Source organism: Choloepus didactylus, chromosome X (genome assembly GCF_015220235.1).
Source record: "Choloepus didactylus isolate mChoDid1 chromosome X, mChoDid1.pri, whole genome shotgun sequence".
Lineage (NCBI taxonomy): Eukaryota > Metazoa > Chordata > Mammalia > Pilosa > Megalonychidae > Choloepus > Choloepus didactylus.
Window position 1 is genome coordinate 185,067,963 of NC_051334.1, and position 144,179 is coordinate 185,212,141.

Genomic DNA, 144,179 nt, shown 5'->3' on the forward strand with positions numbered 1-144,179 from the left:
TAGGCCTGGAGTTGTCAGGAGTTGTCTTTGCAGCCAAGCATGAGAGGCCTGCTTGAGAACGAAGCCAACATCAAGGAATGTAAAGCCAAGAGACAGAAATAGAAAGAAACAATTAAGTGGATACTGCTTCAACGCCTGGAATTAGTGCCACCCTTGGCCATCCATGGTTAAGTAAGCCAATAGATTGCCATTTTTTGCTTAAGTCCATTTGAGATAAGTTTCTGTCACTGAAAACTCAATGAGTCCAGACTAATTCAGTAATTCATTAAATTGATTAACCATATGAGACAGTAATCACCCAGAATATGCTATGATAACTTTGTCAGTTTCTGACAGTAGCAAACATTCCTATGATACTCAAAAAATTCAAGTAACCAACTATAAAGGCTTCTGCCTTTATTTACTCACTGCCTGTATTTACTCACACTGCAATGAGGTGTTTTTAGGGAATAGAGAGATATCCTATTAGTCTCCCAAGTAATTTTGTATCTGGAATTCAACATTAGTAATGACTGTGCAAAAAGTTAATTTTAATAAAGGCAATGTTATTTTCAGTATTGGCATATATCTTAAATTTGAGCTCTAAAATACATGGTATAGCTGAAGACACAATTAAAACAAGTTAATAATTCTGATCTGCTAAATTTCACAAATCCTTTTAGAATCTCCTAAACTTTCCAAACATTATTTTACAATCATAATTTACTATTCATAATCTGTACATATGTATCTTTCTCAGGGTATATTTTCTTAATTAAAATGTTTTCAAACCCTTTTGGTAAAGCTTATGCAGACTCAGTTAAGTGTGAGGTTCTATTTCGTACTCTTCTTTTTATGCTTTCCTTTATGGACAGGCTGATGAGTGGATGGACAGAATGAAGGAAGGGAGGAAGGAAGGAAGGAAGGAGGAAGGAAAGAAGGGAGCGAGGAAGGCAGTTTTCAAAATGAAGAATCAAATAAAGAGTGTATCACTAGGCATATCCAAGGTCACTTTAAGTGGATTTAGAACAGCCAGAACACTTGGCCTAGATTTTTGAGTTTGTTTATTTATGTTACTCACCACTGAGGATTTCCAGTCAACTAGGATTTTCAGGGGAGTTAAAAACCAAAAGATTTTCTAATTACCAGACCATGACTCACTGAAATTGAATTTCAAGGAAGTTAAAATACATAAAATTTTTGGCTTCTGTCACCATGTCTTATCTAAAGAAATGTATTTTAAAGCACATTTTCCCTATTCTCTATAGAAATTAGACACTTGCTATCAATGTTCCAGGAGCTGCTTTGAGTGCTTTATGTGTTTTATCTCACTGAACTGTCACAAAATCCTGTGTGGTAACCAGTGCAGTGTTATTATTTACATTTTAGTAATGAGGAAACAGAGGCATAGAGTTAAGTAATTTGCCCAAGGCATCACAGCTAGTAAGTAGAGGTACCAGGATCTGAGCCTCCAGCTGTTTGATCCCACAATCTTAATCCCCCCTCTCTAATGCCCTCTGGGAAATAGCTGATCAGTCTTTAAAATATCTCAGTTTATCTTGTCTATCAGAGAGCCACGCTTATTTAATATAAAGGTTGAAAATACAAACTGCCTAATAAAATAAAAGCTCATTCTAATCAGTAAATATCTATTCAGATCAATCCACTTTTAAGAATATAAAATACAAGGAAATTTCATTGTTATAAATCTCCAATTCATGAGAATAAGAAAACAGCTGGGTATAATTAATCATTACAAACTAGCATCTGTGAAAATAATTGTATTTCCATATTCAAAGAGCAATCAAATTGTCCCTGTCCACAATCAGCTCAGAGTGAATTATGGTAATTCATGCATATTGGCTTATCATAATACATAACAAAAAGCAGCTTTCCTGGTCTTTATTTTTATTTTTATCAAAGTAATGAATGTAAATGGTAACAAATCAAAGGGTACAGAAAATCCTAAGACAAAAGGCCATGGACTCCCTCCCATTTCACCTTTCCCCAATACTCCTCAAAAGCAACCCATTTTAACAGTTTCTCTTTTCAGCTCTCTGGAAGTACGGATGATATGCATATACCTCTGTTTCTTGATTGATATCTTTGATGCCCTGATATGAAAGACAAGGACTTAATTCACTCAATCCCTCTGGCCCTTTCTCCTCTTCCTGATTTTTGATCTTTGTTATTTTTAGTTCTCTTTGGTTACCTTGGTAACTTTAAATACTGTACTTAAAGCTCCATTTCTAGTTCTAGCAAATTTTGATAGTATCTCTTGGGCAGAATGCAAATGTGAGCAATCTTGACAATGTAGAATATGGGATGTGGACAGGCTGGCTTCATGGATGTGCAGCCTGCACAGTAACAAAGGCCCCATGCTTAGAAGGGCTCTGCCATTGGTTTAATGTCCTGCTGTCACCCTCCTGAAATTCTTAAGACATTAAAGAAAACCCTAAAATTGAAGAGAGTTGCCTTTTTTTATGGTCAAGTAATCCATATTTCAATGTAATTCCAGTTAAAACACCAACAGATGTTTTTAAGGAACACAAAAAGTACACTCTAAAATTTATATGATCAGGAATATCCAAGGTTTGCCATATCAGATATCAAAAGTTATTATAAAGTAATGTTAATGTGATACTGGTATCAGATAAACAACTGAGAAATGGAACAAAATAGCATGTGGAGAAACAGACCCATGCATGCACAGAAATGATATGTGTCAATAGTGGTATTGCACAAGAGAAAAATGGTGCTGGGACACTTGGTACCCCTACCACATGCCATACTAAAAACTCTGTTCCCGGTGGACTACAACTTCAAAATAAAAAAAAAAAAAAAACACTTTAAAATATTTAGAACACAATATAAGAGAATATCGTCATAAATTCAAAGTAAAGTATTTCTTAAGACATGTAAAGTAATGGCAATGAGAGAAAATAATGATAAATTCAACCCCGTTAAAGTTACTATTATTCATCCAAAGAATCAAAAAACAACATACAGTGAAAACACAAGTGATAATCTGGGAGACAATAGTTGCAACCAATAGGCCTCACAAAATATCAATATCTAGAATATATAAAGAACTCCCTCAAATCAATAAGAAAAGACAAACAACACAATGGAAAACTGGGCAAAAGACACAAAGACATTTCACAGAAGGGAAAGAATGAATGGCATGTAAAAGGATGTTTACCTCATTAATCAGAGAAATACAATTTATACCAAAATTATATATCATTTATATCCATTAGAGTGTCAAAAATTAGGAAATCTGATAATGCCAAATGTTTATCAGGATGCAGATCGCTGGTAGCTGCTGGTGGGAATAAGAATAGAAGTAAACACTTTGGGACACAGTTTGATACTATGTTGTAAAGTGTAACATTCACACACTTGTGAGTCAGCAATTCTACTCCTAGAAATATAGCCTGGAGTATATATGCATATACGTTCTTGCATATATACACTATGCTCATAATGACACAGTTTATAATAGAAAAAAAAGTGAAAAAATCAAATGTCCAACAACAGGTGAATACAGACAAATGATAGCATCTTCTGACAATGCAATATTACACAGCGGGGAAAATGAATTCTCGATAACTACATGCAACAACACGAATGAATCTTATAAATACAATACTTAGTGAAAAAAGCCAGTCACAGATTACTGCTTCAGTATGTAATTTTTACAAAGCTCAAAAACAAGCAGAATTTGTGTAAATAGACACACAAAATTGAGAGTAGTAGTTACCCCTGGGGAAAGCCTTGAGGATGGGGTAGGGAAAGAAAACGCAGGTGGATGCACCTGTGAGCCCTTGCTGAAACACAAATTTTCTTGTTTTCCCCCCTTTCCTGGAAGATGCATTTTTTTCTAGCTCCCTTTTCCATTTAGTGTCCTAGATTTATGTGCAGGTCTCAGTTCAATTCATCATGTTATGCAATCCCACAGGTTTATCTAGAGTACAGTCACAGCTTCAGTCACAGCTTACCCCTCTGGTTTTCAGCTCTTGGATTTGTTCCCTGGGAATTTTCCTTACTTTCTTTTGAGCTGAGATATGCTTTTTGAGAGGATCTTTGTGACAGTTTATCTAACATCTCTTGGTGGCTTTTGCCGTGGTAGATCTTAAATCACTTTTCCAATCTCTTCTATTGAATTTGTCTCTTCCAGTTTTCCACTTCTACTTGGGTGGATTTGGATCATCATATATTAAAAGGAAACCATCCCTCTATGTTTTCAGATCTGCTGCCACACACCCACATGTGATATTATAAGTCAATCACTATATATTATACCTGAATTTATATCTCCTTTCTACTTACCAACCTTGTCAATTTTTGCCTTCTCTACTTTTTATTCCTTAATCAGTCTTACGGAGAGTTTATCTAATTTATAGGTATTTTTAAAGAAGCTTTTGAATGTTTATCCTACTAACGTTTTTGTTTCCTAACTCATTGATTTTACCTTTTATTTTTATTATTTGCTTTTTTCTCATTTCTTCTGGTTTCTTTCTTTGTTCTTTTTCTAAGTTTTCAGATGAATACTTAGTCTATTTTACATTACTCCTTTATAAGATGAAGGCATTTAAGGCTATGAATTTTCCTCTGAGAGTATGTGTTTGCTATGAATCACTTTCATTGCTTTCTAGACAGTTTTCAATTTTCTTTTTTTTTCTTTAATCCAAAGTTGGTTTAGAAATGTGATTTTTAATATCTAAGTAGATAAGGACCATCTTTATACTATTTATTTCTAATCTTATTAAAATAGGATCAGTGAATATAATCTGTAAAGGAATTATTTTTAAAATTTTGTTTCAATTTTCTTTTTGACTAAGCTCCATTGCTACCTATGGTGGTTTGGAGCTGTATGTACCCCAGAAAAACATGTTCATAAAGTTAATCCATTCCTGTGGTGTGAAACCATTGTAAGTTGGACCTCTTGATGAGGTTGCTTCAGATAAGGTCTAGCCCACCTCAGTCAGGATGGGTCTTTATCCTATTACTGGAGTCTCTTATAATCAGAATGAAATTCAGACACCGAGAGAGAAAGCCACAGAGGAAGCAGCCTGAAGGTGAACATCAACAGAACCCAGAAAAGAAAGGAGAGACCAGGAGATGCCGCCATGTGCCTTGCCACGTGACAAGCTGAGGACAAACAATCACCAGCAGCCAGTCCCTGAATGCCACTCTTTGGGGAGAAAGCATCACCTTGATGATGCCTTGATTTGGATCTTTTTCCTAACTTCAAAACTGTGAGTACATAAATTCCCATTGTTTAAGCTGAACCATTGCATGGTATTTGCTTGAGCAGTCAAGGAAATGAAAACATTACCCCTCCCCCACAAAATAGTATGCTCATTATCTGTAACTGAGAAGTCAGGATTTAAAGGATGATTATGATTACTGAATCATTATATAGATATTCCTTTTTTTTTTACTTTTTGGTATATTAGGACAGATGGAAATACCTGAAATCTCTGAACTGTAACCCAGATGCCTTGATCTCTGATAATGATTGTATAGCCTTTACCTTGTGCCCTTATGATTGTAAAAACCTTAAAACCTTGTGACTGACCTTTACTTGTGTCCATTTTATCTGTTCTGTTTTTTTTTTTTTTTTACTTTGGAGTCCTATGATCACTAATGACAACTGCTAACGCTTATTATTGAAGGGACTTGAGTCAGCCTAGAATCAACCCACCTCAATTCAAAAGTTATCTTGAAGCTAGATCTAACAAAAATGGGTCCATCTGACTGCACAGTAGCTTAGACATCAACCCATAAGTGACCTATACCTCATTATAATACTAAAAATCACACTCATCATCATATTAAGGCAGCCATTTTCTTATATATGTTCTCTGTGACTAAGCATGTAATCAATCTGCACATGCTCAATAATTAGATCACCTCTAATTCATCATCTGGAGCCACATTGTTCATTATCCTGAAATCTGCCATCCTTTTTTAAAATTCAATTTTATTAAGATATATTCACATATCATGCAGTTATCCAAAGTGTACAATCAACTGTTCACAGTACCATTCTATAGTTGTGCATTCATCACCACAAATAATTTTTGAACATTTTCATTACTGCAAAAAAGAAAAAGAATAAAAACTAAAGTAAAAAAGAACACCCCGAACATCCATCCCCCCATCCCTCCCTATATTTGTTTAATTTTGTCCCCATTTTTCTACCAATATATCCATACACTGGATAAAGGGAGTGTGAGCCACAAGGTTTCCACAATCACATATTCATACAATGTAAGCAATATGGTTATACAATCATCTTCAAGAATCAAGGCTACTAGGTTGCAGTTTGTTACAGTTTGCTAATGCTGCCAGAATACAAAACACCAGAGATGCATTGGCTTTTTTTATAAAGGGGGCTTATTTGGATACAAAGTTACAGTCTTAAGGCCGTTGAGTGTCCAAGGTAAGGCATCAACAATTGGTACTTTCACTGAAGGATGGCCGATGGCTTCCGAAAAAGCTCTGTTAGCTGGGGAGGCACGTGGCTGGCATCTGCTCCGGAGTTCTGGTTTCAAAATGGCTTTCTCCCAGGACATTCCTCTCTAGGCTGCAGCAAGAAGCTCCTTCTGCCTGAGCTTCTAATATAAGACTCCAGTGATTTAATTAAGAGCCACCCTGAATGGGCAGGGTCCATATCTCCATGGAAATTATCCAATCAAATGTTTCACTCACAGTTGCTTGAGTCACATCTCCATAGAAACACTCAACCAAAGCATCCCAATGTAATCAACACTAATATGTCTGGCCCCAGAAGATTGCATCAAAGAACATGCCATTTTGAGGGACATAATACATCCAAACCAGCACACAGGTCAGCAGTTTCAGGTATTTCCTTCTAGCTATTCCAATACACTAAAAACTAAAAAGGGATATCTATATAGCACCCAAGAATAACCTCCAGAATGTCCTCTCAATTGCATTTGAAACCTCTGTCACTGTAACTTTATTTTGCTTCATTTCTCTTCCTCCTCTTTGTTAAGAAGGCTTTCTAAATCCCTCCATGCCAGGTCCAGATTCATCCCTGGAAGTCATGTCCACGTTGCCAGGGAGATTTACACCCCTGGGAGTCATGTCCCATGTAGGGGCGAACCTGCCCATCTTTTGATACTATAAAACTATCAGAATTACTGCAGTTTGAGGAGGCAGATTTTTAGACTGATAGGCCATCTGATCTCCTGCTTTGCACATAGCAATAAACTGGTTCTCTCTTTGAAACCCCAGTGTGTCAGGAATTGGTTGCTTTTGTGCACTGCATAGAAAACACACTGCTTTTGCCCGGTATCAATTCTTTATATAGCTGTTAACTGAAATTTATTGATTATGCATTCAAGTCCTCTAATTATGAGAAAGGAATTGTGTTCAGCTGCTAGAAAGAGAACCAACATAACTAGCTTAAACAATATAGTTTTATTCTCATTCTCTCTCTCTCTCTCTCTCTCACACACACACACACACACACAAACGCACGCGTGCACACACACACAGAAGATCTGACAGTATATAGCCCAGGACTGATATGGGAACTCCCTGATGTCGTCAAAGCCCTGGTTTCCTTTCAATCCTTTAACTTTGCAATTTTGAGTGTTGCTTTGTGGCAACAGTATGGATGTTGCAGTTTCAGCTGTCACATACAACATTCCAGTAAGAAGGAGGAAAAGAAAAGGGCAAAATAGATCTTCCAGCTAAGTAGCCTTCTCTAAAGAGCTTTTCTAGAAACCCCAAGCAATGATTTCTTGTTACAAGTCAGTAGCAACCCCTACTTTATGTATTTAACAACTATGTTGCTTTCCGCATATAGGTTTGTGTTTATGCTTATTTTAACCTTCCCTTTTATAATTATAAATTTATTGCTCTCTTACTCTTTGGTGCTTTTAACTTTAAATTTCTCCTGCATTCTTTTTATTTTCATTTGCCTGATATTTTTGACCCACCCCCTTAGTTTCAACCTTTCTTTATAATTTTATTTCTGTACTTTTTAATCTACTTGATAGTCTCTGCATTTTAATGAGATCAATCAATTCAAACAGACTACACAGTCTGATATAGTTGATTTTGTGTTTTGTTTGCATCTTGCTTTATATTTACTATTCATTTTACATTGCCGTTTGTGATTTTTCCTTTCCTTTAATACACATACTTCTTTACTCTTTATTTAAAACAAAATATCAAGTGTTGCCTCCATCAAGATGTTCTATGTCCTCCAACACTTTCCCCATGCCAGTAAGATGAAAACTTTCACTCCACCCTACCCCTTCTCCTTATTCTTTGAAAGGCTTTTATTTCCTCTCATCTTCCATCTTCCAGCCTAATTCCTACATTTGGTGCTTGAAATTCTTGATATCCATTTGTGAAAAAACTGAAGCCCAGTCCCTACCTCCTTCCTTGTACAAAAGTTAAATTGAAATGGATCAGAGACCTATACCTAAAAGCCAAAACTATAAAAACTTTTAGAAGATAACATAGGAAAAAAGCTTTGCAACATTAGGGTAAGAAAAGATTTTTTTTAGATAGGACGCACAAAGTAAAATCCATAAAGAATAAATCAATAAATTGGATGTCATCAAAATTAAAAAGTGGTCTTCAAAACATGCATGAAGAAAATAAAAAGTCAAGCTACATATGAGCGGTGACAATGGGATTGGAAAAGCCATAAGGACCACACTCTCCTTTGTCTAGTTTATGGATGGATGAGTAGAAAAATGAGGGAAGGAAACAAACAAACAAACAAACAAAGGCACCCAGTGTTCTTTTTTACTTTAATTGCTCTTTTTCACTTTAATTAATATTCTTGTTATTTTTGTGTGTGTGCTAATGGAGGTGTCAGGGATTGATTTTGGTGATGAATGCACAACTATGTAATCGCACTGTGAACAATCAAATGTATGATTCATTTTGTATGACTGCATGGTATGTGAATATATCTCAATAAAATGAAGATTAAAAAAAAGTCAAGCTACAGGCTGGGAGAAAATATTTGCAAAATGCGTATCTAGCAAAAGATGTATATCCAGAATAATAAGTGAAACAAAGGACCTAATTTTTAAATGGGTAAAAGATTTACAGAGACACTGTTTCTACAAGAAATGGGTTGGCTTTTAACAATGTGGATTTATTAGGTTACAAATTTACAGTTCTAAGGCCATAAAGATGCCCAAATTAAAGCATCAAGAGGAAGATACTCTCTCTGAGGAAAGGCTGCTGGCATCTGGGGTTCCTCTGTCACATAGGAAGGCACATGACGACATCTGCTGGTCTTTCTCTCCCGGGCTCTGGTTTCAATGGCCTTCTCTCTCAGCTCCTGTGTGTCCTTCTTGCTTCTCCCAGGGCATTTTCTCTCTAAGTATCTGTGGGTCCTCTCTTAACTGCTCTGGGACAAACTTTGGATTTCATCTCTTAGCTTCTCTCCTGGTTCTGTCTTCAATGACTGTCTCCAAAATGTCTCTATGTTCTGTCAGTTTCATCTGCCTTCTACCCTCCCATAAAGGACACCAGCAAAGGGATTAAGACCCATCCTCATGTGAATAGCCTAATCAAAAGATCCCACCCAACAACAGGCCTGCACCCACAGGGATAGATTAAAAGAACATAATCTTTTCTGGGGTACATAACAGCTCCAAACCAGCATAGACATTTTACCAAAAATGATATATAAATGGATAATAAGTACATGAAAAGAGGCTCAACGTGACTTCTCATCAGGGAAATAAAAAATTAAAACCAAAATGAGATGCTACTACATACCTGTTAGAAAGGCTATTCTTTTAAAATGACAATAATAAGTGTTGGCAAAAATGCTGAGTAACATACATTGCTGGTAGAAATGAAAAATAGTACAGTCACTTTGGAAGTGGCAATTTTTTACAAAGTTAAGTACACAGAATATTATCCAGCAATCCCACTCCTAGGTGTTCACCCAAGAGAAACAGAGGCTTGTGTTTGCATAAATACCTGTACATGAATACAGGAAACAATCCAAATGTCCTTCAGCTAGTGAACAGATACTGTTGTGAATGCATATAATGAATACTAATCAGCAGCACAAAGTACAAAACTACTGATGCCTTCAACAAGATGGGTCAATTTCAAATGCATTTTGCTGAGTGCAAAGAATCAGACTCAAAAGGCACATGTATTGTTTGATTCCATTAACACGACTTTCTGGAAAAGGCAAGGCAACAGGGACAGAAAACAGAGCAGTGGCTGCTAGGGGATGGGGGTAAGAGGGAAGGGTAGTGGTTACACAGCTATGATCATTTATCAAAACAGAAAGAACCACATACCAAAAAGAGTAAATTTGTACCTTACACAAATTATACCTTAATTTAAAAAAAAACTAAGAAATGAAAGAATCCAATTTTGCACTCTGTGATCACTTCATGATCAACACAGTGAAAAAGCACAAAGGAGTCCTTCCAGGTAGTCTGGTGAATAGATTCTTCAGTATGGGTTATGGTTTTACCAGTATCCAAACAGGCCAACCAGCGTTTAAAATTCCTACTTGGACTTGGGTAAGACCAGGGCCTGTATTGTATTCTTAAAAGTTGTGGTGGACTCTGCCCGAGCAATCCCCAGGAATATAAGTGCTTTAGATTAACCTTTTTCTTAGGGCCAGTAATACTAGCTAGCAGCCCTAATTTGGTATGTCCAAATGAGCACCTACTGTCGGCATGACTTGTAGCCTGTGGTTTCTAGGGATGTAGAGGCCAGAACATCTTGGTTTCATCCTCAGTCTGACTTGGGGACAGATTTCGATCTGTTCAATACTATCCAGGTAACACATGCACCCCCCCACCTCCACCCCCACTACTTATTTTTACTACCTGCATTTCCTTAACTTTTATTACAGGGATAGTCCAAAGTATTCATTTGCCAGCTCAAACACCACAGCCTCATGCTAAGATTTTACAACTTTCCTAGAGATCAATGAAAACAAAAGAAAAGCAAAAAAGTATTCTTTCCCCAAGACTTGTGGCCTTGGAGAGGAACGATTCAATAACGACTGTTTGGGCATATGGACAACACATGCCCCAATCTCATCTGCATGCCAGTCCAGCAAGATCATCTTCTCCCTTAAATAAAATCAGGTCTGAAGTAAAAGAAATAAAATGCATAACTTTAAACAGTTATACTTATTTTGATCCTTTAGTGAATTGTTGCCAGACCATTTCAGCTCAATACACGCAGAGAGCATGGATCATCTTGGAAATGCTGAAACTCAGAGATAATTACTCTGATCCATTAAGTCCTAACTTTGTCTGATTTACCTGCTCAAAACACATGAGTACACTCCTCCAATGTTTTAAGCAAAATTTCAATCATAAAGTGGTTTTTTTTTTTTTTTTACCATTAACCAGTAGTAGTTTTATATCCTGTTTATATTGACTTTATTTTTCGTAGAGGGTCCCATTCTGTTTCATGATGAAAATAATTTCTGTATCCCTATCCTTTGAATATCATTTAAAAACAAGAGAATTTTCTTACATCCATCATGAACTCGAAAATTCCAGCTGCCTGTAAAGGGGAAAGATTTCAGGCATATTTTATAAGACTTACAAGGTTAATTTGGAGCTCATTTCCTCCCTTAGCCACTTTTTCAGGAAAGGTGAATAAAAACAAAGCTTTGTGAACTTTATTGGTATTACTGTTATTCTCTCTTACATTTAGGACTTTGGGGATCTTTTATATCCCTTGCTTTTGTAATCTCTGTGTTTCAGATAATTTCTATAAGGAGAGTCAGCTCTGTGAAAGTTAAAGCATTTCTCATCCCTACTGTCACTGCTTCCCACTTCTAAAAGCCCTGTCTGCTATAAAATCTTTGCCTGAAAAGTTACTGACTACCCACCTGTTGAGGTCTTGAGGTCGTGGGGTGATCCTCAAGACTTCCCTGGTTTCCTATGTTACCATCTTGTGGCATCAGGACCTGGGGCAGTTATTTGAGAGACTTGGGCCTCTGCCTGAATCTGTCTTCCCGTACCTTCATTCCAATTCCCATTTGTAATCTCAGTACCTACCGCCTCCCTATATTTGGAGATCTAATACTCCACTGTGGAATTCCTACTGTGCAACATTGGGAGAGTTACTCCACCTCTCTGCCTCAGTTTCTTCATCTTTAAAATAAGGATAGTTTATAACAGCACTATTCACAACAGCCAATGGATGGAAACAACCCAAATTTCCATCAACAGACAAATGGATAATCAAAATGTGATATATGAACAATGGAATATTAGTCATAAAAAGGAATGAAGTTCTGATGCATGCTACAACATGCATTAACCTTGAAAACATTATTATGAGTGAAAGAAGCCAGACACAGAAGTCCACATCTTGTATGAGTCCATTTACAAGAAATTTTCAGAATAGGCAAATCCATAGATACAGAAAGGAGGCTAGTGTTTGCCAGGGGCTAGGAGGGGTAGGAAGGCATGTAAAGAATGATGGAGAGTGACTGCTTAATAGGTTTGGGGTTTCTGTTTGGGCTGATATTCCATTTGGAACTAGAGAGTGGTGACAGTTGCACAACAATGTGAACACACTAAATGCCACTGAATCATACACTTTAAAATGGCTAATGGTTTATTTTATGTTACGTGAATTCTACCTATATCAAAACTAAAAGGTTTACTGTCCTGTACCAAGTTCAAAACCTAAAATAAAAGTCTTAAAAAATGGGATAATAATTGTATTGACCTCAGAGTGTTGTTGTGGCGATTAAGGGGTTATTATACATGTAAAGCACTTAGAATAGTGCTGGTATGTAGTAAGTGCTACGTAAATGCTAGTTGTCCTTGTTATTATTATGATCCTCAACTGTCCTGGCTAATATGGTCAGCAGAAGCCGAGAACTGCCCTCTGGGCCACAATGCCTTTGTCTTGATCCTATTTAGTTATTCGCTGTGCCAAACCAGATAGAGATACATGAACAAATACACTTCCAAAAACCTCCATCAAAGTCCGATGGTCCCATGCCATGTATCTAGTCCCTGTATGTAAATGTATAGTTCACCATTCCCTCAGCCTATTACACACCTTCCAAAATCTAGACATGGTGATGGCAGGAGCTTCACATCATTTCTACATTGGACACCAAAGGCAGCTTTGCAATTTAGGTGCATAGCTTGGTGAAAATAAATGATACATTCACATATGTACTATAAATTCCTGACTTATATAACCAAGAATACAGAACATAACAGATGTGGGGTAGTGTTCTACTCAGGGTAGGCTAGTGGATCACTGACTAATGCCGGTCCGTGAACTGTTTGTTACTGGTCAACAGTAGGATTGGTATGGAAATTGAAAATAAGCATTTAGAAACTCATAGCAATTTGCCATTGTCACAACATCCAATACAGGATCAATAGATTCACCTTGCTGAGCAGGGAGTGGAGCAGTTTGAGTGTTGTCGAACTCACATGGTGAGTCGCATGTGGTGTGAGCTGCACACCAGTCATGCACAGTAGGACCAAATTTTGGCATATACCCAAGGGAAATGAAAACACATCCACGCAAAAACTTGTACACAAATGTTCATAGCTGTATTATACATAATAGTAAAAAAGTGGAAACATTGCAAAATGTCCATCGGCTGATGGCTGTATAAACAAAACATGAATATTCAAAGCATGGAATATTATTCAACCATAAAAGGAATGAAGTACTAATACATGCTACAACATGGATGAACCTCAAAACTTAATAGTAATTGAAAGAAACCAGACACATAAGGCCATGTTTCCATTTATATGAAATGTCCTGAATAGGCAAATCTATAGAGACAAAAGTAGGTTAGTGGTTGCCAGGGAATGGGGGAGGTGGGAATAGGGAGTGGTTGCTAATGGGTATCAAGTTTCTTATTTTGAGTAATGAAAATACTCTGGAATTAGATAGTGGTAATGGTTGCACAGTTCTGTGAATATACTAAAAACCACTCAGCTGTATGCTTTAAATATGTGAATTGTATGGTATGTGAATTGTATCTCAATAAAGCTGTTACAAAATAAAATTGAATAAAATAGAAAAGAGGACAGGTTCCCAGAACTGGGGAGCAGAAATACTTGATAAACAGCACTAAAGCTACCAAACACCGAAGCAGATGTCACATAACTTGGCATGGATTTTCCTTTGCTTCTAAGTTCCATGTGGGGGTGCAGCTGTCAGTGGCACTCTTCATGCAAATAGGGCCCCTTATATTAGTTAGTGTTCTCTAGAGAAACAGAACCAACAAGAGATATCTGTAAATATAAGATTTTATAAGTGTCTCATGCAACTGTGAGAATGCACGAGTCTAAATTCCATAGGGCAGATGCTACTGGCAACTTCTATGAGGGTGTTCGATGAACTCCTCAGGAGATGCTGGCTAACCAAAGAAGTGAAGGTTCTCTCTCTTCTCCCTTAAAAGTCTCCAACTGATTGGATCAAATACAGCTGACTGCATTCTCTCATTGTGGAAAACACACCCTTTGTTGATGTAATTAGACACGGATGCAATCAATCGACTGATGATTTAATAAACCAGCCTCCTAGTTTATTAACCAGCTACAAATGTCCTTGCAGTAATGGTTAGGCCAGTGCTTGCTTGATCAGACACCTGGACACCATCATCTGGCCAAGTTGACACATGAACCTAACCATTACATCCCCCATACCAGAGAAAGTAGCTGAGTTGCTACACCATTGTCTTGTTTTTCTCAGGCTTACATCACCATTCTGGACAACTTGAATAATCTGGGTGGTTTGGTCTAAGGCAATGTTTACAAAAACAAATCTGTCCTAGTTCTTGAACCAAACTTAGCACCAGTGGGCCACATCCCCTTTGGGGGCAAGGAGCAGAGTCAGGAGCCAGGTGCCCCTGGGAAGTACCTCATCCCCTACTTTTCTGTTGTGCTGGAAAGCCCATCTCCCCTTGGTAACTTTTTTTACCAACCCAGCCAGGAACCTGGTCAACTCCTTCAATCTGTAGACTCTGGTCTTTGTTTTGCTCAGGGAAATTTTCTTCCATCATTTCTTTACTGTCGACTTTCCTCCATGTGTTCCTTTTTCAACTCTTGGAACTCCTATCAATTTGCATACTTTATCTCCTGTATCTTTCTTCCAAACATCATTTCTTTTTTCTCGCAATTTCCATCTCCTTATGTTTATTCATGTGTTTTGAGTTGAACTTCCAGGCCAAAAATTTGGATCTCAAAAATTTTGATCTCCTTCAACTAATCCACTGTATTGTTTAGCTGGGAAATCATGTTGTACAGCTTTAGAATTATTCCTCATGCTGCTCTTAAATTTCCTCAAATGCTTTTGCTATTTTCTATTCAAGTTGTCCTATTTCCTCTAGCAGGTCTGTTAACCCATATGCACCCTAATAGATCTTCCTCGCTCTGGCTGCTGGACCCCCTGAGATGGCAGTTACTTTCCTTTATTTGCTCCTTGGGACTCAGTTCTGGAATTTAGAGAGCTCTAAGTTGAGACAGTCTTACAGGTTGAGGAAGGTGAAGACAACTCAGCCCCACAGGTGAACAGTATGGAAATAGGTAGGTTGCCAGTCCCCTGTTGAGCAGGTGCTGGACATATTTCCCTTTTGTTCCCATGATTAAGCTTTTCCCAGGATGCACAGCATTCTCTCTCTCAGCCCAGGGCTCCTGGAGGCTAGTCTCTAGTGTTCTGTAGCCCCGAGAGGAGAAAGCCCCACACCAGTTCTCTCCACTGGAGCTCCCGCTGAGCTCAAGGTCTCACTTGCACCCAACAGTCCAGAGGCCCCACCAGACATTTGTCTCAATAGAGGTAGAGAGACTGGAACTGGGATTCATATTCCCAAAGCCTCCCTCTCCATTTCCAAGATTTTGTATCTCAACTAACAGAGGGGATTTATTATTTCAAGCTATAAATTGACTTTCCATTTTAAAACTGTGCCTGATTTTCCTATAGGTTTATTACAAGCATTTTCAGAAATTCATTATGGTAAAGAAGCCTCTAATTTTAAAAAATCTCTGAGATTCGTGCCACTTTGGATATTCTTCATATAGTCTTCTTACCACAAGACTTAACTGTCAGCAATCAGATAAATACTGACCCCAAACTCTAGTGCTGAAGAATTAATTTCTTCTGAAAAATTATTTGATCAATTTCCATTAATAATAATAGCCTGTTCAAAAATGTAGCTTGTTATAGCACTAAATTATATATGTGAATGTGGCTAAAGAGGAAATTTGAGGTCATATATATATTACTAGGATAAAAATTAAAAGATAAAACATAGGACTGTACAACACAGTGAACCCTGCTGTAAATGATGGACTATAGCCAATAGTATAGTTACAAATATGTTCTTTCATGAATTATAACAAATGCACCACACTAATGCAAGGTATAATAATAGGGTGGTATATTGAACCAAAGAATACACCCTAATGTAAACTATGGACTATAGTTAATAGTGCAATTATAATATTCTTTCATCAATGGTAACAAAAGTATCACACTAATGCAAAGCGGTAATTATAAGGGGGTGGGTTATATGAGAACGCTGTATTTTTTACGTGATCTTTCTGTAAATCTATAACTTCTCTAATTAAAAAAATTAAATTAAGAAAGCAATTCCATCCCAAAAGAAAAAAAAATGTAGCTTTTTATTTTCTTTCTTACAAGACAATATCACCATTTACTTGGAGAAAAAAGCATTTTCAAATACACATCTTTTAAGCCAAACTGATTTTCATTTCTTTTTTTATCATATTGTATTTTGGTCAGCATTCATAAGTGAGATTGCCTGCACTAAAAGAATCCAGAAGGTAGCAAATAGTTTAACAATGAGGCTTTTCAAAATACATCATTCCTCTATAATCTGTGATTCTCAGGTCTTACCAACCTAGGCATAAAGTCACAAAAGCAGTCAGATACGAGGATTTCTCTGCCTCTGCCTCCATACTATTCTGAAGAACACATGACCCCTTCAGTTCCTCAAAAATGCTTCTGATGGGTTCCCGGGCTGTGCTTCACATATTCTCCTAAAATCAGCATTCTTGGCTACTACGGCATTTCCTATTTCTCCGTTCTCTGTACCAATATCTCCTATCACTAAAACCATGCTGCTGCTGACAAGCAGAAGCACCCCTGCCAATGCTTCTGTCCTCCAATTAGACCACTGCTGCTCCTGATGTCCACTAGCATCAGCATGGATGCTCATGCTCATTGCTGAAGGTACTGCAATGAATGAACTGGAAATTCACCCTTCCATCATCATTAAAGTAGCTGGTGTCCTCTCCATTATTGAAAGATCTTGGGCCCAAAGCAATTAATGCCTTTTATCGACAGTTGTCCAGCTTAATGAAGTCTTTGACTGCTTCTTTTACATCTAGATCTCAGGCATAAGGCCATGGGTTCTGGGACTGGGACACATTCTGAGTGACTGATATGGTACCATGCTTAGAATCACTCCTATCCTGTGCTGGCCTCTGTCCATGAAATACATGTGCTTAGTCTTTCTACTCCAAGTATGTTCTTTCCTAGTAGGCTTCTCATGCCTCATGTACAATAGACTTGTGGTAGGCCTTTCCTCCATCAGCTTCTGGACATGCCTAAATTCCAGCTGTAAAAATACCTTAGGCTCATACCAGTGCATGTGGATCCCACTCATTTTAACTGTAGTTGCTGTTAATTAAATATGAATGCTTATTTTGTCAAATAATGATTTTTTTCTCCCAACATCTCCTTAGTATTTTTTAATGAACTTCAATTTTGCTTAATGTTAACATTTTAAATAACTGTGGTACATTTGTCACAATGTCAGTATGTTACTATTAACAAAACTATAGACTTTATCCAGAGTTCACTAGCTTTTCCACCACTGTCCTTTTTCTCTTCCAAGATCCATCCAGGATGCCACATTGCATTTTGCCCCCATGTCTCCTTAGTCTCCTCTGAATTTTGACAGTTCTTTGGTCTTTCCTTGTTCTCTTAATTTTTAAATGGCTGATATATTTCTATCTGAGTTACAAAGGAAGAGTCTGCCTAGGTACTAAAGGTTATGGAAAATATGTCTCCCCATTAATTCTAAGAAGGCATATTTGTCAAAGAGAGGAGCAAGAAAGCTCTAGAATGCACCTTTATAATATAATAATCACATATATCTAAGGATGGACTTTCCTTGTCTTCCCCAAAGAAGCAATATTCTCATAAAGGCCAGGAGCAAACATCTCCACACTTTATCTATACCCTCTGCTCTGTCGACCAATTTGCAGTTGTGAGCCAGGGGTTCTGCAGCTAATGTTGACTCTCCCAGACCTGCTCCCTGACACCACTGTGAGCTAGCTGCATCTCTGCCACCATTCTCATCTTTTTCTTCCAAAAGAAACCCAGTTTTGTTTAGGGCAGCAATGTGCCCAGCTAAAACACAACAGTCCTCAGGCTTCCTTGCAGTGTAGCCATGTAACATCACCCCAGCCAATGAGATGGAAGCAGAAGTTATCTGATGGGGCTTCAGAGACAGCTATTATTTTCCTAATTAAACAAACAAAAAAGGAACAGCTGGCATGTGCCTTTTGCACTCATCTCTTCCCCCCTTTTCCTGTGTAAAATGTAAATTGAAGGCTGGAGAAGGAGCAGTCAGCTTGTGATCATGAGGACAGGGACCATGGATCGAGGACAGTGAGTGGGAAAGAGAAAGAGATGCCATACCAGCCCTGTACTGCCTGTATCCAGACTTCTTACTACATGAGAATACTAAAATGAATAGAATAGAGCAGAACAGAACAGAACAGAACAGAACAGACCAGACCAGAACAGAACAGAATAGAATAGAACAGAATAGAATAGAATAGAATAACAGAACAGAATAGAGTAGAATAGAATAGAATAGAATAATAAAACAGATCCCTTACTTGTTTAGGTCAACATTTGTCAGATATACATGAGATGTAATCAAATGTAGTCATACCAATACACAGAGCCACACTTGCAATATGTGCTGACCCAGAACACGCAATAGACAGCAATAAGAATGGTCAGTAAGTATTCTGAATAATCTCTGAGAAATCAAGGAAGATGAGGAAAATTCCATAAAATTGGAGATAGACAATATAGAGTATATTCCACATTTCAAAAAGGAAATACAGACCTCTGAGCTTAGTCGATTCCTGGAAAAATTCTAAAATGCAATCCTTACTGAACAAATTCACACTTCCAAAGGGCTTTGCTTACTGCCCTTTGATAAACTCTGATCATTGAGCCCAAATGAGTGATCAAACCAAGGTCCATTGCTGTTTAGAAAAAGTCCCCTGTCCTGGAATGAAAAGCTCTTCTTTGACATGACTCCCAGGGGAATGAATCTCCCTGGCAACAAAGGTCACAGCTCCCAAGAATGAGCCTGGCCCTGGCATCGAGGGATTGAAAAAGCCTACTTGACCAAAAGTGGGGAAAGAAAGGTAACAAAATAAAGTTTCAGTGGCTAAGAGATCTCAAATAGAGTTGAGAGGCTATCCTAGAGGTTTCTCTTATACAAGATCCAGCTAGATATCCCAAATGGCTGCAGTATGCAATGTCCTTACCAACAGTAGTCCCAAAATACTTAGGTCCCTTTTTGAGATTCTATAAAAGATTCACTCACTAAGTTTTATTTCTCTGAAACTTAAATCCACCAGAGTGTTTCTATGCCAGACAAGTCCTAGAACCCAGAGGCAACAGCCTCTTTAAGAACAACAATCAGATGCAGCCTCCTTCCCCATAATGTCAACACCCCCTTTCAATATGAACAAGTTAGGGTGGTCACTGCCTAGACACCCCTGAAGATAGAGTAAGTGATTAAACAAGAATTAACAAAGGATGACGAATATTGAAACTTTGTGTGTGTGTGTGTGTGTGTGTGTGTGTGTGTGTGTGTGTGTATTAGATGCTAGGGTATTAGTCTAGCTAGAATGAAATAACTGAAATGGCGGAACTGTAACCTATAACATTGTTTGAAATTTGCTCTAGAGCTATTCGTTGAATTGTACTTTGAAACTTAGCACTTCTGTGTATATATCCTATATTTCACAATAAGGAAAGAACTGAAACTGTGGAACTGTAACCCATAATATTTTTTGAAATTACCTATATAACTGCTTGTCGAGCTGTATTCTGAAAGTTAACACTTTTCTGTACATATGTTGTATTTGACAATAATGGGAAGAACTGAAATTGTGGAACTGTAACCCATAACATTCTTTGAAATTTACTACTTGCTAAATCATAATTTGAAAGTTATCACCGTTATGTATGTATGTTAAAGTTCACAATAAAAAAATGCATTAAAAAGCTCTTTTTGGAGCTCTCCTTGATGTGGGATGAATAAGCCAGCCACGTGTTCTGCACCCCGGGGTGAGGCAAAGTTCTGCATGGGTTTACAGATGATGACAACACATGCAGGGGGTTAGATTCTCAATCAATTTCGAACATCATTGATATAGCCAATACTATATACAGACACTGGGTAGCTCTTTACATAGATTAGCTCACTTACTATTAGAAACACCTGATGAGGTATATACTACTATTAATACCTATTTTACAGATAAGAAAACTGCAGCACAGAGAGATCAAGTAACTTGCCCAGGAAAGCTGTCTAAGAAGGGGCCTCTTATGCCTAGTTTAGAAAAACTTTATGAAACTGTCTTAATTTTCCAAAGCTGCTATGTCAAATACTCACAGTTTCAGAGGTCAGAAATTCAAATCAAAGCATTGGCTAGAAGACTTGCTTCCTCTTGGGGATGGTAGTGTTCTGGCTGACTGAGAATCCTTGGGTTCCTGGGCTTTCCATCACATGGTGATGTCCTCTCCTTTCTCTTCCTAGCCTCCTGCTCCTCCCTGCGGCTTTTCCTGACTCTGATGGATTTCTTCTGTTTATAAAGGACTCCAGTAATCTGGATTAAGGTCTACCTGCATTCAGTTGCGCCATACCTTAACTAAAATAACATCTTCAAGAGGTCCTATCTAAAATGGGTTCAAATACATAGGGACATGGAATAAGATTTAGAACATGTCTAAGTTGGGGTACATAATTCAACTGACCGCACTCTCCTTTGGCTGTTTCCATCTCTGCAGCACCCAAAGACTGCTACAGCTCTCACCTCCTGGAAACTTACCCTTTTCTCACGCTATTAGCCACTGTCACTTTGAACTTACACATAATCAACATTCCCTCTGTATCTTAATACGTGTGTAAAGAATGGCAATCAGCAAAGCTCTAGTTCTTAGTGAAGTCCAAAGACAATAGGGGAGACCAAAAAAAGACATTAGAGGAAACCGAAGCCTCTGTCACATATAGCTACAGCAAACATTCAATTCAGCTCAAATTCTGGGCATATTATCATAAATCTTCACACTAAAAGCTTGATTACCTCAGTTTCTTTTCCCAGATACATCATGTCTGGTTGTCAACAAAAATTACAACACATGCCAAAAGGCAAGAAAAATACATAGTATGAACACACAAAGCAAGCAGTAGAACCAGACGCAGATATGACATAGATGTTGGAATTACCATACAAAGAATTTAAAATTACTATGAATCACCTATTAAGGACTTTAATGGAAAAAGTAGACAACATGAAAAAACAGATAGATAACGCAAACAGAGAGATGGAAATTCTAAGAAGGAATCAAAAGTAAATGTTAGAAATAAAACACACTGTAATGGAAATAAACAATGTCTTTGATGGGCTTATCAGTAGATTGGACATGGCAGAGAAAACAATCAGTAAGCTTGAAAATACATCAATAGAAACATCCCAAACTGAAATGCAAAGAGAAAAGAGAACAGAAAAAAATGGAACAGAATATCCAAGAACTGTGGGCCAATTACAAAAGGTGTAACATATACATAATAGGAATACCAAAAGGAGAAAGACAGAAAAAAGAGCAGAAGAAATATTTGTAATAATAAAGGCTGATCATTTTCTAAAATTAAACATACACAACAAATCACAGTTCTAAGAAGCTCAGAGAACACCAGGAAGGATAAATTCAAAGACGTTCATGAGTTGTTTTTGTTTGTTTGTTTTGTTTTGTTTTTTTCCATCACAGTGAGGTACTGGAGAGTTGGCAGCAACCTAGATGCCCATAGTTAGGGAAAGCTATAAGTAAAATTGACAGAATACTCAGCAGCAGTTAGAAGCAACAAACTAGATGTGTACACAGCAATGTGGATATAGCTCAGAAACATAGTGTTATGTGTGAAAATTGGGAAACAGAGACTTACAGTCCAATACCATTTCTGTAAATGCAAAGAGCATACATAAAACCCTACATGTCTTAAATTATCAATGATCTATCGCAAACACGTTGCTGCAGATGCCTAGAAGAAGAACGAGAATGGGAATCGAGGAAGACAAGGAAAAATAATATAAACCATATTAAATAATATCAACAAGAGAGGATCCTTGCAGGGACTGATGATGACAATGTGCAGAGAATTGAGGAGCAAAATTAACTCTCTTCTCCTGAGGTAAAATAACTAGCTAACAGAAATCCAGGTGATAACGCTAAGGGGCAAGGGTATTCTAGGGCTCAGGAAGCATGTGCATCAAAGTGTATCACAGGTTCAGAAAACAGCACTACATTCAGTATAGCATGTAAGAAAGGTAATTGTGAATAGCTGATACATTTGAAAGCACTGGGTAAATTGAACAGCACTCTACACATGAAAAGTATAATCATTCTAATCAACATGTCCCTTTTTACTACATTGGGGTTCAAGATAATGCTCTGCTCCCATCCAGCCAGGAGGTCATTCCTCAAAGAGTGTGGCCTTTGGATCAGCTGCTTCAAAGCTGGAGGTCCCGCAGCACTGACGCTGCTACTCTGGCTGGGAGTGGGGTGGGAAAGAATCTGGAGGCCCAAGGATGCCTTCCATTCTGGGACACCTGCCTGGGGCAGTTCTGTGCCATCCATCTGCCAGTTAACACACCCCTCACATTCCAGCTCCATTCATTTCCCCTTCCCTGGCCACCCGCCCCCGATTCCAGACTAGATCATATCCCACTATCATAGGTGAACACATTCTTTATAGCCCCTATCACAGTTGCAACTCCACCTTTGCTTCTCTGATCATTGGACTTTTATGTCCATCTAGGTTCCAAGTTCAATGCTGGCAATCTTTTTTATTGTTGTTCACCAATGCATTCCTAGCACTCAGCACAGTGCTTGCTACACAGTAGACGCTCAATAAACCTCTGGGTTGCATTCAAGCGTCCCAGACAAAGGGAGTACTTGTCAGGTGGATCCAAGCACTGCGCAGAGGTAACAGTGAGAAAGCCGGGATTTTTTCTACTGTAAGGAGTAAAGAGCAGGAGGGGTGTGGGGAACTGCAAGTTAACAGGTTGTGCAGGGCCCCTGTACATAGATCAGCTGTGTGACAAACATACCCACCACACCCTCTGGTACTGGGTGCTACACTAGGGGCGGAAGCGAACTGTAAAACATCAACTGATTGAGGCATTCTTTTCTTTTTTTTAAAATGTCAAGTAAAAGAATGAAACTAATTGAAGGAAGGGGGGTTATGTGGGTCAAGGCTGGGTCTGAGGGAGGTGTAAAATTCCCAGAGGTCCTGACAGAATCCATTGCCCCTCAATGGATTGTGGGGATATCAGCCCCAGGTTAGCCCAGATTCTAAAAGAAGAGTTGGTGGGCGTTACTCTCATTCCTCTGCCTCTGAGGATCACAGAAGCCTGGGTTAACATGCTTGCCACTGCCAGCAGTTCAACGTTTGCTTCAATCTTATTCTTGTCCCCCACTCCGCCTCCAGCTCAATCAAGCTTGGCATTACTTAAAACATAAAATAAATCAACCCATTCACCTCCAACCCAGAATGCAGTCGAGAGCTCCAAGGGGTCCCTTCCCACGCATCCGTATGCCCCTCTACGGAAAGGGGCGCTCTGGCAAAGCGGCACGACCTCCACAGCCCATCACCGCTCTTCCCGCATTCCCGCCTTCCCGCCTTTGGCCATTCCCAGTGTCCGCCCACCCTACCTGGGGCCCGGAACCCCGGCCGGTTCACAGCATCGCGCATGCGCGCGTGCTCCGGGCCGCCCGAAGGAAAAGGGCGGGGCCGAGGGGCCAAACCCACGGGGGGAGGGGCGGCGCCGGTCACGTGAGGCCGTTTGACTGTTTACACGCCGAGTATCTTGGGCGTTCGGCCTCAGTCAGGCGTTGGGCTCCGTTTCGGTTTCACTTCCGGTGAGGGGCCGCCTCGGAGGAGCTGGTGGTGGAAGTGCGGGGCTCCAGTGGCGCTTTCTACAAGGTACTTGGCTCTTGGGCAGGCCCCATCGTCAGCCTCCCTTCCCTCCCTTTTCTTCTCTGCCTCGGCGGGAGGCAGGCCTGGGGCCCTCTTCCCGAGCCTGGCGCCCAAGGGCCGGGGCGCGCTCAGCGGGATCTTGTTCGGTAGGGAAGGTCTGGACTCGGGGCCTGCAGGATGCCCCTGAGTTCCGCTCCTTCTCCTGCGAGAGGCCCCGGCGCCTGGAGGAAGGAGAAACGGACGGGGAGAAGGCTCCCTTTCGGGCCAAAGCCGCCCTGCCAGGGAGAGCTGGGGGTGGGCCCGGCGGGCGGCAGGTACAAGATCCCGGCGGAAAGGGCCAGAATTCGCGCGAAGTGACGGTGAAGGCTTATTTCTCTTTTTCCTGAATATCCTCACCCAGTGGGATCCAGGCCCGATGTGTGGGTAGTTGTTGAGGAGCGGGGAGCGCTTCGATCGGGCTGCCTCTTGCCTCGCAAAGAGGTTTTAAGGTCTTCTTTGGCTTCTCTTTTCCAGTCCAGCATTCGGATTTCGGAGAGCTCCGCTGTTCTGGGTAAGGGGTGTGAGATAAGAGTAGTAAAAAGCTGTAGTCAGTACCAAATCACAGTGGCAACTGATTTTTAGTGGTCTTTTTTTGTGGCTTTCGGAAGAGATTTTTAGACTCCAGAGTTTCAGGAAGACCCTAACATATCTGGGCAATGCATTGCAGAAGAAGTTGGTCATCTTTCGCCTTCGCGGCCCCCCCCCCCCGTTTCCTTTTTCTTTTTTAAAGTGGGTGAATTCAGGAATACAGATGCTTCAGCATCTAAAAACATTAGCAACTCTACTGGTCACTTTAAAAGAAACTGAAGTCCCCAAAGACCTGAATATATGCCATGAAACTTCAGGATTAATTGGGAGTATGTTATTAGTAGGGAATTTTTTAAACCCGGGTGCTTGGAAATACTTGTTTTGTGCTCTAAATTAAGTATTTGACTATTTTCTCTTTGCATTTGTAAGGCTGCAGAGGACTGTTTTGTGTAGGTTTTAAATAGACATTAATGATTTTACTGTTTTTTTTGTAAGTTAGGTCATTGTGGATCAGCTAGTATGTTACATTTTTAAAAAGCAGCATTAAAATAATATTTTGATGTATCAATAATGCATTTGTTGGTATGTATTTACTGTAGATCTGTTAATCTATAAATTTTCATTTCAGCTTGGATATATCTGTATAACTTCTGTAATATCCCACCTTTCTACAGTATTTTGTTAATAGATGGTGTACATGGAAGGAAGCATGGAAAATAGTTATTGCCATTGTCCAACAAAATTCATAAGTTGATTCTAGGAAAACTCTAACATTTCAAACTGGACGTGTTTGGCCATAGGAAAGCAGACAGTTGACTTAGATTATTTAACATATATGTTTACCAATTTAACAGAGGCATTTGGAGAAAGATATGGTTCATAAATGAGTAAGGTGGTATACTCCAGTTTTGCTGTGAAAGGAGGTTGAAACAACCCAGCGTTTATATTCTTAACAGAATCTCACCAATATAAAAACTGTTTCGGTTGACTCTGCATCAAAATTTTGGTTGCATTTATTTTGGTAATCCATTACTTCTGGTTATTTTGTGTACAGTAGTTCTGGTTCCTGAATTTGTAGTTTTGTCACTAGATTTGTAGAGCTAACCATACTATACTTATAAGTGGGATCTAATGATTGAGCAGTATTCTAATTGATGTTTGATATCACCTTATGTTGGGCACCACTCTTGTCTTTTAGTGGGGTTTGCTTGCCTGCTAAAGGGGGCAAGTAGCATATCCTGGTCTTGAAGGATTTATTGTTCTCTTCCAGCAACACATGATTTGCTCCAATGACTTTTGCTTACAAACCGAGTGGAATATAAGAAATGCCTTCTATCTTTGCTGTTAAGGTTCCCCCCTCCTTGTTTGCTTAGTTTTTGCTTTTTAACAAGGTAGCTTAATTTGAAAGTGAATGTAAAAGAATGGATTGTCCCTTAGTTCCTCAGGGGGAAAGGTAAAACTTGAACAAATGTTTGTAGAGAAATTGCTGTTGTGTTCATTTAATTAAGATTTAAATTTAAGAGAACCTCAAATGATCTGTATTGGTGAAAAAATGTTTCTGTAATGAAAAAGGTGTCTATTTTTATCTGACTCAGAATATTGTGAGTTTTAAAAGTAGAGCAAAAGTAAACAGTTACTTGTTATTATGTCCTAGGGATGGACAGGAAAGATGGGAAATAAAGGCCAATCAAAAATGAACTGTTGTGGAGTAACATGTTGCATTTATGTAGAAAAGTAGGAACGTTGGTCATCAAATTGATAGAAAAGCCTTTAGAAATGACTTCTGTACAATTGAATACAGACTTTTCATTTTCCTACCCACCACATAGCAAAGGACAGTTCTCCATCTTCTGAGTACATGGTCCAAGTTTGTGATATAAACTAGATAGCTTATGTGTTGGTAACAGTTTTATTTTTTCTCTAGAAAATGAAAGTTCAGGATTCAGAATTAACCTTGAAATCCAAACTCTTAAGATTGTTACAGTTCACTGTATTTTTCCCCTGGTATTTATTAAAAATTTGAAAATGAGAGTTACTAATTATCAGTGCCACTGCTTTTATGCTTACGTATTTCTTTGACTTAGAAAAAATCATGTGTACCACTTATAGTTTACATTATTTAAGACATGATGACACTTTGAATTATACCTCACAAAATCTTTACAAAGAATTTCCTAAACAAATAATGTTGAAATAAGATCTTTATTCTAGGGGCATCTGCCCAAAGTAGTGTAGTTTCTTTGGACTGGAAGTTTTGATGTGTTGAGAATAGTAATGAATTAACTCCATTTTAGAAATAAAATGAATGTAACTCCAATGTGAATGTACTAATATATCTTAAGTTCCTAGGTTTTGTGTACCAGTATGAAAATAGTATGTTGGAAACATAAGATGAAAGCCTTTTTAATTTTCTGAAAATACAGTGGCTGATACTTGATTTATAATTTTTATGTGGTATGATTATGCTAGATTGCATTTTTATTATACTTTAATATATCTTATACTTTTAAGTTTGGTATCTGAGGACAGAGAATTCCATTCAGTGAGTAGTATTACAGTAGCTAGCAGCTAAATATGATTAAATGAACAATCAAGGGGATTTTTTTTTAAGTAAATATATTAGTGGCCTAAAATGTCATTTTTGCTACATGAGCTTATAGAATCACTGTTTTTCTAGAAATCAAACTTGCATGAAGCAGTATTCACGTTTTCTCTCGTCTTTGCATACAGATGTTATTTTTTACTTCGAGGAAGCGAATTACTCAGTTCAACCACATTTTTTTTTTTTTCCCTTCCAGAGTCTATACCTTTTTGGTATTATTATCTTTGTGGAAGCAGTGATTTATTTTTTCTTTCCCCCTTTTGAACTGTGCATTTTCCAGCTTTTTACTCAAGTCTTTCTTGGTATTCTGATAACCTCCAAATTATTAGCTATGTGCAAAATTCGGTGGCATAGTGATCAGATTTGTTTGATACCTGCCCACTATGAGAATGTGCTCCCTGAGATGACCTACCATCACTATGATAACAGCAGGTGCTGAGTGCTTTCTAGGTGCCAGGCACTGTTCTAGGCACTTTACACCTGCTAACTTGTTTAATCATCCCTCATTAAGTCTTAGGTACTGTTATTCCCATTTTATGGATGAGGATGTTGATGTACAGAAAGGTTAGGTAAGTCATAGAGCTCTTAAGGGTTGGATCTGGGGACTTGAAACCAGACAGTCTGACTCTCTGAAATGATGACATTTGGCTTGAAGAAATTAATTTGATTTGATTTCCTGCTCATTTTTAAATTTCATTGTGACTTTTGATTGTACTTGTTACTATAACATTGCAACAAAAGTTGCAGGTTATGTTACCATTTTTTATTGTTGATACAAAGATGTTATAAAATGTTCAGCTTGTGTATCAGCTTCCTCTTTTTTAACTCTTGCAGCTTCACATACTACGCTATATTCCTATGAATGCTTATTAAAGAAAAATAAAGTTAGAAATCTTTGTCCCTGTATGAAATTTACCATTATGTTGGGAGCTCATAAGAACTGAAGTTCCCAAAGGTTGATTGACGTATTTAATTCTGTTTTCTCCATACTTGGATTCTGTATTGTCTTTGGGTCATGGTGAGCCAGAAAGAGTAGTGTTTGTTTTAGACTTTGTGGTAAATGATCAAATGAAGTCGAGTATTCTGGACATGAGCTGTGGTTGGGGGGACTGTTGATAAATTTTATTGTACTTTTCCCTTTTTGCTTGTTCATTCCCTTATATTGTCAGTGTCTGTGTACAAAGGGTGACAAAATAATAACCAGCTTTATATATGAAGCTTTGGGATTGAATCTTATTTTATTGCATTTCACATGTCCCTATGTCACCTGCATGTTTTCTTTATGTGACATATTTTACAATGTATTAAGTTGCTTATAATGAAAATTATCATAGCACTACCTACACTGTCTTCAGTAAGTTGAGAGAAGCTGGCTGATAATGGCCAGGTGGTGGTTATATTCAGTGGTGGTCAGGGGCTTCCATTGAAACTTCTATGCACAATAACCTCTCTTGTCACCAGCAGTTCATATTTGTGAGACAGGTTACTAAACTAAGAGGTGTGGGGGGAAAGTAGAGGAGTAAGAATTTCCCAAATAGGGATGGACATTCTGTCTCAGTTTTATCAATCCTGGTAAAGTAATGTTTGAATTGAATGTCTGTAGCCATCATGTACTTTGGTAAGTATGATTTTGTGATTGCCTGTTTGGTCCAGTTGCCCTTATGTTGGGGATCCCATAGTGGTTTTTTCTTTTCCTGTTTACTTCCCCTGAAGAGGAGCCTGTCTCAGGTTTTAATTGCACTTTGTCACCTTTCTCAAACCCTAAAGATTTTCACCACTTTTTTTTTCTTCCCAGAGTCTAAACTTTTAATATTTAGTATCTTTGTGGAAGCATCTTTTCTTTTATCCCAATTCTTAAATCTTTTTTAAGAGAATGCTTTTGTTGGGATGTAACTTGCCCAAATGCGAAGAGCATTTATGATTCCACATTTTTATAAAATGTGCCCCTCTCTGCTTTATCTCTCATTTATTTAGTGCCCATTATGCCAGGCATTGCATTGTGCTAGACACTAGACATATGTAATTTCATGATTTTCATGATGACCGGGGTGGGAGGAGGTCCAGTTTCCCATTATCCATTCCTTGCTGGTAGAACCCACTGCTATGTGGTAGAGCTAAGATTTTGGACCCAGGTCTGATTTGCAGCAAAATTCTTAACCACTGAATTTACTGACTCCTATTAGAGCCCTAGCCTCCACTGATAACATATCTCCCTCTGTGCGCTCATTCAAACTCTTTACATCTGCCTTTTGAAACCTCTCAGAAATCCCTTTAGCCTATTCTCTCCCAAACACCAGCTTTGTTTGATGTGGATAGGTAGGGATCACCACAAAGGGGAATGTTACAAGTTGATGGTGGGTGGAGCATTAGTGCTTTAAAGGCCCCAGGGAACAAGGGTAAAAGTGTCAGGGAGAGGGAGGGGTGTGGCCAGAAGGAGAGTTTTTGGAGAAAGTATGATGAGAAGCAGGAAAGTGGAGCCCTTGTTGGAATTGACTGTTTAGTACAAGGCCTTAGGTGTGAATGCATGCAGCCAGAGGCAACCCTATGAGGCTTTTTTAATTTATTTTTTATTCCACTTATTAAAGCATTGTGAAGAAGGTATCGCATGCTTTCTTTATTTGGCTAATATGCAAACTGTGACTGAAAATGACTGATTTTGAAACAATCATGCAAGCATCCACATACAGATAAGCCTCGTTAACTGAAAGACAGTGGCCCTGGTAGGCTCTGGTGATTATTCATGCCATTTCTGGCACTCTACATCTGAAATTGCTTTCAGAGTCTGTACAAGATTTCTTTTTTTTGAATACTTGCAACAGTTGCTAATCTTCCTTTGAGGGACTGTTTGATTTTAGGAAATAGGCAATTGTAGTGAATGAGTGTGATTAAACTCAGAAACAATAACAATTTTTGGCAAAAATAAAAAAAAATCTTTGAGTGTGATTAAACTCAGAAACAATAACCATTTTTGGCAAAAATAAAAAAAATCCTCCAAAACACTAACTGTTTTGGCAATTAGAAAATATAGAAAGGAAGTCAAGGGACTGACTTTCAGATTGCTTTTAAGGTACTTCTGAAAACAGACCCCTGAATTTTTAAAATGTTTTAAATCTGAGCTGTCCAGTGGAATTTCTGTGATGTTCTCTGTCTGCTCTGTCCACTACGGTTAGCCACAAATCTCATGTGGCTATTGAGCACTTGAAATGTGATGAGTGTGATTGGGAGGCTGACTTATTTTGGTTTCATTTTAATTTAAAAGTAAATAGGCACATGTGATCAGTGTCTGCCATGGTGGATACTGCAGTTTTAGGAAATGCCAACAGTATTGGAAAGCCTCCTGATTTATTGCAAACAGTTCTTCACCCAGCGGTAACAAGGTTCTATTAGCTGACTAAAGGGCATAACATTTTTAGTATATGATATGCAGTAAGGAACAAATGCTAATTACTGCCAAGACATGCAAACATTATAAAATTTAGACAAGGATGAAAACAGAAGTAATGGCCCTTCCTGCTAAATAAGGGGTCACCTCCAAATAAGAGTCTTGCTTTTGGTCATTAATCTAATCCCACCCCCCAAAAGCAAATTATTAATATTGTATTAGCCATTGTGTAAAGACAAGAAAGAAATGAGGAAGGGGGATCTGTTCTTTCCATTCTCCATAATTTTTAGGACATAGTCTATGAAATTTAAGAACCTAAGAGTTTTAGGTTTTAATGCATTGGAATAACTAGAAGTAAATACCTGAAACTATCAGACTGCAACCCAGTAGCCTGGACTCTTAAAGATGATTGTATAGCAATGTAGCTTACAAGGGGTGACAGTGTGATTGTGAAAGCCTTGTGGATCACACTCCCGTTATCCAATGTATGGATCGATGAGTAGAAAAATGGGGACAAAAAACTTAAGTGAAGAATGGGGTGGGAGGGGTGTTCTTCTTTACTTTTATATTTTATTCTTATTTTCACTTTTTCTGGTACAAGGAAAATGTTCAAAGAATAGATTGGGGTGATGAATGCACAACTGTATGATGGGACTGTGAATAATTGTACACTTTGGATGATTGTTTGGTATGTGAATATATCTCAATAAAATTGAATTTAAAAAAAAGAACCTAAGAGTGACCAATTCCTGCAACTTTAACGCAAAATCAAAGCCTCTGTTGCTGTTGAAAAAACAGTGAGACAAATAACCTGTTAGAGTGCTGGGGGCAAGATCAAAATGATAGGAAGAAAATATGGATTCCCTCCCCCTTTAAACCAGCAACTAAGGATATATATACATGTTTAACTTAAAAATAATAATTTAACTCATCTTAATAAGCCATCTTGGGTAGCAGAATATCTGGATGCCATTATAGGCCACTTTGATCTTTTTAAAGACATTATATAGACCAATTAGTTTACCAAGACATATGCATAGAGTCATTTGCTTGTTTAACACATTTATTGAGTATCTACTAGATGCTAGAAATTGTGCCAGGTACTAAAGTAATGGTCTTAATCTGAGCTATTCATCTTTACTCCTAATTCTGTTCTTCCAGTCTTTATCTCAGTTGGTGGCACCACCCTGCCCCTCAATCTAGAAAATGTGGTGTCATACTTGATTTCTCTCCCACATACTCAACATCCAACTGGTCTTGGTTCCTGCTAACTTTAATTTATGAATATCTCATATCCCTTTCCTCCTGTCTATCTATGACCACTGCCTTAGTTACAATCCTTTATCATCTCCCCTGGAATATTTCAAAGTTTCTAAGCTGGTTTCCCTGCCTTCAGTGTTATCCTTCCATATAGCCACCAGTGACAATCTAAAATGACAATCTAACCATGTTATGCCCCAGCCTGGAAAATCCTTTGGTTTCCCACCACTTACCTATAGAATAAAGGCCCAGTTTTTAACAGGACTTACTTAAGGCCTTCTAATCTGGTCCCTCCCCAGTCTCCAATTTTAAATTCTGCACTATGCTGTATGTCCCTACAACAGCAAATGACTTATTTTTTATTGAGATATAATTCATGCCATACAGTTTACCTATTTAAAGTGTACAATTCAGTGGTTTTTAGTATATTCATAAAGTTGTGCATCCAGCACCATTATCTAATTCCAGAACATTTTCATTGCCCCTGGCAACCACTAGTCTACGTTCTGTCTATGGATTTGCCTATTCTGGCCATTTCATATAAATGGAAATATACAATATGACACCTTTTGTGTCTGGCTTTTTGTTCACTTAACTGAATAGTATTTGGTTATATGGAGATACTGCATTTTGTTTATATATTTGTATGTTGATGGATATTTGGGTTGTTTCCAGTTCTTGGCTATTATGAATAAAGCTGTTCTGAACATTCATGTACAGGTTTTTTCATGAACTTCAGTTTTCAGATCATCTAGGAATGGAATTGCTGGGTCATATGGTAATTCTATTTTTAACAGTTTTAGGAACTACCAGATTGTTTTCCAAAACAATTGCACATTTTTATGTTCTCACAAGCAATATATTGAGGATCCAATTTCTTGACATCCTTGCCTACACTTAATGTCCATGTTTTTGTTTTTGTTTTTGTTTTATAGCCATCCTAGGGGATGTGAAGTGTTATCTCACTGTAGTTTTGATATGCATTCCTTTAATGACTAATGATGTTGAGCACCTTTCCATGTGCTTCTTGGCCATTTGGATATCCATATTCAAATCCTTTGTCCATTTTTTGGGCTTGCATATCTTATTGCATTGTAAGCATTCTGTATATATTATGGATACATGTTCCGGATTGTCTATATGATTTGCAAATACCCTGTTCTGTGGGTTGTCTTTTCACTTTCTTGATGTTGTCCTTTGAACAAGTTTAAATTTTTATGAAGTCCAATTTATCTTTTTTTCTTTTGTCACTTGTGCTTTCAGTGTTGTATCTAAGAAGGCATTGTGTAATCCAGAGTCACAAAGATTTCCCCAGTGTTTTCTTCTAAAACTTATAGTTTTAGCTCCCACATTTAGATCTTTGATCCATTTTGAGTTGATCTTTGTATACGGTGTGAGGAGAGGGTCAAAATTCATTCTTTTGCATCTGGATATCCATAAGTCCCAGTACCATTTGTTGAAAACAATATTTTTATCGCATTGAGTTGTTTTGGACCCCTTGTTGACAAATGACTCATTTCTGTCGCATCCCAAGATGTTTCTCAATGCCTGTGCCTTTGTTCATGCTGTTCCTTAGGCCTGAAATGCCTCCCACACCCCCTCTCCATTTTGTTGGGCTGTTGCTTCTTCATCCATTAAAATTCAGTAGAGTCAGTGTCTTCCCTGATCAATACACCACTATCACCACTTCACGAATCCCTACTCCCCAAGGTCGGGATAGGAAACTCTTAGTAGACATTGATCTGTTTAATAACTGTTCATTGAGTTTATACTAGACATTCACTCTAAAGTATAACTGTGATTAAAACCTAACATTTGAAAACTGGTGAATTGGTGGTGTTGTGGCGGCCATGCAGGCCAAGGACCTCAGCAGTAAAGGATGATAACACTGAGAGGGCCCAGGGATCTGAAGTGTCTGCAGATGAGGTTCTAACTTCAAGAGTAACAGATTCAGAGAGAGTGTTTTTAAAAGCTTATAGAGGAAGGAAGAAGGTGGCAGCATAGAGAGGAGTGGAAGTTAGTTAGTCCCCCTGGAACAATGAATAAACAACCAGGAACAACTAATAAATAATCTGGAATAACTGTTGGGGGACAACCATGACTGTCCACACATCATACACCAACCTGGATTGGGGGGAGTGCCAGATATCATAGCGTAAAATCTGTGAATAAAAACTGGGGACCCAAGCCAAGAGCCCCCTCTCTCCATGGAAGCCTGAACTGCAAAGCCTCGCTGTGATAGGGAGCAGCACTCCCTGAACAAGCGAATATGCCTCAGCCCAGCTCCAACTGGGATTTTAATTAACAAATGTTGACTGATCAATACAAGCTACAGAATCCCCAACAAGCAGAGGCTTTTAGTGACGACTGACCTTGGAGTGCTGGAGGTCCTCTTTGGGAGGGAGGGGCAGCTCAGAGGATCAGGTGCTGTCTCTGACAGATGGGTGAAACTGAGGGTGGCCATGGACTGGCCCTGAAGGGGGGCTTTCTGTCCCTTTTCCAGCTCAGTGGAGAAAGCGTCAGTCAGTTTCAGTTGCCAGCGCTCTGACCCAGACAAGGGTGGAGATAGCACAGGCAGAGAGAAAATTCAAATGCAAATGCTATCTCCCAAGGGGGTGTATCTTCCCTAAGAGGAAAGAGGTGGCACCCAGCTCTACTACTCACCTTCCATTCAGAACCATACCCCAGAGCCTGGGGGAAAAGAGCCATGGACCACACCTCCTTATACCAGTCTGGAGTGACAGGCTGACAGGTGCCACCTGCTGGGGACAAAAGCACAGCGGCTTGAGGCCTCACAGCGTGTCTCAATCTTCTAAGACATACCCTCAGGGAAACCTGATATTGTTACCTCCTCCTGAGACCGGAGCCTGTTCTGGTCTGGGAAAACCTGATTGGGGTAACCAAGGAAACCAGATGCCTAGACAACAGAAAACTACAACCTACCCTAAGAAAAACAAGGTTATGGCCCAGTCAAAGGAACAGACTTACACTTCAACTGAGATACAGGAATTGAAACAACTAATGCTAAATCAATTCAAAAAGTTTAGGGAAGATAATGGCAAAAGAGATGAAGCATATAATGAAAACACTGGGCATACATAAGGTAGAAATCGAAAGTTCAAGAAAACAACTGGCAGAATCTGTGAAATGAAAAGCACAACACAAGAGATGAAAAACACAGTGGAGACATACAGCAGTAGATCTCAATCAAAAGGCAGAAGAAAACACTCAGGAACTGGAGAACAAGGCACCTGAAAGCCTACACACAAAAGAACAGATAGAGAAAAGAATGGAAAAAATATGAGCAGCATCTCCAGGAATTGAATGACAACATGAAACACAGGAATGTATGCGTCATGGGTATCCCAGAAGAAGAAGAGAAGGGAAAAGGGGCAGAAGCAATAATAGAGGAAATAATTAAAGAAAATTTCCTGTCTCTCATGAAAGACATAAAATTATAGATCCAAGAAGTGAAGCAGACCCCAAACAGAATAGATCTGAATAGGCCTACACCAAGACACTTAATAATCAGATTATCAAACATCAGAGATAAAGAGAGAATCCTGAAAGCAGCAAGAGAAAGGCAATCCATCACATACAAAGGAAGCTTAGTAAGACTATGTGTGGATTTCTCAGTGGAAACCATGGAGGCAAGAAGGAAGTGGGGTGATATATTTAAGAAACTGAAAGAGAAAAACCACCAACCAAGAATCCTGTATCTGGTAAAACTGTCCTTCAAATATGAGGGAGAGCTTAAAATATTCTCTGACAAATGGCAACGACAGAGTTTGTGAACAAGATACCTGCTCTACAGGAAACAGTAAAGGGAGCACTACAGACAGATAGGAAAAGACAGGAGTGAGAGGTTTGGAACACAATTTTGGGAGATAGTAGCACAGACATGTAATTACACTGAACAAAGATGACTTTGAGTTTGGTTGAAAGAGGAGCATTAGGAGCATGTGGGATACGAGAAGGAAAGAGGAAAGATAAAAGGCTGGGACTGTATAACTCAGTGAAACCTAGGGTTCTCAACGATTGTGATAAAAGGTACAGATGTGTTTTTACATGAGGGAGAACAAATGAATGTCAGCATTGCAAGGTGTTAAAATAGTGTGGGATTGGAGGAAGATACAATCAGTGCAAACTAGGGACTGTAATTAACAGAAACATTGTGTTATGTTTCCTTTAATGTGACAAAGGAAATATACCAAAGCTAAATGCATATGGAGGGGGGGGACATAGGGACGGGGTATAGGACTCTTGGCATTGGTGATATTGTCTGACTCTCTTATTCTCCTTTAGTTTAATGCTGTCTTTCCTTTTGTTGCTTCCTAGCTGTTACTTTTTTTTTTAATTTTTCTTTTTTCTTTTTCTTTTGTCTCTCTACCTTCATTGACTCTTCCTCCTCCTTCGTGGAAGAAATGGAGATGTCCTTATATAGATAGTAGTGTTGTGGTGAATATATAAATACATGAGTTTGCAGGGAAACATCAGTTGTTACTTAGTACAGAATGTATGGTGTGTGAACAAAACCATCCTAATATGGGTTGATGAAGAAACCTTGAGGGCACTGTATGGAGTGAAATAAGACAGACATATGAGGTCAAATATTGCGGGTTCTCACTGATATGAACTAATTATAATAGGTAAACACATAGACATGAAATATAAGTTACCAGGATACAGAATGAGGCTAAAGAATGGGGAGTGGTTGCTTATTATGAGCAGAATGTTCAAGTAGGGTGAACTTAAACGTTTGGAAATGGACAGAGGTGATGGTAGCACATTGTGAAAATAACTAGCAGTGCTGAGTGCTCTGTGAATGTGGTGGAAAGGGTAAACTCAGAGTCACATATGTCACCAGAAGGAAAGTTAGAGGTTAAAAGATGGGAATGTATAAAACAGTGACTCTTACAGTGGACAATATCCATGATTAACTGTACAAATGTTAGAAATCTCTCTCATGAACTAGAACAAATATGTGACACTATAACTAGAAGTTAATCATAGATGGGTGTTCCAGTTTGGTAATGCTGCCGTTAAGCAAAATACCAGAAATGGATTGGCCTTTTATAAAGCGGTTTATTTGGTTACACAGTTACAGTCTTAAGGCCATGAAGTGTCCAAGGTAATGCATCAACAATCGGGTACCTTCACTGGAGGATGGCCAGTGGCATACAGAAAACCTCTGTTAGCTGGGAAGGCACATGGCTGGCGTCTGCTCCAAGTTCTTGTTTCAAAGTGGCTTTCTCCCAGGACATTCTCTCTAGGCTTCAACTCCTCAAAAATGTCACTCTTAGTTGCTCTTGGGACGTTTGTCCTCTCTTAGTTTCTCTGGAGCAAGAGTCTGCTTTCAACAGCCGTCTTCAGACTGTCTCTCATCTGCAGCTCCTCTCTCCGCTCCTGTGCATTCTTCAGAGTGTCCCTCTTGGCTGTATCAAGCTCCCTCCTTCTGTCTGAGCTTTTATAGGGCTCCAGTGAACTAATCAAGGCTCATGCTGAATGGGCGGGGCCACACCTCCATGGAAATTATCTCATCAGATTTATCACCTACAGTTGGGTGGGTCACATCTCCATGGTAACACTCAGTCAAAGAATTAGTATCTAATCAACACTAAAAGGTCTGCTCATGCAAGATTGCATCAAAGATAATGGCGTTTTGGGGGACATAATACATTCAAACTGGCACAAGGGGCATATAGGAAAAAATATATACCTATTGCAAACTATATATGACAGTTAGTAGTATTTTCATATTCTTCCATCAGTAGTAACAAATGTACTATACCAAAACTATGAATCAGTAATGGAGGAGGGGTGGTTAGGGGTATGGGAGGATTTGAGTTTCCTTTTTTTGTCTTTATTTCTTTTCTGGAGTAATGAAATGTTCTAAAAATTGAAAAAAATTGTGATGAATACACAGCTGTATGATGGCACTGTGGGCAATTGATTGTACACTTTGGATCTTTGGATAATTGTATGGTATGTGCACAATCTCAATAAAAAATAAAAAATTAATAAAAAAAAAACTAACATTCACCTTCAGGAAGCTTATTGTGTGTGGGAAAATGAGCAATAGCAATATAGTGTGGTAAGCTTATAGTGGAGATGAGTGTAGGATGCTCTAAGAATGCAGAGGGGAGCAATTCAGCCTAGTCTCTGGGTCTTTCAATAGGAAGTAGCATTTGAACTAAAGCCTAAAAGACCAATAGGAGATAACTAGATGAAAAGTAGGTGACAACAGTAGGAAAGAAGGAACAGCATGTACAGAGAGAGGCCCAGAAACTACACATTATGACATGAGTAGTTAGTACAGCATGAAAGATGAAGCTTGGAGAAATCAGCTGAAGCCAGATCATGAAGGGCCAGAGAAGGGGTTTGGCTATGGTCCTGCAGGCAGGGCGAAACCACTAAAGTTAAAAAAAAAAAAAAAAACACATACAGAACAAATTTGAGTGAGAAGCTTAAATCTTTCCATTTTTAAATGAATTATAGCCCTTTGGATTTCTTTACACTTCATCCTACTCCTGTAATTGTCTAAAAACTCCTTTTCTGCAGCTATTAAAGACTTAATTTTATAGCGTTTTGGACAGCATGCTGATTAAAGAAATCTTGATAATTAATTACTACTTTTTGTTATGTCTTTCTGCAAATTACTAGCAGTGGCATCACCAGATTTAAAAGATTTAAACCTCTGTATTCTGTATTACTTTTTTTTTCTTCCAAGTGCCTGTGAGATTGAGAATTTAATTAAACTCTGGTAATTGGGCTTTTTAGTGGAGTTTGAGGCATATGGCTGTTGAAGAAAATTTAGTGTACTTTTGAATACAAAGATTTGAGATTTAATCATTTACTATTATATTCTTCTAAAACTGTATTCAGGAACAAAAGGTAGATTGCAGCAGATCTGTGCTGGCTGACATATGGCTCTGGAACAAGTTTCTTAGTTTTCAATAATTCTGGCCTGAAGTATACTTCCAGCTGTGCACTTACCACCTGCATTGTAATTTTCGGTTGACTTGTGTCTCTCCAATTAGATGCTGAACTGTGGAGCAGTTTTGTTTGTTTGGTGTTTCTTTGTTTAACTAGGTTCCTAGGGCCAAGCACACAGTAGGTGTCAGTATAGATGTGATTATTGAGTGATCCTCAAAAAATGACAAACTTTAATTTGAAATTCCATTTTATTCTAAATGTAAAGTGTTATTTATCTGTAAAGTTTAATTAAAAATAGAAAAATGGTCTTTAAGCTTAGAAGTTAATTTAACTTGTGTCTTTCTTACAGGCATTGGTAAGATGTTCATGAAGATTCAATAACAGTTGCATTTGAAAACAAGTAAGTTTCTTGATATGTTGTTTAATGTTCAGGTTCTTTAATTTTTTTGCTAATTATTTTTGCCTTCAATTTTTTAGATTGAAGTCTAGTTTGAGTGTTTTTCAGGAATGGATCGTCATGTTACTGACCAGGAAGTTCCTGAACAATTCAACATTAATCAATTGGAATGACCTCAGAGGTCCACTTTGTGTAATCTAATCCAGGTCCTTTCATCTGAGTCCCCTTAAATGTGTCTTTAAATCAGACTCCTCTGTTTTAACTGAGAGATTAGATAAGAATATTTGTAACTTTTAAAACATGAAAATGAAGGGATTCACAAGTATTGGTAAAAATTTATGTAAGTTTTGTGACATTAAATCTAAAACCAATTGGTTTAGTTGTCTGCTATATTTTATTGCAAAAACAATCATGTTACTCATTATCTTTTTTTGGTCAATTGTCATTTTTAAAATCAATCGTACTAGCTGATATTTTCTGCTTTTTTCTGTTACATGAGGAAATAAAAATACTTATGGGCCTAGGAACATTAGGTATGTAAAAGCATCAGTAGTATAGATGTTAACATTTTATTGTGGCAGGCAATTACTTGACTAAATCTTTTTTGAATGCTTTTGGCTATTTTTATGTAGCCATTTTAGATTCCAAAGAATATATAAACTTCTTAGGCAAAGTGTAGACTGGTCATAATCTTAAGATTTTACCAAATTTTGATGAATGGTCAACAATTATGTTTTGGCTTTTATGTACTAAGAGAATTAATAGTATGTTAAAAGCAGGCCACAAATTTGAAGACAGAAATTAGATTGGTGGTTGTTTAGGGCTGGGGAGTATAGGGGGATAGCGGGTAGAAGCTGACGAGTACTGGGTTTCTCTTGGAGGTGATGAAAATGTTCTAAAATTTACTGATGATGGTTGCACATATCTGTGAATACACTTAAAAACCGTTGAATAGTGCACTTGAAATTATCTCAATAAAGTGGTTATTTCTAGTTCTAGACTCATAATCTCAGTCCAAGATACAAGTTTGAATAATGAAAGACTTTTCTCCTAATACATAGGGCCAAAAGTTCTGGAACTTGACTCTTTGCTATTTCGGATAGCCATGGTTATATCCTAGACAGCATTTAAGCATCTTGGCTTCACACCTCTAATGGAGCAATCTTTGATAACTTGGAGAGTTATTTTTTTTTCTTGTAATTACACTCTTATCTGCTTATCTTAATCACTAGGTAAACAATGAGCTTCCCATAAAGGGAGAGTTATCTTTATTTACACTCTTTTAGTTTCTCCTAAGAGTACAAAGCAAACACTCAGATCCTCTATGCATTTAAAAATGTGTCTAGTTTATGCACTGATTTATCAGATCAGTTTTCTTTTGTTTTTAATTAGATTTATACCATAAACTCAAAATTATTCCACCTTTGTACCTCCTTATTATCTCCTGATAAGAATTTGTCTTTGAGCTCTCTGTCATCCTGGGAATTTGAAAAAGAGGGTGAACTGTTTGTCTTTGTGTTTTGGGGCTATGTTTGAAATATAACACTGAGTTTGATCACATCACCACCTACCCAAGTTGTCTCTTTGCCTTCCCTTGTATATTTCCTTTTTGTTTGTTTTTCTGCTAAAAATAAATGATGTTTTATAGTTCTAGAACTTCAGACTATATGTATCCTTTCCTTCCTTTGAATCATAAAGAAACTCCTGTTACTATAATACCAGATTATTTTAGATGTTTTGTTTTTACCTTCCATATTTTGCATTTTTGAATAAAGCATTTGAATGCTTATCTCATATATTTAGGACTTAAAATAATTTTTTCCTCCTTGGAAGTATATAAAAATATATACTCTGCATTATTATTTGCTTTAAAAATGAAGAATGTATATTTAAAGTAATTTTCAATAAGTATAAAAAGGCTTTATAAAAAGGCTTTTCTTAATACAGTTTTTTTAAATTGAAGTTTTCAGGTATGTACAATAATTCAAAGGAACTTTTCAGTCTAACTTAGGCTTTAATTCGGTTTCCACAAGTTCTGACTTCATTATCTGCCCTCATATAATAGCTCTAAAAAAAAAAAAAGCCAACTACAATCTCTCAGCATTTTCCTCAATAAGATTTTACTTAGAAAGCCTTTAGTAAAACATCAACATTATGCATAGGACAGATATCACTATTTGCTGATAAAACACCCCCAAAGAACCCAGAGTGACCGCTCCAGCAGTTGAGTCCCTCCAGTGTTTTGAAAGTTTTTCTTTTAATATTTTGCATCTCTGTGGATGTAGAGAATAATTTGGTGTTTTTCAAAATTGTTCCATATTTTTAAATTAAAAAAAAAAGTGCAACTCACCAGACTCCTATAGGCTGTCTCCTGTGGGTTTCTGTGGTTTAGGAGACCCCACCAAACCAGTGCATGCTGGTACATCGTGGTACTGCTCAGCTGCCAGCTATCCGTGGCAAGAATTGACCACCTCGTGGGATCTAGAATTTAAAGGGGGGAAAGTGAGTGGTGAATCGCTAATGTGCTGACTGTCCTGTTTTGCTTGGAAATTATAAAGCATCTAGGACCGATTTCCCTGGCTGTTGGGATGTGGTTAAAATTCCTTTGCAAGTAGAAGTATGTTGATATTACTAACACTTACTGAGACTAACATATTTAAACATAGAAGGAAATTTTTGTTGTGGCCTTACATTTAGAACTTTCAGAGGTTGAAATTATTGGAAGTTTTTTTGAAAATTATAATGTTAATTTATTTTGTTTAGAGAAATATTCTAAATGGAACTACAAAGCTGTTGTGCTGCATGCAGACTTTGTTGAAATGGTCTCTATATTGCCATTATATCCCACTCAACAAAAAATGTACAGTTTTAAAGCATATGCTTCTTTAAGCTAGAAAATCAAGGGTCACATTTAACTACAAGTTGATGGAAGTGTGGTCATTGTTTCAGTTCAACATGAAAAGCATGTTAAATAACTGTATGTCTGCTTATTTGCAGCTGGCAGCCAGAGAGGCAGATTCCATTCCATGATGTGAGATTCCCCCCACCTGTAGGTTATAATAAAGATATAAATGAAAGTGATGAAGTTGAGGTAAGTTTCCCCTGCTATAATGTTATTAAGCACTGAAGGTATGGGAAGTGTTTCATTTGCTTCTGCCTTTTTTATAGCCTGTCTTTACCATGGTTTAAACTACTTCAGGCATTTTAGCAAAGACGAACATGTGCTTTTGACTAAACAATCTTAATGATTTGAAATAATGTATGATGTTTAACTTTGGCTATTTGAGCAGTACTCAGGGCACATCTTTGAAAGTCACTGCTGATTTCCTTTGCTCACTAGTACTTTCCCCCCATTCTTTCAATCACTGAATATTTGTTTGAATAAAATATTGCTAATTTACAACTGTGCCCCCATTTCCCCATTTTTAAGCAAAATGGACTAGGAAAGTCAGTTTTACGAAGGAAAAGCAGTGATGCTTTGTAAGACAGTGGTACCCTAGAATTTCTTTAAGTAGCAGTAGATCCCCCTGATATGTTTTCACCAACCCAGTTTTCAAATTTTAGTTTTATACTTACAAGTAATACTTCTTCCTGGGGCATACTGTGAACCACCAGTTTGCTTATGTGTTGTTGATTTCTTTGACCAACAGGTGTTACAGAGATCTAACACATTAACAATAACAGTGTATCTCTGATTTCTGTATCAATTGGAAATTGCTTTTAAACTTAAGGTACTTATAGTCGACTTTATGTTACAGTTTGTATAGTATTTTCTCTCACTTTTTGCTCCCCTTTCACATAATACATTTTAAGCTTTTTTCCTTCTTTCTTCACAATATTTCGTGTAAGTGCTTGTTGGTAGTTGGTACTTCATGAATATGTGTGGAATGAGGAAAGCAGTAAGTAGACATTTATATAGGTAAGGTAAAGTGGAACTAGGTCCTTGTTTTCTGCACTGTGTTCAAAAGGTGCAGCAAAACAGGACAGTTTCCTGCCTTCAGTGAGGCCACAGTCTAGTGAGGATAGCTAATACCATGATGTCTTAGTTTGCTAATGCTGCAGAATGCAAAACACCAGAGATGGATAGGCTTTTATAAAACGGGGGTTTGTTTCACTACACAGTTACAGTCTTAAGGCCACAAAGCATCCAAGGTAACACCTCAGCAATCGGGTACCTTCACTGGAGGATGGCCAATGGCGTCCGGAAAACCTCTGTTAGCTAGGAAGGCCGCTGGTGTCTGCTCCAAAGCGCCGGCCTCAAAACAGCTTTCTCCCAGGACGTTCCTCTCTAGCAAGCTTGCTCCTCTTCAAAACATCACTCCCAGCTGCACTCCGTTAGTTCCCTCTCCCCCGAGTCAGCTCATTTATATAGCTCCGCCCATCAAGGCCCACCCTGAATGGGCGGGGCCACGCCTCCATGGGAACATCTCATCAGAATCATCTCCGACAGCTGGGTGGGGCACATTCCAAGCAAGTCTAATCAACACCAAAAACATCTGCCCCACCCAAGACCACAAAGATAATGGCATTTGGGGGACACAGTACACTCAAACCGGCACACATGACACGTGTAAGTCCTATGAAGAAGAAAAAGTGAAAGAATGGAAGGATGGAAAGTAATATAAGGGCAGGAATGCTGTTTCAGAGTGATCAGGGAAGGTCTTTGGATTTCCAGTTGTTCTTTTCTCTACAATTTTGAACTGGAAGTAGAAAAAAGTATCATGTATTTCCCAAAGATGTGCTCAGTACCTACTAGGTATAAGGAGCTGGGCTACATTTTATGAGAGATCTCAGGGAACAAACACTGACTGTACTTGCAGATCTTCTCTAGGAGGCTACAGGCTTCCTGAAGGTAACACCTGGTCTTTCCATTAGCCTTTATCAGTAGTGCTCGTAATAGGGTTCAATGGATAGTTAAAGAGAACTTTTTTTGATCTGCAGATACTGTTGCTAGGATGACCTCACTGTATTATATAACAATTAACTGAGGTTATTCTTCTGGTGAGAGCAGAGTTGAGAAGCAATGATGGAGGCAAAGGGAAAGGTAGGTTACATTTAATTGTCTTTAGTTACTATATAATCTGACCATTAATCTAGATCATAAAAGGCAGACAGGATTGGAACCTTGGCTCGTCTTCACCTCCCTATCCCTCTTGTCCTCTCCACTTCTCCTTTCTGCTTCTGAGTATTTGTCTCGCTATGCATACTGTATTGTGAATTGTTTGTGTTTTCACAAAAGGTTCCATGCTACATATCGTAAGTGAACTTTGGATTGGTCACCAGAGAAATTGGCTAGAAGAACTGATCCACTGTGTGAAGGAGAGCAGGCAGGTGGGATCCAGAGGATTGCCAGCTGTGAAATTCATGTCTATCTTAGTGGAGAGGAGACAGGACACCAGAAAGTGACCAAGGATCTGTCCATTTATTCCCCAGGAGACATGAAGGCCAGGATGGTATACTTTGTGGGCTGAGTGGTCAACACTCTTACCCATTTAGTGACCAAGCAACTGGGCAGTAGGTCAGGGTCGGTAACTTACAGTCAGTTATTTGATTTTTAGAGTAAAAGAAAAATAAATTCGTACATTTTTAGATGCATTTTCATGGCTCACAAAGTGTCCAAGGAAAGTATGCCCATGTTTACAGACCATCAACTTTTTTGAGCATTCATATTTAGGTTACTACTTAATACTGAAGTGGAACAGAGAAATAGGAAAGCTTCTTTTTACAAGACACTAACAGGCAATCTCAGGGAGCCTATCTAGCTATAGAGGTACAGTTCATTTGGAGGTGTACCACATATGCATTTGAAAGACATGTAGGGCATTTTAACAAGAAAGATTTCAAAGTGATATTAATCATGAAACATTTTGTGTTGTGATTTTTGTGTAGGTTTATTCCAGAGCAAATGAAAAAGAGCCTTGCTGTTGGTGGTTAGCTAAAGTCAGGATGATAAAGGGTGAGGTAGGAAAATGCTTATTTAATTTTTTTTTCTTATATTATTTCCCTTTTCTGAACCCAGGTATGACATTTCAGTCTGGATTTAAGCCATTTTATTAGAATATTTTCTCTGTGTGTTCAGTGTGTTGCATGTGTTGATTAAATATAGATTTTTTTCTCAGTGGAATTTATTTTAAAATAACTTGAAAAAAGAGTGTTTTGCTCTTTTAGAATTATGATTTTAGGGATAACTTTTATTTCTTTCTCTCAGTTTTACGTGATAGAGTATGCAGCATGTGATGCTGCATACAATGAAATTGTCACAATTGAACGTTTACGATCCGTGAATCCCAACAAACCTGCCACAAAAGATACTTTCCATAAGATCAAACTGGAAGTGCTAGAAGACTTACGACAAATGTAAGTTGGTATGCAAGCAATGCTGAGCACTTAAAGGTGATAAGCAGTTAAAAGAACACAAATTTTTAGAATAGTAGAGATCAAGTTTTAAATTTAGTGCACTTTGGCAAAAATGTTTGGTTTGCAAACATAGTGAAAAAAATGTATTTAACTTTTTCCAGCTATGTAGTCAAGTCAGCATTGCACTTGTTTACACTTACTTGGCCCAGCTATGTTTCTCATGTTCATAATGTATGTTTGTTTTTTAAAATAAACTAACTTGGTTCATTGAATTGTAAGATTTGGAAATTTACAATGCAAATGTGGTAATTCTGTCATAAGTCACAAATTCTAGACAAAGAGGATTTCTCCAGGTGTTTTTCCCTTTTAGCTCTTATTTTCAGATTAATACTTAAAATAATTTGAACTAAAGAGACTCAAAAGTTCAGCTGCATCTTAGAATCCTTGATCCAAAGTATTGCTTAAAGGCTTTCTAGCAAAGCAGTTCCTTTTTATTTTTAAAAACTTAATCAAGGGGATATTATAATTTGATTTGGAGATGTCACGTTTTAGGTGAACATTAAACTGCAGTTTAAAATACTTGGAAATCCTGCTTTTTTATCCTAGAGGTTGTTATGTATGTGTAAATTTTTGTACCTTCTCATTCATGTACATTTCCTTCTCTCCCTTAAATTGGTCAGCAGTTTTTCTTTAAAAAAGAAGCATCAAAACGAAATCAGGTACCCTGTAGCTAGCCCCAACAGTTTTCAACACTTTACTCAAGACAAGTTATCATATGAAGTAGAATGGAGAAATAGGAACTCTTTCAAATGTTTTCTAAAAACATTTAGAATTTTTTTTTCCTAAATAGAAATAAAATCTGGAAGCCTGCAGAGGAGAAGTTTCCCTAAATGGATCACCTTTGGTGATCTTAAGACCACCAGCAATCCCTTAAGAGCATAACTGATTGAAAATTAAGAAATGGAATCACCAAATTTTTTCTCCTTTTTCTACAATAGCAGATGCTTGATTTTGTTTAGTCATTTAGAAAGATACAATATACAGCAAAGGAACTAAACTTTTAAATGCAAATGGCATATTTTGCATGAATCAAATTTAATATGAATACACATAATTCTGTTAAATGTAAATCTATTTACATATATTTATGCCAGTAATTGATAATTCATCTTAGCTTAGCAATGGGTATTCTTTTTTATTTCTAGGTGTGCCAAACAATCGGCACATAAGGACTTTAAAAAGGCAGTTGGCACCTTTTCTGTAACTTATGATCCAGAAAATTATCAGCTTGTCATTTTGGTGAGTGTTTTGGGGTTGTCCGTTTTCACTTATCTGGGGCATTTGCTTTGATAAAAATGTTGTTAATTTAAATCATTTAGTCCATCAATGAAGTCACCTCTAAGCGAGCACATATGCTGATTGACATGCACTTTCGGAGTCTGCACACTAAGTTGTCTCTGATACTGAGAAATGAGGAAGCCAGTAAGCAGCTGGAGGTATGTCACTTTCCCTGACACTGCTTGTAAGGCTATCTAGAAAGGAAACTGTAGAGTTAAAGAAACTTCAGTATGAACAGTTTTCATTAATTTACTGTTTCTTAACAATTCCTTATATTCTTTATTTGGAAAATTAAAATGTACAAATCATAATCATACCAAAGTTTTCATGCCTGAGTCTTCAAAATTAAGCAGCAGTTTATGTATCTTAAGGGACTTCTGATCGAGTTCATTTTTGCTAGATGTTTGTCAAAGCTGCTAATAAGATGAGACAATGCTTCTTCCATATAACGTTATCGCTAAAGTACTAGAAAGTAAATATCTAATTATATTCCTTTCATTATGTATGTTTATCTCTGTTTAAAAGGGTATAGAACTTCTTCATTCTAATTGGTTGTCACTGTTTAAAACTCCTGTCTTCAGATTCCTGCCAGAGGCTATTTCCCTAACTTACTATTTCATCTCTTCAGGTGCATTTTATCTACTTTTATTAATACTCCAATAGTTTCCATCACTGTACATTTATTTTCATTGATAACTATCTAGTACTTCCATCCATTACCATAGAAACTAAATGGATTTTACTATAATGTGCCATTTCAAGTATACTACTGACAAATTCCAGAGTTCCTCATCATTATTCATTTTGTTAGAAGGAAAACACCATGCAGTTGAAATAGAAAAAAAGGAGTTCCAGACTGCATTTTGAGAGAGAAGGTAGTGAAGGCTGTATTGTAAAACCCTGCTAAGCTTGCCACCTTCCAACTTGATGTATGATTGCTGGAGTATTATCAGGAAAGTAGAAATTCATATCTCCTTTTGCTGCTTTGTTTTCGTTATAGCCATGGAGGTCTGTTTAATTTTTGCTCTCATTCTTTCTTGATGTCACTGTGATCACAATTTTGTGGTTTCTTTAGCGATTCTTTCATAACTTTTAGGCCAGAGCAGCCTCCTTACTTTCGTTGTGAGCATCATGGAAATATATTCATATGCTGCTTCTTTAATGTCTAATTCTTATTAAATGATCTGTTATCATACCTTTGGCTTAACATTTATCAGTGAACTATCAATGAAAAGAATGAACCAGGTGAATGAACCAGAGCTCAAAAATAATGACTTATCGAAAAGTCCTGCAAATACTTTGCACATTTTTTCAGTATAATCTAGAAAAATGGATATTGTACATTTAAAATTGTTTATACTAGTGATACATGCATTCATGCAAATTATCAGGTATTTTGAATAATGAGAAACTAGTGTGCATGCCTATCTTTCTTCACTACTAATATTAAAGAGATTCACATATTCAGATAAGGAATTCCCATTTTTCAACATGAGCCACTAATATGTTTTGGTTTTCATTAATGGCATGCTAGAACTAAACATTAAATTTTGATAATACTATTTAAAAAGAGTCATTATCCACAAGTTTTGGGTGTCAGTGTAACTTAATTTTATCATCACCAAATATTTAAAAGAGTTCATTATACTTGTGGATCCAGATCACGAGGTCTTACAGACTCTGATTTCATTTTAGGTTTCAGATGCATATGTAAGATAAGTAATAAATCTTTGTCACTCCTTATTCATTCAATTTAACCACCATATCAACAATTTTATGGTTCCTTTCCTTAGGTTTGGAGAGGGTGGTGAGAGTGTCATTTTAAAGTCATCGCTTCAACAGATACCTAGACCACAGCTTCTAGTGATGAGATATAAAAATGGTACATTAGAAAAAAAAACTGATATCCTTTAATAAAAATGACATGAATAAATATTCTATAAAGTTGGTATTTTAAACATTTTTATTTAAGTAACATTGAGTCTGTCAGACCCAGTGAGCTGGTTTTTATTTGGGAATATTTGATCTGCTTCTTAAGTATTACATCGCTGATGTCATTGGTTAACTAAGGCAGCCTAGCAAATAGGTTTTTAAAGTTACCTTGGAAAATTGTCAACAAGCCCTTTCCTATTAAGAAAAATATATCAAATGGCATGGACCTTCGGTAACCTTGAAGGAAAAAAAAAAAACTTGTGCTGTGGGAGATATTTTCTAAAACCTATTAGTTTGCAACTGAAACTGATATATAGGCCCCTGGTATACAAGGTCAAGATAATTTACATAGCTGACCTAAATACAGTTGTTTTAAGATTTGATAAAGCCTGTTAATCAGACCTGTATTTCTCTTCAGAGTTCAAGGCAACTTGCCTCAAAGTTTCACGAACAGTTTATCGTACGCGAAGATCTGATGGGTCTAGCTGTTGGTACACATGGTGCTAATATTCAGCAAGCTAGAAAAGTACCTGGGGTCACTGCTATTGATCTAGATGAAGATACCTGCACATTTCACATTTATGGAGAGGTAAATATTCCACTATTTTTTTTCTAAATAGAAATCAGTATTTCAGCTGACAAATCTTTCATCTTGAAACTCTTTTCCCTTTTTCTTAGGACCAGGATGTGGTGAAAAAGGCTAGAAGCTTTCTTGAGTTTGCTGAAGATGTTATACAAGTTCCAAGGAACTTAGTAGGTGAGTCACAGTATGGCTGTTGACATACACTAGAAAGACAAAATTTAAGTAAACAACTCATCTAAGTGGATAGAATTCCATTTCCTTCACTGGTGGGGTCGTTTCATTGGAACTTAATCTTTTGAAATACGGTCTGTTCCTACAGTACACTGAAAATATTTGGTAAGTATGATACTCAAAGATTATGTTTTCAGAAGGTATGCAAAAGAAACTACTTTGCCAGTTCAAACCTACTAGTGCCTGGAAGGATAAAGTTTGCATGGCCTCCTTGCTGTATACTTTATATATCTTCAAATTGAATATGTTTTTCAAAATGAATGACATTTAGGGGCTTTATAATTTGGAGCAAATTGGTATTTTATCTCTCTGATGGGGCTATAAAATGATAGTGTTCATAATTATCTCAGGGTTGAAGATCTGAATGTGGATTATTTAAGTCTAGTAAGTTCCAAAGTTAGAAGTAACTCCAAATGCCTGGGGTTTTCTGCAAAGAAAACAGTAATTCTTTATTTTGACTTGTATTCTTGTTTCCTGGCAATCACCAACAAGAGTACCAACAAATACCTAGTAACTCCATCAGTATCCCCAAATGCTGCAGATGTCTTTAGCAAAACATTTCAAACCCAAGTGTAGTTTTTATCCGAAATAAATACTGCATGTGTTTTTGATTTATAAATAAAATTGGAACATGCTGTCTTTACAGTTTTTAACTTTTAAACTTGATCTCATGACTGGTTATAAAAGGTAATGCATACCCTTTGGAAAAGTTTAAAGAGAAGGAAAACAAGGACTTATGCATTTTGTTTATATGGTTTTAATCTTACTTAGCCTTCCCTTTTTTTTGTCTGCATAGAATTATAAACATGTTGCTATGCAGTTAAAAACACTATAAACAATATTTTCCCTCAAGAAAATTACCATTTGATTGAGAATAAATTGGATACTAGCTAAATAATGAAGAATTAGCTCAACTGTAAACTACAGATAACTAAAGAACATGACTGTAATGTTATTGTGGTAACCCAGACACCAATTGTAGGTGTAGAAAATGTATGTATAGCACAAGTTAAAGTAATTAGGCAGTGGGGTTATGAATGATTTTTTTCTTACTTCAAGTTTATCAAATAATGACATACATTTTATAGTTGGATAAGTTATTTTAAGTTATAGGAGCTCTTATAAAAATGTAGCTAATAGACACTTTTAAAAAAAAATTACCAAATGGAAAGGAATTTTTGCATCAGTTACATTGGGGTTGGTTGGTTGGTTGATTTGTTTGTTTGAAACAATATGATGGTAAGGGAAAGAGCTTGGGCATAAGATCTAGATTTCAGTCCTGGCTTAACTTGTTCGTGGCCGTGTGACCTTGAGCAAGTGACTAAGCTCGTCTAAGTTTTACTTTACTCTCCCAAGTCTTACTTTCCTCACCCCAAAAGGATTATGATAATAGTAGCTACCTCACAGGATTGTAACAATTAAATGGGAAGATATATAAAATACATGTTATATTTTATATATTATATATATCTCACCTAGCACAGTTCAGTTCTGGATATTGCAGGGGACTCTCTAAATGTTCTCTTTCCTTAACCTTATTCAAAACAACAGCTTCCAGTTCAGAGCAGAATTGTAATAAATTGTCAATTGGAATATAGAAATAATTGTGTGGTGTAGAATTGGATTATTTGGTATTAAAAGTACATTCTTAGTGTGGTCTTAGATGGAAAGAAGATACCAGAAGTGATGTTTCACCAGAAAGGCTGCCTGAAGTGCAGTCAACCTGATTTTTGATTACTTTATTTCTAGTTAGTAAAATAAAACCATTCCATTTTAGAGATTGTCCAATGCAACACAGGCAATGTTAACAGTTTCCAGAAAGCATTTTTGTATAATTAAGAATTGGCAAGGCAGATCTTAGGGAGATGTCATAATCAGTATTGTGTGAGCTTTCTTTGCCCACATGATATGATTTATGATTTCTTTATTTTTCACAAACTCTCTTCTGTATGTATAATCATTTATCTTCCTTTTCTTAGTGTGCTTGTTATTCACCCACTTTGAAAACGAATTGGTTTAATTGCTCAATCAGTTATAATTCACACACAGTACTTAGAATAGTTAAGATATTATCTTAATAGAAACCTTTGCCAAGATCTTATTTATCCTTTTACTAGTGCATTTAAACCTTTATTAAAATCAGCATTCATTCATGAAAATATAAGCATTATAGATTAAAAAAAAAAAACTGTGGGGAGTTTCAATGTAACTCCCCCCGCCCCGTCTTCTTCATTTGAAGAGAAGAGCAGAAATAATTGACAAAATGACCTAGATCGGGAGTCCTGACTTAGTGGGGTCAGTTCTTTTCCTTGACCACTGACCGGTCACAATAGGTTATAGGGGTGAGCACAAGAGTGCCAAGGTCTTCTGATTAGAAGAATCAGAAGATCCTGTTGTGAGAAGGCCTTTCCCTGGGTTCTTTTTTAGAATTGGCACAAAGCAAATTTTGGCTTCCAATTTTGATTGCTTAGTTGGTGGTTCCCGACACTGCCTTGGAAGAAATGGTGGGGCGAGCACGTGATGAACATGGCCAGTGGTGCTTGAGATACCTGGGGAGAGCCCTGGGAATCAGATGAAGTTCATAACGTAGATTTCTAGTATTAGTAGTTCTTACATTTGTAATATCTTGCTTTGCACGAATATGTAATGATGAGCATGAGAGTAGTCATTTCCCAGTTGAGCATATGATTGAATTTTATAAAAAGAAGGAAAGAAAAGAATCAAGTGCCTGTTGATTACTGGTATTTGAAGTCTTTGAAGTTTTTACAGATTTGATTGAATGATACTTAAACTGGTTTTGAACTTTCTCGTCATTTTTAGTTGTCTTAAAGTGTGCTTTCCTGATCTTAGCACTTTGTGGCCAGTCCTTTCACCTTTTAATATACGGCTATAATTTGTAAGTAATGCACAGGAGTAATATTGTGTTAACTGATTTGAAGAATTTGCACTCCCTTTTGATGTATGTATAGCTGCTTAAGCCACTGTTTTAAACATAGAGTATATTTTACAAATAGTGATACAGAATTCTAAAAATACTTACCATGGGTGAAGGAGCAGATTCACATTAGTTACAGATAGAATTGAAATTGTCAAATAAGTATGTGTGTTTACTATTGTATTATCTTCCTTTTCCTTAATTCCTTTTTTGAGAGCTTGCAGAGTGATGCACACCACAATACCAGAAAGTTTAAAATGTACTATTTCATGGAAATTAAGAGGTTATCTTTGAACTACCTTAAAAATTCAAAATTACCTTATCAGTTCACAGGAATTAATCAACTCTAATACCTGACCAAAGGAATTAAAAACAATGATGACCTACTAAAACAGAAAACTAGTTTAATTGTGCTTTGAAAAGATTCTGTTTTGATTTTGAAATCTTATGGTCCAATACATATATATGAATGTGGTAGACTACAGTGGGGTATGCTTAGTAGTTTGAGGTATGTAGTTTTAAAACCAAACATGAATTATTCCTTTCTTAACTTAGGCAAAGTAGTAGGAAAAAATGGAAAACTGATTCAGGAGATGGTAGACAAGTCAGGAGTTGTAAGAGTGAGAATTGAGGCTGAGAATGAGAAAAATGTTGCACAAGAAGAGATATGTTACAGTACATGTGTTTGTGGTTTGTCTCATAAAAGTAAAAGACTTTTTATTGTTTTATTTGGCATATTTATTTTAGAGGTCTCTCTAATATATACATGATGTGAATATAAAAATTCTGATTATCAGGTCTGCTAACAGCATGCTTGATACAGTTAGTGTTATAGTTGTAAACAGTGGCCTCTGTCTGTTCTCTAATGCTATGACTTTGGCTTGGTCACTTTAACTCCTTTAAGTCTTATTTCCAGATCTTTAAAATGGGTAGTCATAATTGTTTTAATATGAAACCTGTATCACTGAATGTGACATTGCAACAACGGAATAAAATGGCATAATTTGAAAGTGCTTTGTTTGTAAAGCAGTTTTCAAATGTTAATGTTACTGACAAAGACAAAATTGAGACACCAACTAAAGTTCCTGGCTTTCATGCTTTGGCCTTTTAGTTTGGGAGTTTGCTCTTTGGTGGGGGGGGGGGGTATGTTACTCGGTATTCTTTAAATTTTCTTCTGGCATAACATCTCTTTTCCTATCGTTCTCGTCTTTAAAATTATAACCCACACTTTTATCTTCATGAATATTTGCTCTTTGGTAGCGACTTTTAAAGTTTTTCTGTGGGATGGGGGAGATGAGTGCATGCTCTTTTGTCCAGTAGTACATTAAGATACTATCCCCCAGCGTGTCATAATTATCACTTATTGTCTAGCTTTCTTTTTTTTTTAATCATCATTTTATTGAGATATATTCACATACCACGCAGTCATACAAAACAAATTGTACTTTTGATTGTTTACAGTACCATTACATAGTTGTACATTCATCACCTAAATCAATCCCTGACACCTTCATTAGCACACACACAAAAATAACAAGAATAATAATTAGAGTGAAAAAGAGCAATTGAAGTAAAAAAGAACACTGGGTACCTTTGTCTGTTTGTATCCTTCCCCTATTTTTCTACACATCCACCCGTAAATTAGACAAAGTGGAGTTTGGTCCTTATGGCTTTCCCAATCCCATTGTCACCCCTCATAAGCTACATTTTTATACAACTGTCTTCGAGATTGATGGGTTCTGGGTTGTAGTTTGATAGTTTCAGGTATCCACCACCAGCTACCCCAATTCTTTAGAACCTAAAAAGGGTTGTCTAAAGTGTGCATAAGAGTGCCCACCAGAGTGATCTCTCGGCTCGTTTTGGAATCTCTCTGCCACTGAAGCTTATTTCATTTCCTTTCACATCCCCCTTTTGGTCAAGAAGATGTTCTCCGTCCCACAATGCCGGGTCTACATTCCTCCCCGGGAGTCATATTCCACGTTGCCAGGGAGATTCACTCCCCTGGGTGTCTGATCCCACGTAGGGGGGAGGGCAGTGATTTCACCTTTCAAGTTGGCTTAGCCAGAGAGAGAGGGCCACATCTGAGCAACAAAGAGGCATTCAGGAGGAGACTCTTAGGCACAAATATAGGGAGGCCTAGCCTCTCCTTTGCAGCAACTGTCTTCCCAAGGGTAAAACTTATGGTAGAGGGCTCAACCCATCAAACCACCAGTCCCCTATGTCTGTGGTCATGTTAGCAACCATGGAGGTGGGGTAGGCAAATACCCCTGCATTCTCCACAGGCTCCTCAAGGGGGCACTACATCTTTTTTTTTTTTCCTTGTTTTTCTTTCTTTCTTTTTTTTTTAAATTTCCCTTCTTTTTTAAATCAACTGTATGAAAAAAAAGTTAAAAAGAAAACAAACATATAATAAAAAAACATTTCAAAGAGACCATAACAAGGGAGTAAGAAAAAGACAACTAACCTAAGATAACTGCTTAACTTCCAACATGTTCCTACTTTAACCCAAGAAAGTTACATAATATAGCAACATTTCAGTGAACTTGTTCCTACTACATCCATCAGAAATTAACAGACCATAGTCATTTCTGGGCATCCCCAGAACGTTAAATAGCTTATCTGTTCTTCTTGGATTATTGTTCCCCCTTCCTTAATTGCTCTCTACTGCTAGTTCCCCTACATTCTACATTATAAACCATTTGTTTTACATTTTTCAAAGTTCACATTAGTGGTAGCATATAATATTTCTCTTTTTGTGCCTGGCTTATTTCGCTCAGCATTATGTCTTCAAGGTTCATCCATGTTGTCATATGTTTCACCAGATCGTTCCTTCTTACTGCCACGTAGTATTCCATCGTGTGTATATACCACATTTTATTTATCCACTCATCTGTTGAAGGACATTTGGGTTGTCTCCATCTCTTGGCAATTGTGAATAATGCTGCTATGAACATTGGCGTGCAGATATCTGTTCGTGTCACTGCTTTCCGATCTTCCGGGTATATACCGAGAAGTGCAATCGCTGGATCGAATGGTAGCTCTATATCTAGTTTTCTAAGGAACTGCCAGACTGACTTCCAGAGTGGCTGAACCATTATACAGTCCCACCAACAATGAATAAGAGTTCCAATTTCTCCACATCCCCTCCAGCATTTGTAGTTTCCTGTTTGTTTAATGGCAGCCATTCTAACCGGTGTTAGATGGTATCTCATTGTGGTCTTAATTTGCATCTCTCTAATAGCTAGTGAAGCTGAACATTTTTTCATGTGTTTCTTGGCCATTTGTATTTCCTCTTCAGAGAACTGTCTTTTCATATCTTTTGCCCATTTTATAATTGGGCTGTCTGTACTATTGTCATTGAGTTGTAGGATTTCTTTGTATATGCACGATATCAGTCTTTTGTCAGATACATGGTTTCCAAAAATTTTTTCCCATTGATTTGGCTGCCTCTTTACCTTTTTGAGAAATTCCTTTGAGGTGCAGAAACTTCTAAGCTTGAGGAGTTCCCATTTATCTATTTTCTCTTTTGTTGCTTGTGCTTTGGGTGTAAAGTCTAGGAAGTGGCCGCCTAATGCAAGGTCTTGAAGATGTTTTCCTACATTATCTTCTAGGAGTTTTATGGTACTTTCTTTTATATTGAGATCTTCGGTCCATTTTGAGTTAATTTTTGTGTAGGGGGTGAGGTAGGGGTCCTCTTTCATTCTTTTGGATATGGATATCCAACTCTCCCAGCCCCATTTGTTGAAAAGACCATTATGGCTCAGTTCAGTGACTTTGGGGGCCTTATCAAAGATCAGTCGGCCATAGATCTGCGGGTCTATCTCTGAATTCTCAATTCGATTCCATTGATCTATATGTCTATCTTTGTGCCAGTACCATGCTGTTTTGGCAACTGTGGCTTTATAATAAGCTTCAAAGTCAGGGAGTGTAAGTCCTCCCACTTCATTTTTCTTTTTTAGAGTGTCTTTGGCAATTCGCGGCATCTTCCCTTTCCAAATAAATTTGATAACTAGCTTTTCCAAGTCTGCAAAGTAGGTTGTTGGAATTTTGATTGGGATTGCATTGAATCTGTAGATAAGTTTGGGTAGAATTCACATCTTAATGACATTTAGCCTTCCTATCCATGAACATGGAATATTTTTCCATCTTTTAAGGTCCCCTTCTATTTCTTTTAGTAGAGTTATGTAGTTTTCTTTGTATAGGCCTTTTACATCTTTGGTTAAGTTTATTCCTAGGTACTTGATTTTTTTAGTTGCTATTGAAAATGGTATCTTTTTCTTGAGTGTCTCTTCAGTTTGTTCATTTCTAGCATATAGAAACATTACTGACTTATGTGCATTAATCTTGTATCCCGCTACTTTGCTAAATTTGTTTATTAGCTCTAGTAGGTGTATCGTTGATTTCTCAGGGTTTTCTAGATATAAGATCATATCATCTGCAAACAATGACAGTTTTACTTCTTCTTTTCCAATTTGGATGCCTTTTACTTCTTTGTCTTGCCGGATTGCCCTGGCTAGCACTTCCAGCACCATGTTGAATAACAGTGGTGACAGCGGGCATCCTTGTCTTGTTCCTGATCTTAAAGGGAAGGCTTTCAGTCTCTCACCATTGAGTACTATGCTGGCTGTGGGTTTTTCATATATGCTCTTTATCATGTTGAGGAAGTTTCCTTTAATTCCTACCTTTTGAAGTGTTTTTATCAAAAAGGGATGTTGGATTTTGTCAAATGCTTTTTCAGCATCTATTGAGATAATCAATTGATTTTTCCCTTTTGACTTGTTAATGTGTTGTAATACATTGATTGATTTTCTTATGTTGAACCATCCTTGCATGCCTGGAATGAAACCCACTTGGTCATGGTGTATGATTTTTTTAATGTGTCTTTGGATTCGATTTGCAAGTATTTTGTTGAGGATTTTTGCATCTATATTCATTAGGGAGATTGGCCGGTAGTTTTCCTTTTTTGTAGCATCTTTGCCTGGTTTTGGTATTAGATTGATGTTAGCTTCATAAAATGAGTTAGGTAGTGTTCCATTTTTTTCAATGTTTTGAAAGAGTTTGAGTAAGATTGGTGTCAGTTCTTTCTGGAAAGTTTGGTAGAATTCCCCTGTGAAGCCATCTGGCCCTGGGCATTTATTTGTGGGAAGATTTTTGATGACTGATTGGATCTCTTTGCTTGTGATGGGTTGGTTGAGGTCTTCTATTTCTTCTCTGGTCAGTCTAGGTTGTTCATATGTTTCCAGGAAATTGTCCATTTCTTCTACATTATCCAGTTTGTTGCCATACAGTTGTTCATAATATCCTCTTATAATTTTTTAAATTTCTTCAGGATCTGCAGTTATGTCACCTTTTTCATTCATTATTTTGTTTATATGGGTCTTCTCTCTTTTTGATTTTGTCAGTCTAGCTAGGGGCTTGTCAATCTTGTTGATTTTCTCAAAGAACCAACTTTTGGTGATATTTATCCTCTGTATTGTTTTTTTTTTCTCTATGTCATTTATTTCTGCTTTAATCCTTGTTATTTCCTTTGTTGTACTTGGTTTAGGATTGGTTTGCTGTTCATTTTCTAGCTTCTTCAGTTGATCCATTAGTTTTTTGATTTTAGCTCTTTCTTCCTTTTTAATATATGCATTTAGTGCTATAAATTTCCCCTTAGCACTGCTTTTGCTGCATCCCATAGGTTTTGGTATGTTGTGTTCTCATTTTCGGTTCGTCTCTATATATTTAGCAATTTCTCTTGCTATGTCTTCTTTAACCCACTGATTGTTTAGGAGTGTGTTGTTTAATCTCCAGGTATTTGTGAATTTTCTAAGTCTCTGATGGTTATTGACTTCTAATTGTATTCCATTGTGGTCAGAGAATGTGCTTTGAATAATTTCAATCTTTTTAAATTTATTGAGGCTTGTTTTATGTCCCAGCATATGATCTATTCTGGAGAAAGTTCCATGAGCACTAGAAAAGTATGTGTATCCTGGTGATTTGGGATGTAATGTCCTGTATATGTCTTGTAAATCTAATTCATTTATCAGATTGTTTAGGTTTTCAATTTCCTTATGTCTAGCTTTCTTTTCTTTGTGAAAGGATCTTTTAGCTGAAGTGAATCTTTGGGAATGGGGGTGGTTTCCTGTGTATTTAGGAATGATTTTTACATTCTGTAATTTTATATACCAAAAATGTTTTAAATGATTTACAGTCAAATCAGAATGTGATCATTGATACAATGATGGCCCTAAATGAAATCTTAAAAATTGGTCCTTTTTTCTTTTTTGTGTTTTGTGTTTTTCACCAAGGAAATCAGGCCACTGAATTCCCTACCTTCCGATAATTCAAGGGTTGGACCTAATCCCTTGGAAGAAAAGAATCATTTAGATACAAAGGAAAACAGCACCCATTTTTCTCAACCTAACAGTACAAAAGTCCAGAGGGTAAGAAATATCTGTCACTTTGATTTACCATTATTTCTTCGACTCAAATGTCAGGTTGGTGTTTCGGGTGTTTTCTCTGGTTAGACTTGGAGGACTCATGTTCTGTTTTTTCCAATCTGATTGCCAATTTATGAGATAGTACAAACCGAAATGATACATACTTTTCAGTTTATTCACAGTGACGAACTGCTGTAAGCATAAAATACGGGGTTGCATTTAATGGTCACAATTTTCTTTTGAGGGTGGACTTTCATTTTTTCATGCTGTATCTCTCAACATTTTCCAGGTTTAGTAGCTCAAAATGTACCTTCTGTTAGATGAATTAATTGCTACTTAAAGCCATGTTTTAGAAACTGGTTTTTAATATTTGAACTAACCTAAGTATTTAGAGATGGGTTTAGAAGTCCTACAGTGAAAGTCCTGCTTTCAGGCTTCTGTGTATCATTTGTTATAGTTAATGACATCACTTGCATTCCTTATACTGCTTTAGGTGTTAGTGGTTTCATCGATTGTAGCAGGGGAATCCCAGAAACCTGAACTCAAGGTTTGGCAGGTAGGAAAACATTGCTTAAAAAATACATTTTAATTTTACATTTGTATGTTTATTCCCCTTGTTAAGAAAGACTACAAGTGATCATCAGGGTTGGGGGATGGTGGAGGAGTGTTTGTGGGTATATGTGTCCATTGCCCTGGGACTCAAGCCCAAGTTGCTTAATGTTGCTTACAAGGCCTTTTTTTGGTTACCTCTCCAGTATCATTTCTCACCATTCCTTCCCCTGGCACTCTGTAGAATCTTGGGCCATACTGGAGTACCTAGAGTTCTCTGAACATTCTTATACTCTCTGTTGCTTCTAGACACGTGCATTTATTTCCTTTGTCTGGAACGCTCCTTCTCTTTGGTCAGCTACTTCCAACTTCCCATGTCCATTTTGACCTTACTCCTTGTGAAGCTTCCCTTGTGTACTTGCAACAGACCCCCGTCTCTGACTCGGCCAAGAGCCTTTTCTCCTTATGTATTCACATGTGCTCCCCACTACTGTAGCACTTGTTAACATAGAAGTTCACTTGTGGATCTCCCCACCCACATTGTTAAGTACCTTGAAGGCAGGGCCCCACTTCTTAATATAGTCCCTGGTCCATGAGGGCTGTTTATAGAAAAACTGCTAGGGTTCACAAGAGATTAAAAGCAAAAATGCCGTTTTACAAAGAGAACTTTAACTGCAAACAGATTGTATATTTCTGTCTGCTAGACTGAAGAGGGAATCACTTCTTCCTGGTGTCCACTTTGATGGCCCCCATTCTACTTTTCATTTTACTCCCACCTTTATTTTAATTCAGCAATGTGCTTTAAATTACAGTGGCACTTTAGGTGCACCAACACTTTGGACAGGTTGCAAGAAAAATGTTTTTAAATGATTTGCTTCAAAGTCACTAGGTTCTAAAGTTTATTTTGGTGATATTCAACCCAGAGGGAAGGGTGTAGTATTTCCTCATACAGCATTTTGGGAAATGATATGGTTAACTGCTTTGTACCAGGTGAAAAGAGTGATTGATACTTTGTTCAAGGGACAGCATCTTGGCTTTTCACATCTTTTAACTTCGCCCAGAAAATTATTAATATACCCATGTCAAAGCTACCATATGCTCTTCTTTCATCACTTGTGAATATTAGTAACCAATTGTATTTTTCAGTAGCAAAATATTGAACTATTCTCAGCTTTGAATGTCTGTCATAATGCCAGGTGTCGTTTTGTACAACTGTGGCTAGGCTTTCCTGTAACTTGTGACTAGAAGAAGATGTCAGGACTTTTTTTTCCTGATTTATACTGATGGGCTAGAAATGTAAACTTTAGTATACTTTTTTTAAAATTCTATGCTCATACTAAAGTTGTACCATTGGGAGAAGATCAAACTTTCCTTATGATTCTGCCTTTTAAAATTTTCAGAGTAAGTTATTGAAATGTATCTGGGCTTGCTAAATTTTATGCTCCTAAATGTGCTTGTGTTTCTTTTTCTTACAGATTACTCAGTGCGTCTTCATTTATCCTAGGTTTTTTTTGTGTGGGGGGGTGTTTTGTTCGTACCCTGTTGACTTAGTTATCAAAACTGATTTAGTTTTTGCAAAAGTTTATGAATCTTGCATTAAACCCTGTATAATTTTGAATTATGTAATTTGTGATTTTGCCAACATTTAATAGTAGTCTTTAAAACTTAATAACCTGATGGATTTAAGAGTTGCTCTATTACTCTCCCTTATTCACAGTAGATGTATAAAATATAGGAAATGCTTAAGTTTTCGTGTATTGATTGGTTTTTAAAACAAACATTTCTGTACCTATTGTTTGCCATACCCTATGGTAGGGATTTAGTCATTATTTTCATTAGTCAAATAAATCCATCATTAATTTTATAGACTCATGGTTGCAATTGCCTTTTCAGGGTATGGTACCATTTGTTTTTGTGGGAACAAAGGACAGCATCACTAATGCCACCGTTCTTTTGGATTATCACCGGAACTATTTAAAGGTGAGAACAGGAAGAACTTTAATTTCTAATCCTTTTACACTAAAATATAAAGACACAGTATTCAGTCTTTCAGCAATTAGAGTCCTTCTAGCCAATATATAACAATGAATGAACTATAAAAGATAATAGAGAAAATATAGTCACTTTGTTCAGTTTATATTCCTTCTGAAAATGTAAGTCAGTTTTCCATCGTAAATTTAAGAACTAATATCCCAGTTTTCGGTAAGTTCCCTTATTTCCCATTATTCCTCTGTTAAGCTCTTGGCTCTCAAGTTAAGTAATCTTGTGCATAGCCTTTTAATCCAGTTGATCCTTTCTAGCCTTTGTGGGTTTTTCCCAGGCCATATTCTGTATCTGTATCACTTGCCTTTGTTGTCCCTTTTGTGTCACTCATCAAGAAAATCCCAGCATTTCATGAAGTCCTCCGTTAAGTATTTACCATTTATATTTTTCTTTATACTCCACTACACAGAGTATAAACCGTCTTTCTGTAAATGAGCATTTTAGTGTTTGTCTAGTTTTCCCTCCCCTAGGTTGCAAACTAGAAGGCTGCAAGGTGCAGGGGAAGGAGCACTGGGTTGGCAGTCCAGTGACTTGCTTCTAGTCTCTATTCTGCCAGGAGCTAGCGTGTGACTTTAGGCAAGTCACTTCCCTAGACTACATGCTTTTTAAAATTCTTTGTATCCATATGTATCAAAACTATAAGGTAGCCGGCATTAAATAGTCTTTAAAGTATGTTTTATTTGTAATCCATGTGTTTTACTTCGTATTATTATCATAAATAATTATGAAGACCTGGAAAGTTACAGTTGCATTGTATCAAAACCATTGTTCTTTTAATTGATGTTCTATCCAGATCTTTTCATTTTTTTCTTCACAAACAAGTGTCCTTTGCAGTTATCAGAAACTGTCCTGTTGCCATTCTTTCCATCACCAGATATTCCCTCAATTGGACCTATCATCTGACTGCTTTGCCCCAGTGGGATAGCTTGGACTACCCTTCTGTTTTGCAAGATAGACCTGTTGCATGAGCTTTAACTAGACCTTTGTAGTAAACCACTCAGATAGTCTCTCCTTTGTTCAAATCCCGTGTAAAACAGAAATTGTGGATCAGAGCTCAAATGAAGCTCACCTAGACCCTTACCTGACCTTTTTTTCCAGAAGCTGCCACAACCAAGATTTTAGGAACTTGGTTTTACAGGGGCTTCTCCAATTATTATTCGTATAGACCGTCTCTGCAACAGCCTCTGCTTGACTGAGACACAACCAGTACTATCATTTTGAATCCAGTTCCCTATAGTCAGTAAATGAGGTGTTTATGGGTAGATTGGAAGGACAGGGATTAGAAATGAGGTTTCATCTGGATATGACAACCTGACATATTAGGAGCACTGTGGGTAAGGGTCTGTCAGTGGGCCTCACATGTATATTTTGAGCAACTGAATTTATACTGTCTGTCATATTCCTTCTAGCAGAGTTGTAGTCTTTAGGACATTTTAAAAGCATAATGTGAGACCCAGCTTTTTGGTCAGCTATTAAATAGGTTTATTCCCCTCTTCTATAGGAATGTCAGCATTTTCAGTTAATTGAAAATAATTGTTCCTTAATTGTATGAGCATATCCAAAGACCTGTCATAGTTCATGTTTTTTAAACAAAAGATGGCCCAAACTCAATGCTTTGTATAATAAGATGTTAACTGGCAAATCTATTTCAATTGAGTTTATTTATATGTGATTTTTAAGGTTAGCTGGTTAAACCTGAAATGTCATTTATCTGTATTCATACATTTTAGGGTTGTTTCGTTCAATATCCAATTGTCAAGAAGTCCCAAAACTAGCATATCTATGCCTTAGCAATAGAATAATAGGATAATAGTGCCAAATCAAACAGTATCATTTTAATGCTGAGTATCTGTTACATCTCTGATTTGGGACATCGATAATCTGTTATAGTAATTTTCTTTTTAAGGAGGCCATTCCATTTCATGAAAATTCTGTGTAACAGTGTTTACTGTAAATTTGGAACTGAAATTGAAATATTTCCAGTATACTTTTTATCTGATGAAAAGGAGAAAGGTATTATTAAGTAAAATGTCAAATTTTTACTGTTGTCTTGTATATTTTAAATAGGAAGTAGACCAGTTGCATTTGTAGAGATTACGAATTGATGAGCAGTTGCGACAGATTGGAGCTAGTTCTAGACCACCACCAAATCGTACAGATAAGGAAAAAGGCTATGTGACTGATGATGGTCAAGGAATGGGTCGAGGTAGTAGACCTTACAGAAATAGGGGGCACGGCAGACGCGGTCCTGGATATACTTCAGGTACAAACTAAGCATTTTACTCAGTAACTTCATGTGTTCCTAGACTTCATAGATGCTAATCTCTATTATTCATTAGAACCCCATTATAACAGTCTCACTACGTGGTTTCTGATTCACAGTGGGTCATATTATGTTGCAGAATCATATGCAGTAAAAGCCTGATAATAACACACACAGTTTACAGGGCAGGTGTGAGTTCTGTCCATGTTCTGATTGGGGATAAACTTGCTTTAACCCTTTGTGTGTTGAAGAACTTGTTTTAAGGTCTTTCCTGATTTTATTACTGTATAGACAAAACTTTTTCATTGTGTACTGTGGCTCATTTTTTGTCAGGCATGTGCTGGTCATACTTGCTGGATGGACTGTGTAAATCAGCAGTCTGCATCCTGTGGCTCATAAGGTACTTTTGAGTGGCCTGGCCATAGTCAGCCCTAGGCACAGTCATGAAGTAGGCAAAGTTTTCCTTTGTCTTTCCAGCTCTTCTTACAGTGCTGCTGCTTCTCTCCCAACACCTTTCACTGAACCCTGTCCCACCTATCAGTCCCTACTGTCTCTCTTGCTCAACTGCATATCAACTATGTAACTTGCTGATGATGGTTTATGATAGAAGGAATAATCCATCTCACAAATATTTGCATTTTAAAAAGGAACTCTTTAAAATGGAAAAGCCTTCAAGATCCACAGGAATGAAGCTAAAATGGTGAAGCTGTAATTGGTCATTAGCTCCAACAGAGGAAGAGAGAGAGGTAGTAGAGTTGATATTTGGAGTCGGGAAGAGATGCCTACTCCTAAGACCAACCTTGAACCCAACCCATAGCCCTCTCCCAAGAGTCTGCTCTTTTGGCTGACGAATTTCTGCCTCACCATGGAGCTCTTTCCCTACTCTCTACAGAATTAACCACCTCAGAGATGATGAGTTTATGATAGTAATTCCTTTGTTAACGATAAGTCAATCCAGTGGGAGTGGGAGGGAAGGTTGTGGACCAAGCATCAGGCAAGCATATTCCTCTTCAACCAAGTCCAATCCCTGGCCCCATTAGAGACCCTCCCCTAAGACAGTTGCCACAGTGGCCGGCTTTGCCCCCTCTCAGAATTGCCAAAACGTGTGCATTCTCTTCTGTCCCTTTAACCTTGTTAAAAGGAGATCTCTTTATTTATAGAGGTTTTATTAATTAAAATATTGTATTTAACTGTCATAGTAAACTTTTCCTCCAGAGAGCACAAATATTTAAAGGAGCACAGCTGTTTAATGTTATGGCACACTCAGGTTTGAAATTAGGTAGATAATAAAGTACCTTTTTTAAAAGAAAATAAGAACCAAAAATGTTTATAAGCAAAAGCATCTCAAATATTATGAAGCCCTTCATTTTGAATTTAAGATCATTTGTTTTACAAAATGGAAGATGATAATACTCTTTGGTGGGCTTATATATTGGGAAAAATATTGGATTACCCCTGAAAGTCTCTGGAAGCTTCTATTAACCTTTTTTTTTTTTTTTTAAGTCAGACAGTGGTATATAACTTTTAACTCTCGATAGGATCTAATTCTGAAGCATCAAATGCTTCTGAAACAGAATCTGACCACAGAGATGAACTCAGTGATTGGTCATTAGCTCCAACAGAGGAAGAGAGGGAGAACTTCCTGCTCAGAGGAGATGGACGACGGCGTGGAGGCGGAGGAAGAAGACAGGGAGTGAGAGGTCGTGGAGGAGGCTTCAAAGGTACAAAGGTTTTCATTTGTTAAAAAATAAAGGTGAATTTTAACAACTGTCTGAAGTTCCGTGAAAAAGCTTGGTGATTCATTTAAGTATTATCAAGATCCCATTTCTCCTGTTTCCTGCTGATCGTCATAGGAAAGAGTCAACTTTTCATGGGTGTAGTACTTAACAGACTATTAACCTTCCTTATGATTCATGTAGAATATATGAATAATCATTGATAGCTAGTTGAGCTTCTTTTAGGATTTTAAACATAACAAACATCTGAGAATTAACTCAGGTTGACCTGTAGTGTGGTTGTTGCAGAATTATGGTACCTTTGCAACACTTTCTATTTCTTGGTGTTGCGCTGGATTAACCGTCTTGTACCTAGAATCACGAGGTGATTGATTACATTTTAGAGTCTATGGGTCTAAATACATAAAGGAAGTGGGAATAAAGAAGCCTGTAAAAGAATTTCAGAATCAGTAACTGTTGAACCTTTTAAAAATGTGGCTGTAGGAAACGAGGATCATTCCCGAACAGATAATCGTCCACGCAATCCAAGAGAGGCTAAAGGAAGAACAGCGGATAGATCCCTTCAGGTAAACCTGTGTACCTCTTTTCATCTAAATTGTTTGAATATGGTAGTTTGAGATTTATGAGTTTATTTTACTTTACTTTTAAACATATTCAAAGATTACAAATTTGATAAGCATGAACTGTTTTCCCTGCAACTTTACAGGTATGGGCAATATTACTCCTCCTTGATAAATAAGGGAAATTTCCTAGAGAATAAGTGGTCTTAATTTTTGTGAAGATTTTAACAATCACATTGTGACTTTAAGAGTAGTAACACATTTGTGGGGTCTTCCCACCCCCATCCCACTCCCATTCTCTAAGAAAAGGAGTACCCTGAGAGACCTGAGTCAGCCCTGTGGGTCCCTTCTAGCTTAGTAACAGGGGTAGACTATTTCCTCTTTGAGTGGCAATTAAAGAAAAGGAGGTATCTGTATTGTGGCTGATTATCATGAGATAGACATGCTCATGATATTCAGCTGGCACATGCACAATCAACTGCTTATTTACAATCAAAGTCTGTTTGGGGGATACCTTCTCAATTGCTCATTGCCTGTGCTGTGAACTCATTGGTAAATAATTTTTTAAAAATTAGCCCTGAGTACTTCCAGGCACCTTTGCTAAGGGTTTTGTGTATTTTATCTCATTTAATCTTACTGATTTATCTCATTTAATCTACTGAGGTAAGTAGTTTTATTATTCCATAATTTATAGGTGTATAAACAGAGGCTTAGTGAGGTTCAGTCCTTTTTTCAGCATCATGTAGCTAGCATGTGGTGGAGTGGTATTTGAACCATGGTGTCTGATTACCCATGCTCTCTTATACTTCGTCTTTAACTCTTAATCCAAGTCCTTAAGGCCCTTTCCTAACTATGGACTGGTTGTGGACCAACGCCCAAAGATTAGCGAGAGACTTTTTTTTTTAGAGCAAGAACATTTTATGTTAGAATATTCCTTAGAAAAACTAGCAATTCCGAGTAGGTGTTAACTATTGACAGGTTCTTAAGGACCAGTATAAAAAAGACCTTGGACCTGCGTAAAAAGATTGGCTAATTAATGTACGTATATACACTTTACAAAGATTTAAGATATTTATTATGTTCCAGTTTTGTAATTCCACACTTTACCATGTATGATTAATTGGGCAATCCTATCATATCAGTTAAAAGGATACATATTTATAAATTATATTTATAATTAAAACGAACTACTGAATAAAAAGTTTGTGTGTTCTTTTTAAGTATGGGAATAGATACAAATCAAAATGCTGAACCCTTGACAGCCAAGCATTTAAAACACCCTCAGCCCCAGCACTTGTACCTTTTGGGATATATTTAGCATTTGTACTTGAAACAGATCAGTATTTGGTAGTTGTTTTAGGCCCATTGGTCTTTATTATCTTTTGTGCAGCATCTGGAATTCTGTTAGCAGTGTTTGAGTGTTCAGGTGGCACTAAAATATTTTGTAGATCTTAGAATATTATATTTTAAATTGTGTCTACTTCTAGGATTCCCATCCTTCCACGTATTATTTTCTTCAAGTTTCCCTATACCATTTTTATTCCTGTGACAAAGTCGTAGGATCATCTGAATTGCCTTACTGAAATACAAAATATAAACCAGTTCTCATATTTTTCTACTAAAAGATGATGAGAGCCCTCAGTATGAAGAAACTTCATCTTACCTAGGATAGATTTAAAGGTATAGTACAATAAAGTCTAGTTAATAAGTGAATTAGTACTTGAATTCTTATTCTGGTAAAGTCAGAATAGGAAGACATTATTTTGTTCTCTTTCCTGGGTTTCACAGTCTGGAGAATAACCTGTTCTTTTTGAAATCTAGTCTTACAGGCATGCATATCTTCTCATAGTTAGTAATAATTCATTTTAACTCTGTATTTCTCATTCTTTTATTCTGCTTAGAAGAGAACACGGTAGGATTGTGAATTTTTAGTCTAACTTTGGATGCAGTGAGGTGACCAGTATGTTCCAGGAAAGAAGAATGTTTTAAAACCAAAAACCAAATAAACTTAATTTTTTGTACTACTTCTCTTCCCACCTCCCCTTTTAACTTGGAATTTCCACTTTAGGATTAAATTTCTTGTCAGGCCAATTACAGATTACAATTGAAGATGGTCTATATATATATAATAACTGTAACTTGTTTTAGATCAGAGTTGACTGCAATAATGAAAGGAGTGTCCACACTAAAACATTACAGAATACCTCCAGTGAAGGTAATCGACTGCGCAGGGGTAAAGATCGTAACCAGAAGAAGGAAAAGCCAGACAGCGTGGATGGTCAGCAACCACTCGTGAATGGAGTACCCTAAACTGCATAATTCCGAAGTTATATTTCCTATACCATTTCTGTAATTCTTATTCCATATTAGAAAATTTTGTTAGGCCAAAGACAAATAGTAGGCAAGATGGCGCAGGGCATGAAATGAACACAAATTCTGTTAAGACTTAAATTTTTTTGGTATTGGCCATAAGCAACAATTTTCGGATTTGCACAAATAAAATCTTGAATTTTGAAACCTTGCTTTTATGTATACTTAGCTCTTCAGGACAGGATTTTAGTTTGTTTCATTTTTTAAAGTACTGAGCAGTGATACTATGTTAATTTGGAACATTTTCCTGAATTTTGGGTGATAGCTCACCAGTACATTTCAGTTTTCCTGAATAAATAGCATTTATGGTAACCGTATTGGACATCTGTTTTCAATCTCATCTAGAAGTCTCCATGAAATGCTATGTCATTTCATGTCCTGTGTTGGTTTATGTTTTGGTCCACTTTTCCAGTATTTTAGTGGACCTTGAAATATGTGTGATGTTACATTTGTCATTTTCATTAGCAAAAAAAAAAAAGTTGTATGATCTGTGCCTTTTCTATATCTTGGCAGGTAGGAATATTATATTTGGATGCTGAGTTCAGGGAAATTAAGTTGGAAACAGTAAATGTTAAAGATATAGCAAACTTTATAGAAGAATGCATGCTTTCCATATTTTTTTTTCCTTACATAAACATCAGGTTAGGCAGTATAAAGAATATGACTTGTTTTTGTTTTTGTTTCATTGCACTGAAATTTGACAAATAGTGTTATTGAGAGGGATGTGTAATTTTTCTATATAGACAGGAGAAGAAATAACTATCTTTTCATTTGAGAGAGGCTAAAATGTTTTCAGCTGGGAACAAATTTTCCTGGTTGGAAGTTAGTAGGATATGCCTGCTCTTTGGCCTGGTGACCAGTTTTAACTTAAAGCCTTTTTTATTTTATCCTCCCCAAGTTTTGTGAACTTTTTCATATTTTAATTTCAAGCTTGTTTGGAGGAGATAGGAAGGTCATTTCCATGTGTGCATAATAATCCTGTAAAGTAAAGGTACTTTGTCTAAGAAACATTGGAAGCAGGTTAATTTGTTTTGTAAAATTTGAAATCTGGGATCTAATGTACGAACAGAATTGGAAGGCAGACTAAGATTGGTTAAAAAATAATAGTTATTTTTCTTTTGTTTTTATTTTTTATTTTTTTTTTTGGTTTTGTGTTTTTGTTTTGTTTTTTTTTTTTTTTTTTGACATGCTGGGTTTTGTTTCTTTTTTATTTTTTTAATGAATGAAATTTACTGAGGAAAAATATGTGAAGGACCTTCACTCTAAGATGTTACATTTTAAAAAAAAAAATAACTCCGAATAGGGGTACCACTGAATCTGTACAGAGCCGTACAAACCTAAGTTCTGCCTCTGATGTATTTTGTGAGTTTGTTTCTTTGAATTTTCATTTTACAGTTACTTTTCCTTGCATACAAATAAGCATATTAAAAATGGGAACAAGCTGCACATGATTTAACAAATATTAACGAATATTAAAAAGTCTTTTGAAAGTACTGCCAAACATTAATGTTGATTTCTAGTTATTTATTTTGGGAATGTATAGTATTTGAAAACAGAAATTGGTACCTTGCACACATCATCTGTAAGCTGTTTGGTTTAAAATACTGTAGATAATTAACCAAGGTAGAATGACCTTGTAATGTATCTGCTCTTGGGCAATATTCTCTGTACATATTAGCTACAACAGATTGGATTTTATGTTAACATTTGTTTGGTTATAGTGCAATATATTTTGTATGCAAGCAGTTTCAATAAAGTTTGATCTTCCTCTGCTAAATTGATGTTGATGCAATCCTTACAAATGATTGCTTTTAAAATTTTAAGATAGAGGAAGAAATCGATAGAAAGTGTTCTGTTACAAAATTTAACTGTTCCCATTAGAAATTTCACATCATAGGAAGTTAGCTGTTATCTACCAGTTTTCAAGAACTTAATATTGTTTAAGAAAGTAAAAAACATCAACGAAGTGGTACAAAAACATGTTGTACCATTATAATATGCACTAAGTCTATTTTTTACAAAGGCTGAATTCAGCAAGATGCTAACTTGCTGAAGTGTGAATTACTAACTTCTAAAACTTATGTAATTTGAGTCATGTTTTCAAATGGAGTTGAAGTTGATTCATATTACAATATTTGTGTGCTAAACGTGTATGTTTTTCAGTTTAAAGTCATGATGTTTTTAAAATCTTATTAAAGTTTCAAAAACCTGAAGATTGTTTATCTAGATGTAAATTTTTATTAAAAAGTTGCACTTATGAAAAAGCAAAAATTAGTCTGATAGATGTTTGCTCCTGGCTTTAAATCTTTTTAAGTGTATCAAAGTTTAACGTTACAAGTGTGTGTGTGTGGGAGGTTATCATTCAAAGCATATATGCCTTGTAAATAATCTTTTATGTGACTTTAAAGGGCAAAAACAAAGATATTTAAAAATAATTCTCCAAATCCCCAGTTATAAAGTTTAAACACATTGATAACATAGGATGGCACTAAACCACTTTAAACACATATTTATGTGTATCTGTGCATACATAAACATATCCTGTCATTTGGAAAATATTAAATGTGTCTGGTGAAAAAAAAACTTTTGATGTCAGCATCTCAGTAAGGTTTGTAGGGAAATGTACCTTAGAATTGGTTCTTGTGGTCACTGCAGGGAACTCTGGCACAGCCTACAGCCCAGAAAGTGTACAGAGATGTGATACTGTCAAAATTTCACCCAGTGTTTGAATCCAAAATGATCCAGTGATGCATGCAGGACAGTTTCCTCTACATCAGCAGTTTTCCAGAAAAATACCACTTTGTTTTTTACTCGTCTAGCTTTTTATTATAGTACTTTTGTGGGTCTCTGTTCTGCCTGGCTCTGGGTTCTTCCTTAATTCCTGAAAGACCTTGACACCTTGGAGAGCTGAGAGCATAGTCCAATACAGGTGGGTAGACAAAAAGTCTCAAATAACTAATTGTCCTTGTTTCATGGTGGTCTTTATTGCTACATTTTCCTAGTCTAGGAAACTATTGCCTAACACAAGATCATGAAGTGCCTCCTTGTGTTTTTTTATTTTATTATATTTTTTTAATTTTTATTTTATTTTATTTTTTATTTTATTTTGAAATAAATTCAAAGTTAAAGGAACCATTGCAAAAACAATACAAACCCCATACCCAGAACTCCAGCATACCCTGACCCCTTCCGCTGATACCCCAATTCACTAACTTTAACATGATGTCACACCTCTATTTCTTTCCCTCCCTATCTATCATCCATCATCTATTGCTCTGTCTTCTAAACATACGAGAGCTAGCTGCACACATCCTTGAACAAACACTATAATTCATGTATACAATTCCCAAGGACAAGAACATTCTTTTATGCAATCCCATTAAACGCAGCTAACAAGTACAAGAGATTCAACATTGATACAAAGCTTACATTCTGTATTTCCTTTTTTTCCCCTTATGTCTCGGCTGTGTCCCTTTGAGCCTCCTGTCCTCCATCCTCAGATAGCATCCAGGGTCATCCTTGGCATTCAATTGTCATCTATTTAGACTTTTTTTTTTCTCAATTGTGGAAACATATATATAGCCTAAATCTTCCCATTCCACCCACTCCCTAGCATTCCATTAGTGGGATTAATCACATTTAGAATGTTGTAATGCTATCTCTTTCCCACCATCCATTACTAGAAATTTCCCTTCCCCTTAAACAGCAACCCTACATTCATCTCTTAACTCCCCGTTGCCCCTTCCCCCATTTCTCTTAACCTATACTCTACTTTTCATCTCTGTGGTCATATTCTCTGATAATTTCTTTGTGTTTATGTGGGGCTTAAAATTAACCTCTTAAATCCATAACAATCTTGTTTTTCTTTGATACCAACTTAACTTCAATAGGACACATAAACTATGTTCCTATACTCCTCCATTCCCCCACCTTTATATGGTTCTTGTCAAAAATTACATATTTTACATTTAGTTCAAAACCACTGATTTGTCATTAGAGTTTGTGTATTTTATATCATGTAGGAAGTAAATCGTGGAGTTACAATTCAAAAATTATTGACTTCTATTTGTATTCCATTGTGGTTGGAGAATGTGCTTTGAATATATTCTTTTTTTTAATTTATTGGGGCTTGTTTTATCTCCCAGCATATGGTCCATTCTGGAGAAAGAGCCATGATCACTAGAGAAAAATGAGTGTCCTGATGATTTGGGATGTAAGGTTCTATATATGTCTGTTAAAATTCTCTATATCTCTTTCTCCTTTCTTTGTTTCTCTGTCAGTAGGGCTCCTTTTAGTATCTGAAGTACGGCAGGTCTTTTATTGGCAAACTCTCTCAGCATTTGTTTGGCTGTGAAAAATTTAAGCTCTCCCTCAAATCTGAAGGAGAGTTTTGCTGGATAAAGTATTCTTGGTTGGAAATTTTTCTCTCTCAGAATTTTATTTTATTTATTTATTTTTTTAATCACCATTTTATTGAGATATATTCACATGCCACGCAGTCATACAAAACAAATCATATACTCGATTGTTCACAGTACCATTACGTAGTTGTACATTCATCACCTAAATCAATCCCTGACACCTTCATTAGCACACACACAAAAATAACAAGAATAATAAAGTGGAAAAGAGCAATTAAAGTAAAAAAGAACACTGGGTACCTTTGTCTGTTTGTTTGTTTGTTTCCTTCCACTGTTTTTCTACTCATCCATCCATAAACTAGACAAAGGGAAGTGTGGTCCATATGGCTTTCCCAATCACATTGTCACCCCTCATAAGCTACATTTTTATACAATTGTCTTCGAGATTCATGGGTTCTGGGTTGTAGTTTGATAGTTTCAGGTATCTACCACCAGCTGCCCCAATTCTTTAGAACCTAAAAAGGGTTGTCTAAATTGTGCGTAAGAGTGCCCACCAGAGTGACCTCTCGGCTCCTTTTGAAATCTCTCTGCCACTGAAGCTTATCTCATTTCCTTTCACATCCCCCTTTTGGTCTTATTCCACGTGGCGGGGGAGGGCAGTAATTCACCTTTCAAGTTGGCTTAGGTAGAGGAAGAGGGCCACATCTGAGCAACAAAGAGGCATTCAGGAGGAGACTCTAAGGCACAATTATAGGGAGGCCTAGCCTCTCCTTTGCAGGTCAACCCATCAAACCACCAGTCCCCTATGTCTGTGGTCATGTTAGCAACCATTGAGGTGGGGTAGTCCAGTACCCCTGCATTCTCCACAGGCTCCTCAAGGGGGCTCTACATATTTTTTTCCTTTTTTTTTTTTTTTTTTTTTTTTTTTTTTTTTACTTTTTTTTTTCAAATCAACTGTATGAAAAATAAAATAAAAAAATAATTTAAAAAATACAATAAAAGAACATTTCAAAGAGACCATAACAAGGGAGTAAGAAAAAGACAACTAACCTAAGATAACTGCTTGACTTCCAACCTGTTCCTACTTTACCCCAAGAAAGTTACCTAATATAGCAACATTTGTGTGAACTTGTTCCTACTATACCCATCAGAAATTAACAGACCATAGTCATTCCTGGGCATTCCCAGAAAGTTAAATTTACCCATGATAGCTTATCTGTTCTTCTTGGATTATTGTTCTCCCTTCCTTAATTGCTCTCTATTGCTAGTTCCCCTACATTCTACATTATAAACCATTTGTTTTACATTTTTCAAAGTTCACGTTAGTGGTAGCATATAGTATTTGTCTTTTTGTGCCTGGCTTATTTCGCTCAGCATTGTGTCTTCAAGGTTGTCATATGTTTCGCGAGATCGTTCCTTCTTACTGCCGTGTAGTATTCCATCGTGTGTATATACCACATTTTATTTATCCACTCATCTGTTGAAGGACATTTGGGTTGTTTCCATCTTTGGCAGTTGTGAATAATGCTGCCATGAATATTGGCGTGCAGATATCTGTTCGTGTCACTGCTTTCCAATCTTCCGGGTACATACCGAGAAGTGTAATCGCTGGGTTGAATGGTAACTCTATATCTAGTTTTCTAAGGAACTGCCAGACTGACTTCCAGAGTGGCTGAACCATTATACAGCCCCACCAACAATGAATAAGAGTTCCAATTTCTTCACATGTCCTCCAGCATTTGTAGTTTCCTGTTTAATGGCAGCCATTCTAATTGGTGTCAGATGTTATCTCATTGTGGTCTTAAATTTGCGTCTCTCTAATGGCTAGTGAAGCTGAACATTTTTTCATGTGTTTGTTGGCCATTTGTATTTCCTCTTTAGAGAACTGTCTTTTCATATGTTTTGCCCATTTTATAATTGGGCAGTCTGTACTATTGTCATTGAGTTGTAGGATTTCTTTATATATGCAAGATATCAGTCTTTTGTCACATACATGGTTTCCAAAAATTTTTTCCCATTGAGTTGGCTGCCTCTTTACCTTTTTGAGAAAATCCTTTGAGGTACAGAACCTTCTAAGCTTGAGGAGTTCCCGTTTATCTATTTTCTCAGAATTTTAAATATGTCATGCTGTTGCCTTCTTGCCTCCATGGTGGCCTCTGAGTAGTCACAACTTAGTCTTACGTTGTTTCCTTTGTATGTGGTGAATTACTTTTCTCTTGCTGCTTTCAGAATTTGCTCCTTCTCTTCAGTATTTGAGAGTCTGATCAGAATATGTCTCAGAGTGGGTTTATTTGGATTTATTCTATTTGGAGTTCACTGGGCATTTTTGCTTTGTGTATTTATATTGTGTAGAAGGTCTGGGAAGTTTTCCCCAACAATTTCTTTGAATACTCTTTCTAGACCTTTACCCTTCCTTTCCCCGTCTGGGACACCAATGAGTCTTAAGTTTGGGCGTTTTATTTTATCTATCATATCCCTGAGATCCATTTCAGTTTTTTTTATTTTTTCCTCCATTCTTTCTTTTGTTCTTTCATTTTCTGTTCTGTGGCCTTCTAGGACACCTAGTCATTGTTCAACTTCCTCTAATCTTGTTTTATGAGTATCCAGAGTCTTTTTAATTTGGCCAGCAGTTTCTTTTATTTCCATAAGATCTTCTATTTTTTTTATTTACTCTTGCAATGTAGTCTTTATGCTCTTGTAGGGTCTTCTTTATGTCCCTTGTATCCTGTGCCATGGTCTTTTTCATGTCCTTTATATCCTTTGCCATGTTTTCATTACTCGATTGTAGTTCTTTGATTAATTGTGCCAAATACTTTGTCTCTTCTGATATTTTTATTTGGGTGTTTGAGATTGGGTTCTCCATATTGTCTGGTTTTATCATATGCATTAAGATTTTCTGTTGTTTTTGGCCTCTTAGCATTTGCTTTGCTTGATAGGGTTCTTTCAAGTTGTAAAAAAAAAAATACCAATCTAATTTTTCAAAAATACAAGTTCGTGGCGTTCACTTTCTCTGACTAAGCAGCAGATGGCGTCTGCGAGTCACCTATACCCCTCAAGTCATTTCTTCTCCACTTTGTCCTTGTGGTGTGTGGGGAAATGATTCTTGTGGGGTTCAGTTGGTGAACTCAAGTTTGGGTGTGTTGCTGGAGCAGTCCGCCCTGAATGTGGGGCATTGTCCGGGTGGCTAGGGAGGCAGGGCAGCTTTAATATTCAAACCCCCCATTTGTTCCTGGAGATTCAAGGCCACTGCAAGAGTCTAAGCCTTCATTTCAGTTCTGCCCCAGACCCTCTCTGTCGCTGACCCACAAACCACCGGCATTGACATAGCGTCCCTGGCTTTTCCGAATGGGCCCCCTTCTCAGCTGTGATCTTCCAGGACCTCTGCTGAGGGAAGGCTGTGCTACATCACAAGTGCTTGCCGTCCCTCAAGGGAAGCCCTCAGCCACCAGGCCATGCAGGGGCACTCTCAGCCGGATGCAAAGATGGCTGAATGGGGCGTCTCAACCCCCGCCCCTTCGTACAGTTCCTCCTTCCCAGCTCCAGGACAACTGGTGCTCTGGGCTGTGGGCACAGCCCTGGGCAGGTGTCTCCAGCCCGCCGGGGAGCCAGCTGCAAGCAGCGGGGTTGCTTTCTCTTTCCGGCTCTCCCCTCTGCTCCCCTGGCCCTGGGGGAATCTGCAGCGGCTATCCTCCGCACCAGACACCTAGAGGCCAGCTCAGCCCACTCCTGCCATGCTTCACTGCGCAGTTCCCACCATCGCAACTGCAGCTGCTCCTGGGTTTTTCCTTTTTTTTTTTTTTTAAAGAACCAGTCCGTCTCCAAACTCCAACCCCTGGCTTCCCCACACCGCAGCACGGCCGCGTGTCTTTCAGCGATTTTACTCACTCGTTTCAGAATGCAGACTCCCAGTTTCACTAGGTGTATGGCCCCTGTGGTTCTAGCAGACCTTGTCCAGCTGGTGCATCGCTGAAACCGGTATTCTGGGTCACGTTCTGGTTTTTATCTAGTATTTTTCATGGAGGTGTTTTCTTGCCCTGTCTCACCTAGCCGCCATCTTAGGTTCTCCTTCCCTGCATTCTGGTCTAGGAGTTTTGTAGTCCTGGTTCGTATATTTAGGTCTTCGATTCATTTTGCATTTTGAATTAATTTTTGTATATGGCGTGAAATAGGGGTCCTCCTTCATTCTTTTGCTTATGGATATCCAGTTCTCCCAGCATCATTTGTTGAAGAGACTATTCTTTCCCAAGTGAGTGGACTTGGCAGTCTTGTCAAAAATCTGTTGGACATAGGTGTGTGGGTCTATTTTTGAACTCTGAATTTGATTCCATTCATCTATATGGCTATCCTTGTGCCAGTAAAATGCTGTTTGACCACTGTAGCTTTGTAATAGGTTTTGAAGTCAGGAAGTGTGAGTTCTCCAACTTCATTCTTTTTCAAGATGATTTTGGCTACTTGGGGCCCCCTGCCTTTCCAAATAAATTTGATGAATAGCTTTTCCATTTCTGCAAAGTAGGCTACTGGCATTTTTATTCGGATTGCATTATATCTGTAAATCATTTTGGGTAGAATTGACATTGTGATATTTAGTCTTCTAATCCGTGAGCATGGATGTCCTTCCATTTGTTTAGACCCTCTTTGATTTCTGTAGCAAAGTTTTGTCATTTTCAAGCTATAAGTCCTTTACAGCCTTGGGTACATTTATTCCTAGATATTTGGGTCTTTTAATTGCTGTTGTAAATGGAATTTTTTTCTTGAGTTCCTCAGATTGCTCATCACTACTGTATACAAACACTACTGATTTTTGCATCTTGATCTTGTACCCCACCACTTTGCTGAATTCGTTCATTAGCTCTAGTAGCTTTGTTGTAGATTTTTCAGGACTTTCTATATATAGGATCATGTCATCTGCAAATAGTGACAGTTTTATTTCTTCCTTCCCAATTTAGATGCCTCTTATTTTTTTTACTTGCCTAAGTCCTCTTGCTAAAACTTCCAGTACAGTGGTTAAATAATGATGTTGATGGTGGGAACCCATGTCTTGTTCTAGATCTTAGAGGGAAAACTTTCAGTCTTTAAACATTGAGTATAATGTTAGCAATGGGATTTTCATGTATTCCCTTTCTCATGTTGAGGAAGTTTCCTTCTATACCTATTTTTCTGAATGCTTTTATCACAAAACGATGCTTAATTTTGTCAAATGCCTTTTCTGCATCAGTTGAGATGATCATGTTTTTTTCTCTTTGTTTTGTTAATGTGGTGTATTACATTAATTGATTTTCTTAGGTTGAACCACCCTTGTATAACTGGGATAAATCCCACTTGATCATGGTGTATAATTCTTTTGATGTATTGTTGGATTGGATTTGCAAGTATTTTGTTGAGGATTTTTGCATCTATATTCCTGAGATAAATTGTCTGTAATTTTCTTTTCTTGTAGTACCGTTAACTTGCTTTGATATTAGGGTGGTGTTGGTTTCATAGAAAGAGTTATGTAGTATCCCCTCCTCTTCAGTTTTTTGGAAGAGTTTGAGCAGGATTGGTATTAATTCTTCTTGGAATGATTGGTAGAATTCATCTGTGAAGCTGTGTGGTTCTGGGCTTTTCCTTGGCGTTTTTTTTGTTGTTGTTCAGGGGTTTTTGAAGACTGATTCAATCTCTTTACTTGTAATTGGTCCATTCAGTTCTTTTATGTTTTCTACACTCAGCGTTGGTTGTTTGTGTATTTCTAGGAATTTGTGCATATCATCTAAATTGTCTAATTTGTTGGCATACAGTTGTTCATTGTATCCTCTTATGAGCTGTTATGTTTCTGTGGGGTTAGTAGTGATGCCCCCCCCTCATTTTTCTGATTTTATTTATTTGTGCAGTCTTTTTTTTCTTTGTCAGCCTAGCTAAATTTTATTTTATTTTTATTTCTATTAAATTTTATTGACCTTTTCATAGAACCAACTTTTGTTCTTGTTGATGTTCTCAGTTGTTTTGTATTCTCAGTTTCATTTATTTCTGCTGAAATCTTTGTGGGTTTTTTGTTTGTTTGTTTGCTTTGGGTTTAGTTTGCTCTTCTTTTTCTTATTCCTCTAGATATGAAGTTAGATTTTTGATTTTAGCTCTTCTTTTTAATGTAAACATTCAGAGCTATAAATTTCCTCTCAGCACTGCCTTAGCTCATCCCATAACTTTTGACATGTTGTGTTCTCATTTTCATTTGTCTCAAGATATTTACTGCTCTTCCTTGTAATTTCTTCTTTGGCCTGTTGACTGTTGAAAGAATTTTTGGCTGTCAATTTTTGTCTTTCAGTACCTTATATATATATATCTTACCACTGCTTCCTCGTTTCCCTGATTTCTGATGAGAAATCAGCACTTAGTCTTATTGAGGATCCCTTATATGTGATGAATCACTTTTCTCTTGCTGCCTTCTGAATTCTCTCTTTATCTTTGGAATTTGACATTCTAATTGATATGTATGTTGGAGTGGTCTAGTATGGTTTATTCTGTTTGGAGTACATTTCACTTCTTGAACATGTATATTTATGTCTTTCATATGAATTGGGAAATTTTGGACAATTATTTCCTCAAATATTCTTTCTGCCCCTTTTCCCTTCTCTTCTCGGGTGCCCGTGATGGGTATGTTTGTATGTTTCATGCTGTCACTCAAGTCCCTGAGACACTACTTAATTTTTTCTATTGTTTTCTCTATCTGTTCTTTTGATTGTATGAGTTTGATTGTTCTGTCTTCTAGTTTGCTGATTCTTTCTTCTTGTTCCAATCTGGTGTTGTATGCATCTAGTGTATTTTTAGTCTTCATTATTGTGCCTTCCGTCTCCATAATTTCTGTTATGTATCTTTTTATACTTTCAAATTCTTCATGCTGATGCATTTTCTTAGTGTCCTTTAGCTCCATTTCCACCATTAGTTTATCTGTGTCCATATTTTCCTTCATCTCCTTGATCTGATTTAGAAGATTTGTTTGAACTTCTTTAATTAGTTCCAAATTCTGTGCCTCATCTGACATTTTAATTTGTTCCCTTGACTGAACCATATTTTCCTACTTTCTTAGGGCTTGTAATTTTTTGCTGATGTCTGGGCATCTGATTATTTTGATTTGTTAACTCTGAAGGTCAATTTCTTCCTCTTACCTAGGGTTTTATTGTTAACTGGCTTTGTGTTAAGTCTCTTCTTTGACGCTTCATTCAACTTATTCAGGACTTCTTAGAGTAGCCTGTTTTAACTGTTCAGATTTTTCCAACTCTTCTGCACCCAATTCTTGCCCTGGATATGCAGTCATTTTGAAGATTTTCCTTTTTGCATTCAGTTGTTTCACTTCCAGGGTAAAGCTTCCTTTCCTCTGCTCCTTTGGGAATCTTGATCTGTTCTGTTTGTTTTTGTGCAGAATTCTCTCCCCAGAACCTATGAGTTGTTTAAATTTTCTCCCTTACTCAGTGACCTCTTTCCATTACACTTTTCAGTTTGGAGACCTGTCCTGTCTTACAGCAGTGCAGTCGACCCCCCCCCTTTTGTTTTCCTTGAGGCTTTTCTGCCTTCAGTTCCTTTCCCATTAGGATATCCCACCCAAGGGAGCCAAATGAGGTCAATCCAGAAAAGTCCATTTTGCATTTAGGAGGTCTAGCAAACAGACACTGGATTGAGTGTGTGCACTTCTTGCCAACGGTTCTGCTGCAGTTTGTTTTTTCCCTGGGGGCACTTTGGTATGTGGCACTCCTCAGCTGCTTGTGTTTTACCCAGGGTCTCTGCAGACTTGGGTCCCTGTGCCTGAATATGCATGGGGTTCTAATTTGCTGCTATTAGTGACTCTTTGGTCTGCACCCACGGCAGGAGGGACCCAGGCTGTGCTGCTTCTGTGTAATTTCCAGTGGAAGGGGTCCAGACTGGCAAATCTATTTGATTTTGGTTTTTTTTTTTCCTTCGATTCATTATTTCTAGAGTTCTTCTCCAGTCTCTAGCGTACTCCAGGGATCCAAGCAAGTGGGATTTATCCTTTTATTTGTTGATTTTGGGGGGAGACTTTTCCAGGTGATGCCTTATATTGCCATGTAGATGATGTCACTCTGCTCAAGTTAATTTTAAATGATTGCCTTTCAGGGTAGGGAAGAAACCAGTGACTGGGGGCAGGTTAAATATGCTCAAGGACTTTTGGTTTAGGCTGCCATGGATGACGCTTATTTGAGAAAAGATGTTTAATTAATTGTCTCCCCCATTTCAAATACCCATTGAAATGACCCAGAGATCTATAATGAGTGAAAATCTGGACAGATAAGAGGGATGTCATTGATTTGTCAGAAACTTAAGGGAATTTCTGAAAGATGTAAGGAAGTCCGGACACAATTGATAAGTTGTAGCCAACTGTTTCATCTCAGGCTGAGGATAAATATATCTGTTAGGAGCTGGAGTCTAGGGTATACACCATGGGACTCTGCATTGTGGATAGATTTCTATCCTAGGGGGACTCCAGAGAACATGCCACTTGAGGAAGAGAACCTAGAGTAGAAACTCAGGCCACAGTTGTGTGGTCTCCACAATTAGAGTGGAGTTGAGTACTGCCTCAGGCAGCTCCAAACAAGGACAGTTGTGCCTGCTGGAGAAGAGGGGCCCTGAGCAAACAAATGGCAGTACAGAGCACAGGTTCTGTCAAGGCTGCTTCCAACTGTGGCTCCCTTCCTGTGGTGTGTAGGCAACAGGCCTTCAGAGCTGGCAAAGTGTGCCAGGTGATATTAATCTGATATGTTGTCTTCCTGTGTTGGAAGCACTCTTCCAGGTTCTTTGTGTGGCTGGCTCCTTCTAAGTATTTTTTTAGCTTACGTATCATCTTCTCAGAGAAGCCAGCCCCTATTTAAAATAGGTCCCCTGCTTTGTTTGTATGCCAGTATCCAGTTTGCTTTACAGCCCTCATTACAGTTTGTAGTTATTTAATTTGTCGGTTTGCTTCTTTGTTGGTCCATCTTCTAGACTAGATTATGAGCTCCATGACAGCAGGGATCTTGTCTGACTTGTTCACTGATGTATCTATCCAAGTACTTAGAGTACTGTAGGTATTCAATAAATATTTATTGAATGAATAGGAGTTAGGAGATAAAAAAGTAAGCAAAACAGAATGGATTATCTTTATATTGTCAAGATATGTAACATGTGGTAAGGGTAAAACCAAGTATGAGCATTAATGCATAATATTGAAATACAGAAAACAAATAGTTTTAGAAATTTAAGTAGAAATGGCTAAAACCACAATCTTGGTGGGAAACTTTAATACATATCTTTTAGTTGTGACAAAAAATTAAGATATAGAGCATTTTAGTAATATAATTTAGCTTTATTTAACATTTGTATTGCAGTTCAGTTCATATTGTACTCTACAGGCTGAGAATATACATTCGAGTGACCATGGAACATGGTCTCATTAAAAAATGAGAAATGGGATATAATCACTTATATAAAGGATATTTATATATACATTACAAGTGAATAATCTTATGATTCCATCCTAATAATCATTTTGGAAATGGATGATTTCTTAGGAAAATAAAAAATAGCATAATTGATTCATAACTCTGAAGAAATGAAAAAGTTGTTAAACAACTACCTTCCTCCTAAAAATAAGGTCTCGGACTACTTATGGATGAGTTTTTCCTAACCCTTAATGGATCAATTAACCCCTATGCTGTTTAAACTGTTTGAGGATAGATAAAAGGCAAGAAGCTTCCCAATTTATTTTATGAAACAGATATATTCCTTGGGCAAAAACCTAGAGAGAGCAAACAAGAGAAAACTGCAGACACAATTCACTTGTGAATGTTAATCCAGAAATCCTACATAAAGCATTAGCACTTGTGGGATTTATTTCAGGAATGCAAGAATATCTTAATTATTGGAAAATATTAATATCCAACACCTAATAGGAGGAATATGATTATGGTAGTAACTGTTAAAAGCATTTGATGAAATCTCACTTCCATTCCACAACATAAAACTTGTAGTAAACTAGGACTAGAGGAATATGTCCTTAATTTAATAATGTCTTAAGCCAACTGCCAAAGTTTTACTTAATGTTGAAACACTAGCGCATTCCTGTTAAGTAAGGATTGACTCAGCAATGTCCATTATTTAACATCGTTTTAGAAGTTCTGGGCAATGCATTGAGAGAACAAAAAAATGAGATGTTTATATTGGAAAGGATGGAGACAAAACCATCTATATTTAATGATAACACAATTGTCTGGAACAAAGCTGAATATCAGTGAGAACTAATGAGGGTCAACTAAGGTAGTAGGTTACAAAATACATGAGTAAAAATCAATAGCTTTTTTACATACCAGCACTAGTCAGCTAGAAGTGGTGAAATAGAAGATCACATTCACGTAACAGCAAAGTATATATGATATCTGGGAATAAGTGTAATAGGAAAGATGCAGGACATGTATGAATGCAGTTATAAACCTTACTCAGGGATGTTAAAAGAGACTTGAATGAATGGAGAAACAAACCAATTTGGGCGTGAGAAGATTTTGTCAAGATGTCAGTTTTCACAAATGAGTCTACATTTAACTGAATTCATGCATGGAACCCACAATAATTTTTTTTTAGTGAATGCTGAATAAATGAACACAATTACAATAAAAAGTCTCGTTAGAATTCTTTTGACTTGGCAACATGATTCTAAGTTTCACCTAAAAAATACTGTAGAATTGCAAGTCAAATGTTGATAATGAAGACTAATAAAAGGATTGCTAGATTAGTTATTAAAACATATAACATCATCAGATAAATTATAACAGTGATATTGGTGCATGAACAGATCAATTAGTGGAATAGAGTATAAAATTCAAGATATAGACCTTTCACTACTAAGTACTTAGAATATGATGATGACCTAAGTAAGAAGGAAGGGATTATTTAATAAATGGTATTGGGACAACTGGAAGAAAAGTATCCCTACTTCATAACATATTCCAAAATATATTTCAAGTGGATTAAATATTTAAATTTAAAAAGTGAAATCATAAAAGTGTTAGAAGGAAATATTATAGTGTAGACTGTATCTCTTAAACATGACTTGAAAGGCAGAAAGAAATAATAAAGGAAGAGATGGATAGGTTTGATTACAGAAATAAATGTAAACTTCTGCAACTTCCCCAAATACCATAAACAATGTAAAGTTACCTACCTTGAAAATAATATTTGCAACATATGTGGCAGATTAAGGATTAATTTCTCTAAAACAAATCTATGAAAGCTTTAACTTCATTGATGATTAAAGGTACACATTAAAACAAAAGAGATACCATTGTTATTTTGGTGATCAGATTGGCAAACAAAGGTGAGGATGCAAGGAAACTGGTACTTAACATGCACTACTGATAGAAGTGTACATTGGTGCATCCTTTCTGGAGGGTAATTAGGCCATGGTCAAGAGCCGTTCTTTAAGAATTTATCCTGAACAGTTTTTCATGAATATCTGCAAATATATAGCTCCAGTGATAATCACTGCAGTGTTCTTTATAATATCAATAAATTGGAAACAATCTAAATGTCTTCCCATGGGGGAATGGTTAGATAAGATAATAAAGCCATATAATGGAATACTGTAAAGCGATTAAAGTTAGTGTTGGAAAATATTTAATGATATGGAACTATCCATGCTACAGGAATGAAGAGGGATATCCTTTCCTCTTATATAGGAGGGACCCATGACCCATGCAATTAAGACTAAAGCCAGGCTCTTTAAAGTAGTGAGGAAGGATTAGGCAGATTTTACTGTATGTAAGGCCTTGATTTTCGTCAGTAAATAAGGAAGCCAGTATATTTGCCAAGAGTTTCTGTGAAGGGATCATGCTAATATTAATGTCTGATTTAGTTGTAATGTATACTGTTTCCAAGTTGTCAGTTGATTAGGTCTCTAAACGTCAATGCTCTTTGTCAGAGGCAAATTCACTATTATAAATAAGTGTATAGGGCAACAATGGGGAGTTTGGGCCTATGGCTTAAACACTCGTGAACTTCATGCTCGTTTTTCAGTTTCACAGCAGAATTGAATTCTGACTAATAATAATACCTATGAGTTGAAAGTGCAATATCTGTTAGCTATTAGACTTTCCATAATTATTTAAATCCTTATTAAGTAAAGGTAATTACTATTAAAGGGTTATTTGAAGTGATAAATGCTTTATATATTGGGATTAATAAATTTTACTCCTTCTTAAGGATTCTCGAATTCTCTGTCTGCAAATGACTATATCCAGTGGAATGGCGAACATGCTGATAATCAGTCTCCAGAAAAAGTGACTGCATTTGGAGCTGTGTTCAGATTTTTTTCTCCAACAAGTAAGTTCTTGTTTCATAACCCCTCTCCCCCACCACATTGCCCTCATTTTGAAAACAGTAGTTAGATATTTAGGAAGCATTATGGTGGTAGCAGTATTGGAATTTTGGAGTCAGAAAGACCTGAATTTGAATTCTGGCTTTGCCTTTTGCTTTAGGCATGATAATCTCTGTGAATCTCAGTGTTCTCTTCTTTAAAATGAAGATATTTACCACAAAGAATTGTGAAGGTAAACTGAGACAGTATCTGTAAGGCAGTCATTGAACGTTTGTTCTTCTTTATAAAACCCTTTCCTTTACAAGTATCTGAACCTTCCACAAATTACCTTAATAACATTGTCTGGAATTTAGTCACTGACCCAGCATTGTGAAATAGATGTCTTCTGTGGCATTAAGTAGGGTACTATGTGACTCTGATGCTGTGAAACATACCAGATGTTTTCCCTTCTGTTTGAATGATAGAAAGTTCAGGTTTCAAGTCACATAGTCGCTTTGTGATCCTGTATATAATATGTTTATCAGGCACATGATCACACTGAGCATTATTAACTACAAATAAACATGTTTCATTTTGCACAGCATGTGGTGCCCTTTCAAAGAGAAGCTTTACATAAATTGACCTATGTGAATTGTAAAGATAAAGCTTTCATTAAAAATCATGCATAATGTATTCTAACAAAATTAGATCTAGGTTTATAAGCACCCATTTATATCCATTGTTTAATTTCTATTACAGATTCAATCACTGAATTATTCTGTGACCTGGCATAAATCTCTTCATGTTTCTCTATACTGGTTTCATCAAATACAAAATGGGCATTATAACACCTACCATCAATGCAAAGAGCAAAATAAATGAGCTTCCTAAATAAATTCAGAATGCTGCCATGATCAAATTGAGTGGAAAAAAGAAATTCCAGAGGGTGGTTATGTTGTGTAGGATCACACAGTGTTTACTGAGTGCTAGAATTGGTCATAAACAATCACAAATGTTGATTTAAGCTTTAGAACTTATGAAAGTAGCAGACATAAACTGTTCAGTAGTTACTGATAATAACTACTTTATACAAACACTGAAGCTGCCTGTAAAAATAGTCTAAATAAGATGTCTGCATTTCCAAAACATGCCTCCAACCTGGAGGAGTAAGGGGAGTCAACATCAATTGTATGAAATAATATTTTTGTCTAACTCAATCAAACCATTCTGTTTTAAAAGAATCATCTGACCTAGGTTGATTCAAATCTTTGAAAACAATGATTAAATATTTATATGATGTACATAACTGTCATATTTGAAAAGAATCACTATGGGTCTTAAAATGTGAAGTATTTTTAACCAATATATTTCCTCCCCTATATAACTGAAAATGAGCCCTCTTCCCACTCAAGCATTAAAAAAAAAAGTCTTTTGTTTTGTCAGTTGGCTATAAAAGAATCATCTCTTGCAGATTAAAGGGATAACCTTGAGACAGACTGGCCAGGAAGTTTGAGAGATCACTTGATCCCTTCTCCCTTTGGGCAGATTATATACTTAGATCTGATAAAAAAAAAAATGTCCCATCCTTTTTTCTTCAAAATCACTAGTCTCAGTGATTTGAATCTGAAAGTTAATTTAAATATCTAACCTGAAGTCCATCAGATACCATTAAGTATAAAATAACAGAAGCCCAATTTGAGAAGGGACTTTCAAAAACACCTAGTCCAGTCTCTTCTGTGATTTTAAACCCTCTCTTTAGCATTTTGGGAAGTGGTGTTTGAGCAATGCCCGTGGTGAAGAACTCAGCATACAGGAAGTCCATCCCATCTCTGAGCAGGCCCTGATTGTTGTCACAGTGTATGTAAAGTGACGTACCTGGTCCAGATAGGTGCTTATTAATGAATGGGAACCCGTATTATTTTTGCCTCAGTTCAGGAATTGTCGATCTTTAAAGAAGAGGAGTATAATAAAATATACTAAGAGGTAAAAGTATGCTTTAAACAATTATATTGCTCCTCATTTATATTGAAGCACTTTGGAGTGATCGTAAAACATCAGCTATTACTTTTCTTGGTCTGTAGTTAGCTGATGGCACAGGAGATTGAACTGAGTCTATACAGGCCTTAAGATACCATAGTGGTTTTTCTTTTTGGATAAAACCTGATATCGGCTTTTTGTCGTCGTTTGTTTCTCTTATAAAGCAGGATTTTTTTTTTTTAAATCAGCTGTTTGAGCTTGCAAGCCTTTTAGATTCAGGTATGTACAAATTCATTGCGATTGCATGAATCTTGGTGTTTATGCTATAAATCATTGCCTATTCAAAATTGTAGTCATAACTTAAGGCCAAAAGGAAGAACCTTAAAACATTTACTGTAGTGCAAATATGATATGTGTTCACAGAAAGTAGGTCAATACCAAGAGTATGACTTACCTTCCTCTCTCATAGTAAACCGTGTGAATTTTACTACATTTGATGAATGTCTCTAGCTTAAAAAAATTGTGAGAGGATATCTATGTTATCATCTTAACAGGGTATTAGTTGTAAGAGGGTTTGGCCTGTTTTTGTTATTTAGTTCCTTTGGTGTTATATTTGAATCACCACCACTCAGCTCATTTTGTAGTCCTTTTAAAAGTGCCTTACAATGTGTAAACTCAGAATTGAATCTTAGAACATAGCCTAACGTGGACATAATAATTGTAATAGTCCCTAGATTGTAAGCTCTTACAGCAGTTAACTCTATCCCTGAATTGTAATGCCTATCTCTAAACTTTGAGATGCTGATCCCCTAGCATATAACCTGATTGGTCTCTGGAACAATGCATATCTCTGAGACACCTGAAACTCAGAGCTAGAGCTCGGCAGATATGAATGTCAGTATTAGTGCATACAGCCACTGTCAAAAAAAAAAAAAAAAAAAAAGCTGAAAAAGAGCCCAGACTTCAATTAGTGATATGAATGAAGCAGATCTGGTTAAGACCAGGGCAAGCCAGGCCAAAGGGTAAAGGTTGAAACTGATTGTGTTTTAAAACTTCAACTTCCATATGAGACCAAGGGAATAGATATCTATTTGGTACAGGATCTAAATTTTCTAAATGTTACAACTCTACAGTCGATTTGTTCAAACACCACAAATGCATGGAACTTTGAATAGGAAGTGAGATACGGTAGGTTAGTATAGGCTGGAGTGAAATAGTGACACATCCCAGAGTAATTTGGGCAGGTAATAAAAAATATATTTACAGCCTCCCCCTCCCCAGCCCCGAGGATCTGGGGGAAGGTGCGGAAGTGTTGGACATCCTCACCTGGACTGGTGTTGATGTTGTCACAAACATTGGGACTGGCGGTTTGATGTGCTGAGCCCTCGAGCATGGGACTTGCCCTTATGAAGCTCATTACCACAAAGGAGAGTCTAAACTTGCATGTAATGGTGCCTAAGAGTCTCCCCCTGAGTACCTCTTTGTTGCTCAGATGTGGCCCTCTCTCTCTCTAACTGAGCCATCTCGACAGGTGAACTCGCTGCCCTCCCACTACGTGGGACCCGACTCCCAGGGGTGTAAATCTCCCTGGCAATGCAGGATATGACTCCCGGGGATGAATGTGGACCCGGCATCGTGGGACTGAGAGTATCTTCTTGACCAAAAGGGGGATGCAAAATGAGACGAAATAGTTTCAGTGGCTGAGAGATTTCAAATGGAGTCGAGAGGTCACTCTGGTGGACATTCTTATGCACTATATAGATACCACCTCTTAGGTTTTAATGTATTGGAATAGCTAGAAGTAAATACCTGAAACTACCAAACTCCAACCCAGCAGTCTGGACTCCTGAAGACAATTATATAATAATGTAGATTACAAGGGGTGACAGTGTGATTGTGAAGACCTTGTGGATCACACCCCCTTTAGCTAGTGTATGGATGAGTAGAAAAATGGGGATAAAAACTAAAGGAAAAATGGGGTGGGATGGGGGATGATTTGGGTGTTCTTTTTTCACTTTTATTTTTTATTCTTGTTCTGGTTCTTTCTGATGTAAGGAAAATGTTCAGAGATAGATTGTGGTGATGAACGCATAACTATGTTATCATACTGTGGACAGTGGATTGTATACCATGGATGATTGTATGGTGTGTGAATGTATTTCAATAAAACTGAATTTAATAAAAAATAAAAAAATAAAAAAAAAAGTCAAGACACAAGGTGATATTAATTTTCATATATTTTATTTAACCCATACAGCCATGATGTTATCATTTCAATATGGAGTCTATATAAAAATTATAACATAAAAAAAAGTGCCTTACACATGATCTGTTAACAATTTCTGTTTTTTTCTGCAGTTCATCCAGAATTGAAAATGTGATACTAAATAATTTTGTAATAATTTTTAGTTTAACTTTTTTTTCCAGAATTCATTTCTGCATGTGTATATCCTTCAGTCTTTTCTTTAAATGTAGCAGCTTAACTGTTGGGTTTTTTTGTTTCATTGGTTTTTTTTTTTTTTTTTTTTTGCTTTTTTGCCTTGCAGTAATTGTTTAATTAGAGAAAACACTTATTAACCATGCTGAATTCTCTTTCTTGGATTTCTTTCTCTAAAAGCATGCATTGCAAAGGAGGATCAGGTGATGAAGCCATGTAATGCACCGCAAAATCTGAATGAGAGTGAATGTTTGAGGTACAAATGCTGTTATTCATCATCCGGAACCAGTGACCTCAGGTGTTTTGCCGCATTTGAAGATAGTAAGTTCATCCTCTTACATTATTATATTTCTTTCTTTAAAATTAGAGTAAACAGAGCACAGTGGCATTTGTTTAAATTTCAATCTCCCAGTTTAACAAAAGGGGGCTCCTAAACCTAGAGTGACACTGTCCTTTTAAAGTCCTTGAGGTGGTCAAGACTCTTTAGTGGGTTTTCTTTTTGGCCCTTAGATTGTGCCTCTGGTGGTGCAAACTTAGTCTCACCTTTTCTTTGCGTTAGCTGCTCTCTGTCTTTTGTCCCCAAACTTCCAGGCTTTCTTAGATGGAACCCTCAATGTGTGGAGAAGATACCCATTGGTCATGCCTCAGTTTACTTTTCTCTTCCTAGCTTCTTTTCTGTAGATATTTAGAATTCCTCCAAACACTTAAGTATATAACAGTAGACCTGAATGTTTCTTGTTACAGTTTTTTTTATTAGTTTTCTTTGTCTATTGTCTTTGAAGTAGGTTCTTCTCTTTTTTCTTTATAAAGTTTTGAAAACTAGACAATCTGTTCTTGCTACAGCTTCATTTGAATAGCAGGAACATATTACCAGTTGGTCCCATGATGAACATTTTTGATTTGATAAAACACTAGCAAATATTACAAAAAGGATGCATGCAAAATACTGTCTTCGGTTAATATAGTCCCTATTCAATTCACAGTTTTTTTTTGACATCTAGTATTAATAATGGAAACTGAAACCTGATCATGAATATAGTATTACAATTTTAACACTGTCACATAGTGCTTATAATTCATTCATCAGTTTGATCTTTATATTATGTGCACAGACATTTGGTTCTTAATAGAGGAAAAAATTTAACCGTGACTTACAATTCCCCAATCACATTAGAATGTATTTCTAAATGAATATATGAATAAAATACTTATTCACCTGTAAATTCTTGATTTCATGTTTAATTTGATGTTTTCTAATTTAGAAGTAAACATTTAAAAAGCCTCTCCTTAACCAAGTTAACTGTTCATAGATTAATTCACTTGTCGAGTGCCCTAGGATATGTAACATATGGCCAAGGAAAAAGCACTTATGGTCATAGGAAGAAATGTTACTATGCATCATAATAATCTGTTAACAAAAGCAGTAGGATCTTTTTTTAAGGCTTCCATGGTGGGGGCAGAAATTTGAAGTGTAGCCTTTAGTTGTATGTCAAGAACATTTCATAAACTCTTGCTACTTATAGAGTAGCAAGGATATTTACCTGTCACATAAGAATGGCTCCTCATTTTATTTTCTATAAAGACTTTATGGAAGAGCTCAAATTTGCTTCTCTTGCTGAAGTCATAAAAATAACAGGATATAATTAAACCAACAGAGCCTACGCAGATGTTCCGGATGTTTGGGCTCGGTGTGTTCAGCATGATCATCCTGGGATGTCTGCCCATGTATTGCTGCTCTCTTTGCCAGAGGAGGTAGGCAAATGTAAACTTCTGTTTGCTGATTGCTGAGTATGCTTGGATGTTTCTGCATTTATTCATTTATTCATATGCTCCAGAAACACAGGCATTATATTTGAGTCCCTTTTGTTTAAAAGAAGGTAGCTTAGAAAAAATAAAAAAGTAGAGTTATAATAGTGGTTTTTAAAAATTCATGTTAATTTTTTCCATAAACTGAAGTCATCCTTTTGCATAGACTGTGCATTCCCTTGTCAAAGAAAAAAAAACCCAATTGGAAGGAAAAATAAATCAACGGACTGGGAGTTGGTGGAGTGTGGGGGCGGAGGGTGAGTTATTAACTGCCAATCAGAAGGATTCCCTGAAGTATTAGTCTCCATCCAGTAGATGGTCATCTACCATTGGTTCTCTATGCCTTGGTCTGTTTTCAAGCCAATTTGTACAAGATTCCTTTCTAGCATGTTGTGTAAAATCTCAGTGGACTGCTAGCATTATGCTTCTAAATGACTTTTTTGTAGCTCCCCCCTTTCAGCGACAAAGTGGGTGTGAAAGCACAGAGCAGGACCAGGACTATTGTGAGGAAAGTGAGGTGCCTGGGCATAAAATTTAAGGAGACACTTACTCTCAGGTTTATGCAAGAGAAGAGGCTGTACATGCACAACCCTGAGAGTACGTACCTCCTTGAATTCTTTGGAAAAGAGAAGGCACGCGTTGAAGAGTAAGAATCTTTGAAGTTTTTATTTGAGCTATGGGAAAGTAGTATTTGAATTGCCAACAGAAGATTTCTATTTCACGGGAAGATTTAGATTATACCCATGTATCTTACTTTCTGTAAAGATCATTAATTAAGGTCTTGTATTCTTTACTCCCCTCTGGCTTTTCCTTGAACCTGAAGAATGTGTCATATTCATCACTGTATTCTCAGTTCATACCGAGATGCCTTGTATATAGTGAATGTTTCATTCATTTTTGTTGAATGAATGCTTGAATGAATGAAAAAATACAGTGGATGGAGTTGGATTGGCCTGGAAGGCATTCCTGTAATAATTTATACTTTCAGTGGTAAGGATCAGGTTATCAGAGGCCTGGAGCTCCTGGAAATTATCAAGTGACTTGGTACCTGGCAGTTTACATGGTAGCTGTTTTATGAAGGGCATTTAATCCTGATCATGCAGCCCATTTTCTCATTGGTATATTACTTTAACAGACCATTTTGAGACCACTGTTGGGTCACAGCGTTTCTCAATTGCAATTTGCATATGGCAGTAAATTATTGTCTCAGTTTTCACCTAGTTTCCTATTCGGAGTGGGTAATGTTCGACCCTTCCTCCTTCCCTCCAACACTTTGTTTCATATAAAAGATTACCCATTAATAAAAATGAAATAATGTTTGCTAGAAACTGGTGTCTAGGGTTACACCATGCAATTTAGAGGGAGTCTGGTATAACAATTTCATTATGGCCCCTCTCTTGCAACTTCTGCCAGCGAGTTTCAAGAAGATGTTCGGGTCCACTGGATTTTTCTCTAAAATGAAATCCGAAGGGTTATCCCCTGATAAGTCTATATTTTCTTCTTTCTATAAATACAAACTGCTTGAGAGACCTTAACAATGCAAACAAGTATATATATTGAAAACTATAAATGTTAGTTCACCATTATTTATTTATATACTTCTATTTTTGTGCACAAATGGTATTGTTCCTTCAGTAATCCTGAGTTGCCAGTTGCAGCTCTGCTGCAGGTGGCAGTTTCAGCCCGCTGCTTGGCTCAGTTTCCAGGAACAATGGTTGAGGGTGGATGGGGGGCTATCTCCTTTTCCTGTTAAGCTGGTTTTAGAGGCAAGGAGACTAATTGCCTTAGAACAGAGATACCTATCCTTGATACCAAACAAGGAGCTCAGTGGAAGCTAAAGACAGCTAACTCCCCTTTTGGGGGCAAGATATCTCCTTAGAAAGATCCCCTTAACACACTTCCTGTTCTCCATTTCAAAGGATAAAGTGATAGATAAAATAGTAGAATCGGTAAAATAACCCCATAAAAGAGAAATAGCTGCAGCAGTAAATTCAATATGTAGTGGTCGAAAAGGTGTGGGGGGTGGGGCAGGGAGGAAAAGCTAAGCATAGTTTCTCTAAATCAGAGGGGCTAAAAAATACATGTAGATCTGCAGTCATAAGATCCAGGACTCTGTTTGAAAGGGCTCTTGAGCTATTGAAATAAATCTGTAAGCTCCTCCTCCTGCTGGGTCCTGTCCAAATACATTAAATACTTGAGCATTCCCTCAGGAAAAAGCTGCTGTAGCTCTCCGCGTGTGGCTTTCAGTTGCAAGCCAAAACAAATGATGTTGCGACATTGCTGGCTCCTGCCATTTGGTCAGTGCCTTTTATTTACATCAACTAAGGAACTAACAACTGGTAAGATACGGAGGAATGAAAACTGAGAAGTAATCTAAGCAGGTGGGAGAAGTGACAGCCGTTTAGGTGAAGAGGATAATCATTCTCCTGAACCAAATGTGCTCAATTCTTTTGGTGCCTAATTCATGTGTTCCACAATTGACCATATATATTCAGTGTCTACCCATACTAGGTACTGTGGAGTATACAGAAAAGTATAACAAATAGGCCCTACTTTTAAGTCAAATCTTAAGTATGAAATACTTGAATGGCAACATAGGACAATGTAATTAAGGACTAAAATGAGTGGTGGTGATAACTTATAAAAGTTCTGAGGCAATGGAGATCAGGGTGAGTGGGAGAGGACAGGGCATAGGGCAGCTCCACGGTGTAGGTGGCATTTGAGCTGGGATTTGAAGAGAGGACAAGATTTGGATGAAATAGAGAGGGGCCTTCCCACACAATTTATTATATCCACATGGGGTCTCCTCACTATAGACCCCATAACTGCTTGCCATTTCTGAGCAAAAGTGGCCAAACTTTGCCCCTGGAATAATCTATAATTGAATTTCTATTTTACTTCTACTTGACTTGAGTTCAGGTATGATATGAAGTAGGTACACAAAGAATTCAAGCCTGCTGGAACTGATTGTCCATATACTAAAGGGAGCCAGAGAGCATTAGTGAAAAGCTTTCTAAGAATTTGCTCCTAATAGCCTTATTAAGCTAGTATACAACATGTATTTTGAAATTCATTGTGTTCTCAAGGTTACGTAAGATCTATTTTTATCCTTATTAATAGCAATAAGAAGCCTCATTAGGTTTAAGTGTCACTGATAGGCTTAAGACTTCTGTAGAGGAGAAGGAAGGGAAAGATCAGGTAGATGGGGACAAAAGGAAGCAGGAGAACGGGGTTATAAGGGAAGAGTGGAGAAGGGGGTGTCTGAATTGTTCCAGTTAGAAACAGCAGTGGGTCTCAAGGGCCAAATTCAGTTTCTAATCTTTATCTGTTTTTAGATAAAGTTTAAATCTGTATGCATGTGCCAGTTAAACATCTAGGTATTATATAGTGATGTGACACTTGAATGTGTAAGGTGGAAAATTTGAACAGTTTAACACCTTGTCTATTAAACTCAGATGAAGTGCATTTTAATGTTCTGCTTTCTCCACTCAGATTGAATTTTTACCTTTGAATCAACAAAAAATTCAGAATTCAGTCTGAAAAGGGGAAACCTCTCAATTTTCTTTCCACTAATAAAAAAGCTTTGGTTTTTTTAAGATTATAGATGATATGATCCACAGATGACAGAAAAAGCACATCCCCCATACACTTTAAATGTTGCTACTTGCCAGATGGCTGTTACTGAAAATTTCTACATTTAGACAAATCCTGCTGCTTGGTTCTCTGTATTATAATATGGTTTTCAGTATGCAGATACTCTTTTTGTTTTTTTTTGTTTTTTTGTTTTTTTTTTTTGCAGATACTCTTAATGTCACTTATTTTCTTAGACTGGAAGGTAAAGAATCGTGGAATAAATGTGTCAAAATTGCCTAAAAATCATCACTTACTAAATTTTAAAAATAGGCATTTACGTTTTTAAATCCCTGTGTTTGTGTGTTTTATTACACTGTGCAATATAATTAGTAATGCTATTTTGAAAAGTTTTATGCAGTAATTAGCCAACTGCTGAAAGGTTTGAAGTTCCTAGGATTATATACGTGTGAATTCAGGGAAAGGAAAATTTTAAAGTACACCTTTTTAAAGTACAGCTAGGCTCTAAGAACTTTTATAAAATATGATCAGATCAAAATATGAGCAAAATGAAACCTTGCTCTAACATGAGTCACTGTAGGTTTGAAATTCGTATAAAGCTGGTTCTTCTTGGACTCTGTTCAAGGTAATTTAACTTCTGAAATAATAAAAGAACCTCATTATATGTGGATTACATGGCTGAGGTGTTCCCATAGCAAGGACTCCAAGGGCAGCATTTTAGAGAGTTCTGGACTAATAGATACTATTAAAGAGAACAGTCCATTGCTGAGTAACTGATAACCTTATCGCAAAATGAAGTAGCCTTTTCTCAATTCCCATCCACTTGACCTTTTTTGTCTTGTCCCTGTTGATTATCCCCTTCTTGAAACTTTGGATTTCATTGTTCCCCTTACCTTTCTGATCCATTGCAGTCTGTTTTTCTTTGTACTACCAACTGCAGTTTTTTCCCAAAGCCTGTCTCTGATTTATCAGAGAATGTTAGAGGTATGTAGTAGAAAAAATGTTTAAGAAGGTCTGGGTTCTAGTTCTGCCTTTACCACCAATTTTATGGGTGAGCTTAACTTAGGTCTTGGTTTTCTCATAAAATTAGAGAATTGAGTTGATCAGTTGATCTCTAAGGTTCTTTATGACCATAACATTCTGAGATTCTCTAGGTAAATAACTGTTAAATCGGAATCTTGAAATCCTCACCTCTACCTGGTCCATGTTCCCAGCTGCCCTCGTGAATTAGATGCTCTGTCACACCTTAAATGCAACATGTAGAAAACTGAACTTATCTTCTTTTTCTTCCAGATCATCTCCCCTGGCTATCTCTCCATTTCAGTCAGTGTTTCCTTTAAGTCTCCCAGGTTAGAAACCTTGTCATCGTTTTTGACTATTTATTTTCCTTTCTCTGCAGTAGGTAATCTGCTCACTTAGTCTTGTCATTTATTTTTCCTTTGGAATGAGTCTGGATCTTCCCCTGCTCGCATTTTACTGTCACAATTTGGTCCAGGCCTTGTATGCTCTCAATTCCCATCCTGGGCAAGTGGTTGCAGGAGAGGAGCAAAGGGAAACCAAGGCTAGCTTCCAAGAGCAAATAGAGTTGGGAACTGAGGAGGCCATCGTAATGAGATGTCTGAGCCAAACAGTTCATACAGGAAGAGGCAATAACTGGGATGTGGCTGCAAGTGGGGTTTAGAAGATGGCTAGGATGTGGGTCCTGGAGAAGTTTCCTTCTGTAGGGAATGTGTGGCTTTGCCCTTAGGCAAAGAGAGAGTGAGTAAAGATGCCTCCCAAGCCAGTTTGGACAGATACCTGATGTACCGGTTTGAATGTATTGTGTTCCCCAAATGCCATTATCTTTGTGGTCCTGTGGGGTAGACGTTTTGGTGCTGGTTAGATTTGCTTGGAATGTGCCCCACTCAGCTGTGGGTGATGATTTTGATGAGATGTTCCCATGGAGGCGTGGCCCCGCCCATTCGGGGTGGGCCTTGATCAGTGGAGCCATATAAATGAGCTGACTCAGAGAGAAGGAACTCAGTGAGTGCAGCTGTGAGTGATGTTTTGAAGAGGAGCAAGCTTGCTAGAGAGGAACGTCCTGGGAGAAAGCCATTTTGAGGCCAGAGCTTTGGAGCGGACGCCGGCTGCCTTCCTAGCTAGCAGAGGTTTTCCGGACGCCATTGGCCATCCTCCGGTGAAGGTACCTGATTGCTGAGGTGTTACCTTGGACGTTTTGTGGCCTTAAGACTGTAACTGTGTAGCGAAATAAACCCCCGTTTTATAAAAGCCTATCCATCTCTGGTGTTTTGCATTCTGCAGCATTAGCAAACTAGAACACCTGAATTCTGCAGTTGACTCCTAATCTACTCTTCCACTGATTCATCCTGCAATGTCCTGCCAAACTCACATTCCCAAAATAGTACTATTTAATTATATCATTCAAGGAATTCTAATGCTTTAAGAATATCTGGGTACCAGGACTTCTTGTTAGTTGCTCTGAAAGACAGTAGTGAATCAGATGGTGCTTTGTGCTTTCAGGGAACACAGTCTAATAAGGGATGTATGCAGGTTTCCATGGTAGAAAGTTTCACACTATAAAAGAGGTACAGATAAAAATTATTAGTGTTTGTTTGGCATTTTCCAGTTTATGTAGGGTTTTCACATACGCTGTTTCATTTGACCTTCAAAACAAAGAGGTGCAGGGAAGTTTGGCCTCTTGCTCAAGAAACGTAATGGTATAGCTAGAATTCCAACCCTGATCTTCTGAGTTCCTTGCTTTTGGACTCTAGGAAATAGGAAGGAAAAAAAAGTGTAGATAAAGACACAGTGGCATCCTGTTACTTCAAGTTCTCTCAGAGGGTTGTGGCTTTCAAAGCCATCTATATTGGAATCATTCTATATATCCAGTCATATTTCTTCTAATCTATCTTTTGCTCCAGCCAGGGAGGAAACTACTTTCTTCGTCATACCCCACACTTTATTCTTGCCTCTGTTCTTTTGCCCATGTTCTCCCCAGTTCTTGAGATTGTCCTTCTTCACCCTCTTCTCTTACTTGAATTTTTTCTGTCCTTCAAATTGTACCTGCCCCCAGCTCTTCCATGGAGCATTCTTCAACCACTCCATGTCTCTGCTCTGAACCTATTTCTGCACTTGTATTCTGATCCACATAAGTTAACACATAATTTTCCATTATTGCCTGCTGGTAGTTTTCATTCTCTGGCTAAAATATAACTTCCTGGAGGACAGGGACCAAATCTCATAATTCTTTTAACTGTGGTTCTCAAAGTGGTTACCCTCACCAGCAGCATCAGCATTACCCTAGGAGCTTATTAGAAATACATTTTCTCAGACACCACCTCAGACTTACTGAATCAGAAACTCTGGAGTTGGAGCCCAGAAATTTGTGTTTTACAAACACAACAAGTGATTCTGGTTCACATTGAAGTTTGAGAACCACTGGTCTCTAGAGCATGTAGTAGGCAATTCAGTAAATATTGGTTGGAATAACGTAGTTAGTTGTTTCTGCAGATTTCCTGCTATCTTTGTGGCTTTGCAAATGGTGAGTTAAACTTATAAATTTCCCTATGATGTTCTTCAACTGTCTTAAAGGACTGATATTTATGTTAATGAATTATAGTTTGTTAAAGTACATGGAAAAATCAATCCACTAGACCAGTGTTTCTCAAACTCGGGTCTCTCGATGGCTTTTATGGCTGTAACCTAGGGGCCGTTTAATAATGCTGTGTCATAGAGATTGTGATTTAGAAAGTCTTGTGTTTCACCCTGAAATCTGTATTTTTTAAAGGGCCCCAGATGACTTTTGATGTGCAGCCCATTTGGAATTGCATAGATTCTCCAATTCAGCCTTTTTTTTTTTTTCCATTCATTCATTTTGCAATTAATTATTTGAGCTCCTACTTTGTTTCTAACACTTGCTAGGTGTGGTATTCTCCATCTTATCAACTTCCTGGGCAGCCTCACTGTACACATTACAAGCCTTCTAAGTACCTAGCCTCAGAGTTCTCTGGTGCACTCAATTCTGATGAATCTCTCCTGCAGTCGGTCTTAGCTGCGCACTTTCATGCCTACATCCTGAACCCAAAATTGAACCATCTCTGAAATCTGAAGCTTCAAAATCCTACTCTTTGATCATGGGTACCTTGTCTTCTGGCTTTTTCCTTCCTTTACTCTTACTGTACCTGACTCAGGCCTCTGGTTACTTTAACTCTCTGTTTTTCCTTGTTCCGCCATCCTCCTAACATCATTAGCTTTCTTTATCCAGCCTGGATCCTGTTTTGCCTGGTACTTTGAACTATTTTTTCTAGTTCCCTCAGCTGTCTTGTTTTATTGACCTTCTACATCTGACCTGAAAACCCCCAGCCTAGCTAAATCCATACCATTTCTCTGCTCTTAAGAATTTCTAGAGAAAATAGAAGTCTCCCGACTGTGTGGTTCTAGATCACTAGAAATTCTTAATGGGCCAACTTAGTGTTTCCAGCCACACCACCTTGCTTGGTGTTTACAAACAACATGCTGCCTTGCCTCTTTGAGACTTTTATGCAGTATGCCCGCTGATTGAGAAGCTCTTATGCATCTCCCCAATCTATTCTTCTTTATCTGGCTCTTCCTGCAGGCCTTAGCTTAGATATTACCTCCTCCAGGAAGCCTGCCCCAAACTACTGCCCAGATGGGGTCAGGCTTCTTCCTGTTTGTCCCCTAGCAGTCTCTGTTTACCTGCATGGGGACTTATCTCAATGTGACATAATTATCAGCCTGTGTCACTGTCTTCCTTTCTAAATTTTAAGCTCCTTAGGGTAGGTCTTGTATCTTATCCATCTTTATGTCTCTAGCATTTGGAATAGTGTTTCTTTTATAAACGAGTGAATATGTCAGTAAGTGAATGAGTGTGTGATAAGTTGACCTGTACTTCTCAAGAGTGAGTATGCTGACAATAATAAATTCATTTTATATTAAAAGAAGAAAATCACCTCTGGGACACTGGGCAAATCATTTCACCCCTACCTGTTCCCTGGGGCATTTTCATTAGATGTTGGGTAGAATATCTAACTTTGGATCTCAGTATGAGTGTTATTCATCTAGCCAGTAAGTGATAAGGCTGAGTCTAAATACAAGTCCTCTGAAACCCAGACTAGTACACTGGGTTTTGAAGTAATGAGGCTGTATTATATTTTCTTTGTTAACTAAGGTGAAATGTGAACCACCTAATCTAAAATAAAACCTATGGATAAAGCAAACATAGTCGTTTTAATTACATAAATTATATTGAAGTCAGCACATTCAAAAAGAAAGTACAGGTCGCTAATCTCGCACCAAAAATTCTGAAATTCAAAACGTTCTGAAAACCTTAGATATTTTTCCTAACTCATTTAGCAGCAAAACCCGATCTGACCTGACTTGAGACTCTTTATGGTCATTATTTGTCACACTTAGATTGAATATTCATCTATTTTGTTGCAGAAATATTACTATTTGGTTATGAGATGCTACTGCAGACCCTGTGGATGTGTCATGTAATATTCAGCATATTCTGCCATATTACCTATCTAAAATCCAAAAATTTCTATATTCTGAAACACATCTGGCCCCAAGGGTTTCAGATAAGGGACTGGGAACTGTGTAGTTATTTCAGTAATAATTTTTTTTTGAGACTGCAGTTAACAACACTGCAACATAAAGAGGCCAGAGGTAAATCATATAAATATATTTTTGGCCTTCACTCACTATTTCATTTATACCTGGAGACTTTTTTATGATTAACTGAGAAGAAAATGTTTCTTTGCTCTATATCTGTCTTACCTAGTGGAGCTCAGTGACAACCCAGTAATATAGTTTTGAGGGAGAAAAGTGAGTATTACCTTCAAAGTCATCATTTCAAAGGCATACTTATCTATCTCTGGGCCTGACCTACTCTGAATATGGCCTGCTGGTAAGGAAAGTAGCACCTCAGGGGTCTGATGTCCTCTTCTGTGCTTTCCCTAGCATTGAGCTGAGGATAGGTTTATTTATCTGTCATTACCTCTTCATAGTAATCTTTCTCTCTTTTTCTGTTGGGTTTTCCTCCTTACCTCTGCCATCAGTGTTTCTATTTTTTCTCCTTGGCTTGAATTTACTTCTTTAGAAAGTGAAAGCTCTATACACAAAAAAATCAGCCAACATTCCCCAAGTCCCCATTGCGTGCCAGTCTCTGTGGGTGTGCAAAGTTAGAAGGTAAGATTCCAACCTGAAGGAATTTACAAGCTCAGGGGGAAGAAAGAGTCAGGGTAGCATAGTGGGTGAGAGATTGTGCTTTAGATTTAATCAGGTCTGGGTTTGAATCCTGACTCCAGTACTGAGTAGTTTGGTGACCTTGGGCAAGTTCTTTCCTTCTCGGTGCCTTAGTTTCCTCATCTGAAAAATGAGAATGATAGAAATAGTACCTGCCTCATCAGGTCATCATGAAGATTAAATGAGATCATCCACATGACGTGCTTATACACAGGCCTCGGCACATACGGGAGTTTATCATATCTACTCTCATTAGCCATTATTAGCTTTATATTAATATTGATATTAGCACACTATATTAGTGTGCTGTCATGGAACCAGTCTGTACTTTAGAGTCAGACACACCTGCATTCAAATCCTAGCATCTCCATTTACTAGCTATGTGTGATCTTGTTATCTTACCTCTCTAAATCCCAGTTTAATCATTTGCAAAATAGGAAACAATATCCATCTTATAGGGTTATTATGAGGATTAAATAAGATAAACTATGGAAAGCACTGAGTTAAGTTCTTGGCATAGAATAGCCTCTAGACTGCTCCCCTCTTAGGGTTCACACAGACATGGGGAAGCACAGGATTAAATACCAGATGACAGTAATAGAAAGTGAAAGTGCTTTAAAAATGGTAAATACCAATGTAATGTGAACTATTACCATTTAGTTTTGAAGTTCCTTGGAGGGAGCAATCCCTGTAGGCTAGGAGTGAAAGGGAAGGCTTCCCAAAGAAGGTAATATCTAAGATGATCTTGAAGGATGGTGTGCTGGTTTGTATATACTATGTTCCCCAGAAAATGCCATATTCTTTGATGCAATCTTGTGGGGGCAGATGTATTTAGTCTTGATTAGGTTGGAACCTTTGAATTAGGTTGTTTCCATAGAGATGTGACCCACCCAACTATGAGTGACACCTTTGGTTACGGTGTGACCTCCAGTTGAATGTTTCCATGGAGTTGTGGTCCCACCCATTCAGCGTGGGCCTCAATTAATTCACTAGAGCCCTATAAAGAAAGGGGCTCACAAACAGAAGGACTTCAAAGCACCTGCAGCTAAGAGAGGGAAAAATGCCCCAAGACCAACATTTTGGAGAACACCATTTTGAAATGCAACCTGGGAGCAGGCACACGCCAGCCACATGCCTTCCCAGCTAAAAGAGGTTTTCCAGACACTATCAGCCATCCTTCAGTGAAGGTACCCTATTGTTGATGCCTTACCTTGGACACTTAATGGCTTTAAGACTGTAACTTTGTGACTGAATAAGCCGCCTTTATAAAAGCCAGTCCATTTCTGGTGTTTTGCAAAATGGCAGCATTAACAAACTGGAACAGGTGGATAGGATTGATGTCAGCAGAGGGCTAAGACAGCATTCCTGGGTTGCAGATCAGATGCTCCAAATGACTCTATATAAGAGTAAAAGTGATGATTGCAATGATAAATATGAGTGAGCCAGATGTAATACTTTCTATCAGATCTATGAAATCTGGAGAGTTACTAAAAATCAGGTAAGAAGGTGTAAAGAGTTATATGAGCAAGTATCCTTTTATTTATAACCCCATTGTTACTATACTATCACTGTTGAGAAATAAGATTTCATTTAAACTTTTAATATTACAGCAAATGGGCCAATCCTTTACGAAGGAAGGTCTCCAGAATGTTAAAGGGTTTGAAGAAGCAAAGAAACAAACAAAAGAAGGATGCTGAAATGTTAGAATCAATAATGGAAGATGAGGAAACTTTAGAAGGTGACGAAAGGGAGCAGGAGACCAGAGGTAATTGATGATAGGATATAACATCAAATTGCTCAATGTCTGTTTCTTGTTACCTTTATATTTCTACCATCATCTTGGTTTGACTGATGCTTATTTTTTTTTTTATGCCACAAGTACTTGGACTACAGAGTATCATCTTTTGAAACGATACTTTCACCGGGGATGTTTGGATGGTAGAGAGGTGCACAAGAGGTGTACCAAGCTATTTGGGTGCTACGTTATTTGGTATAGGTAGTCCAGCCCTTCAGGGGCAGCAAAAAAATGGAATCTGCCTGCTCTAACTCTGAAGCTCCGTGACAGACACCCTTGTTAAATAACAATGGCCCCAGTCCCCCATGTGTGTTGACCACACCACATCTCCAGGGGAAGAAGTATGGCCTCAGGAGTCTGACAGAGCTGTGATCAAATCCTGGCTCCTAGTTGTTGGTCTCAGCTACCCATCCCCTGACCCAAAGGCACCTAGTGCAGTGTTAGATGAGATTGAGGGAGGGGATCCCAGAATCATACACCAGGGACTGCCTGGGCCTTACTTGCACAGACTTGAAGATCCCCTATCTTTGACCTGGGTCTCTTCCTCCCAGAATTACTGTGAAGGGCCAAGTAAGAATATAATTTGTGGTGGAAAAGGGGTTATACTTAAGCAAATAGAGCACTGGATCAGGAATCAGGAGACCCAGGCCACTAACTAGAGGTGTTTATGTGGGCAAGTAACTTAACCTTTCAGCTCCTTCATACCATCATCTGAAGATTTTTTTGTATGGTTTAAACAGTATAATGTTTAATTTTCAGATGCTTTAAAATTGCAATGTGCTACTCAAATTTAAGGTGTTGATTTCTAGCCTCAGTTACAGAGAAGCAGAGGAATGGAATAAGCAGATACTGAACTTAGTGTCAGGAGATTATGGCTTGAGTCCCAGTTCTGCTGTTATTCACAGCATGAGCTTGGGCAAGTCTAACTTCCCTAGGCCTTGCTTTACCAATCTGCAAAATAAGAGTTTTGGATTAGATGAATAGGAAAAGTGACTTATCTCAGGCAAAACAAAAGAAAATACATGTACAAGGGATTAAATGTGTATGTGTATGCATATGTTATTTATATACAATAATATATAAGTATATAATTATTAGACATATATTACATTATATAAGTTTAATGTAATAAACACATGTGCACACACACATATGACATTGTAACTAGACTAACAAAACTTGATTTCTGTGGACCATTCACTGGAGCATGGAAGTTAACTTTCTTATTCAGATATTGCCTTTGTAATAATAGTATTTGCCATAGTGTATTTTGTTTGTGGGCCTCACATTAAAATAAGATGATACAATGGCAAACTGAAAGTACATAAATTAATCACAGTATTTCGCATATAGAGTTTGAGAACTTTGTTGCAGTCATTTCTTTTTACTGCAAAGTGTGATGCATATATACTAGTCCTTTTAAGTTGTTTAACCCTACTCTGCTTTTCTCCCCTAGCCTTATTTTCCCGTTGAGTTGAATGTGAACCATCCAGAGCAGAGGAGACTGTCACAGTCATCTAAACCTGATGGAGCATTTTAGAAGGCAAAAATTGTTTATTTTTGTCATGTTTATTTCCAAATATGAAATAAAAATGATAGTTCTGTTTTTGTGCATCAAACTGAATCTGAATTCTTATTATTAAAAAGTTTCTGGAACATTTTAAAAACCATCTATAAAATATTTCTGGCATTTCAGGTCATAGAAAGTGATGTGATTTTTGCAACTTTGGTTATTTTATAAACATGTACCTCTGTTGGTGCTAAATAAGGCAGAGATTTCATGTTATTTACCTTCTAGCAAAATGGGAAAAAAAACTGATTGTATTTCACTGTATTTCCCTTTGTTTATTTTACAAAAAGAGGTGAAAATATTTTGTAGTAGGATTATTCTTTTTATTTTATAATTCATAGCATTAATTTTTCACACCGTAAAAGTACTTGATATAGAAAATTTGGCAAATAAGGATATGAAGAAGAAAAATCAATCAATTTTACTATCTAGAGCTAAGCACTATTATCTTCTTATGTTTTCTTTACCTTTTAAAGAAAACAATTGTATTTTGTGACATAAATTGATAATGCTGATTTTTTCAAAAAAATTATATATTTTTTATGATTATGAAAATGATCCATGAGTGACATTCCCATTGTTGGAGTTATTTATTCTTTTGAAATGTGTTGGGCTCAAGTTTACTTGGGCTTGTTGCTCATTCAATCACTGAACATTTATTGAGCCCCTGCTATGTGCCATGTACTTTTTATGTGCTGAGGATATAGTCATGAGGAAGACAGAGTTGGTCTTGCCTTCATGAAACTCATAGTCTAGCAGGAGAAGCAGACAGGTAAATAAGTTCTGTGGTACCACATAGCAGGGATACCTAGCCAAGACTTGAGGAAGTGGCATATAATGTGAGACATGAAGGGATCAATAGGTGTTTGCCATGTGGTCGCTGAGTGGTGGGGATGTTTCAAATACAAAGGCCCAAGTATTTGGAGCACTGCAAGTGGTTTGGGATGGCAGCAACTTAGACTTAGAGGATAGAGTAGAACAATGTTTTAATCCATATTAAGTGGTCAGGTTTGATTCAGTAGACAGAAGAGAACCATTGAAGGGTTTTAAGCAAAGGAATATGATCAGATTTGCATCTTTAAAGATCACTCTGTCCCTTAATGTGTAAAATTAGAAGGAGGTAACAGGGTCAGGAGAACTGGTTATGAAGCTGTTGCATTAATATAGGTGAGAAAAGATGGTGGCCTGGACTAGGATAGTGGCACTGGACATAGATGTAGACAGTTTTGAGAACTGTTTAACCTGTAGCATCAATAGGACTTGGTGATTAGGAAGAAATGAGAGGGTTGAAATGGAAATATGAATTTCAGGTTTCTAGATGATGGGTCAACTGGAAAGTTAGTGATGCTACTCACTGAGATAGGAAAATAGGAAAACGGGCAGGTCTGGTTGGGGTGGGTAGGGGAAGATGAGTCACCTTTAGACATGCTGAGTTTGAAGTATCTGTGGGCCATTCAGGTGGATATGACTAGTAGGCACTTAGATATATGGGTCTAAAGTTCAGGAGAAAGGTCTGACCGGAGATAAAAGTTTAGGAGTAATCAATGTATAGATGGTAAGTGAGGTCACAATGAATGATTTCACCCAGGAAGAATAAGAGAAAAAGATGGAACTAGAATAGAATCTGGAGAAATGCTACCATTTAAAGAATGGTTAGAAGTAGTGCAGCTCTTAGAGGCTAAGAAATAGAGGGCAGAGAAATAGGATAACCAGGAGAGGGTAGTATATTAAAATCCAAGGAGGAGGAAGTGATCAATGGTAGCAAAATTCTGTAAAGTTATGCTAGATTCTTTTCCACTGGATCTGGTAACATGGAAATCATTGGTGACTTTGGCAATAGCAGTTTCAGTGAAGAGGTAGGAGCAGAAACTGAATTACCTTGAGTTGCACAGTTACTGGGAGGTGAGAAAGTGAAGGGAGAGTGTAGATAAATGTTGAAGAAATTTGAAGGAAAGCAGAGAAATAATGAAGTAATTGGTAGTATGGGTTGGAGAGAAGTCTTTTTTTCTAAGATAGAGTAGAGGGAACACTGAATATAAAGCCTGAAGATGTAAGAGAGTTTCTTAATAATAGAAGGGGACTCTGGAGATCACAGAGAAAAGTGGAAGGGAATGGAAACAGGAAGATTAGGGACAAAGGAGAGAAGACGGGGCATGATAGGAATGAGGGTATAGATGATGATAATGTTCAAAGAGGGATGCATTTTGGGCTGTGATAAAGGGATGTAAGGCAGAGTGTGTTTAATGGCCAACTAAGTTGCCTAGAAAATGAGTCCAAGTAGTTGTTTGGAGATTGAGAAGGACTGAAGGGAGGACATTCAAGGTACCCAGGGAGTTGAGTTATGACCTGAATAGATTGCGTTTCTGGTCTTTGGTGATCAGGAAAGAAAAAGCACTTGTTATTCCAAAAACTTCAGATAGATCTAGGTAGATCCAGAGCTTGCAGATGCAACAAATTTAAAAGACTGCTTGGAAAGGAGTTTATGAGGACTGTGTGCATGAAAAATGTGCACTGTGTGTATGTGCTCTGTTGGAGGGAGCACCATTTCATTCACTGGAGCCCAAAGATCCCTATTGCAAAGGCCCAGTGAAGATAAGATCCGTAACATGTGCACTGCAAGATTTACCAAGGCAGCAGAGTGACCTGAAGAATCTGCTTAGGAGTTTGGTAGTCATCAGACAAAAGGAGGCCTGTTGCTCATACCCTTTGATTCAGGAGTCCAGATTTGCCCATGGCTCCCTCAGATACAAGTGGAAATATTGTGTTCATTCATTCAATAATATGTACCATGTACTCTAGCACTAGGGAGGCAGAAGTGAACAAAAGAGACAAAAATCTGTACCCTTCTAGAATCTATATTCTAGTGAGGGTGGCAAAAAGTAAACAAGATAAATCAGCAAAATATATAGTATGTTAGATTATGAATTAGGCTTAAGGAGATAAAAATAAATCAGAGATGAGGACTAGGGGGTATGAGGGCCAGCTGTAATTTTAGATAGCCTGGCCAGAGAAGACCTTGCTGAAAAGATACTTGAGTAAAGACCTCAGGAAGTGAGGGAGCAAGCCATGCAGATAACTGGGGGAAGAGCATTCTAGGTCAAAGGAAAAAGTGCAAAGGCCCTGAGGAAGAGCCTGCTTGGGCATGTTCAAGGAAGAAATTTGAGAGGGAATATCAAGGAGGCCAGTATTGCTGAGGCAGAGTGAGCAAGGGAGATACAAGTGGAAGCTAAGGTCAGAGAGGTAATGGTGATGGGGATGAAGGCAGATGACTGAGTAATTTGGGAAGCCTCTGAGGAGGGGTCTCAGAGTGACATGAACTGGCTTTCATTTTAACATGATCACTAGGGCTGCAGTATTGAGAAAAGACTAGAGGACAAGTGCAGAAGTAGAAAGACTAGCTGGGGGAGTTGATGGGGGGAGTTGATGATGGCTGAGATCAGGGTGGTAGCAACAGAGATGGTGAAGTGATCTGATATTTAGTATATTTTGAAGAAAAAGCAGACAGGATTTACTGAAGCATAGGACGTGGAACATAAGAAGATGGGAATCAGGGTTTTGGCCTGAGGAGTTTGCAGTAAGCAAAAGAATAGGACAAAACAAGAAGGGAATAGATTACATAAAGCCAATAACATTAGTCAGACATGGATTCCTGTTTCAGTTTGCTAAAGCTGCAGAAAACAGATAGGCCTTGGAGGATGACAGTGGATTATCATAAACTTAACCAGGTGGTGACTCCAACTGCAGCCCCTGTTCCAGATGTGATATCATTGCTTGAGCAAATCAACACATTCCCTAGAACCAGCTATTGATCTGGCAAATGCCTTTTTTTCTCAATAGCTGTTAGTAAGGACCTCCAGAAACAGTTTATATTCAGCTGGCAAGGCCAGCAGTATGCCTTCACTGTCTCACCTCAGGGGTATATCACCTCTCCAGCCCTATGTCATAATATTGTCTGCAGGGACCTTGATCATTTCTCTCTCCCATAAGACACCACACTGGTCCATTGATGATATGTTGATTGGTCCTAGTGAGCAAGAAGTAGCAACTACCCTAGACTTATTTGGTAAGGCATTTGCATGTCGGAGGATGGGAGTTAAATCCAACAAAAATACAGGGTCCTTCCACTTCAGTGAAATTTCTAGGTGTCCAGTGGTGTGGAGCATGTCAAGATATTTCTTCTAAGGTGAAGGATAAACCACTGCATCTGGCCCCTCCTCCGACCAAAAAAGAGGCACAACACCTAGTTGGCCTCTTTGGATTTTGGAGACAACATATTCCTCATTTGGGTATGTGTATTAGTTAGGGTTCTCTAGGGAAACAGAATCTACAAGAGGTAGCTATAAAGTTTATAAAAGTGTGTCACACAACTGTGGGGATGCACGAGTCCAAATTCCATAGGGCAGGCAGCAGACTGGCAACTCCAATGAAGATGTTCGATGAACTCCTCAGGCAGCAAACTGGCAACTCTGATGAACATCTTTGGTGAACTCCTCAGGCAATAAACTGAACTGGCAATTTTGACGAACTCCTCAGGAAATGCTTCGCTGGTCAGCTAAAGAAGAAGTGAAGGTCCTCTATCTGTCTCGCTTAAAAGTCTTCAGCTGATTGGATTAAATCCAGCTGATTGCATTCTCTCATTGTGGAAGTTCATTGATGTAATCAGTCAGAGCTGCAGCCAATTGACCGATGATTTAATAAACCAGCCTTCTGGTTTATTAACCAGCCACAAATGTCCTTGCAGTAACAGTTAGGCAAGTGCTTGCTTGACCAGACACCTGGGTACCATTACCTGGCCAAGTTGACACATGAACCTAACCATCACAGGTGTGCTACTCTTGCCCATTTACCCAGTGACCAGAAAAGCTGCTAGTTTTGAGTGGGGACTGGAACAAGAGGAGGCTCTGTGATAGGTCCAGGCTGCTGTGCAAGCTGCTTTGCCACTTGGGTCATATGATCCAGCAGATCCAGTGGTGCTGGAAATGTCGGTGGCTAATAGAGATGCTGTCTGGAGCCTTTGGCATGCTCCTGTAGGAGAATCACAACACAGGCCCTTAGGATTTTGGAGTAAAGCCTTACCATCCTCTGCAGATAACTACTCTTCTTTTGAGAAACAACTTTTGGCCTGCTACTGGGCCTTAGTAGAGACAGAATTTTCTGCTTAACCATGGGCCACCAAGTTACCATGAGACCTGAGTTACCTATCATAAGCTGGGTGTTGTCTAACCCACCAAGTCATAAAGTTGGGTGTGCACAGCAGCACTCCATCATAAAATGGAAATGGTATATATGGGATAGGGCTTGAGCAGGTCCTGAAAGCACAAGTAAGTTACATGAGGAAGTGGCCCCCACACCTGCCACATTGCCTTCTCTTTCCCAGCCCAGAGCTATGGCCTCTTGGGCAGTTCCTTATGATCAGTTGACTGAGGAAGAGAAAACTCGGGCCTGGTTCGCAGATGGTGCTGCACCCAAAAGTGGACAGCTGCAGCACTGCAGCCTCTTTCCGGAGTGTCCTTGACCTCCCTGAAGGACACTGAGGGGAAATCTTCCCAGTGGGTGAAACTTCAAGCAGTGCACCTGGTTGTTCATTTTGTTTGGAAGAAGAACTGGCTGGAAGTGTGTTTGTATACTGATTCATGGGCTGTTGTGAATGGTTTGACTGGATGATCAAGGACTTGGAAGGAACATCATGGAAAATTGTCTTTGATTGAGAATGCTGCCTTGACCAAAAGGGTGAGAAGAAATGAAACAAAGTTTCAGTGGCTGAGAGATTTTAAATGGAGTCAAGAGGTCATTCTGGAGGTTATTCTTATGAATTATATAGATATCACTTTTTAGTTTCTATTGTATTAGAATAACCAGGAGGCAATATCTGAAATTTTTGAACTGTAACCAGTAGAATAGATTTTTGATGATGATTGTATAACTAACTTTTCTCGTGTGACCGTGTGATCATGAAAACCTTGTGACTGACAGTCCCTTTATCCAGTGTATGAGCAGATGAGTAATAAAATAAAGCACAAAATAATATAAATAATGGGTTATAAGGGGTATGGGGGTAGGATGTTTGTGGTGTTCTATTTGTTTTTATTTTTTTCTTTATTTTGGAGTGATATAAATGTTCTAAAATTGATTGTGGTGATGAATGTACAACTATATGATGATATTGTGAGCCATTTATTGTAGACTTTGGATGGATTATATGAAATTGTGTTTAAGAAAAAAAGGAACTTTACCTGTCTTCTTCTTCAGCAAAATTTCCTGAAAATAAGTGAGACAGTACGTTAGCTACATATTATGAAGTATCACATAAAATTTGCTGTCATCTCCATTACTCGTTCAACAAATTTTAGCAAGCACCTACTGTATGTAAGATGCTGTTAAATACTCAGAGACATAGAAATGAAAAATCCCAGTCCTTGCCCTCAAGAAGCTTGTAATCTAAGGGGCAAACATTTGTTAATAGTTATTTAAACTTGTGAACAGATCATTAGGCGGATGAACTTGGTGCTATGGGAAATAGGGGAGAGGTGTCTCTCTTGGTGGGTGAAGCGGGGAAACATTTCCTGGAGGAAGTTACTAAGGAACTTTGAGCAAAGAAGGAAGAAGGATGACACTGGAAAGGTGAAGAATAAGTCTGAATATGCCACAAGAGCAATGGAAGGCAACAAAAAAAACTAAAAGGCCTTAGGTTCCTATTGCAAAGCTCCTTTAAATCAACAAACCATGGTCACATTAAAGAGAAGGTATCATACATGGCTTCCTCCCCTATCTCCATCCCTGGTAGTGACTGATAGAGAAGTCTGATGAAACTCAGAACCAAACTCAGTAACTTAAGTCTATGAAAGACCTTTGGGCAAGGTTGGTATATGAAGGGAAATGTAGGAGATGGTTAGGGTCTACAGATGTTAAAGGTTCTTGTTGTATTCTTTACTTTCCTCTCATTGTCCCCAGTGTTAGACTAATTTTTTAAAAATACAGTTTTATTGAGATATATTCACATACCCTAAAATCATCTACAGTATACAATCAGTTATTCATGATACCATCATATAAGTTGTGCATTCATCACCAGAATCAATATTTGAACATTTTCCTTACTGCAAAGTAAAATAAAAGTAAAAAAGAACACCTAAAACATTCCATCCCTCCCCATCCCACCCTATTTTTCATATAATTTTTGTCCCCATTTATCTACTCAGCTGTCCATACACTGGATAAAGGGAGTGAGCCACAAGGTTTTCACAATCACACTGTCACACCATGTAAGCTACAGAGTTATACAATCGTCTTCAAGAATCAAGGCTACTGGGTTGCAGTTTGACAGTTTCAGGTATTTCCTTCTAGCTGTTCCAACACACTAAAGACTAAAAAGGGATATCTATATAGTGTATAAGAATGCCCTCCAGAGTGACCTCTAGACTCCATTTGAAATCTCTCCGCCACTGAAATCTTATTTTGTTTCATCTCTCTTCCCCCTTTTGGTCAAGAAGATTTTCTCAATCCCATGATGCCAGGTCCAGGCTCATCCCTGGGAGTCATGTCCCATGTTGCCAGGGGGATTTACATCCCCGGGAGACTCATTTTTTAAAGGTGAATTTTACTGAACTTTCAGGAACAGATCATCACTATCTTATACAAAATGTCCCAGAAAATAGAATAAGAGAGAAAGCTACCCACCACTTTTATAAAACCTAGTATGCTATAGATGCCACAACCAGGTAAAGATAGTGCAGGAAAAGAGCATTAGAGGCCATTTTATTAGCCTAGCCAGTGGTCCATCGATTTTATTGATTTTCTCAAAGAACCAACTTCTGGTTTTGTTGATTCTCTCTATTGTTTTCCTGTTCTCAGTTGCATTTATTTCTGCTCTAATCTTTGTTATTTATTCCCTTCTGCTTGCTTTGGGGTTAGTTTGCTGTTCTTTCTCTAATTCCTCCAGGTGAGCAGTTAACTCTTCAATTTTTGCTCTCTCTTCTCTTTTAATATAGGCATTTAGGGCAATAAATTTCCCTCTCAGCACCGCCTTTGCTGCATCCCATAAGTTTTGATAAGTTGTGTTTTCATTGTCATTTGCCTCGAGGTATTTACTAATTTCTCTTGTAATTTCTTCCTTTACCCACTGGTTTTCTAAGAGGGTGTTGTTTAGCCTCCATATGTTTGTGAATTTTATGACCTTCTGCCTTTTATTTATTTCCAACTTCATTCCATTGTGGTCTGAGAAAGTGTTTTGTATAATATCAATATTTTTAAATTTGTTGAGACTTGCTTTGTGACCCAACATGTGGTCTATCCTAGAGAATGTTCCATGAGCAGTTGAGAAAAAAGTGTATCCTGCTGTTGTTGGATGTAGTGTTCTATAAATGTCTGTCAAGTCTAGTTCATTTATCATACAATTCAACATCTCTGTTTCTTTAGTGATCCTCTGTCTAGATGTTCTATCCATTGATGAGAGTGTTGTATTGAAGTCTCCAACTATTATTGTAGAGGTATCTATTTCTCCTTTCAGTGATCGCAGTGTTTGCCTCATGAATTTTGGGGCATTCTGGTTTGGTGCATAAATATTTATGACTGTTATGTTTTCTTGATGAATTGACCCTTTTATTAATATATAGTGTCCTTCTTTGTCTCTTTTAATTGTTTCGCTTTTGAAGTCTAACTTGTCTGATATTAATATAGCTACTCCCGCTTTTTTCTGGTTGTTGTTTGCATGAAATATCTTTTTCCAACCTTTCACTTTCAGTCTATGTTTGTCCTTGTGTCTAAAGTGAGTTTCTTGTAGACAGCATATAGATGGGTCCTGTTTTTTAATCCATTCTGCCAGTCTGTGTCTTTTTATTGGGGAGTTTAATCCATTTACATTTAGTGTTATTACTGTAAGGGCAGTACTTTCTAATACCATTTTGTTTTTTGGAATTTATATGTCATATCTTATTTTTTCCTCTCCTTTTACCTTTCCTGATAATCTTCATTTCTGCACTCTTCTCCAACTCTCTCTCTCCTGTCTTTTCCTATCAGCCTGTAGCACTCCCTTTAGTATTCCTTGTAGTGCCGGTCTCTTATTCACAAACTCTCTCAGTGTCTGTTTGTCTGAAAATGTTTTAATCTCTCCCTCATTTTTGAAGGAAAGTTTTGCTGGATATAGAATTCTTGGTTGGCAGTTTTTCTCTTTCAGTATCTTAAATATATCATGCCACTGTCTTCTTGCCTCCATGGTTTCTGCAGAGAAATCTGTACATAGCCTTACTGACTTTCCCTTGTACGTGATGGATTGCTTTTCTCTTGCTGCTTTCAGTATCCTCTCTTTGTCTTTGACATTGGACAATCTGACCAGTAAGTGTCTTGGAGTAGGTCTATTGGGATCTATTCTATTTGGGGTACATTGTACTTCTTGAATCTCTAATTTTCTGTCTTTTATAAGAGTTGGGAAATTTTCAGTGAATATGTCTTCTATTACTCTTTCTGCCCCTTTTCCCCTCTCTTCTCCTTCTGGGATACCCATAACATGTATATTCGTGCGTTTCATGTTGTCACTCAGCTCCCTAAGACCCTGCTCATATTTTTCCATTTTTTTCACCAGCTGTTCTTTTGTGTGTATGAATTCGAATGACCTGTCTTCCAGTTCACTGATCCTTTCTTCTGCCTGTTCAAATCTACTGTTGTGTCCCTCCATTGTGTTTTTCATCTCCTCCATTGTGGCCTTCATTCCCATGAGTTCTGCCATTTGTTTTTTTAAGTTTATGAATTCTTCTTTATGGTCATCCAGTGTCTTCTTTATATCCTTCAGCTCTTTTGCTATATCTTCCTTCATTTCATCAAATTTATTTAGCATTAGTTGCCTCCACTCCTGTGTCTCAGCTGAGCTATTAGTTTGTTCCTTTGGCTGGTCCATGTTTTCGTGTTTCCTGGTATGGCTTGTTATCTTAAGTTGTCTAGGCATCTGATTCTCTTGATTAGTTTATTTTGGAGCTTGTTTTCTGTCTTTTACTTAGTGGTTTTCTTGTTGGTTGGCTTTGTTCTCTGGCCTCTGTTATTCAGTTCAACTTATTCTAGACCTCTAACTTAGGTTCTATTTAGTTGATCGGAATTTTTCCCCTCTTGTTTTTTCTGTTTCTTGCTCTGCCTCTATGTAACCTTTTTGTGAGTGGGTCTCCTCAGATATGGTCGACCCTAGTCAGATTTTCCCAGTCTAGTGAGGCCCAGGTCTCACTGGGAGGGTATGGAGTTTTCCTGAGAATGAGACCCTCCTATGAGGCCTTTAGAATTGGTGCTTTTCCCCTCCTGTCCAGCAGGTGGCGCTGGCCAGCCCGCAGCTCCCCCACCAGTGTAAGGAGGTATGGAGCCTTTAGTTCTCCTGGTGACTCTGATCCTGTCAGGGGCGTGGCTGACTGAAGCTGGAATCTGAATTCCAGCCCCTGGGGTCTGAATTCCCAGAAGGAGGACTGCCAGTTGAGCTGGGCCTCCCTCCACTCTCCCAATCCTCAGAATTCCAGTTGTCTCTCAGGGGCACTATTCCCTTCTCCTCTCTCCTCTTTGGGGCCTCTCCAGGTAGATTCCTTGGTCAGCCTGAGTTGCCAATTAAAGACGGGGGTGGAGGCCTTCAGTAGTGAATACGGAATTCAAAGACACTGTAGGTACTCTGTCTCCCCTCAAGCCCAGCCTAGTCCCTCAACCTGGGCTTTCCGATAGAAAATAACCACATATATTACTTTTAGATTTAAAAAAAAAAAAAAGAAAAAAGAAAAGAAAAGAAATCAAGAGAAAGAAAAAAGGGAAAAAAAAAAAAAAAAAAGAGTCTCTTTTAAACGTTTTTCCCCAGCCTGGAAGTTTTGTCAGTGTCAGAATAGAGCATTTAAAGATATGCTTTGGGCTATTGTCTGATAATTACTCTCCAACCGCTTCAGTTCCACCCCTGCCAGGGGCTATTGAAATGCAAAAAGATAAGGGATCAGCGAGAAGCCAGAAGGGACAAAATGTAAGGGAAAAAAAAATGGCTTTTTTGGAGTCTGGGAATGGGTGCCCGCTTTTATGTGCCCCCACTTCTTGGAGCCCAGCCCTTCTTTAGCACCCCAGCTCCCAAAGTTAGTTAATTAATTTGTTAATTAATTCTGCAGTTGAGGCTGGTTTGAGCCTCCCTTCTTGCCCTCAGCAGATTGCTGTTTTTTGTTTTTTTTCCCCCCTTTCAGGGAGCCGGCAGCAAGACAGTCTGTGAGGTCTGGGTGGGGAGGGGCACCAGACCCCTGGTCTGGGAAACTTACAATGTTTGCTGCGATCTCAGCTTTTCCTCCAATTCCAAACTTGTGTCCAATGTGTGACTGGTTACTGGAGACCCCGAAAACACTGTTTCATATAGTTCTTGGGTAATTGCCAGCTGCTCTAGGGGAGAGACGAAATTCTGCTCCTCACCACTTCGCCATCTTGCCCCGCCTCTAGAGGCCATTTTAACTTAAGGACATAGATACAAAAATTGAACGAGTCTATATATTAGGTAACTGAATCCAACAAGGTATTAAGTAGAGTTTATTCCAGAAGTGCAAGGAAGTTGCAATGCAGGAATACAAAGCAATACAATTACATTAATCGACCGAAAGAGAAAAATCACATGATTTTCTGAAAAGATGCAGAAAAAAGAAATTTATGAAGATCAAACCCATTTGTGATTTAAAACATCTTAGCAAACTAGAAATAAAATGGAACTCCCCTAACCTTATAAAACTAAACCAAAGCCAACACACTTAACAGAGAAACTTTAGAAGCATTCCCTTTAAGGTTAAGAACAAGGCAAGGGTGCCTGATATCACAGCTACTATGTTAACATATTACTAGAGGATCTAACCAAAGCAATAATAGAAGAGAAACAACAAATTTCAGACTTGTGAAGTCTGAAAGACACAACCTCTGTCATCATTTGCAGTTGGTATCTTCATTTACATAGAAAATCCAAGAGAATCAGCAAACCATTAGTTTGTTAATGAATTAAGAAGATTAGAACAAGCCCCTAGGGCCATATCTGACCTGAAACACCTATACATTCCTTGAGGTCAGCTTCCTGTCACTGCTGCTAGCAACGATGACCAACTGTTCTGGTTTGCCTGGGACCCTAGCTCTGGCTGCCATTTCTTTCTTCCCTTAAGTCCCCTGGAGATTTATTTTCCTTTCAAGCTAGGCTATGTATTAAAATTTGTTGGGTTGCTTATTATATTTTTTTTTCCAGCATTCCTAGATTTGCTTGGTGTAAGATTCGGGTCCACATCAGCTCACTCTGTTATTTTGCCAGAATTCTCCTTAATTAGCCTTTATGAATCAATGAAACATTTATTGACCTGGAAAAATGCTCATGTGTCGAGTGTTCAGAGTGAAAGAAAGCAGATTACAAAATGCTATGTAGAGCTGGGTACTGGGTACCTTTTTGTTGTAAATATATATCTTGTATTGATAGCCTTGGAAATTTTGTGATTGCTAGCAGAACTTCTGCATGGAGAATTGACTATAGTTATATGTCTTTCTGGGGGAAATTATTGAGCGTAAGTGGAGAGAAAGAATATTACTATAGGAAGAGTAGCTGGGAAAGGGGAAGTGGGATAGGATAGGAGAAGAGAAATGATGAAGAGTGGGAGAGGTAACTCAGAGGGAATGCTTCCATCATAGTAAGAGGGTTTGCATTTTAAGGCATAGCCCTTTCTCTCCTTTGTACATTTGAGAGAGAAGACGATTGAATGTTACTACTTGGAGCCCTGGAAATTGATTGTATTGTGTTCTTGAGCATGCAACTAGGTCATTGGAGCAGGTATTTTAAATAATTGCTCACTAAGGGAATTTTTTTTATATCCCTGCTTCAACCGGGGCAAGAATAGAAAAGTTAACTACAATATATTTGAATGTTAAATATACCTAGAATGCCTCTGAAATAGCTCCAATTTTTATGGCAATAAAGTAAATTAATAGCTTGTGAGCACAGACTCAAAACAGAGATTTGATGAGGTATCAGGGATTTCTTGGCCGTGAACACCGGTGCCTGTTTGTTCTGAGAATTTTTAGGTATGGGTGCTTCACAGTCAGGAGACCCACCTGAGGCAGTACGTTTCTTAAATAGTTAAAATATGTTATGTAGAGAGGCGCAGGTGGGTGTAGCATGAGGGAGATCTTTGTGGTGATGGAGTAGTTCTGTATCTGGTTGCAGTGGTGATTCAGCAATCTACAAATATGATAAAATGGCTCTGAATTATACACACACACATTGCACCAATGTCAAGTTCCTGGTTTTGATATTGTACTCTATGTAAGATGTAACCACTGGGGATGACTGGGTGAAGGGTACATGAGACTTCTATGTTCTTTTTTTGCAACTTACTGCAAACCCATAATTGTTTCAAAATAAAAAGTTAAAAGAGAGAGAAAAAGCAAAAAGATAAGACATGTAGACTAGCCTCTCCCAGGAGAAGCCAAGAAAACCCCGAAATATTCTGCCTACTTTGTCTTAGTTGGTTCACTGAGGGGAAAAAATTCACCTAATTGCGGTCGCAGTTGATTCGTCTGGGGGAGGGTGGCGGCCGGTTGCTAAATCCTAGGCTCCCAGGATTGCTCCGAGGGTACCGGCGGCGGGGGCTCTTTCCCGGAGGCGAGGGCGAGGCGGGGGACTTGGCCAGGTCCCCGGCGGGAGGCGTGCAAGTATGGAGGGCGGCGAGAAAGGAACAGGCGGGACACGATTTCTTTTAAGGATGATGAAAAACCAAGAGAGTTTATTAGGGGAGAGTACAAGTTTATATCGGGCATTTAGAGGGCGGGGTAGCTGCAAGGGTTAAAGGCTTGGATTGGTTCTGAGAGGGCGTGGAGGTTGATTGAAAAGGGGCGGGAGTTGCTCCGGTAACGGGGAGTGGGTGGGCAAGGTAAAGGGGGCGGTTTTCTCCGGCAAGCCCTCCCCAATGGTTTTTACTTTGGGGTGAGGAAATGGGGCCTGCATTCGGCTCCACTTTCTCAGGCCCGGGGGGCCGTGGAGGGCGCAACCACCCGTGCCCCACTACCTTTCCTAGGGGCTGATCAGTTCCCCTGGCCCAGGCCCGCCAAGTCAGAACTCGATAACAGTGTCCCGCACCTAATGAATTGATCATTCAGAATTTCAAGTTCTTCATCCAATATAGACAATTATGGGATGTGTGTTCATGATAAAACAGCACACCGATCAGCTTTTAGGTTATTTCACTTAACAGTTTTTTCTTTAGAGGATCATATGTGAAACAATAAGCATTAAAAATAATTAGCACATTGGGAAAGAGATCTTATCTATTTAAACTAAGTTGAAATGTTATCAAGAACAATTATAACTAGAAAAGACCAGAAATCTTCTAATCCCATCCCTTCTTTTTTTACGTAGTGGAAATTGTGTCTGAGGAAAAACTAAGATTCAGTCCTATCTGGGTATCTACTTGCATAAGTTGATTACATCAGGCATGGGTCCTGGTGAGACTCTGGTTTACTTTCTGGGCATTGGGGGCAGAAGCTTAGTGATGGATGGGTAAGCAAGGTATCTGTTCCAATGCTTTGCCCCCTAAACTAGGGCTGAGTTCTATGGAGAGAAGAGCATTCTTTCCATTTTTCTTTGGAACCTATCATGCATGAAACACAGGACTGAATGGATGCTGCAGGTTAGGAGCACTGGAAGATAGCATCCTGAGCAAGGCAGTTTCTCAAGAAAAATAGCAATGGCAGTGACTTTTCTGGAAGAACAAGAACAGATTCCTTCCTTTATTCAACAAAGATTTAATGAGCACCTAGTGTATTCCAGGCTAATGTTCTGGGTTCTTGGGCTACATTATGGAGCAAAAAAAGATCTCTGCCCTCAAGGAGCTTACATTCTAGTGTGTGAAGGGGACCAGCAAGAAACAACAAGTATAGTAAGTAAATTATATTGTATGTTAGAATGTGTTAAGTACTATGGCAAGAGTACAGTAGAGCAGGAGGAGATGAGTTCAGAATAGCCTGAAGGGGAGACACAGGTTTCACTGCTGGATAGTCAGAATAGGCTTCATTAAGCAGGGAAGATTTGAGGAAAGATTTGAAGGATGTAAGGGGGTTAGCAGAACTGATATCTAAGGTTAGTGCATTCCATCAGAGGGCATAGCAAGAGCAAAGACCCTAAGACAGGAATTTGCTTGGCATGTTTGAGGAACAGCAGAGCCCATGTGGCTGATTTTGAGCAAGGGGAGCAGTAGGAGGTAAGGAGGTCAGAGAGGTGATCTGGGCCAGATGAGGTAGGCCATGTTGAGGAATTGAGTTTTTACTCTGCATGAGATGGGAACCATGCAGGGAAGTGAACAGAGGAAGGACATGACCTGGCTTGTATTTTAATAGAATTGCTTGGGTGGTTGCATTGTTTATAGACTGTTGGATGGTGAGAGGAAAAGCAGGGACACCAGTAAGAAGCCTGTCACACAAATATATGTGGCTCAAACCAGAGTGGTAGCAGGTGAGAAGAGGTGTTGAGAAGGTGAGATTCTAGGTATATTTTGAAGGAAGTGCCAATAGGATTTCCTGACACATTGGATGTGAGGTGTAAGACAAAGAGTCATCCAGGATGAACTGAGAGGATGGAGTTGCTATCAGCTGACATGGGGAAGGCTGCAGGAGGAGCAGGTTTGAGGGAAAGATCAGGAATTGGCAATGTTGAGTTTAAAAAATCTATTAGACATTCAAGCAGCAAAGTTGAGTAGGTAGTTGAATATGTGAGTCAGGGCTGGAGATAAAAAATTAAGGAATTGTCAGCACAGAGATAGTATTTACAACCATGGGGTAAAATGAATGGGATATTTAGGGAAGAGGACCAAGGATTAAGCCCTGGGGCATCCCAAAATTGATGTAGAGAAAAAAAAGGAGAGCCAGCAAAGGAGATTGGGAATGTCAGGTGAGGTAGGAGGAAAACCCAACGTGTTCAGTGTTCTGGAAGTCGAGGGAAGAAAGGAGGGTGTGATCAACAGCAAAATGCTGCTGATAGGTCAATAAGATGAGAGCTCAGAATTCAATGTGGATTTATCAATATGGAGAGCACTGTAGACCTTGATGAGAGCAGTTGTAATGCTGTGGTAGGGGTAAAAGCCTGATTGGGGTGAGTTTAGTAAAGACTTAGTAGAGGAATTGCCAACAGCAGATACAGGCAACTCTTTTGGGAAATTTTGTTAATGGGCAACAAAGAAATTGAGCAGTAGGTGGTGGGGGGAGTGAGATCAAGAGAAATGTTATTTTTTTAAGGTAATGCATTTTACATTTGAAAAATAGAGATAATTTCCACCTTTGAAATTTACTTATGAATGAACAATTAATGCAGATTTTGTCGAATTAAGGCATGATGTGCCAAATGCAAAAAGGGGGTATAGAGCAGTGGTTCTCAAAGTGTGGTCCCCAGAGCAGCAAGATCAATATCACTTGGGGACTTAGTAGGACTGTGAATCCTGGGGCCCCACACAAAACTAATTGAATCACAAGGTCTGTGTTTTAACAAGTCCTTCAGGTGAATCTGATGCATACTAAAGTGTGAGAACACTGGTGTAGAGCAAGCAGTCTCAGATAAGTTTGTTTCAAAACCATTAACAGAAAACATCTTATTTTTTTTAAGAGCAGAAGGTATTTTTTTTTTAGATCTCCCTTCCCATCCCCCATGTTGTTCATATAGATTCACCCTACAGGAAATAGTTCTCTGACCCCCATCTCCTTTCTCTCTCTTTAAGATATGAGCAATAACAGCACACGTGTAGGCTGTTGGGAATGATCTAGTAGAGAGAGAAAAAAATGATCTAGGAGAGAGGGTATAGAATTGTTGGGGTTATGTCCTTCAGTAGGTGAGAAGGATGGGATCTAATGCATAAGTGGCCTTAGATAGGAGAAGGGAAAACTCATCTGTGGTAACAGACAAGAAGGCAGAAAACATGGGCGCAAATGCAGGTAATGCAGCAGTGGGAGTCTATGGAAATTGCTTTAATCTTCTCTATGGAGTAGGAAACAAAATCATTAGCTGAGAGTGAAGATGGGGGAGTTTTGGCAAGCTTGGCAACACATTCTATGGGCAAAACTCTGTGGAAACAGTCACTCTCAAACATTGCTACTAGGAGGGTGAAATAATAAAATAATGACTCCTGTGTAGGGGGATTTGACAATATAGTTATCCTGTGACCCAGCAAGCTCATATCTAGTAATTTAGCCTGAAGATAGTGCTCCACAAATATGAAATAACATGCACAAAGTTGTTTACTGCAGCATTATTTGTAATAGCTAGATATTGGAAATAACCTAAATGGCCATTGATATGGGACTGCTGATGGAGTACTATGCAGTCATAGAAAGAATAAGGAAGATCTCTATAAGGTGATCTAGATTTCCTGATTACATTAAGTGGCAAAAGGAAGGTACAAGATAATTTATTTAGTATGCTAACTTTTGTTTAAGGAAGAAGAGGGAATTAGAATATATACTTATTTTTTACAAAAGTTACAGGACAGATAAACCAGAAGCTAAGAAAAATGGTTATTTGTGGGGGGAGGGGTAGAAATTTCATGGCGGGGCTATGGATGACAGTAAGACTTCTCTGAGTATCTCTTTCAGTATATATATTTTGAATAACAGTTTTATTGAGATATAATTCAGATACCATAAAGTTCACCCTTTTAAAGTGTTACAATTCGGTGCTTTTAGTATATCCACCAAGTTTTACATCGACGACCACTATCTAGTTCCAGAACTTTTTCATCACCCCAATAGAAACCTCATACCCCTTAGCAATCACTACCCATTGCTGCCCCCATGTCCCAGCCCCTGGCAACCACTAGTTTACTTTTTGTGCCTGATTTCTTTCATAATGTGTCATAATGTTTCCAAGGTTCATTCAGGTTGTAGCATGTATCAGTACTTCATTTCTTTTTGTTGACAGATAAGATTCCATTGTATTGATATACCACATTTTGTTTATCCATTCATCCATTAATGGACATTAGAGTTGTTTCCACATTTTGGCAACTATGAATAATGCTTCTATGATCATTTGTGTACAAGTTTTTGAGTGGACATGTATTTTCAAATCTCTTGCATATATATCTAGGAGTGGAATTGCTGGGTTATATGGTATGTCTATGGTTAACATTTTGAAGAACTGCCAAACCAGCCATGTATGAGGTTGGGTTCCAATTTTCCAAAATCCTTGCTGACATTTATATTCTTTTTTATTGTAGCCACGTTAATGAGTGTGAAGTAGTATCATGTTGTTTTATATTTGCAGTTCCCTAATGGTTTTTGACGTTGAGCGTCTATTCATATGCTTTTTGACCATTTGTACATCTTTGGAGAAATGTCTATTCAGAGTCTTTGCCCATTTTAAAATTGTCTTTTTATTGTTGAATTGTAAGCATTCTTTATATATTCTGGATACGAGTCCTTTGTCAGATATATGGTTTGCAAACATTTTCTCCTAATCCTTGGGTCATTCTTTCACTTTCTTGTGAAGCACAAAAGTTGTTCATTTTGATGAAGTCCAATTTATCTGTTTTTTTCTTTGGTGGTTTGTGTTTTTGGTGTCATACATGAGAATCTATTGCCTAGCCCAAGGTCATGAAGATTTATTTGTATGTTTTCTTCCAAGAGTTTAACATTTTTACCACTTGTATTTTGTTTTTTGACTTATTTTTAATTAATTATTGTATATGGTTTGAGGTAGGGGTCCAAATTCATTCTTTCACATGTAGCTATACAGTTATCCCAATTTTGACTTTTAGGTATCAATATGATATCATCATTTATGTTTTAAGTAAAATTGTTATTGAATTATAACAAACCTACCAAAAATTGCACAATAAGTGTAAAGCTTAATGAATGTTCACAAAGTAAACCACCTATATAACCACCACTCAGACCAACTATTACCAGCACTCTAGAATCCACCCTTGTGCCTTATATAAGTCTCTAACCCTTCAAAGATAACTTCTTCTATCCAGACATACTAGTTTTTTGCCTGTTTTTGAACATCATACGAATGGAATCATGCAGTATGTACTTTTTTAGGTCTTGCTTGTTTTGCTTAACATATGCTTATGAGATTCATCCATCTTGTGCATAACAGTAGTTAACTTTCATTGTGTATAGTATTTCATTGCATAAACAAACCACAATTTCTCTCTTCTGCTTTTGATGAACATTTAGAATGTTTCCAGGTTTTCACTACTATAAATATTGCTACTATGAACATTCTTGTTCATCTTTGGTGAAAATAATATGTTTACACATACTGTTCCATTTGGACATGTACCAAAAAGTGGAATTTCTGGTTATAGGGTATGTATATGTTCAGCTTTAGTAGATATTGTCAAAGGACTTTCCAGCATGATAGTATCAATTTACACCCTCTATCAGCAGTGTATGAGTTCCTGTTGCTCCACATCCATATCTTTACTTGGTATTGTCTGTCTTTTATATTTTAGCTTTCTGATGACTCTGTCATTTGCGTTTTAGTGATTAAACAGTATCTTAATGTGGTTTTAATTTGCATTTTTGTGGTAATTAATTTGCATACCTTTTCATATGTCAAATACTGGACATTTAGTTATCTTCTTTTGTAAAGTGTTCTTTTGTGAAATGCCTGTTCAAATCCATTTTTCCATTAGGTTGACTGCATATTTCTTATTTATTTGTAGGAGTTATTTTTATACATTCTGGACATGAGTCCTTTGTCATATATATGTATTTCAAGTATCTCCTAGCATTCTGTGACTTGCTTTTTCACTTTCTTAATGGTTTATTTTGATAAAGAGAAGTTTTAAATTTCAGTATGGTAGAATTGATCAAGTTTTCCTTTAAGATTAACACTTTTTTTTTTGCCCTGTGGAAGAGATATTTGCCTTCCTCAAGATCATGAGCAATCATCTGGTGTTTATTTTAAGCTTTATTGTTTTACCTTTTGCATATAGATCTACAGTCCATCTGGAGCTGATTTTTGTGTATCATGTGAGGTAGTAAAGATGAATTTTTTCCCATATGGGTATACATTTGGGCCAGGACTACCTATCGAAAAGACCATTTTCTCCCTCACTGCACCTCAGTGAAGCCTTTGCCAAAAATCAGGTGATCATATAAGTGTGGTCTCTTGTACTTGCTATTTTGCTCTATTGATTTTTTAAATCTATTCTTTCTTCAATATTACACTGACTTAATTATTATAGTTGTGTAGTGGGTCTTGGTATCTCATTGTGTAAGTCCTTCAGCTTTGTTCTCTAAGATTGCTTTGGCTATTCTTGGCCTTTTGCCATTTCCATATACATTTCCATAATAACATGTCAATTTTCATAATAATCTTGCTGAGATTTTTATTGGGATTGCACTGATTCCATAAATTAAGTTGGGAGGAATTGACATCTTAACTGCATTGAGACTTCAACCCATGAACATAGTATATCCTTCCATTTACTTAGGTTTACTTCAATTTCTCTCAGCAATGCTTTGTAGTTTTCAGTGTAAAGTTCTTGTGTTTCTTTTTTTTCATTTTTAATGCAAGTTTATTGAGATAAATTCACATAACTTACAATCCTTCAAAGTGTACAATCAGTTGTTCATAGTTGTGCATTGATCACCACAATAAATCTTTGAACATTTTCATTACTCCAAAAAATAAAATAAAAAGTGGAATAAAAAAGAACATCCAAAACATTCCATTCCCTTCCTCCCCCCTCCCCCATTGTTCATTTACTTTTTTTCACACTCATTCATTTTTTTAACTTTATCAAAAAATTTAAAAAACAAACAATAAAAAAATTCAAACTAAACCAAAACAAAGGAAATAAAAAAAATAACCTAAAATAACTACATTGCTTCCAACGTGCTCCTACCCTACCCCAAGAAAATAAACAGACTATAAACCAATAAAGGAATAGGAAAAACAAATAACCTAAAATAACTACATTCTGCGAACTTGTTCCTACCCTAACCCCCAGAAATTAACAAACCATAATCTTTCCTGGGCATTCCCAGAACATTAAGTTTACCCTCCATAACTTATCTGTTCTTATTAGATTATCACTCCCCTTTCACTAGTTGCTGTCTATCGCTAGGTCCCCTACATTCTACGATTTATTTTACATCTTTCACAGTGTTCACATTAATGGTAATATACAATATTTCCTTTTTTGTGCCTTGCTTATTTCACTCAGCATTATGTCTTCAAGGTTCATCCATGTTGTCATATGTTTCATGACATTGTTCCTTCTTACTGCTGCATAGTATTTCATTGTGTGTATATACCACAGTTTGTTTATCCACTCATCTGTTAAAGGACATTTGAGTTGTTCCCATCTCTTGGCAATTGTGAATATTGCTGCTATGAACATTGGTATGGAGATATCTGTTCATGTCACTGCTTTCAGATCTTCTGGGTATATACCAAGAAGTGCAATTGCTGGATTGAAGGGTAACTCTATATCTAGTTTTCTAAGGAACTGCCATACTGTCTTCCAGAGTGGCTGTACCATTATACAGTCCCACCAACAGTGAATAAGAGTTCCAATTTCTTCACATCCTCTCCGGCATTTGTAGTTTCCTGTTTGTTTAATGGCAGCCGATCTAATTGGTGTGAGATGATATCTCATTGTGGTCTTAATTTGCATCTCCCTAATAGCTAGTAAAGCTAAACATTTTTTCATGTGTTTTTTTGGCCATTTCTATTTCCTCTTTTGAGAACTGTCTTTTCATATCTTTTGCCCGTTTAATAATTGGGCTGTCTGTACTATTGTTGAGTTGTAGGATTTCTTTACATATGCAAGATATCAGTCTTTTGTCAGATACATGGTTTCCAAATAATTTTTCCCATTGAGTTGGCTGCCTCTTCACCTTTTTGACAAATTCCTTTGAGGTACAGAAGCTTTTAAGTTTGAGGAGTTCTCACTTATCTATTTTTTCTTCTGTTGCTTGTGCTTTGGGTGTAAGGTCTAGGAAGTGACATCTTAATGCAAGGTTTTGAAGATGTTTCCCTACATTATCTTCCAGGAGTTTTATGGTACTGTCTCTTATATTGAGGTCTTTAGTCCATTTTGAGTTAATTTTTGTGTAGGGTATGAGGTAGGGGTCCTCTTCCATTCTTTTGGATATGGATATCCAGCTCTCCCAGCCCCATTTGTTGAATAGACTGTTAAGTCCCAGTTCAGTGGTTTTGGGGACCTTATCAAAGATCAGTCAACTGTAGATCTGGGGGTCTAGCTCTGAATTCTCAATTCGATGCCATTGATCAATATGTCTATGTGCCAGTACCATGCTGTTTTGACTACTGTGGCTTTATAATAAGCTTCAGAGTCAGGGAATGTAAGTCCTCCCACTTTGTTTTTCTTTTTTAGAATGTTTTTAGCAATTTGAAGCATCTTCCCCTTCCAAATAAATTTGATAACCTGCTTTTCCATGTCTGCAAAGTAGGTTGTTGGAATTTTGATAGGAATTGCATTGAATCTGTAGATGAGTTTTGGTAGAATTGACATTTTAATAACATTTAGCCTTCCTACCCATGAACAAGGAACATTTTTCCATCTTTGTAGGTCACCTTCTATTTCTTTTAGTTAAATTATGTAGTTTACTATGTATAGATCTTTTACATCCTTGGTTAAATTTATTCCTAGTTACTTGATTTTTTTAGTTACTATTGAGAATGGTATCTTTTTCTTAAGTGCCTCTTCAGTTAGGTCATTTCTAGCGTATAGGAACATTACTGACTTATGTGCATTAAGCTTGTATCCCACTACTTTGCTTAATTTGTTTATTAGCTCAAGTAGCTGTGTTGTTGATTTCTCAGGGTTTTCCAGATATAAGTTCATATCATCTGCAAATAATGACAGTTTTACTTCTTCCTCTCCAATTTGGATGCCTTTTATTTCTTTATCTTGCCGGATTGCTCTGGATAGCACTTCTAGGACAATGTTGGATAACAGTGATAACAGCGGGCCTCCTTGTCTCATTCCTGATCTTAGAGGGAAGGCTTTCAGTCTCTTGCCATTGAGTACTATGCTGGCTGTGGGTTTTTCATATATGCTCTTTATCATATTGAGGAAGTTTCCTTCAATTCCTATCTTTTGAAGTGTTTTTATCAAAAAAGGATGTTGGATTTTGTTGAATGCTTTTTCAGCATCTATTGAGATGATCATTTGATTTTTCCCTTTTGATTTGTTAATGTATTGTATTACATTGATTGATTTTCTTATGTTGAACCATCCTTGCATGCCTGGAATGAACCCCATTTTGTCATGGTGTATGATTTTTTTTAATGTGTCTTTGGATTCGATTTGCAAGTAGTTTGTTGAGAATTTTTGCATCAGTATTCATTAGGGAGATTGGCCTGTAGTTTTCCTTTCTTGTAGCATCTTTACCTGGTGTTCATATTAGAATGACGTTAGCTTCATAAAGTGAGTTAGGTAGTGTTCCATTTTCTTCAATATTTTTTTTTTCATTTTTATTGAGATTGTTCAGATACCATACAATTATCCAAAGATCCAAAGTGTACAATCACTTGCCCCTGGGTACCCTCATACAGCTGTGCATCCATCACACTTAATTTTTGTTCAATTTTTAGAAACTTTTCATTACTCCAGACAAGAAATAAAGTGAAAGATGAAAAAAGAAAAAAAGAAAAGGAAACTCTAATCCTCCCCTATCCCTAACCAGCCCCCCTCAATTGTTGACTCCTAGTATTGATATAGTACATTTGTTACTGTTTATGAAAAAATGTTGAAATACTACTAACTGTAGTATATACTTTGTAATAGGTATATAGTTCTTCCCTATATGCCCCTCTATTATTAACTTCTAATTGTATTGTCATACATTTGTTCTGGTTCATGAAGTGATTTCTAGTATTTGTACAGTTGATCATGGACATTGCCCACCATAGGATTCAGTTTTATACATTTCCATCTTTTGACCTCCAACTTTCCTTCTGGTGACATATATGACTCTGAGCTTCCCCTTTCCACCTCATTCACACACCATTTGGCGCTGTTAGTTATTCTCACATCTTGCTACCAACACCCCTGTTCATTTCCAAACATTTAAGTTCATCCTAATTGAACATTCTGCTATACTAAGCAACCACTCCCCATTCTTAAGCCTCGTCCTATATCTTGGTACCTTATATTTCATGTCTATGAGTTTACATATTGTAATTAGTTCCTATCAGTGAGACCCTGCAATAATTGTCCTAATGTGTCTGGCTTATTTCACTCAGTATATTGCCCTCGAGGTTTTGTCATCAACCCATTTTTTTTAAATATGGTTTTGTTCACTCACCATACATTCCATCCCAAGTAAATAATCGATGGTTTTCTGCATGGTCATACATTTATGTGTTCACCACCTTCACCACTATCTATATAAGAGCATCTACATTTCTTCCACAAGGCAGGAGGGAGAGTCAAAGAAGGTAGAGAGGCAAAAGAAAGAGGAAAAAAAAATGACAGCTAGGAAGCAGCAAAAGGAAAAATAACCTTAAATCAAAGTAGAATAAAGAATCAGACAATACCACCAATGTCAAGTGTCTAACATGCCTCCCCATCCCCCCCTCTTATCTGCATTCACCTTGGTATATCACCTTTGTTACATTAAAGGAAGCATAATACAATGATTCTATTAGTTACAGTCTCTAGTTTATGCTGATTGCATCCCTCCCCCAATGCCTCCCCATTTTTAACACCTTGCAAGGTTGACATTTGCTTGTTCTCCCTCGTAAAAGAACATATTTGTACATTTTATCACAATTGTTGAATACTCTAGATTTCACCAAGTTACACAGTCCCAGTCGTCATCTTTCCTCCTTTCTTGTGGTGTCTCACATGCTCCCCACCTTCCTCTCTCAACCGTATTCATAGTTACCTTTGTTCAGTGTACTTACATTGTTGTGCTACCATCTCCCAAAATTGTGTTCCAAACCACGCACTCCTGTCTTCTATCACCCTGTAGTGCTCCCTTTAGTATTTCCTGTAGGGCAGGTGTCTTGTTCACAAAGTCTCTCATTGTCTGTTTGTCAGAAAATATTTTGAGCTCTCCCTCATATTTGAAGGACAGCTTTGCTGGATACAGGATTCTTGGTTGGTGGTTTTTCTCTTTCAGTATCTTAAATATATCACACCACTTCCTTCTTGCCTCCATGGTTTCTGCTGAGAGATCCGCACATAGTCTTATTAAGCTTCCTTTTTTTTTTTTTTTTAATCATCATTTTATTGAGATATATTCACATACCACGCAGTCATACAAAACAAATTGTACTTTCGATTGTTTACAGTACCATTACATAGTTGTACATTCATCACCTAAATCAATCCCTGACACCTTCATTAGCACACACACAAAAATAACAAGAATAATAATTAGAGTGAAAAAGAGCAATTGAAGTAAAAAAGAACACTGGGTACCTTTGTCTGTTTGTTTCCTTCCCCTACTTTTCTACACATCCATCCATAAACTAGACAAAGTGGAGTTTGGTCCTTATGGCATTCCCAATCCCATTGTCACCCCTCATAAGCTACATTTTTATACAACTGTCTTCGAGATTCATGGGTTCTGGGTTGTAGTTTAATAGTTTCAGGTATCCACCACCAGCTACCCCAATTCTTTAGAACCTAAAAAAGGTTGTCTAAAGTGTGCGTAAGAGTGCCCACCAGAGTGATCTCTCGGCTCGTTTTGGAATCTCTCTGCCACTGAAGCTTATTTCATTTCCTTTCACATCCCCCTTTTGGTCAAGAAGATGTTCTCCATCCCACGATGCCGGGTCTACATTCCTCCCCAGGAGTCATATTCCACGTTGCCAGGGAGATTCACTTCCCTGGGCGTCTGATCCCACGTAGGGGGGAGGGCAGTGATTTCACCTTTCAAGTTGGCTTAGCCAGAGAGAGAGGGCCACATCTGAGCAACAAAGAGGCATTCAGGAGGAGACTCTTAGGCACAAATACAGGGAGGCCTAGCCTCTCCTTTGCAGCAACCGTCTTCCCAAGGGTAAAACTTATGGTAGAGGGCTCAACCCATCAAACCACCAGTCCCCTATGTCTGTGGTCATGTTATAAGCTTCCTTTGTATGTAATGGATTGCTTTTCTCTTGCTGCTTTCAGGATTCTCTCTTTGTCTTTGACATTTGATAATCTGATTATTAAGTGTCTTGGCGTAGGCCTATTCATATCTCTTCTGTTTGGAGTACGCTGCACTTCTTGCACTTCTTGGATCTGTAATTTTATGTCTTTCATAAGAGATGGGAAATTTTCATTAATTATTTCCTCTATTATTGCTTCTGCCCCCTTTCCCTTCTCTTCTCCTTCTTGGACACCAATGATACATACATTATTGTACTTTGTTTCATCCTTGAGTTCCCGGAGACGTTGCTCATATTTTTTCATTCTTTTCTCCATCTGCTCCTTTGCATGTAGGCTTTCAGGTGTTTTGTTCTCCAGTTCCTGAGTGTTTTCTTCTGCCTCTTGAGATCTGCTGTTGTATGTTTCCATTGTGTCTTTCATCTCTTGTGTTGTGCCTTTCATTTCCATAGATTCTACTAGTTGTTTTTTTGAACTTTTGATTTCTGCCGTATACATGTCCAGTGCTTCCTTTACAGCCTCTATCTCTTTTGCAATATCTTCTCTAAACTTTTTGAATTGATTTAGCATTAGTTGTTTAAATTCCTGTATCTCAGTTGACGTGTACATTTGTTCCTTTGACTGGGCCATAACTTTGTTTTTCTTAGTGTAGGTTGTAATTTTCTGTTGTCTAGGCATGGTTTCCTTGGTTATCCAAATCAGGTTTTCCCAGACCAGAACAGGCTCAGGTCCCAGAGGGAAGCAATATTCAGTATCTGGTTTCCCTGTGGGTGTGTCTTAGAAAATTGCTCCACCCTTTGATGCCTCGGGTCACTGTGCTTTTCTGCCCAGCAGGTGACGCCTGTTAGCCTATAATTCTTGACTGGTGTGAGGAGGTATGGTGTTCCCCCAGGCTCTGGGGTCTGGTTCTGAATGGAAAGGGCCCCACCCCTTTCCTCCTAGAGAAGACAGACTCCTCAGGTGGAGGTCATTAGCATTTCAATGGTCTCGCTCTCTGCTTGTGGTGTCTCCACCCTTCCCAGAGTCACAGCCCTGGAAACTGAAAATGACTGGGGCTTTCTCCACTGAGCCAAAAAAGAAACAGATAGTCCCCTTCAGACCCAGTCCAAGGTGACCCTCCGGCTCTCCCAGGTCAGTCGTCACCCAAAGCCTCTGTCTGTTTTTTGGGGATGCGTACCTGTAGTGAGCAGTTCACACTTGCTACTTAAAACCCCAGTTGGAGCTCAGCTGAGCTGTATTCGCTTGCTGGGAGAGAACTTCTCTCTGGCACCATGAGGCTTTGCAGCTCGGGCTATGGGGGAGGGGGTCTCATGACTTGGTTCCGCAGGTTTTACTTACAGATTTTATGCTGTGTTCTTGGGCATTCCTCCCAATTCAGGTTGGTGTATGATGAGTGGATGGTCTCGTTTGTCCCCCCGCAGTTATTCTGGATTATTTACTAGTTGTTTCTGGTTTTTTGTAGTTGTTCCAGGGGGACTACTTAGCTTCCACTCCTCTCTATGCCGCCATCTTGCCCGAGTCTCATTTTCTTCAATATTTTGAAAGAGTTTGAGTAAGATTGGTGTCAGTTCTTTTTGGAAAGTTTGGTAGACTTCCCCTGTGAAGCCATCTAGCCTTGGGCATTTATTTGTGCAAAGCTTTTTTGATGACTGATTGGATCTCTTTGCTTGTGACTGGTTGGTTGAGGTCTTCTATTTTTTCTCTGGTCAGTCTAGGTTGTTCATGTGTTTCCAGGAAATTGTCCATTTCCTCTACATTATCTAGTTTGTTGGCATACAGTGGTTCATAGTATCCTCTTATATTTTTTTTATTTCTTTGCGAGCTACAGTAATGTCACCTCTCTCATTTATTATTTTGTTTATTAGGGTCTTCTCTCTTTTTGATTTCATCAGTCTAGCTACGGGCTTGTCAATCCTGTTGATCTTCTCAAAGAACCAACTTTTGGTGTTATTTCTCTCTCTATTGTTTTTTTGTTCTCTATGTCATTTATTTCTGCTTTAATCCTTGATATTTCTTTTTTTCTACTTGGTTTAGGATTAGTTTGCTATTCATTTTCTAGCTTCTTCAGTTGTTCCACTAGTTCTTTGGTTTTACCTCTTTCTTCCATTTTAATGTATGCCTTTAGAGCTATAAATTTCCCCCTCAATACTGCCTTTGCTGCATCCCATGAGTTTTGATGTGTTGTGTTCTCATTTTCGTTCATCTCTATATATTTAGCAATTTCTCTTGCTATTTCTTCTTTAACCCACTGATTGTTTAGGAGTGTGTTATTTATCCTCCAGATGTTTGTAAATTTTCTATGTCTCTGATGGTTATTGACTACTAATTATATTCCATTGTGTTCAGAGAATGTGCTTTGAATAATTTCAATCTCTTTAAATTTATTGAGTCTTGTTTTATGGCCCAGCATATGATCTATTCTGGAGAAAGTTCCGTGAGCACTAGAGAAGAATGTGTATCCTGGTAATTTGGGATGTAATGTTCTATATATGTCTGTTAATCCAAATTCATTTATCAGATTGTTGAGGTTTTCAATTTCCTTATGGGTCCTCCATCTGGTTGATCTATCTATAAGAGAGAGTGATGTATTGAATTTCCCCACAATTATTGTGAAAGCATCTATTGCTTCCTTCCATTTTGCCAATGTTTTGTCTCATGTATTTTAGGGCACCTTGATTGCGTGCATAGACGTTTATGATTGTTGTTTCTTCTTGTTGAGTTGTCCCTTTTGTTAGTATATAGTGACCTTCTTTATCTGTTATAACATCCTTGCATTTAAAGTCTATTTTATCTGAGATTAATATTGCTGCTCCTGCTTTCTTTTGGCTGTAGCTTGCATGGAATAATTTTTTCCATCCTTTCACTTTCAATTTCTTTGTGTCCCTGTGTCTAAGATGAGTCTCTTTTAAGCAACATATTTATGGTTCATATTTTTTAATCCATTCTGCCAAGCTATATCTTTTAATTGGGAAGTTAATCCAGTCATATTCAGTGTTATTTCTGTGAAGACGTTTCTTGAATCAGCCATCCTATCCTTTGGTTTATGTCTGTCAGATATATCCCCCCCCCCTTTATTTCCTTTAACCTACCCTTACTAAATCTCTTTAGTTCTGAACCCTTCTCCATACCTCTCTCTCATTTCTTTGTTTCTTTGCCGGTAGGGCTCCCTGTAGTATCTCAAGTAGGGCAGGTCTCTTGTTAGCAAATTGTCTCAGCATTTGTTTGTGAAAAATTTAAGCTCTCCCTCAAATTTGAAGGATAGCTTTGCTGGATAAAGAATTCTTGGTTGGCAATTTTTCTGTTTCAGAATTTTAAATATGTCATACCACTGCCTTCTTGCCTCCATGGGTGGCTGCTGAGTAGTCACTGCTTAGTCTTATGGTGTTTCCCTTGTATGTGGTGAATTTCTTCTCTCTTGCTGCTTTCTGAACTTGCTCCTTCTCTTCAGCATTTGGAAATATGATCAGAATATGTCTCAGAGTGGGTTTATTTGGATTTATTCTGTTTGGAGTTCATTGGGCATCTATGATTTGTGTATTTATGTTGTTTAGAAGGGTTGGGAAGTTTTCCCCACCAATTTCTTTGAATACTCTTCCTAGACTTTTATCCTTCTCTTCCCCTTCTGGAACATCAATAATTCTTATATTTGTGCACTTTATGTTGTCCATGATATCCCTGAGATCCATTTCGATTTTTTTCTTCATTCTTTCTTTTGTACTTTCACTTTCCATTCTGCACTTTCAGTTTGCTTATTCTTTTCTCAGCTTACTCTAATCTAGTACTGTGTGTATCCAGAATCTTTTAAATTTCATCAACAGTTTTTTTTTTTTGTTTCCATAAGATTGTCTATTTTTTTTTATTTACTCGTGGAAATTCTTCTTTATGCTCTTCTAGGGTCTTCTTCATGTCCTTTATATCCTGTCCCATGATCTTGTTGTTTTTGATTACTTTGTTTATTAATTGCTCCAAGTACTGTGTTTCCTCTGCTTTTTGATTTGGGTGTTTGGGTTTGGGTTTATCTGTATCTTCTGGTTTCTTCATATGCTTTAAATTTTCTGTTGTTTTTGGCCTCTTGGCATTTGCTTATCTTGATAGGGCTCTTTTAGGATATTCAGACTTATTTGAACAATTATCTAAAATTTGTCAGAGCTACAGCTTGGTGGAGTGCACTTTCTCTGACTTACTAGCAGATGGTGCCCCCGAGCCACCTATTACCCTCAAGCCAGTTCTCCCCAATTTTGTCTATGCAGTGAGTGGGGTTCTGAATCTTGTGGTGGTCCAATCGGTGCACCAAATTTCTGTGTGTAGTTAATGCAGCCAGCCCTGAAGGTGGGGGTTGTGTCCTGTGCAGTTAGGGAGGGAAGGCAGCTTTAAGACTCAAATCTCCCAGCTGTTCCTGAAGACTTAAAGCTGTTGCAGGAGCCCAACCCTTCAGCTCAGTCTCCCCACAGACTCTCTCTGCCATGGGCCCACAAGTTCCTGGTATTGGTGTAGGGTCCTTGGGACTTCTGTGCAAGACCACACCTTCAAGCCGTGCACTCCGTGTGCCTCCACGGAGGGAAGATTGCATAACGTCACAGGTGAGCGAAATCTGCTAGGGAAGCTCTTGGCAGTGGCACCGTGCAGGGGTGTTCCCAGCCCACTGAGAAGATGGCTGTATGGGACGTAGTAATTTCCCCCTTCTGCAGACCTCCACCTTCCTAGCTCTGGGACAATTATCTGCAGGTGTGCAAAAGGCTATTGTCCATGCAAGACACTGAGGCAGGTGCCCAGGGCATGGAAGGCACTCCCCACCGCACTCGACTGCATGTCTCTCACTGCCGGATCTGCAGCCACTTTTGGGGTTTTTTAACTAATCTGTCTCCAAACGCCGACCCCCAGTTTTTCCCAACCGCAGCATGGCTGCTGTTTCCCCAGCAGCCTCATTCATTTGTTTCCAAACATAGACTCTCGGTTTCACCAAGTGCACAGTCCCTGTGGGTTTAGTGGACCTTGTTCAGCCGGTGCAACGCTGGAACTGGTATTCTGGAGCACTTTCTGCCTTTTATCTAGTGTTTTCCATGGAGAAGTATTTTGCTCTGTCTCTCCTAATCTGCCATCTTGGATCCCCCTCCATCTTGCATTTCTTTTGCTAGATTTATTCCTAGGTAGCTTTTAGATGGTATTGTAAATTAAAAAAAAAAATTATTTTCTACTTGTCGTGATCTACAAAAATGCAATTGGTTTTTGTATTTTGACCTTATTCCAACCTTGTTAAATTCAGGAATCTTATTAATGCAAATAGATTCTTTTGGGTTTCCTATGTACACAGTCATGTCATCTGCAAATGATGATAGTTTTATTCCTTCATTTCTAATCCTTATGTCTTTTATATGATTTTCCTTACCTAATTACACTGATTAGGACCTCCAGTACAGCACTGAATACGATTGTTGCTAACACATATCCTTCTCTTATTCCTGATCTCAGGGGAAGTTTTAAAATAATTTAACAATAATTTTGATGTTTGCTATAGGTTTTTTGTAGCTACCATTTATCTGGATCAAGGATGTTCCCTTCTCTTTCTAGTTTCCTAAGAGTTGGTTTTTTTTTCACTCACAAGTAAGAGTTGAATTTTATCAAATGCCTTTTCTGCATTTCTTGAGGCGATCATATGATTTTCTATTCTTTTTCCTGTTCATATGGTGAGTTACACTGATTGATTTTTCAAATAAGCCCTACTTGGTTGTAATGTATTTCAGTGTTAAATATGACTAGATTAGATTTACACACATACATGTACATGCATATTAATTTGTAGTTTTCTTTTTCTTAAAATACTCTTTTCAAGTTTTGATTATGATGGCTTCATAAAATAAGATGATGTGTGTTCCAATTATTTCCCATTCTCTGGAAGTATTTGTGTGTGTGATCAATGATATTTTCTCCTTAAATATTGAAAGAATTTACTAGTGAAGCCATTTAGGCCTTTTTTTTGTAGGGAGGTTTTTAATAACAAGTTTAATTTCTTTTATAGATACAGGACTATTTCTTTTTGTGTCAGTTTTGTTGAATTGTGTTTCTCAATGAATTTGTCTACATCCTATAGGGTTGCTTCTGCCCCATTCTCTTGTGTTTCTTTTTCTGAGTGCCCCAAATTTTCCTTTATATCTCATAGGTCTCTTATATTCCTTTTCATGAATTTCCATCCTTTTTACTCTCCATGCTTCTTTCTAGATATTTTCTACTGACCCATCTTCTAGTATACAAAACCTGTTTTCAACTATACCCAACCTGCTATTAAGTCCATCTGTTGAGTTCTTAAATTTAGTTATTTTCTGTTTCAGACTTTCCATTTGGCATTTATTACAGATTCTAGTTCCCTGGTGAAATTTTCTCTCTCTTGCCATCTATTTTCTTGAACCTGTTCATCACAATTATTTTAAAGTCTGCGCCTGATTACTCCAATACCACCCATGTTTCCATTTCCATCCTCTCTTTTTCTCTTGGTCTTGTTTATTAGTACATGAGTAAATTTTGATTGAATGCCCAACATTGTATGAAAAATTGGAGAGGCTCAAGATCATGTTATCTTTCTCCAGAGAGGATTCTCCCTTTCCCCTGGCAGGCAGCAGAGACTTCACTGACTCCAGGCTAGTTTGCAGTCTTTGTATGAACCTGTTTACCTCTAGTTCACTACCACTTCTAGAGTGTAGTACTCTGGGAGTTGCAACTAAGAACCAGAGTTGTTTCTAGGGCTCTTCCTACTGATACCAATCCAAAGTGGTGAGTTCTCTGCCTGATGTGCTGAAATAACCAATTCCTGAGACATGGGGGTTTCAAAGAGAGAAAGAGTTTACTGCAGGAGATCAGATGGCCGAGTGGCCTAAAAATCTGTCTCCCTGAGCTGCAGTAACTCTGATAGTTTTATAGTGCTAACTCGGATGGCACAATGGCTCCAGATGATGTAATTAGAGGTGATTTAATTATTGAGCATGTGCAGATTGATTGCATGCTTAGTCACAGAACATATGTAAGAACATGGTGGCCTTAATATAATAATGGGCATGATTTTTAGAATTATAATGAGGTATGGGTCTCTTATAGGTTAAAGTTTAAATACTGTGCATATAAGGTGGGCCATTTCTGGTTAAATCCAGATCTGTCTAGCAAGAGAGTTTTGAAATTGGGGTGTGTTAGCTCTGGGCTGACTCAAGGCCCTTCATTAATAAACATTAGGGGCTGTCTTTAGTGATCATAAGACTAATGTTGAAAAACAGGATAAGGGGGTAAAAGTGAAGGTCAGTCACAAGGTTTTTACAATTGTAAGATAAAGGCTATGTAGTTATACAATCGTTATCAGAGATCAAGGCAGCTGGGTTACAGTTCAGAAATTTCAGGTATTCCCACTGGCTATTCTAATACACTAGAAAGTAAAAAGAAATATCTATATAATGATTCAGTAATCATAATCATTTCTTAAATCTTAACTTTTCGGTTACAGTACTTAGCAGGTCATGAACTCTAGTTTTTCTCTCCCCAGCACTGTGAACCTGTCACATACTTGCTCCTCTGCTTTGCTGATGCTTTCTGCTTGGCTTCTTAGCCTCATTCTCTGCACAACTTAATCTGTAAATGCCTCTAGAAGAAAACTGGTTCCAGGCATTGTCTTCTGTTCTGTGTCTCTCCTCTCTCTCTCTGGGACCTTATTCCCTCAACAACTGGCTTTCCTGGTAGCTCCAAAGTTCATTTTCAGTCTTCCCAGCCCCAAAAGGTGTCCTACAGCTGCTCTGTTGGCTTCTCGGTCTCATGCTTCATGCCAGAAATATCCTGAGGGGAAAAGCAGTGGACCAAAAGTTGGGCTAACTTTAATAAGCTTCCCTTCTTTCTGGATCTGTCCTCCTGAGTCCTGACTGCCTCAGCAACTCTGATTCCTTCACGGAAAGAAGTTTTAAAACTCATGGCTTTTCTACTTTGTCTCATTTGGAATGTTGGTCTGCTACAATCTCCTCCATCATAGTTAGAGGCAGAAGTCTTCTGAACTTGTGACTTGTGTGCATGGATTTCCCCTTGTCACTGTCACTGATGAAAAGGATATAGAAGCAATAGCCCTCCAGTAGCAGTAAAGAGAATGAGGTTTCCTTGGAGAAAGGGCTGATTTCAGAGCTGAGCAGGAAAGTAGAAGATGAGCTGGGACATCTTGCTGTCCCAGAAAGTAAGAACGTAATCAGAGTTTGATGGGAACGTGTCAAAAGGATTTAGACACCCCCTGGCTAAGTCTGGGATAATGTGAACATCTAAAAGAATAAAGACGGTAATAGTTTATAATACAATGAGTTAAGAAAACCCAGGAATCCATGGTGATATTCAAAATAAAAGAAAGGGGGAAATAAAAAAAAACACCCTCAAAGCTTTGTTTTTTTTTGAAGAAGAAGAATGCCAGCTACAAAATATAATTAGAAAAATGTTATTTTATAACCCCTAAGGCAATGATTAGCTCAGGTAAGGGTCATTAATGGGTGGTAATATGACTGGGCAAAATGCTATTGGTAAAGGGGTCTCAAAGTATCACGCCACCGATTATTTTTTTATATAGGGAAAACTCTCCTTTTCCATTGAAAAGTCTGGCGATCCCCACCTTAACTAAGTTGTGTAGCTTGGCAAGGCCAGTCATGGTTCAGCCTAACACTGTGTGCCTCCCACATGCTGCAGTGGCAGGACCACAGCGTCATTTAAGAGGTGTTCTTGCTGGGAATGTTTGACTTGAGTCTCATCATGAGGAAACAGACACGTGAGGCATTGGGGAATGTGGGGCATGCTGCAGGACAAGTGGCCTGGAGCCTTCACAGGATCAATGTCACAAAGAACTGAGAGCATCAGGGGGAGAGTTCTGCATGACAGGAGATTGAGAGAAAAAGCAGGCCCATACTCTGAGTGAAACTTGATTGAATCCCAGATTAGAAAAACAGAAGCTTTCAAGGACATTTGGGGGGCAATAGAAGCAATTTTAGCACAGACTGTGTGTTGGATGATATTGAATTTGTGCTGATTTTCTTAGGTGTGTTGACGTTGTGATTAATAGGGGGATCTTATTCTTGGGATGAGGCATACTGAAATATTTCGTGGCAAAGTGTCAGGATGAAAGTAGCCTACTTCTCTAAGGTTTGAAGAAAGAGAAAGGGGGTGCAGGTGTGTAGAAGGAGAGATGAAGTGGGTGTAGTAAGATGTTAACAGTTGGCAAATATAGGTGAGGAGTTTCTGGGTATTGAAGATTGCAAAAAACAAAAACAAAAACCAAACCACCTTGTAGTCTTTTACTACTTTTTCAATAAAATCCACAAGATGGCAGTAGAGGAACACTTTTAGACTATGTTGAGGCCTTTTATAAGGTGACCTTTTTTCTGAATTGAAAAGCAAGATGAGGTCCAACAAAGGATTCTTTCTGCTTTGTGAATATATTTATATGGAAAGTTATACAAAGGCATGAGCACAAGATGCCATTTCACTGTATCATTATATGAATTGCCTTTATTGAAATAAATACCATTTTGTTAAATTTGCTCCATGAAACTTCCTGAGATGTATCCAGAATTTTGTGTGTATGAGCATCTCTCTGCTGAGAATATCCACAGCTTTCAAGTCGGTTATCATGCCCTAAATTGACAACCTTGAGGGGTTCTAGACAGTGGCACTAGGTCAAGGCCTTAACCACATCAGAGTTGGTAGTAGTTTAAGACTTTTCCCTTTAATAAGTTCTCTGAAGGTGTTTGCATTCAGTGAAGTGCCCTGCAATGAATACTTGTTAAATGGATTGACAAATGAATGAATGGATGTGAATGTGACCCTATGTCTTCCCTCCCCAACCCTGGCCCCAAACACACACTCACCAAGATAAAATATTTAACAAGATGTTTGTGGTCACATAAAGCAATTCCCTACCTAACAAAATCAATCATTTGCCTCTGTTTATTTTTTTACTACTAAAAGAAAAACAGCTTGTTGGTCAATAGAGATGGCAGCCATAGAAAACTTTCTTTTTATAAACGTTTGTCAAAAAGTTCATTTTTTAGGGTAGCCCGAGCCAAACTTCTTGTGATTAGAGAGAGCTAGTCTCATGTGAATGTCACCTGTGCCTCTTATTTTCCTCTGGAGAGTTCTTGGTTTGGTGCAGGACTAGCTTTCCACAAATTGCAACGTGAGCAACTTGGTGATCACAGTAAGTGCCAATGCCACCCAGTGCTTATCTCCTTTAGATTCACTAAGCAGAGAGCTGACTTTTGTTTCAGCGGAGTTGAAAACACCTTGGCAGATAGCTGTCTTAAAAACATGTTTACCGATTTGATTGTAAAAGAAAATCTCTGCTGAGGGCCTTGGTCCGGTTATATGGGTTGTGTGGATTTTTTTTTAAAGGGTCATGTATCAGAATCAACCAAAGGAAAAGAAAATGCCCTTTTAATTAAGATGTGTTAGCAGCATGCAGTTGATTTAAAGCATCATTTACTAAGTTCTTAGGATTTTTAGCTTTCTCAACTTCATTAGTATTAAAAAATTCATTATTAAAGGACTATGAGCTACACATAGTTGACAAAGTGAGAGATGAAACTAAATTATGAAATAGTTATATCTTCAGAAAGGAACTTTTAACTTCTGTCCCCTGCTTTCCCAATGGAAACACCGTGTTTTTTGCCATGTTGTTTGCTAAAAGAGCTTATGTTCAATAAAGGACCCGTAAAATAAATGATGGCATACCCACACAATGGGATCATTTGTAGGTGTTGAAAATAATGAAGTTGATTCATAAATGCTAACATGGAAAGGTATTCACGATGAATTGTAAGAGGAAAAGAACAAGTTTAGAAATATGTTTGTTATTATATATATAATATATATATATATATAATGGCAAATATGTTTTGAAATATATGTTTGCTATTTTGAAATATATGTTTGCTATTATATTTTCATAAAATATGATCTGGGAGAACACACTAATTTGTTTAAAATTGCTTTATTTATGTTGTGGGGGGAGGGAGTAGAATTGCAATACAGAAACCTCACATTTCCCACTCACTATATTTTTCTATTGTCTGGAGTTTTCTTTATAATGAGAATGTAGTCTGAAAAAAAATGATATAAAGGGAGCGTAGGTTGGCATGATCCTCTGAGACCTTCATATGCTGAATATAATTTTTGCTCAGTGTAATCAATTCTGTCATTCAACTTAAGCAGAAAAAAGCCAAAGAAAGCCAATTAATTAATTTACAAATTATGCCCCTTCCACATTTGAAGCTGTTTACAATATTAAGAGACCTGAAATGGAGCTGTAAAAATAAATATATAAACTAAAAAAGACAAATTGTTTAGAAGGAATGAGATAACTGTACCAGGAATATGGAATGACTTTGCTACTGAATAGAGCAAAGAATTTAGCTCTGAGCTTTTTGGTACTCCAGGGAAAAAGGGAAAACTACTAGCTCTATTGTTTGTATTTATGCTTGTATTTATACTCAAGGAGGAACATTACAAGAAATTTATTGTATGGATTCTTATTTAAGGGACATTGAGTGACATATTGGACAGTGATTTTTTATTATAGCTTTGCAAAAGACTCAGACATCTTTGATTGAATATTTTCTCTATTTTCCCTCTATAAAAATGCAAGCCAACCCTTCAAATTACAACTCAGTCACTGAAAACATCTCCTTGGGGAACTGAGGGAATATCATCCAGGTACATGTTTTCCTGATGAGCCAAACAAATCATTCTCAAACCTGACTGCGCATCAGAATCAACTGGGGGCTTTTAGCAATCCAGATTCCATGATTTGCCATGCATCTTCAGAGATTCTGATTCCAAAGGTCTGGTGTGGGGCTCAGGAACCTGCAGTTACTGAAGCGCTCTGTGTGTTCTGTTGCTAATACTGATTTAGGAAGCTCTGATCTCTGATATACAATAAGCAAAGCACATTTCCCTCTAGCACTGTTTTATTTGAAGGCAAATAGTTTAAAACATTTTTTTTCATATTTAAGAAAACAGATGAATCTTGAAGCAGAATGCAAAGTTTGCCTTAATTTCAGAGATAAAATATGAGCTTTAGAAATTTCATGCTTACAAAGGCTCATTTTGGGGCTATAATCCCAGACTCTGAGGAGGTAGAGTTTGTGCCTCACAGCTCTTAAAGTACTTTGGTGGAAACCTTTGAAAAGCACTAAGAGGATTGTATCAGTGCTTATTAAATCCTTGAAAGGGCTCCAGGATTGGGAGTCAGGAGACACACCACTGGAATTGTAACCCAGAGACTAAGAAGTTGCTGCTCTGGCCTCTGCCATCACTGCCACTGCCTCCACTCCCTCTTGCAGCTGCAGAGCTGAGGGCTGACTAGCCACACTCAACCAATAGTATCAACAATAGAAGGAAGATGGCCTTTGCTTCCCTCTTGTCTTCTAAATCTTGTGCAGAGACTTCTCATTGGCCAAATGGAATTCACCTACAGAATCCTAGCTGCAAGAGAGTCTGGGAAGTATAGTTTTGAGTTTTTTCATCCCTGTGATGTGGGAAGTTCCATGGAAGAGGGTAAGAATAGATACTGCATATCAGATGACACTGTCAAGCACAATCGTGATGCAAAAGGGCTAAGCAGATGGATCCTTCTGACTAGGGAGGGCCCTGACATTCACAAAACATGGAGATATTGCCTTTCACTTGTATAGCTGAGTGAAACACTTTCCAGACAGAGACAGAATTGTAAATTTATTTTCTCTCATTTGCAGAAGACATCCTGTAATTGGCTCAGTGCCCAAAATGGCATTTGTTAATGGCACTGGCAGAGAAGCCAAAGATCTTCAACCAAAGTTTTGTGAATCACTTTTTTTCCCCAAGTAATGTCGTGTACAAAAAATCTTTTCTTTAAGTATGCATGTGACCGAATCTGAATAATATGTGAAATGCTATCCCATTCATTTTGCTTGGGGAGCGTGTGTGTGCATGTGTATGTGTGTGCACATGCATGCCTGTGTGCTTTCTGGAAGTCTTTATTGAATTAGGACATAGGCTGGCCATTGCCCAGTTGTCCAGACATGAGCTATTCAAGGCTAACATCAGTCTGTCTGTAGTTGTGTTTGTTTGGAGTCAGAAGCGGCACTTCTCTGAGAAGATCATAGTAATAATAATCATTATTTGATAAGAAACAATCTCAGCCCAACAGTGTGCTCAGGGCCTTGCATGTATTACTTCTCCAATCCTTATGAGAACTCCTTGAGATA

The 144,179-nt window shown here is 37.8% G+C and overlaps 2 protein-coding genes across 2 annotated transcripts; both read left to right on the forward strand.

Moving 5' to 3' along the window:
- Positions 1-18,637: 18,637 nt before the first annotated feature.
- On the forward strand, positions 18,638-69,061 carry FMR1 (FMRP translational regulator 1). Its single transcript, XM_037820935.1, is given in 20 exon segments — positions 18,638-18,666; positions 23,921-24,142; positions 24,195-24,645; positions 24,800-24,836; positions 39,394-39,433; positions 42,428-42,521; positions 45,320-45,391; positions 45,639-45,787; positions 46,993-47,086; positions 47,167-47,283; positions 49,476-49,646; positions 49,736-49,814; positions 53,362-53,489; positions 59,097-59,231; positions 59,722-59,784; positions 61,671-61,757; positions 63,888-64,083; positions 65,622-65,804; positions 66,303-66,385; positions 68,528-69,061. Coding segments are annotated over 20 exon segments (2,592 nt in total). The 3' UTR covers positions 68,690-69,061.
- A 10,672-nt stretch (positions 69,062-79,733) lies between these two features.
- On the forward strand, positions 79,734-104,766 carry FMR1NB (FMR1 neighbor). The gene is made up of 6 exons (XM_037820936.1): positions 79,734-79,737; positions 85,327-85,446; positions 90,015-90,155; positions 91,490-91,586; positions 103,109-103,263; positions 104,750-104,766. Exons 1-6 carry the CDS (start codon positions 79,734-79,736, stop codon positions 104,764-104,766), a joined length of 534 nt encoding a protein of 177 aa, XP_037676864.1.
- Positions 104,767-144,179: the final 39,413 nt, after the last annotated feature.

What these genes read in the sequence shown, in the direction of transcription:
- FMR1NB (XM_037820936.1), top strand. An exon ending in CAGATTTTTTTCTCCAACAA is followed by an intron (nt 85,447 to 90,014) that starts GTAAGTTCTTGT and finishes TTTCTCTAAAAG; the next exon opens with CATGCATTGCAAAGGAGGAT. An exon ending in TGCTCTCTTTGCCAGAGGAG is followed by an intron (nt 91,587 to 103,108) that starts GTAGGCAAATGT and finishes TTAATATTACAG; the next exon opens with CAAATGGGCCAATCCTTTAC.